The 144,179-nt window shown below is 35.3% G+C and overlaps 2 protein-coding genes across 3 annotated transcripts in view; both read right to left on the reverse strand.

Annotated features, from left to right (window-relative positions):
* Positions 1 to 25,620: 25,620 nt before the first annotated feature.
* On the reverse strand, positions 25,621 to 91,614 carry rb1cc1 (RB1-inducible coiled-coil 1). Of its 2 annotated transcripts, none has more exons than XM_015353655.2 (24): positions 91,349 to 91,614; positions 85,377 to 85,499; positions 84,528 to 84,656; positions 83,528 to 83,654; positions 82,177 to 82,347; positions 80,706 to 80,908; positions 77,633 to 78,053; positions 72,804 to 72,974; positions 60,179 to 60,363; positions 58,166 to 58,352; positions 57,981 to 58,062; positions 57,718 to 57,782; positions 55,790 to 55,893; positions 55,038 to 55,164; positions 51,527 to 53,457; positions 50,249 to 50,408; positions 42,231 to 42,339; positions 41,660 to 41,840; positions 37,759 to 37,813; positions 37,148 to 37,195; positions 36,735 to 36,793; positions 35,766 to 35,893; positions 33,517 to 33,587; positions 25,621 to 26,517 (listed from the first exon to the last, which is right to left on the reverse strand). In XM_015353655.2, exons 3-24 carry the CDS (start codon positions 84,596 to 84,598, stop codon positions 26,440 to 26,442), a joined length of 4,734 nt encoding a protein of 1,577 aa, XP_015209141.1. In that variant the 5' UTR covers positions 84,599 to 84,656; positions 85,377 to 85,499; positions 91,349 to 91,614; the 3' UTR covers positions 25,621 to 26,439. The 2 variants fall into 2 exon arrangements, with proteins under 2 accessions (XP_015209141.1, XP_006633993.1); XM_006633930.3 differs by having other exon boundaries at positions 41,585 to 41,840.
* A 40,731-nt stretch (positions 91,615 to 132,345) lies between these two features.
* The window catches only part of oprk1 (opioid receptor, kappa 1), a 23,140-nt gene continuing 11,306 nt past the window's right edge, over positions 132,346 to 144,179 (reverse strand). Inside the window, exons 3-4 of the mRNA XM_006634027.3 lie at positions 139,568 to 139,920; positions 132,346 to 137,292 (exon numbers count right to left, since the gene is read on the reverse strand). Of these exons, the coding sequence (XP_006634090.2) occupies positions 136,766 to 137,292; positions 139,568 to 139,920 (880 nt within the window). The 3' untranslated portion in view covers positions 132,346 to 136,765. The remainder of the gene's footprint in view (positions 137,293 to 139,567; positions 139,921 to 144,179) is intronic.

The following is a 144,179-nucleotide window of genomic DNA, read 5'->3' on the forward strand; positions in this document are numbered from 1 at the left end:
AGTACCGCAACAAAATGCATGCTGAGCCAGATCTGTGTTTGAAGCTCACTGCCCTTGTCCCTGAAATTGCAAAACTTGGCTCGACTAAACAGGCTCACCCCTCTCACTGAAATGGTAAGAGCTTGGTGCTATTTTTATTACACACAGGGTTACACTTACATACTGTATGACAGATTTCGCAACGTCATTAGGAGACCTACCAATTTACAGTTAGCCTTGTTTAAACATCTGTTGCCGGTGACCATTTCCTGCCAGTTGTTTGACCACATCATGATCTTTTGTACGTGATTAGAAAATATCAATTTCCAATCTGCAAGTCATGTTAATCATTTTTATATTTACTGTATACAGATGCAGACATTCAAAACAAGTGGGTGATTCTGCATTATTTTGCGGTGCGCTTGACGCAGCCTACCGCGAGTTACCATAAATTCTCCATAGTACCTCATAATACAGTACCACGTGGTACCGCAAGTAAAATAATAGTATCCGGAATTTCCGCAAGGTGGAGCTAATAAAGCTCAACCTCTCATGTTTGAGCTGTCGCCATCAGTCTTTAACGAAGATATTACTAATAGTATTAATAATGAATAACCTTGGACAAGCTGTAAACTCAAAGTATTGCCCTGGTCCACATTCTTTTTTTCATTGACCGTCTTTGTAAAGGTAACACCACAGCATTTCTCAATCACGCATTTGTTTCCAATCATGCAAAGTACAGTAATTTTTGAGAATCTCCGATTCACCATGCCTTTCACATGCTCATAAAAGAGATTGATTTAGGAACATAAACATATTACTGTATGCAAACTGTACTGTATACAGTATGTATATGTATATTTAATGTCTTCACTGTGCTTGTTTAAGTATTGAATATTTATATGGAATTTTACCACTGAAGGGAAATCTTAGTAGCTGAGCATAAAAAGAATAAGAGCATACTGTAACCCGTGTGAAGGCCATAAACGATATTAATTTTGGAACATAAACATACAGTATATGGCTGGTCTCGGTACTTTAAAGAAAACATACACACCAGTATTGGATTTCTCCCTAAACATTTTAAAAATTGAAGTCTTTAACTAACGTGATACAGGAGTCAACAAGCATACTTTTAGAATTTGATTAAAAGGAAATATAATATGGAATCGCGTATCTAAAGAAATTACTTTCACGAGGAATGACAGCAGCCGAAAGCTCGGGAGAAATTAGAATAATTTATTGAGATGTGGAGATTTGGCGTAACCCGCTTGGCTGAGGGCCGACCTCCCGGCCGTTGGACGGGGAGGATAGGACCCCCATGAGACCAATTGGGCAGCTGCAAAGGTGGAGAGGGGGTGGAGGAGGGATGCAGAAAACGAACGAGGAAGAGGAGAGGGTGACGTTTGATATTTATGGAGACCGGTTGCTTACATCAAGATTAGTGAGAATTGCAGCAGCTGTGTCGAATGAGCGCGGCTGCCTTCATTCCTCCCGAACTTTCATTAAAAACTCCATTAAATCTTTCTACGACCGACCAACACACCATGAATGCCCCTGTCGGTCAACCAATCACGTACCGCGGTATTTTGTATCTTCGCACGTCATGGTGCACGAGGCCGTAGCCAATTACCTCCGGTACGCGTCTGTGGCGCGCACTTTGGATGGCTGCATCTGTATATTAACTATATATCAGTAGCTTTATTCACCAAAGAGAATGAATTCTAGACTTGAATTCTAGACTTCTAACAGAGTTATAAAAAAAACTGATTATTAAAAAGATTATGTCTGTCAAGATCTAGAAGGTGTGTAAGACAGTAATTGTGAAACATCAAGTTTCTGAAGTAATGCCAGTACCCATGATGAAAGAGGTAAAACAACTGCCTCCTGTAAATGTTTTTGTGTGGAAGAATTACTGTGGACACTTGTATTGTTCTATTTGGCTAGGCTTCAAACATGTGATTGAGAGAAATGTACACGTGAAGTGAAACATCTTAAGGAGTTTAACTTTGCTAAGCTTGTGCTTAGTAGATGGCAAAACTGTATAATTTAATATTTCACTTAATAAATGTAGCAAGTCTGTGAGAGCTGCAGTATTTTGCTATGTTACAATGCATATTCTGTTAACATAATTAAAGCCTCTACTTTTGTTATGAAAGGCATTTGCACAATGGTATGTCCTGACTTCTGTTATCAGAAATCAAATTTAATGGATTCTTAGAAATGCCTTCAGCTGTAAAATATTCTTTCTTCTCTTCACATGCCTGAGAATTATGTATTTAACTGCGTAGTTGCATTCACAGTCTAGAAGGTACTGGGAGTTACATGAAATACAGTAGCTTGGCTTTGACTAATCTGACCCTCTTTATATGATCATTTCATGCTACTGATAAATAATTCCTGTAAATATATTACAAATGGAGCAAATCAAGAGACTAGACAATAACTGCAAGAGACAGTGCAGATAAATCCACAAAACAGTAATATGTGCTCTTACTGTTACGACATCGGCTCCCCGCCAGCAGAGGGTACCCCATTCACAAGCCTCTACCTCAGCCTACAGGGGAATTCATAATTCACTTGGGACAAGATAACCAATCGTATCTCTCGATTGCCACCACACCTCCACTCACCTGAGTACTTTAACCCAAACCACAGTACCTACCTTGCTCAGTATTGGGTGTTACCTGGTGAGCTTTACTTCTGGTTTCCTTGCTTGCGCTTTCCCTGTGTGTCTTTCCTGTTTTTTTTTTAACTACAGCTTAACTTTGGACTTAGATTCCTGGATCACGTCTTTGGTTGTTCACTGGATCTCTTGCTAAACTGCTTATTCTGGTCTGTGAACTCACACGCTTATCCTTTTCACCACGACTCCTGGATCACGTCTCTATTTCTTCGCTGGATCTTACAGAAAGGTGCTCTTTCTGGTTAATGGACTCTAGCTTACCTTTTGGATTACGATTTCTGGATCTCATTCCCGGTTTCTTAAAACACCAAACAGTTTGAGTTTATACCTCATCTTGGTCCCCAAGCCTCCGCAGAGGGTTCACTTTCATTAACTTCTACAGTATTATCTGCGTAACACTTACAGAGAGCAGAAAAGAGTAAAAAGAGCAGTAATATGGTCAAAGTTCTGAAAATGGTGTGGGAGGACTCTGGGCCAGTGTAGGGGCTCTGTGGCTAAGGATCTGTTCCTGTGGCTAGAAGGTTGCTGGTTCAAATCAACATAGCTGGCAGAGGAATCCTGCTCTGTTGGGCCCCTGAGCAAGGCTCTTAACCTGAACTGCTCCAGAGGTGTTGTAAAAATATCTGACACCAAGCTTTTCTCCCTGTCTGTGTGTCTCAGGGGGAGCAAGTTGGGGTATGGGAAAAGACAAATTCCTAAAACAAGAAATTGTATATGTACTGTATGTCTTATCTTAAAAGACTATAGATGCATCAAGAGTCACTCGATGTGCACAGATGCCATTGAAGAAGAAAGGTTGAGGACATTAGAAAATAAGTGATCCCTTGAGGGATAATGTACAGAGGATGGTTAAGGGGATTTAGTGGAGATAAATACTCACATTCTGAACCCAAAATTTAAAGAATTCAATTTGGGGGAGAATCAATGGGAAGAAAATCTGACATTAGGGCTAACAGGAGCCTGTAGTTCTTAAGGAGGGTCCAGCAGAAATCTTCAGAAATCTGGAAGAGCATCACCAGGTGTGGTGGCAGAGACATAGACCCTATAGCAAGTTTGACAGCTGGAGTATTTGTGGGTTTGGGGGATTAGTTGGGAGTTGAATGGTTAGAAAGAATTATACATGCCTGTCTTCTACTAAGGTGAGTGCAAAACGGAAAATGATCATTTGTGAGAAGGTGTTCTAGATCTGTGATACAGTACATAATGGTGAGCGGATGTGGGCAAGGGTGCTGTTTAGCCTCCCCAAAAATTATAGTTAAAGCCAAAGAGGGTATTGGAAATATTCTGGTGACGTTGAATGCAAGCACCTAAAGTAAATTGAAATACAAAAAAAATAACAAGTGAGACATTTGAGATTTTTTAATAATAATAAGCAATAAGTTCAGGACAAGGTCAAATCTCACCCACTTCCTCCCTGCTACACATTAATATGTTGCCACCTCAGCACGCCCTTTGTGCTTCTTTCTCATGCCCGATCCTTAATTTCCATTCTCTGTTTCCAACCTTAAACCTCTGTCTTTCCTGTGGATTGCAGTTTCTGCAGCAGTCAGCTTCCACGTATCTTCACCTCGAACAAGCCTGTGGAAGAAACAGAACAACTGCGACACCACAGCCCCTCATTCCCTCCTCTCTCTACAGCTTTGACTTCTTTGGGTTTTTATTGTCAGGCATCCAAATCACTGCACCTCTATCCCTTCTCCAGTCCTTCTTGCATGTGGTCTCCTTAGGTGCTCCAATAGACAACAACAGGCTTCTTGGGTTTCTTGTCTTACTACCCCACCATACATGTCCAACAATTCAAAAACTGGAAAATGAACCACCATCAAGGTACAAGGTATAACTGTTAGAGGCATATCTCTTCAGAGATCTGCAAATTGTGATGGTGGAATGAAGAAACACAGAAAACAGAGGCTCAATCTGCCAAACAAAATGTGAAGGCTTTTTGTCGAGAAACCATCAATAGTAATTTTCTGGAATATTGAAATGGAAGAAACTGTTATATTCTGAAGCTGTAAGTACCGACTCTTAGAAAAATAAATGTTTGGTAGGTTAACATATTCAGCTCCTGAGTCTGCAACATTTGATTGGAAGAATGGTCTAGCCTGAAAACATTAAATAGTAGGAGATATTTCATTTTTGTGGCAAACTGTTTTTGACAGTGAAATTAAAATTCAAACCCATGTTGTATGAAAAAAAAAGAATGTATTTAGAAACCATTGTTTCAGGACCTGGTGGTACAGTGGCTAGCATAGCTGCTTTGCAGCACTGGAGCCTAAGCACCAATATAAGAAAACAAAGCATTTTATTGTGTAAATTCAGTGGTCACTGTGCTCATTGAAATTGCTTACTTTTGATTGTTAGATCATTAGATTAATGTAATCCTTTCAGTTTACATTACATTTAATTCAATCTAAAAACAAAGAATTAGTAGTTCTGTAAAATTCAAACCTATGAAAGGAAATAAGAGGGAACTGATGTCATGGGTTTTACATATATTAACTGCACATAAAAGCCATACACACAGTGTATAATGAAGCATTAAGCAATATTAAAATTGAGTCATTAGCAGCCTTTAACAAAGCCTGTTTTAGCTTAAAATCTTTGTAACAATTACTGTTAATCTGAACACATTAATTCAGATCAATACATACCAATACTTAAAGATGGACTGACTAAACTTTAAATGTTCACACAGGAAATAGACATCCGTAATACAAAAACAGCAGGTACCTGAATTTATTTGTATTATTCAAGCAGTTCCACTTCATAGCATCACTGTTTGTTTCACACATCGAAGCCTTCTCAATCAGACTTGCATGATTTGACACACAAAGGCCCTTTTTAGGGTGGAGGATTAAAACGGGGGGCTCAGAAATTTGTAAAGAACAAGAAAAGGAATTTCACACCTGTAAGGAATGATACACGTATGATGGTGGGCATGCATACATGAAATATGCCTGTCATTTTAATCCTCTTATGAATGTCTTTGAAACATCACTTTGGATTTTGTGGCTGTCTGGTTTGCTAAAAATAAGGTGTTCTTTATTTTTCACACTTCAAACATGTTTCCATGCCTGTAGAAAAAGTGGTGTGTGGATATATATATATATTTTTACCAATACTTTGTTTTAAAAGACAGCAAGGAACAGAGTGCAAACAGCAAGAAATATATTTCAAAAGAAACAACAACAGAGAGCTATATTTATTATTTAGAAAAATCTTAGTTTACATTTTAAATCCACCTAGATTAGTTATTTAATAACAATTAATAATTCCTTAAACTCATATAGTGCTTTTCTGGACTCTTCACCTAAAGCACTTTACAGGTAATGGGGACTCCCTTCCACCACCACTAATGGGCAGCCCCACCTGGATGCTAGTTACTTTATTAAACCAGTTTTTTGTATTCAATGTAGATAAAAAATTAAATATTTTGACTTTCAGTATTTCCTGACATATAGCTTCTTTCACCATTAAAGTGGTTTGTTTGCACTTTCAGGTTTTGATCGAGTATGTTGCTCTAAAAAAGTACATAGTAGGGTCTCAGCATTTGCAAGGGTTCATTGCATGAACCAAGTCCGTATAACCAGGTCCAATCTATATGTCACATAATTTACTACAGTTATGGCAAACATACATGAGTAACCCTCTCATATATGATTATTAAAGTACTAATGCATTTGCTTTAAATTAATTAAAATAACATTGACTAATTAAAACACACAACAGTGATCACAAAGGTATAGGAATCAGCTACAATTAACGACCTGAATCCCTCCTCAGCATCTAGCAAACGTCTGCACTTTCTCTGCTTTCACAGATAATGTCCTGCTCCATCATTAGCACACCCCATTATAATGAAAATAGTAATAAAACTGTCAGAATATTCATTATAATGCAAAATACAAGACCACATTGAGATGCGGATCCTGGGTCTTGGGTACTGGGCAGGGGGCTCACTCATGGAGAAGCTCACTCACTAACTAGATTTCTTTTATGATCTTAGTCTGTTGCTAATTTGGAAGTTGCACTTAAAGTTTGACCCACTCTCCTCTTCTTAAATCCAAGACTCATGAATAAGTGAATTTGTGAATGTTACATTTGCAGGTATTAAGACCCTGCTATACAACTTTTGTAATTCAGTAGTGGGATTAAAAATTGGAAGGTGGTGAATACTTTTGCAAGTCACTGATATACTGTACTGTATGTACACTTACATACACAAAAGTATATATTTTTGATCTGAGGGAAAACAAGATCTTATCTATTCACATGGGGTCTATTTTTATTTCTATTTATCAACACTATACAAAAAGTTTAAACTATAATTTATTAACTTTTTTAATGTCTTTACACTGGAAATGAACCAGAACATATTTATCTTTCAGACATATTAGGAGAAACTATATCTACAGTGTATATTTTGACAAGAAAGTGTTAAGGGAGCTTGCCCATGTCTTCATGAATAGTTCTTTCTTTGCCAAACTCCAAAGTGCAACAATAAAGATTAATGTATATACTGTATACACTTGTTGAAACTACAGTACTGCCTGCTGGCAAAGAACATGTACTTTTTTGCCTCACAGTATCATACATTCAGTCTTCCCTGGGTGATTCCCGAGAAGCAGAGATGCACAACAGATTTCCCCAGAATCCATTAATTATATTAGGAAAAGATATAATAAAGTTGTGACTTGAAAAGAATCAGCTCGTTTTGTAGACAGCCATAGCTGGTCACAGGGAAAGCTGTGTAAAATCAAGTTATTATCTTCAAAAAATCGTAAAAAGGCATGTTATTGGTCCGTGTCTGGTGATTGTAAGGATCTTCAGGCTAGTACTGGAAGTCAAAAGAGAGATTTTTTCTGGAAGCCTATAGTAATTGTAAGTGTCAAACTGGCTCTGTGTGAAAGTTAGTCCTGTTGATACACACAATATTCTCAGCAGGAGTCTTAAATAAATGTTGGAGCTGAAAGTCAATTAACAGCAATAATAGGTCACCTAAAAATAAGATTACTTGCTTGAACAGCTCCTATAATCTCACCTTTATATCCTAAACTGATCTACTGAGAGTGTGCAAAAGAGTAAAAAAACCTAAAACATACATTTTTTTCTCCAAGTGGTTGAAAAACAGATTTGCATTAATGAGACAAGAACCAATCAAGATAGTAGCCTTAACTGTATATTTGAAATTCCTTTCATAATAAAAATGAGAATGACCGCAAATGAGAAAATGCAATTAGTCAAATCTCATATATAGTAGTTACTATCTCATTTAATAGTAACTAATTGATCCAAAGATCTCATCCAGACATTTTTTGAGAGGAGACAGTGTATTAGTTTCAACAAGTGTGGCAAAGTAGCTTCTTCCATATGGCCATTTTTTTCTTGGGAACTACTGCAACAATTGAATTTCAGAATGAATAATACAATGGTTAATAATATGGGAATAATACCTGTTTTATTGGTATTTTCGTCATAACCCACTTGTTCTGAGGGATGGCACCTTATAGCTGGGGAAGTCAAGTTCCTACAAGTATCTGCACTTATGATGGTGGAATTATGTTAGTGTGAGAAATGCTGGTAAATAGTTTTTAATGAACCATATTTATATTCTTTTAATTTTTTTTTTAGCCAAAACCCCCTTTATGTTCCAACTTTTGTTAATAGACTCAACATCTTTAGAAGCTAAGTATAACAAAACTTAAATTACAATACATAAACTATATGTACAAGTGTAAAAAAATGAATGTTGAGACTTACCAATTATGGGAAGTAGCTGCGTATTTTACACTTATACAAACAGTATATGGAAGGGTTTACCTGTTTCTCTGCCAACAGTTGATCAACTTAAGGGAAGATTTTTTTAAAACATCACTTTGAGGTTGCCCTGTCCTTTTATTTTACTACAGCCAGTGCAGACAATCCAATATCACACAAATAAGAGGAACAAAACGGTAATAGAAATTTTATCACGCAAAATGAACAAATCTGGATATTCTGACTCAACTTTCAACCAAATCAACCCCATACAATGTCTTTTAAATTGACTACCCAGTGTCCAGTTGCTTTGAAGTTCAATCAGCAACTCCTGAACATCATTTGAAAGATGGAATAAGGTTTTACAGCCTCAGCTGTAAAAGTGCCAAGTGAAAAGGTGCACACACACCCCGTACAAAAAAAAAATATTGCCCCATCAACTGAAAAATAAAACCATAGTAGAAAAAAAGACTACTCACTCAATGAGATGGTTGCACTTGCACAGAGGTTGAGAGAACTACAAGGTAGAGATTTGTTATGCTGAGGTAAAGATGCAAATCATCTTCAACTTTGAGATTGTATTGTTTGTATTTTTTCTTCATGTAAGTTAACTCTGAAAAGCTCAGTTCACAAAAATAGGTTTACTCAGACCTTGGTATTCACTTTGCACTGAGATCCAAAAGTTAGCCTGTGGGCTGTCTGCGAACATCTGCTTCAGAGCAAAGTCAGTTGTGAGATCGGTGATTCTTCAAATTCAAGGAATAATCCTGTTAGCTGTCTCCAAATATGGACTTCTGATCCATCCGTCTGCAGTAGACCACCATGTTTTTCGGGAAACTACTCACAAAACTGACTTTTCAGTTCAGCCAGATGAGCCCTGGAAACTTTTAAATCAGCTTTTGGCACACTGTTCTTGCGCACAAATTCCTCCAGTCACGTGAATGCTTCAGAGTTGTCATTGACAACCCACATTTGCCATAACATGAGTTTCCCGATCCATCCCTGCATTTTTAGCATGGAACTGAAGTGCTGCATTCAGGTCTTTCGGCCAACCAAAAATACCTGTTTAGCAGACTGAAAAAGAAAGCCATTTCACATCTGAAAAGTTATTAGCTAGCTGAGATTTTATCTTTCACAGAAATAAACTTTACTAAACTATTCACGTGACCCTCCCCCAAAACCATGATCTGACTCCCTTGTAGGTCCTGACCTCACTGAACTAGATGATCCAGTCATTCAGGATTTCAGTTTCTTAAGGAAAATAATTATCCAAAATGGCTATGAGAAAATTCAGGTTGTTCTTAATTCAACATTATTTTTTTGATAGCATTGGTTAACAATGCTCTATAGAATGTTTGTACCAGTTTCAATCTTTTCAACAAATCTCGCTTCCTCTTAAATGCCATTGTCATGTTGTGCAGGTCAAACAGAATACTTTGTGCTTCTTACAAGATACAAGATTACTGATACTGAGAATTTTCAGGTTATCAAAAATGTCAGCAAAATAGGTCAAGGGCACATGCCAGTGTGGATAACAGTACCTTGCTGAAATCCAAATCTTAATAATTTAAGTTAATCCAAATAAAATAATAATTTCTTAGTTACTTAGTTCAATGCTTTTCTTTTCAGAGAACCACCTGATCTCTGCGTGTAACAACGAAGAATTATGCACTTCTCCCGCTTCTCCATACTGTAAATCATGACAAAGAGAGTGTCACGACCATTCACAATCTGAATCCAACCCTAAGCAACTCCCGCAAACGGCCCCGCATAGTTTCTAATCAGACTCCAGTCTTATCCAATTCCTGCAAATGCCGTCGCTGTCACGACCACCAGCCAGCAGAGATCAACACGTAAGCGAGCTAATCAGTACCAGCAGCGGATTTCTATTAACAAGCGACGCCGCACGAGTTAACACACCTGCAATTGCTCTACCGTGCGGCACGGCGGGTTATTTATACTATTTTTACATACTTCCCGTTGCTCGGTATTGAGTTCTACTTGTTGCTCTGCCTAGCGTTTCTTACCCCTTTTGCATTCCTGGAATTCTGCCTAAACCTTTTGCCTTCGGACTTCGGACTTCGGACTTCGGACTTCGGACTTCGGACTTCGGACTTCGGATCTCGTCTCGCCTCTTGGATTGTTTGCTATCTTTGTCTGTTTCGGAATTGACCCTGCAGCCCTCTTTTCGACCACGATTCTGTCTCACATTTTGGATTGTTCGCCACCAGTGTCTTTACCGGATCTCGACCTACCTTCGCCTACGGACTACGACTCAGCTCCTGGTTTTGCTCAGTACGCTTACTTACCTCCCTACGACTCCTGCATCTGCATCGGATCTTTTTCACCTCTACAGAGCAGCGTTACAGTCGCATTAACTAATCAACCGATCAGACCTTTCCTTCATCACCGTAGCCACTACATCCCGGAATACTTAAGCCCTCACCACCTTCACCTCAACGCTCAGTATTGGTTTCAGCAAGTGGAGCTCCTCATCTCTGTTTCGAGATTTCCTCGCTTATTGGTTTCTGAACCTGTGGCTTCCTGACCAGCGAACCTATCTTTGACCATGACTCTTGAACCGCAATTTGGATACGTACACTCAGATTTTTCTTCTAACTCCCCTTGCTTTCATTGAGATCTATTAGTCACCACATTGGGTCCTATAATTTATCTGGCTTAAGTGCCATAACAGAGAGTGCCTTTATGGGCTGTGTTTTAACTAAGTTCACAATTTCAGTAGCAGAACTGATTATTCCTGACCTGTGCTTCTGATGCCAATATCTTTTGGTGTATCATACTGTACAATGAGATCATAAATCTGGGCAGTTTCAAGCACTTTGACTTTCAAGCCATGCCTACTGCTAGACATAGAAGGGGCTCCACTGGTGCAGATTCTGACACAAGCTTTCCACATCAGCTTCTTACAAAGTTGTTTAAAATCTGGTTGCACGTGTCTTAATTAGCTTGCAGAACAAAGACGTTTACAGTATTGGTGCTTAATGAAAGAGTAGAAGATAGGCATTTCAATGAGCTTCTTTCAATATGTACATTTCTTCTTCCAATTAGCTTTTCAGATTTTTTTACTTTCACCTGCTCAGTGATAATAGTTCTCTTATTTGAACAAATGACTTGCTTTACCGATCAATAACTTAGGATGTGTACACACCTATTTCATCGTAACATTTCAAACACAGAATTCATTCATTGATCCATTTTCGAACTGCTAATGTAGTATCAGTAGCCTGAGATTATCCCTGCAAGCAACTTGCACAAGGCAGGACACACCCCATAAGGGACGCCAGAATTTTGACTAATAAAATTTATTTTACCTTTAATTATATATTGTAATGCCTAACCTCCAAATGAAAAACAAATTCGCAAACAATTCAAATGGGCTGGATAAGTCTACACAGCCCATAATAATAGCAAATGTACTGTAAATGATCTCTGGTGTAACTAATTGCTTCCCAAATCAAGCAACAAGCTAATTAGCTTCCATCTGTGTTAAAATATAGTGATTCTAATGATTTCATAATAAACTCAACAGTTCCTGTAGGTCTCCTCTGCTGCATAGTGTATTTCAAAGTAAAGACTCAATGTGCAAAAAAGAGCTATCAAAATACCTCTGGGAGAGAGATGAAAGGGACAGAGCAGGAGATGGATGTAACAAGATTTCAAAGGCCTTAAATATAATGAGTAAGGATATTATTGTTTTTTTTTTAAGTATCTATAGCATGCATATACTGTACATAAAAAGTACATGTGCTAACTCTTCTTATGCCCCTTCTGGAAGTTTTCGACCCCTGCTCTATACTTTATTTGAATGTCACGGGGCTTGTCTTCCTAATAGACCTTTGTTATATGCTCCATTGAAACTTTGTAGATTTTATAAACTACCAAAATTCAAGCTTGCATTCCACAGTTTGCTACAAAAAAGTTGACACTTGCAATTTATCAACTGCATTACAAAGAGCATACTACTTTTGTTTAAAAACTGTTTGGGCAATTATCATCTTAAACCCAAACATTCTTCAGTAGGAATGACAACACCCAGGATTAAAGCATAATGAAAGGATTATGGAGCAAAATTATGGCTTAACCCGCTTGGCTGGGGGCTGACCTCCCGGCCATAGGACAAGGAGGTCAGGACCCCCATGCAGGGTGACCAAGGGGCAGCTGCAGAGATTGAGATGGGGCGGAGGTGGGATTCAAGAGACGTGAGAGAGAGACAGGGATCTCGTAGGTATTTATAGCGTTTGGGGAGAGGAATGGAAGTCAGAAGCAATTGCTAATTACTGAGAGCTGAATCTGATTGAACATGGTTGTTCCCATCCCTCCAGAACCTTTTGTTATAAACTCCATTTAGTAGATTAAGATTACATTTTATACATATAAATTATTTAATTTTTAAAACGGTACATATAATATTTTTTTGGCAGCATAGTGGTGCAGTGGTTAGAATTGCTGTCTTGTAGCACTGGGGCCCTGGGTTCAATTCCTGGGCTGCTATCTGTATGGATTGTGTTTTTCCCTGTGTCTCAGAAGTATATGTGAAGTTAACCTAAAGAAATTGTTTTAACTCTTAACAAGAAAAAGTGAGAACACAGCAACGCTTCATTTGAGTAATGAAAATGACTGTTTTATGATTGACATCAGTATATTTGATTGGATGTAGAAAATAAAGTAACTGTGCAATTGAAGTAAGATGTTAATTGTGCAACTGATTGTTCGTAAATATGAAACAGTTAACTTAGTTTTCAAAACACAATTTTGAAAAAGTGCAAGGCTAAAACATAAAAGATGTCTTTAAATTAGATTTATTTTTCTTAATGTAAATGCTACAGACAATCTTAAAATAGATTTTATTCAGATTTTCATAAAGAATCTCTTTAAAGAAGTGGTTACTCACTCACACTTCAACAATAGATTTCCAGAATGAATTAAATTACCTTTTACCCCAAATTAATTTAAATTATTGCAGTCTGAAAACTGTAGCTTTATTGCTTGAAGCTTAAATTTATGAGGTCTCAAACCCAACACTTTTACTGATTTAAAAAACGTTTAGAGTGCAGCTGGAGCCCCTGGGTCATCAGTCTGATTGAACCCACTTTGAAAAGTCTACATAAGAACCACAAAGGTTTTGAGAAAATGTACAAAGTGTACCAGGACCAAATTATTTCTGATTTATTCACTTAATTCTTTTAGTATCTGCAATTGTTTCTTGTGTTTTATTCTACCAGGTCCTCTTAAAAGGATAATAGATTGAAATTGGATAATAATAGATTGAATGTTTAAATAGCTTGTGTGCTGTAAAAGTGAAGGAAGAATGGTGGACAACAAAGAAAAAGACATTGGATGAGAAATTAGTTTGTCTTAAATTTCTTTTATGAGATTTGAGGATTACAATCTTCATTTTTTCCATGAAAAATAACTTAACGGACAGATTTAACGAGTTTGGGGCTTGCAAGTGGCTGTTTTGCAGTTTTGATTTAATACTGTTCTTTTTTAATTGATCTAAAATATTGCTCCAAACATAAAATATCCATTAAGAAAATTAATTATGTGTTTATAAGGGATATAAAATGAGGCAAATTCTGAAATGTTTTACTAGTTTAGTATATTAATACTCAAGGGATTATGGATCAAGGGAGACATTTTGCCCTTGGAGGTGTTATTATGTCTTATTAACACTCCTCTGCTATTTTCGTTTTGGAGACAAATAGGATTGCCAGCAGTGCAGCCTGGGCTTTTTACTCTTTGGAAAAAAATCCTAATGTAAAATCATCATAACTGCACTATTCATATCCCAGAAATACAAAGGTCTTTATACAAGATGTGTGATAGCAGTTCATCTAACCACAATAAAACCTAAGAGGTGTTTCTTGCATGTTAATGTATTGGTGCCTCGTGGTTACTTGAGTCCTGGGATTGATTCTTGTCTGGGGCACCTGCTTTATAAGGTCTGCATGTTTTCCCTGTTTGTCATTCTTCAAAAATTTTATTTCTTCTCATGTATAAATGCAAAAACCTTTGAAGTTCTTCAGAACCATCTGTAACCCAACCATCTGTAAAATGACAGATACGGTACATAATGTGAAACAATATCATATTGTAAACAGACTTCAAGACTGTACATATCATCCAAGAAAACTTTGACCTGTGCCATAGCACTCATTGGTGGGAATGTGGGCAATGACACCAACCTCTGATATGGCAGCGAACACAGTTATATTACATTCATATTGTCCTGGCATATTCAGTGTGGCTCTGTGTCCAATAAGGTTCTTGCCACGTTGCCAAGCCATGATTTAGGGCACTACTACTACACATTCAGACCCCTCTTCCTATTTCAACTACTGTTCCATCTTTAAGAAATGCTTACCCACTGGTAACCTAATATATGAGTGCTTGAGTACTGACTGACTGTTGAACAATTTAGAACTTACACCTGTGTTAGGTCACACACATGGGATCCGCTGCTTTCAGCCATGAAATTATCAATTCAATTTATTTCACAAGTCTTACTTGATTGGTTTGTGTGAGAAATGTAGAGATTTGCATGACATTTGTCATGAACACAATCATAAAAGATACAGTGTTTTGCAAATCATGTTGCTGTTGTGGGGTTTGCATTAGCTGTTTTAAAAGAGTAGTTAATGTTTTAGGAATAGTGTTTAAATAATTGAGAAAAGTTGTAATAAGTTATTAATGTGCTGTAATATCAGATGTTATATTGAGACATTACATATTAATATGCCGCATTATTGGATGGTTTGAGTAAATGCTGTTGCTTGTTACATTCCTTTTGTGTAACTCCTGTCTTTTGTAACATAGTCTTTTTTACAACAGTGTACATTGTGGAAGTTAAACATTTTATACAGTAACTTGGGTTCAAATAAGGAGCTACATCTGCATGTGGGTTGCAAAAGCACACAAATAAAATAGTGGAAAGAAAATTACATAACATCTGTTGAGGTGTGAAGGGGAGAACAAGAGAAAGCATGTGAGAATGGGTGCTGTAGGTAACAAAAGGTCTTGAAATGGAAAGCTGAGGGAGAAGTGAGAAAAGATGAATAAAAAGCAATCAGACATGGAAAGGTGTGATCAAAGTTGAATCCACCATCCACATCAGGCACCTTTCGTTCTACTTTATATACTTTTTTTTACTGTTCTTCACACCTGAAGAAGGCTCAATAGCCAAAATATTCCTGTTTTGCATGGAATGTAGTTTTTAGGTACAGTCTTTATCGTCTGTAATAATTGATGCAGTAGGTTATGTATTGAAAACAAAATAAGTTTATTTTTTAAAAATAAGATAAGATCACTTTATTGGTCATATACAATTTCTTGCATTAGGAATTTGTCTTTTCACATACCCCAGCTTGCTCGCCATGAGACACACACAGGCACACACGGGGAGAGAGAAGTTTGGGGTCAGAGCGCAGGGTCAGCCATTTATACGGCACCCCTGGAGCAGTTGGGTTTAAAGACTTTGCTCAGGGGCCCAACAGAATAGGATTCCTCTGCTGCACAGGTGCAATGGGCACCTCCCCAACATATAGTCTATTAAATGAACTATATTAAAAAAACACCCATGCCAAACCAAGGAACTATGATGTTGCTTTTAATGACATCTATTAAAGAAAATGTTGTTTTTAAGTACAGACTTATCTGTGATGTACAGTATATTTTTTTCCTCAAGTTCTATCAGCTTATAAGTTATTTTATAACAACCTTAACCACAGATCTGAAATACTTCACTGGCATCTTAAAGTGATAAAAACAATTCACTTGCATGTTAATATTATGATTCTAAATGTAATGAGTGTGATGAAGATATAAAATATAAACATTACAAATATATGAGTGTATTTATGTATTTAAACTTGAAGCTTTAGTCCCTTGCTAGCAGTGTTTTCTGTTCATATTTAAACTTGACCACTTGCATTAAAATAATGTGTTTTCAATAATTTCTGTAACAATAAAATATTAAATAGTGGAATGTCAGTATTATGGTACCCATAATTATATTTAAGCAATGCTGATTTGTGGCCACATTTTTGCCATCTGGTTTATAACAGTCATGGTAGAAGGATTGTGAGAAGGTTGCTGATTGCTCTCTTACAGACTAAACCAAACAACTGCAGCTTTGCATTCCTTCTGTGTTCAGTTTATGCACAGCATAAAATCATTTACAAGCACCAAGTGGTGACTCAATTGTAGGCAGATACACAATAGGACATATTTGTTTTACATTATATAATTCTTGCTTACACTGGAACTCTGGAAAGCATTTTGGAATCTCCACAGCAACTGGCAGAGCCTCCACTTGACCTGTCAATCAGCTAGTTGCTCTGGAAGAAGATCTGTTCCATTTGTGCTTAATGACCCACTCTTAACTCACTGAGAATGGGCACTTTAGGATCAGCCCTAATGTCACTCAGATGCTCAATCTTAAAGTGTGTTTGTTCTCTAGTCTCACCATTTCTAGTTTCCATTCGACCTTTTGCTTTCTGATTGTGCTTTGCTTTGAGCTAGCTCATGGATTTCCCCATGTGTTTTGTATCCTGTTTGTCGGACTACAAATTTTTCTTTTGCTTAGACTATGTTCCTGCTGTTTCCTTCTGACTTTCCTTTGTCTCCCTGCTTACTTGTCTGCTTGCTATGCTGTGCCTGCACATGGCTTCTCCTCACTGTCTTGAACACTACTCTCAGCCAGTAACAAGCAGTGTTATTACACTTTATGGATGATATTTTGTCCCTTTTTAATAATGTTTCTGTATTGTCTTGGACATAATGGACATGACAAATGCCATGACACTCTCACCTACACCTCTGAGTACCTGCTCTCTCTTTTTCACTCTAATGTTGACTAATTGGACCTGGAGTTTTACAGGCAAGATGAGTGCTTAAATGTAAAGATGAAGAGGGTACCACAAAAACAAATGCAAGGAAAGAAACAGAATACGAGTGAGGCTGCAGACATCCTCTCCCAGTGTTGACATATTGAACGTGCTCTCTTTAGATAACAAGGAAGATAAGTTATCTGCGTGACTTGACTTCAACGGTGATTTTAAAAGGAACAATGTGATATACAGTATTTTACTGAAACCTGTCTTAAGGAAGATTCAGCAGATATTAATCTTAAATGGCACTTAATTATCAGAGGAGATTGGAATGTGGTTAAAACATGGAAATCTGTGAGAGGTGTGCTATGCATGTTTGTTGATAAAACATGTGTTACTCAATTTTCACATCCACTAGCAAATGTGCACCTGGGTTTATGAGATACTAATTGTTTCCTTTAGCCCATGCTACCTGCCTTGGGAATTCAGTCAGGTTACAGCTGTGCTTGTTTACATTCCTGGACCCAATAATGAAAAGGCAGCAGACAGAAAAGCGGAAAGCTCTGTATGTATCATAGAGCTCACTTGCTCTATTGACAGGCAGCAATTATTCTGGGTTATTTTAATCCATGCAACATTTCTTTTGTCATAAGTACATAGACTGCCCCACTCGCTCATCCTGCATCATTGCTTACTACTTTGAGAATGATTACTATCACAAATGGCTATAGAATTATATGCCAACCACCCATAGGAAAGTGTTTCCAATGTGATACTGTACATCTTCTATCCAAGTACAGATAAAAGCTTAAACTGGAGAAACTATTCAAACAGTGCAAATGTGGAGAGAGAATAACAAAGAGGAACTGAGAAGCTGTTGTGATACCATGGGCAAATATTTTTTTATTCTTTCGCTGATGTAAATGAAATGATTGATTATGACTATTACATCTTATTTTCAAACTGCTTTTTTCCAGCCAATTAAGAGGTTTAAAGGGAAAGTACTGAAATACTCCACAAGTGCTTACCACAGTATTTCCATCTTTGCTAGACAAATGCAGATCCAAGTTTTGGAAGCAGTCAACAGTTATTCCTGTGCCTTAAGAGTCTTTTAATGATTTTAGACCTGTGGTCCTCACCTCAGACACTATACAATAAAAAAAATACAATAAATCCTTTGGAGGTGATGTTAAACAAAGTCTTGACTCTCTGTGGTCATTAATAATCCCAATGCGTTTCTTGAAAAGGCTTGGGGTGTTACTCCCGCATCCTGACCAAATATCCCATTGGTCTTTACCAATCATAGCCTCCTAATAATATGAACTGGTTTCGTCACTCTGTTCTCCTTCCCGCTGATAGCTGATGTGTGGTAAGCATACTCGCACACTATGGCTGCCGTCGCATCATCCAGGTGGGGCTGCACATTAGTGGTGGTGGAGGGGAGTCCCCATTACCTGTAAAGTGCTTTAGGTGAGGAGTCCAGAAAAGCACTATATGAGTTTAAGGAATTATTATTATTTGGTCATAAACATGATCTATTTTATTTGTGATTAAATATCTTGTTTCCTCTATATTTCAAATAGAAATGCATTATGTCTGATAATCTGACCCTGAAGAGAGACACAAAATTTCAGCTGTGGAGACTTCTTCACACCCAAGGAAGGTGTAACACCTGAAGAGGACTCCACAGCCGAAATATTATGTCTCCTTTCAGCATGGAATAAACCTTTATGTTTTCCTTTGCAGCCTAATCACGCTGACAATACTTGTGAAAGAGTCTGATTTTATTCTTACAGTGGTAAAAGAAAAGATATTCTTCAATCAAATAATTTCTGTGCTGAAAGAAATCCACATGCTTCTAAGTCCAATAGGAATTATTCAGCTCTAAAATTTGTGAAACTTTGTAAAAGCTATTATATTTTCTTTACAAAAATATAATGTATCATATTTCTGAATTTAGAAAACTACTGTTTTATAGCTTTTACTGTTTAATATGTAAAAGGCAAACTTTTGTTCTTCAAATCGCTGACCTATTTTAAATAAAATAATTGCTGGGCAGTGAAAACGAAGACACTCCATTCTTTGGTAATGTACCAAATGCATCTGACTTGTCATTATTTACAAGATAGAAACAAAGATAGATACAAAGAAAGACAGACTATGAAGTACAAAGCAGCTAACTAAGAGTGCAGATCTGATATCCTGGCCTTTGAGTTATTGGAATCTTTCATGAACTGGAAGGAACACAATTATCTGAAAGGCTATCTCATGTTTGAATTTCCTTTTGATCTGATAATACTCTCAGCACTTTACTGAAAACCTCTGGCCATGCGCCTTTTGATTATCACAGTTTAAAGTGTCAGAGAAAAGCTTAAGAAAAGCTTTAATGTCAAGCACTTTTATCCAGCTGTTTATTTATAACCCTTCTGACTGAAAACCAAGCACATGGATCAAAAATTCTCACCTTTATTTCACAAACTCTGAGGATATATGAATCATGAATGTGCTTATCTCTTCTTATAAATCAAAACTCCAAGCAAACTTTAGAATTACTTGGCAAGTAACATGAGAAGTTGTTTTTTTTAAAATCCTCAAAACAGAAACAGGTAACTGCCATCTTGAAATGCATTATATGACTTTTACAAATACAAATAAATTATTGAATAATATTTTTCCAAAAGGTTCTTATAATAATTTATGCAATATAGCTCAATCATGTGAACGGTGGGAAGCACCCAAGTTTCATTACCTACATTCATATCCTCTTCACTTGTTGAATCGTCTCACGAATCCTGTTCCTTGTTTTTACACAGACACGCTTTTAACCTAGGTATTGATGAGTCACAACCACATCAGTAACACAATTCACACCTGCCTGTGAATTGTGTTTTTCTTTGTTTCCCATTTGTTGGGACACTGGTTCAGATTAATCACATTGTTCTGGTAGTTTTACAGAAAAAAAAGCTGAACACTTGACTGATCTTTAGTCACTTTTACAAAAACAGAGCTGTAAACTCAATAGGCTCATCTAAACTAGAACATTTTCTAAGGAGAGTTTTATACATATTTGGCAACTGTATGTTGTTTCCTTTGTAATTAAATCATTATTGTACAGTGAATGCGCTGCTCATCTGCAAAGCACAAGGATCCATGTTCCTTTTTTATGTTTTAATTCCATTTTTAATTTAGTCACACATAACAAGCAAATAGGTATTTGTTCATGGAATGAAATCATGGAGTCGACAAGATAAAACAGCATGTGTTTTTAATGAGTTATTAACTGAAGTTCAGGAGATAATGACAACAAGCCGGTCTCCCCCAGTTGTTTCCAATCATAATCATTACCAAAATCATGTGCATGTACAATAGAATAATTGTGAGGGTTTAGTGCAGAGAACTGTTGCGGATAGTTAGACTTTTATATAACCAAGGCCACCTCTATACTGTTATGTAATATAGTACAGTATATACAGTAGCATGTATGGTTAAAAGACATACAGTGAGTATCCTTTTTAAGATAATTAAAGAACTAATGCATTGACTTTAAGTTAATAAAAAAAACATTGATCCTCTAAATTAAACTTCAGTAATCACAACCTTTTGTTAATCAGCTAAAATAAACATAAATCCTGCGTCCAGAGGATTTCTGCAGTCTTTCTCTGCTTCTGTGATTATTACATCCCCCTGTAATGAAACGAGTAATACAACTGTCGGTGAGCCTGTAATGCCTGTCATTCTCAATGCTGCAAACACACAACCGGGAGTGCTCATGACTACATACAAATCAGAGGAAGTTGAGATGTGGAACTGGCTATTGGGTACATGGAAGAAGGCAGGAAGAGGCTCACTTACCAGCTAGATTAGTCTCACAATCCTAGTCTTTTGTGTCCCTAATTTGAAAACTGCGGTTAACAACCTTTGGCTCAGTTTCATCCTGCTCTGCTCTTCTTTCATCCATGACCCAGCCGGCCAGACCAAATAGCATATACCGTACCTGAATTTATAAATGCTAAATTCGCAGATGAAGAGACCTGACTATATCTAACATAAACACTTTATTTCACATTTGTGTCATTTCTCAATGTGGATACTATGCTCTTACTAACAACTAAAAAAAAGAAAATGAAAAAAGGTGAAGTTCACGTTTGTCATTCCAGCCATATACAGTGGAACGAAATATCGTTCCTCCTGGTTGACAGTGCAAATACACACAGGACAGACAGGACACTGACATAGACATAGACTAGACGTAGACAGGATACACATAGTGTAAAGTGCAGATAGTGCAAATTACAAGGCAAATACATAATACAATAAACACAACACACTGGGGGGATTTAAACCCTGTTTCTGGAATTGGGGCAGGTGCACGTAGATTCCAGGGTGTTGAGGAGCCTGACAGCCTGCAGGAAGAAGCTGTTACAGAGTCTGGTGGAGCTAGCCCACATACTGCGATATCTTTTTCCCAGATGGTACAGTAGGAGGGCAAATAGTTCATGGGAGGGGTCATCTACTATACTGGAGGCCCTGTGTACGCAGTGTTTGTGATAGGTGACAGAAATGGAAGGGAGGGAGGCTCCAATGATCTTTTCAGCTGTTTTCACAATTCATTGCAGGGCCTTGCGGTCTGAAGCGTTGCAATTCCCCAAACCAGACAGTGACACAGCTGGTCAAGGTGCTCTCAACGGTGCTTCTGTAGAGTGGTAAGAATGGGCGGGGGAAGGTTTGCCCTCCGCAGTCGCCGCAGGAAATAGAGATGCTGCTGTGTTTTCTTGGCTAGGGAGGTAGTAAAGAGGGACCAAGTGATGTCATCTGTAATGTGTACACTTAGAACCTTGGTGCTTCTAACTGTCTCCACAGGGGAGCCGCTGAAGTACAGTGGGGAGTGATCTATTGAAAACAAAAATCTATACAAGAATTCAACACAAAAATAGAAGGAAGGAAAGTTTTTACTTGCAAAAAAAAGGGAAGAAACTCAGCTTTCAGTTTTGTACCTTTATGTATATTCTTCTCTTCACCATAGATCTCCGGATCTACTGTTCAGATGAAGATCCTTTTGAATTTAAGAAAGAATCTCTAATTTCTCACAAACAGCTTCCTGTTTTGTCTCCATCCGCCTTTTGCCATTTTCACATTCTCCTCCAGCTTCATCACCATATTTAGATAGATAGATGGATAGATAAGACTTTATTGATCCCGAAGGGAAATTAAGGTGTTACAAAATGCACATAGGTACTGTACAGATTGAGTGTCCAAAAAGTACAACAGTGCAACATGCTGTCCATAGATGAGCAGATGAAGGGCTAACCTTCATATCTTGCTTCCAGATATTTTCCCGTTATTCCTCCTTTTGCAGAAACTTTACCATTGCAACAATCACTTGCAGTATCTTATTCCAACCCTGGTTATCAGTCAAAGCCACCTGCACTGCATCTCCTGAATCTCCTACATTACTCTTGTAGCTTCTAATATTGCAGCCCTTGACACAAGCAATGGACTCTGGCCAAGGAATAATATAATCATGGCATACTATTTAAAAGAAATGCACCAAAGAAAGCTCTCTTATCCCTCTGTATCTCTGAAGTCCCAAACAAGCAGGCTTCTGTAATTCAGCTTACTTCTGCATCTGGCTATGGTGTTACCCAGCAGACAGCAAGATGCCAGCTTATTGAAAGGACCCATAACAACCCCAAGACCATCCATTCTATCTTGTCACTCTGATTCTTTTTCTTCAGTGCAATGAAATACTTATTTACATGTATGCTCTCATACGAAGACATTAAGGAATCAAAAAAACATAAACACCAGCAGCAACAACACCAACTTTAATAAAATACAACTTTAAAAAAAAAGTCAGACAAGCTGTGTGAGAAGAGAAAAAAACACATGTGTGAGTAGTAATGAAGATGAGGTTAGTCAGTGGTAGGGGTAGAGTTCAGTTATCTGACAGTTTGTGGGCAGAAACTGTCTCTGAATCTGGAGGTTCCTGCCTTCATGCTCCTATAACGCTTACCAGAGGGAATTTGGGAGAAAAGTGAGAAACCAGAATGATTGTTGTTATGAGCCAACCTCTGAATTTCAGGCTCTACGCCTTCCACATTCCTTCGTTAATTAAATCTTGACTCTTCCACATTGTCTTCTGCTTCTGTTGCCAGCAACCAATGTTTCCCAGTTACTTGTAGTGGATGAATGCAAACTGTCTGCCACAGGAGTTCCCAACAACAGCAAAAAATACCCTTTGTTGGGCAACACCAAAAAAGAAACAAACCCAAAATATCCACATGAATAGCTATATCATGCACCATCATATGACATCCGTCTGTCTTGAGAGACCATGGCTTTACGCCGTGCTTTGTCATTTTTCAGATTTACATCGCCTGCCGTGACTGTATAGACCAAGTCTGGAGCGACAGGCCTTGTTGCAGTTTCCGCAGGTGAAGTGTGACTCTGGCAGTAAAGAGGATAGGGTTGCCCTCTGCCATCTGCACTCCCTTGTCTCCTCCCACAACTTGTACCTCCTCTCCTCACTCAACCCAATGCCTGCCTTGACAGCCTGCCTCCACCTGCTGCGGTCCGCTGCAATGGTTTCCTCTGTTCCAGGGTCGATATCGCTAGCTTTCATGTTGCGTTTGCAGACATCTTTGTAATGCAGAGTTGGTCTGCCAGCAGGTCTGGTGCCAGTGCCCAGCTCACCATACAACAATTCCTTTGTTATTCAGCCATCTTCTATTCAGCTGACATGGCTGAGCCAGCGCAGGCGTCGCTGAGACAGGAGTCCAAACATGCTGGGCATGTGTGCTTGAGTGAAAATGTCTCTGTTGGACACACAATCTTTCCATGTGATTACCAAGATTCTCCTACAGTGAAGATGGAAGGAGTTGAGGCGACACTCGTGCTGGGTGTACAGGGTCCAGGTCTCGCCGCCATACAGTAGCATGCTAAGCACACACCTGGTACACCTTTATCTTAGTGTTGATGGTCAGCATGTGGTTTTCCCAGACCTTGCCATTGTGGTTGCTGCTTTACTGATGCGTTTGTTGAGTTCAGCATCTAAGGACAGGCTGATGGTGATGGTAGAACCGAGGTAGGTAAAGTCCTCCACGACTTCGAGGGTGTGTCCCCTGATGAATATGCTTGGAGCACATGTCCTGACCCATGATGTTGGTCTCCTTCAGGCTAATGGTGAGGCCAAACTCACTGCAGACACATACAAAACTATTGATGAGTCTCTGGAGACCTTCCTCGGAGTGTGTAACCAGGGCAGCATCGTCGGCAAACAGCATTTCCCTGGCAAAACCTGCGAATCTTCTGAAAAAGTCATCTGAAAAGCTTCCCAGAAGAACTGAAGGCGTAATCCTCTGAAGAACTGAAGGCTTAAGAAATCAACAAGGAGAAGAAGATGCCAAAGAGTGTTGGGGCAAGCCCTCACTCTTTTTACCCCTCTGTTGATCGGGAAGGTATCTGAGAACGAGCCATCGTGCTGCACAGTGCCCTGCATGTTTTCATGGAATGATGTAATCATCCCAAGAAGTTTAGGCAGGCATCTAATCTTCTGGAGGAGGCCTTTTCTGCTGTCAAAGTCAAAGCCCTTCGTCAGGTGAATGAAGGCAAAGAACAGTGGTCTTCTCTGTACCTACACTTCTCCTGGATTTGACGCAGTGAGAAGATCAAATCGATGGTTGATCTCTTTGCTCTGAAGCTGCAATTTAGAACTACAAATACCTTGCCAAAGATGCTAAGGGGGGAAATTCTGCGGTTGTTACTGCAGTCATTACAGCATTGCTAGCCACTGATGAGGCTGAAAGCGAGAGGTGACAATCAAACAGACACTTCGCTAACAAACTAGACACATCACACATCCATTGACAGATCATGTACCACGGTACATAGAATACAGACAAGCTGCATACAACATATCACATCTCATGTCGATTAACCACATGCACTGATCAAAATGATAAAAGCATTGGTAATTTAGTGTCCATATAGTGCTGGAAAAATTAACAAATAAGCAAATGTACATTACCCTAAGAGAAGACTTGTGCTTATTTTACCTGTGAAGAAAAACAAAAATATGTAGGCAAGAAACCATACTCACATGAAGGGCAGTTAAAGTTCAGCTAAATCACATCACCCTGTTATTCAGTGAGATAAATTATATTTTGCTTATGAGATAAAAAAACAGAACATTACTCTGAACCTTCTACTGAAATAAGATGTAATTTAACTTTACAACATTGTGTACTTTAGGTAGAAAGGTTAAATTATTCGCTGCTATATAAGTCTATTGACATATATGGAAATATACTGTCACTTGTTAATGTCATACAATCAAAGGGAAAGAAAAAATGCTTGGGTTCAAACCTTTATTGTTTCAAAACTCTAAATTTCCTTTACAATACAGTAATTTGTTGTTAAATGACTTTATGGTTAATGTACAATGACATTTATTCCAATCATGAAACACAAGATCACCCAAATGAAATAATGCTTTCTACATATGCAACATCTATGATAGTGGGCAACGTTTAGTACTGTTTATATAGTATGAACAGCACAATCACTTCTTTTTTTTGACTCCATGAGAGCATATTTGCTGAAAGTGCATTTCAAAGATTGCTGTAATTAACAATTTTCTTTCAGTCTTTCAAAATGTAATTTCTGCAACAACAGAGGGCCATCATACTGTGTTCTGAACAACAGTATTTTATCTACATTTACAATGAAAGCTTTTATCTAGAGAAGTAAATTAAAGATAAATTATATTAATATGCATGCCATGAACATTCCTCCATAAAATGGTATGATAAACGAGTATTTTCAGAACAGTACAGAGAAAGTATGTTGATATTTTTCACAAAAGGACAAATGCTGGTAATAATGAAAACTAATATATAACATCCAAATACATATGTTCATTTTACAGACAAAATTATGGCTATTATGCCAATATATACAGGGCATGACATTAAATTAAAAATATATTTTGGTCCACATTTCTAAATCTTCCAGGTTAAAAAAAAACTCCTGTAGCTGGAAGCTAGGACTCCATTCATGATTACATTGTTTCTCTTTGTGCATGGTGATAAAGAGGATACATAATGAATAGGATGAGACAAACAAACAATGATAATCAAAACAGCATATGATCTTGACAAAATCTTGATATTATACTTTCTTGTTCCAGGGTACTGCTTTCACTCTGTAGAACTTCGTACCCAGAGGAACCTTAAATCTGTTCAGAGCCTGAAAAGAAATTGAAAAAAGTACACATGTAAGTCAAATAATGCCATGTTAAATATTAACAAATATTAAACATGAAAACAAATATTGATAACAAATATTTTGTTCATGGTCATATTAACTTTTTAAAACTCTTAAAAATAAGTCAGTAAACCAGTAAGTCATCTGAAAAACATTTCACATACAAAGACGAATCAAGAATGTGTCATATGTCAAACACCCTTAACTAAAAATACAATGATTAAATTAGTGCAATTGCTGAAGAATCCAATTGTCTACTAGTGACTAAACACTAGCTTATTTAGATAGACTAGGGAGACTAATGCTTAGGGAGACTAATGTTTATCTCATTCATGAACATATTACGATTGATGTGTCCTTCCAAATGCAGTATACAATGTGTTGTAAGCAATCAACATATTCAATCAGATATCAAGTTTGCCAGTACACATTTTGTGCAGTGTATCAAATATCATTAACTTCATATATTGAAAAGTCTTACTTTGTGATTAAAATGTTAATAATTTATCCAGTGTGAAATGTGCTAGATATTCTTATTCCAAAGAATCAAATTATAAAAAGAAATCTTTCTAATCTTTGGTTAATTACTGGTATTATATGAAGATCCTTTCTACTAAATGTTCTTTCTGGAATGATTTAGAGTAATTAACATGCCATGGGTATTATATTTTACAAGAACATGTAACCTATTTTAACATCTAAAAAAAAAACACACAAGTGGTTTATCTGTAAAAAATCTGTAAAATGGCTGAGGCTGTGAAGCTTTCAGCACTCAATTAAAGTTAAACATGAGGTTGTGTTCCTGAATCGTTCATTCTGTAATGAAAAGTCATACTGTTACCAATACCATTCAGTATGGAATCTAGCTTTCTTAAACTGTGAAGAAACAACTTGAGGAAATTAATTTTGAATGCTTTAAATACATTTTGTCTCAAATTGTATATGCTGTTTATATCATTGATTAAATATACAGTTTATTTGTTTAGGAAAGGTTACAAACAAGGGGAGACAGTTCAGCCAGCTACCCTGTTTCTTGTAATTACATACACATGGAACAAAGTTTGTGCCATGCACATTTCACATCACCGAAAACGAATATGCCCCTTAGGTTTCACATTTGGCCCCAGGCTTTCTGTACACAGGAAAGGTTTGAAGTCTTCCGCATTCAAAAAAAAAACTTTACAGAATATATTTAATTCAATTTGAATGTAAAAGTCAATCTGTTGATATTCAGACCCTGGTAACATTTTGTCATGTAATTACCTATTAGACTGCGTTTTGAGGACGGCATTTTACCTGAACTGAAAAGAAGTTGCCAAAATCAATTAATTAACTGCAATGGAATAAGTTGAGTACTTTAAATTTCAGTGAGATATGAATCATTTTAAAAGGGGTATAATGGGAACAAAATGTACAGGACACATTAATGTTGTATTTAGTAAGTACAAAAGCTTCAAAAATATATAAGAACATCGTTTAAAAACATTCCCTGCTGAAATCTACTGAATACCTCGCAATACCTGCAGAATTTTAAGCCTGTGAGTACCTACTGAGGAACAAAGATATAACATCATTAAGTTTGGAGAACAGCCTCTCAGAGATATAAAAAAAACTATTTTTACTCAATTTTATTTTACTCATTGCCCAAACAATGGTTCTTTCAGACTATTTTTACATTTCTCTGCTAAACTACAAACAGCATATCTGAAATATTTATCTTTTGCTGAAAAATGTACAGCAGGAGTGGGAGTATTAGTCACAACATATGTTTACAAACGAACCATTGTGCTCATCTGCTAACAGCTTTATAGCGGTTTCGCCATTGATGGCAATAAAAATAATCGCAATTAAAGCATACAAATATTTACTAGTAGCACACAACAAAGTAGAGTTGTCATGAACATGCTTTTTTGTCAATGAAATACTGCCTTAAGTTTGGATAGCTTTTGGTTTTTAACTTGTGTCACTGTAAACCCCATAGCTTCTCTAAATAACCAGATTGCTGCCAGTCTAGTTTACAACACACAGGACAAGGCAGAGGTACACGAGAGTAGCCAGAGCTAGTCTACTGGTAAACCAAGGCACAGACCATGCCATGTCATGTTCAGGAACAATGATGCCCTCACTGATCTTATATTGATTCTAAGATTATGACAGGAAAGAGAACGACAGCATTGGTGGGGCAAAGATTCTGGGAGACTACAACAGGAGCCAGGAGTATTTAGAAAACAGCAGAGGACTAATTCCAGAAGCAGGGAAGGGTGGTGACCTAGTTAGCTGCACAACAGACCAAAGATCGCATACTGGAGCCTCTAACAGCGTGTATCCTCTTAGAGCTGATAAAAGACAAGTTGCTCTTAAAAGACACAGAAAGCCTATAACAGCACAGTCTTCCATTACTTCTGAGGTGTCCCATCTTAATACTGACCAGAACCAGCCATGCCCAACTTCCCACATCTGATGGGATCTGCTGGTAATGCAGGATCACTACATGAACTGTATACCAGCAAGACAAGGAGTAGGTACAGTATGGTATAGAAGAACACAAGATCTAACGAATCAAACTGGTGAAGGATAGTGAAGAGGTAGTATGAGGAAGTGCAAAATGGATGAAGGAAATAAAGCATAGATTATAAGAAACAATTCCGAACACCCAGAATTGTGCAATGGAGGACAAGACATACAGGAGGTGGGGGGGTGTCTGTAATTGTAGCCTTGCTCAGCTACAAATACAACAAGGAGGCATTTTGTTCTAGGCATATAAAAGGAATACCCAGAAAACCATTAACAGTGAAATGTCACTGTACAAGAAAATCCCAAACCAGTAAAAGACAAGAAGTGTGAACAACAGACATCAAGGAGAGTTAAAAGGTAATAAAATAATCTATACAACACAGAAAACTGGCAACCTGAAGGAAAAAGTTGAAAGAAAGAAGAATTTACAGCACTCTAAGGAACTTGGTTGTACTAATACTTTATCACAATACGTCTGTAAAAGATTATTATGATTGATTCCTGGACACAAAAAGAACTTATGAATAACTAGAAGAAACTTCTGCAATAGCACATTTGTTTACCAATTTATTACTTAGAAATATGACTCAGAATAAATGCTAATGTTTTGTCTACCTAGCAGAGACTGAACCAATAAGCCAAGCAGCGTCTGTTGAGAGAAATTCCAAAGATCAAATCCCCATTTTTAACATTGTCTCTGATGTACACATCCTGTTTCTTCACAATGCAGGATCTTTCATGAAGATAAAACTAAAAGAACCTAGGACTTCTATTCAGGAGTTATTGTAATGATGTCAGACAATAGTAAGTTGAAACTTCAATAATTTTCTGCTATTATATTTGATCATAGTGTAATCTACAGCAGGCTTCAAATACGTCATACTTGCCGATGTTAAAGATGTTGCCTTAAGTCAAAAACTTTGAAACTTTTATTTTATATTTCTGCTGAGATGATCCCTGCATTTAAAACAATACCATTCAATATGCTTAATACAAATCTGATAAAACTGTAATGTCCCTGTTTTCTCTGTTGAATGGTTTTATACAACAGTGCCTCCTTTAGATGCTTTAGATGTTAGTATGTTATTGTAAATGGTCTTACAAAGCTCACCTGCCATTCCAAAATGTGTATTTCATATTATTTCATTAGAATTAACCTTTTCTAATTATAATATATTATATTATAATATATAACATGATATATATTATATATTATTTTATAAATTATAATTATATTAGCATAAATACATTTACTGATTCTAAAGAATTCATGTTTTAGATTTTAAACGTAAAGCCTGTCTAAATTTAAAGATGCTAAATTGTGTCTTTAGTGTCAATATGTTCTGATGGACTTGCATTCTCTTTCCAGCTTATTGCCAGCTTTATTCTTTACAGATATTTCAGATATTACAGATATTTCAGTCTTTGAATTGGCAGCTTTAGTGAAAATATAGCTACTGATTTATTTTCAATTGCCACATTAAGAGCCTTGGCAACTACAGTTTTACAAGATTCAAAACTGAAATAATATTGACATGCTAGTCTGCATTTGCAGTTCAAGGCTACAAAGCAAGAAGTAGGAACTAGATGTTTGCGGAGCTGCAGGGGGTCACTAAAAGGAAAGGTTTACCCAAGTTAATTAAGCTATTGGTAAATCATCAAGAGTCTAGGAACAAAGAATAAAAAGACAAGTAGGAGAAAAAAGAGAAAATGGAGACAGAAAGGGATGGAAGGAGAGAGGAACTACAAAGAGAAGGGAGAAAGCACATATGAGGCGAGAGATCCTTGTTCGGATTATCCTTAAAGACCAGATTCTCGCTAAGTATTAGAAGTATTTGCCCAAGAGAGCTTGCCATTCTGTTATTTGAGGAAACTCTGATGTTCTTTATAAAGAATCCCTAAGTCAAAACATTCTGTCCCCATTACTGCATTTTTTCGAACAGGGAGATAGGGTCCCATTCACTTTGGAGCATCCTGAACAATTTAACTCCAGGTAGCATTACGTTTTATTTAGAAGGCAGGTTTATCTCTCCTCTTGGTATGTTAGATATTATATGGGATTTTAAATAGTCAGTCGAGGGGATTTTCTTGTTGGTCAGGGCATAGGCTCCGAGACACCAGTTTTTAAATAGTAACTTGTATGTTGTGTTGTGCATTGTTAATTTGTATAGTGTGCTTATTAATAATTAATAAAATTAATAATCAGTGTGCCCGATTCATGACTGTTTCACACTAAAATGTGCCAAACAACAAATGTCTCAAATGCTTCCAACTATACCGATATAGTATATATCTATGCAGGTATATTCTTCCCATATCTTTTACATTTTGGTGGTTATGCTTATTTATTTTTACTTATTGATGATTACTGATTTCACATTTATAATGATTTTGGCCATTATAATGACATTAATGTATTGACCCACCTGTCAATATCTGTAATAATAGAGGTTATGTGAAAGATAGTTTCTTATAAATTCTTCTTGTCTAGTATCTATCAAAATCTGAAGCTTTTCTACTCCTCAAATTATTCAAAATATACTGCAGTGGATGTATTACTGTATATAGCTACTTCATATTTGAGCTCTACAAAATGTACTATGAAATATTATCCTGTTATAGAACAAATTATGAAAGAGGTAAGAGTTTAATTAGATACATTTCCAATGAAAGGCTCTTGAAGGCAAGAAAAGGAGCAGAGAAAGTTAAAGCTGCTGAAGCTCAGTTATAGCACAAAAATACCAAAGGTGCCTGCATGTGCTCTGATGTCCACTTCCTTTAGTACTTGAAAATGGAGTGGAAAACTACAGATAATGCACTAGAAAGACTTAATCCTGAGTTGGGGAAAAATCTTGATTCTGATGGGACTGATAGCTTGCGGTGAAAATGGCCTGAATGCTCTGAAATACCTGCGTCTGACTTTTTGAGACAGAATGAACTAAATTAACTTTTATCCATAAGGAGCTGATGATGCTCACTGAAGTTTCCTGGACATTTCCCTCTTTACTCCTCCGTGCCTGTCCATCTGGAGGTGATGGAACTGTATGTGTGAACCTGTTGTATAATGTATGCAGTCAAGTACAGAATTGTCCAGGTTTGCAGAACAGGTGTTAGACCAAGACCAACTGAGGTCAGACAACAATTCTTGAAAGCAAAAAAAAACCCAAGAACATCAAAATAGAAATAAGCATGAAAAGAAGGCATGTAGTATGACACCTTCTAGTAAGACACTCCGTATTCCAGCTACATTAAAAAGAACACAATTAATCTTCCTTAACCCTATCACTTTTACACATATAGTAAATTCTACTATGCTTCAATTAATTTTAGTTTGTTTAATTACATTTATACACTGACCTTTTGTTCTCACAAATTATACCAAATACAATTTATGTTATTGACATGAGAAACATTTATAGTCTATCAACGGCTATCAATTATATTGAACATGAAGCCACCTCATGACTAAGTTGCATATGTTGGTTTCTATTAAAAGGTATAACAGCAAACAGTCTTGGAATTTGACAAGGGTTTGAGACTTTGTCCAAAGTGCAGGATAGGTAAAAAAACCTTGACTTCCTGACTGCTTTCAGATCTGGGATTGAAAAATTGATCAAGGTATGGCAGATATGAAGATCTCTGACGTACTGCAGAAACAAATGTTGTTTGCCTGCATTCCACATCACTAGGAGACTAACATTAGTTCAACTATAATGTCTGTCCTTCTCATAATGTTCAAGTTGTACTATTTTTGTATCACAGTTTTAGTGAAGGAAGAAGAAAGAAAAAGTTAGGCCTAATATCATTCTATTGGCACGTTTAAATAGTGCCAAACGCATGAAAAGTACTTCATCCTGGGTCTAATTCTGCATTTAATATTTATCACTATGGTTTATGAGCATTAAGCAAGTGTTATTCTTTTAAATATGAATTTATTTACAATGTAATCCACTTATGGGCTCTAAGTCTTGCCATTTCCACTGAAAGCCTCATTCTTCCATGAACAGATTCTTATTTCCCCTTTAGCAATGTGAGTTTTTTGCATGCTTGTTTGTATTTAATGAGCCAAATGACCTCCTGTTTGCAACTGTTCTTAACAAGATCCTTGCTGCTGCAAATGCAATCATTAGACACATTTAAAGGGAAAGACAGACATACAGACATCAGTGAATTTCTAGTGGTTTCACAGAGGATTGTATTACATGCTAAGACAGAGGTGGGTTATGTACCACAAGTTACATGGTTCAAGCTGTGGGTGGGGCACGGGTGTTATACATTTGAAAATACTATTCAGACTTATTTAGTAAAATACACAATTGTATGAATAAGTACATATGCAAGTTAGTTTTGATCTTGTTAGTTTTGTTATTTTTGGTGTGAGAAGCTGCATCTGGAATAACCATATTCAATCCACATCCAATTTAACTCTATTATTTTGAAAAAAAGGGGGACAGAAATGATCCTTACCTTCTTTGCCTGACAGTACTCTTTTTCCATTACTTTTCCAAGAACCCATGGTCGTCTTGGAGTCCCTGATGCTGAAGAGAGAAAGCAGCACTGGTCAGCAATGAATGTGTTCAGTTATAAAATCAACTTTCATGTTCTCTAAAAATTGCCATTTCAAGTATATTAAAAAAAACGATCTATTTCTGTTTTCATATGAGCAAAAATGCCTTTTACAACTATTTTTTTTAATTTTATACTTTCACAATTTTTAAATCAACACAGTAAAGTGTTACTTATGTGTTTATAACAATTACACACTAAAGAACTGTCTTGTCAGATTAGCTTAAAATAATGAAAATCTGGCATTGAAAATTATATAAAAATAGAAAAGATTAAATGCGTTATCCTTTGTCAAAATCACATGCATTTGTAATATATCAAATTTCATATTATACAGGAGGCATGGATGATAAACCACTATAGAAATCTGAGCAGAACTCATGACTTACAGGAAGAACATAAAATGCATGAATGTAGTATAAAATGTAGCGGTTTATTTGAAAACCCAGTACTTGCAATTGTGCTCCAAGAGATATTTTTCTTACAGAATTGGTCCTATTGGTAATCTCTGGGCTTCAACATCATATTACTTTATATTTGGTGTGCTATAACAGGACAGTCTTAACACCTTCCTCATCTATATCAATGATTTGATTCTGGTTTAGTTAGGAAATTTGCAAATGATAAAAAACAGAAATAATTGTAAACACAGAAGCAGTCACAAAGAACAAAATTATGGAATTGGTAGGGCATTAGTACATGAAATTTAATGTTGACTAGAAAAAGGTGTTCCATGCATGAACTAGGAACATGAACTAAACATATCACATGGTTGATTCTGAGTTGCAGAAAGCTACACAAAAAGTATCTGGGCGTTAATGAAATTTTCCCTTTGATCACATCAAGACAATATGATGAAGTAATACACAAATCAAAAAAGAATGACAGAAAATAACAAGTAGTGTTGAATTTCAAACAAATTAAGTTGTGATAAACCTTTACAATGCTTAGTAAGAACTCATTTAGAATACTGTGATCTGGTCACTTTAACCAGAAAACAGATATAACAACTCTGGAAAGAATTCAAAGAGTTGAAATCATTTTTCCTGGTCTCTGGTTATTATAATAAACAGGTTAAAAAACTAAACACATCTTCTTCATCTCGAACAAATTATACCGTACTGGTATTTCATCAAAGTATATAATATCTGAAGAACAGACAGTGGCAGCCCAGAGATTACTTCAGACTCAGTAGTAAAACAAAGACACAGGATCACAACTGAAAACTAGGCAGAATAGGAGGCCTCCCACTCTGGAGTTAGGGGCTATTTTAAGAAGTAAATAGAATTTCAGACATGGTGAAACAAATTTTCTTGTGTGTAACCTTTATGCTTATGCAACATTTAGATGAATATTCAGAAACGTTTTACACTTCCTCACCTCAAAGTTAGTTTCACTAACATCTGTCATCTGATCCAGCATCCCTGCTTTATATATTTTATTTATACTGTACTTCTACACTGTAATCCTTGTACCTACTTATTACATTAATCTTGTCTGAAGAGTTAAAACATCTGCAGAATATAAGTATTGTGTTAATCACAAAATAACATGTAAAGTCTTAGGATATGTGACATTGCTTCATGTGGATAATCAAAATATAAACAAACCACATGCTTTAATACAACTGAGTTAATGAGTATTCTACATTTTTATGAGTGGTATTTCTAGGCTCATTGCTTACCTTTCTCCATCCATTATTACTTGAAAAAATACATTCAAAGGTACTCTAGATGTGGATATAGTAAAATTTTAGCAGTGAATCTGTGTTGGCAGCTTCCAAAATAATATAACTTAGAATTTTCTGGAATTAACATATATAGCAATATTTTACCATATCAAAATAAGAATACTACTTCTTAAAGGCCAGGTTGGTCTCAAGCCGTTTTTTAATAATGTTGGTTATTATGGAATAATAAATTATCTCAAATTTGTATTACTACATCCCTTCTGAAATAACCTGTCCTTCTATCAAGAGTGATTATTTTACTACTAATTATTTATACATTAATATATCTGCAGGAAATTAATTTGGCTGCAAAAAAGCTTTAGCGCCACATCATTGTTTTCTTCATTCACATCTGTACGCTGTACACTGCTGTAAAAGAATGTGAGTAGCAATAGCTGGAGCAGTATTCACTTTGACTGACCTGGTTTGAGATCCAAAGCAGCTAGAGACTCTGAGTGAAGGAAGTAAAGGGTCGGACCCACAGTAAACAGTACATAATTATCATGTCTTTCATCCAAGATAATAAGAACCAAATCCCCGACCTGAAAACTGAATAAAAAAAGTATGTGAAAAAAATTGTTACCTAATGCCCCAAAATACCTAATAGTACAAAGGGATGTCAGAACAAATCATTTTGGTCTTTCTTCATAACGCTTTTCTTTGTGGTAAAACGTTGCCACAATGAGGCATTTAAATTTCCAAAATACAGACAGGAGTAAGTGAAGTACACAATCTATCTATATATTACAACGTCACATCAACTCAACAAATGGATCTCGTAAGAAACTATGATTTCTCATAAAAATCGTAAAGAAAAGCCATGCTCAGTGTGACAGGCTGCAACTAGAAGGCAATAAGATGATGTTTTAATGGCTAACAGACAATTCTTCTCTTATAACGGTTAATTTCGATTTTGGAAAACATAAAAAAAACTAAGTTCAACATCAAAGATTATATCTTAATTGTTATATAAGATCATATATAACAATATTCATTGTTTAAAACAAGATCACTTTATTGGCCATATACAATTTCTTGTATTAGGAATTGGTCTTTTTTCGCATACCCCAACTTGCTCTCCATGAGACACACAGACAGGGAGAGAAGCTTGGGAATGTTTTTTCCATCTGAAGCAGTAGATTTAACACAGAGTTTATGTACAATTCACTTTAAATAAATTATATACCTTATTTTCTTAGAAACAGGTACATTTAAATAGTGCCTGTTTGCTATTGCTAATACAGACTTACTTTTAACCAAACACAGCCTTTTATAACACACCTAATGTTTTAAAAAATATAAATATTTTACTTTAGTATCTTACATCATTAAAATATTTTGATAGTGAAGCATATTTTCATTTTTGCTTAAGTTTTCACTACATACTTACTCTCTTATAGCTATTTTTTCTGAATGTCGAGAGGATACTGAAGACATGCTCTGAGACATCTGAAGAAAAACAAAGCATATTTTATTATTTAATCGAAAGGAAAATATCATTCTGATCCCTATCAGCCTCTTAACACTGGCCTGCCAGATTTTCTGCCTTTATATTCAAATATTTTATCTGTGATCTCAAAAGAATATTAATATATCTTAAAAATACATAAAATAAGATATTGATTGTGTCTCAGTAATCCCATTTTTGCTTTTTTTTGGCCTAAATTGGGGATTAGGGATATATACATGCAAGCAATTATTCATTACTTCTAAATCCCATGTCACCAATATGAAACAGAAAATAAATCTTTAAAGATTAGATAGATACATTAGAAAGAAAGAAATATATTAAAATATATCTACCAGTCTTTGATTGAGACGCTTATTTTCTTCTTCCTTCATGTGTAAAGTCTGTAAAACAAAAATAAACAACTTCAATTCAATATAAATTATCTGCCTAAAGAGTCACAATAATTTATTTTAGTAAATACATAGTAACCAAATAGATTTCAGTAAGCAACAGTAATATTATTATTAAAAGAAGTTAAAATTGGCTGACATGATAAAAACATCCATTTCTTAATTTGCTTACATTGACCTATCAAGCAAAGCCTTAACAACTTCTCATTGCATGTAACAAAGTATTCTGCATGAGCACAGAACTATTTCTATAAACAGGCTCATGGTAAATATATTACAGAAACTGTAGAACTGTATCTGGTCAAAACAATCATTAAAACTTTTTTTTTAAGTGGGAGAAAACCCATACCATAAAACAGACTTATCAGCAAATAAAACATTTCAAAGCTCAGAGCATGTGCCTCCTTACATTTCTAACAGTGCATGCATTTTCTGTTCTTTTCCTCAGGAAAAATTCAATAAAATGAACATTTAATGATAATAGTTCAATTAAATAGCAAAACTGTTAAAAGGACAGCACAACACCATATAATGCATTATAGCACTAAACTCACCCTTTCTAATAAAAGGATCCGTTGCTTTTCCTCAGATAACATTGTTATGTTTTCACTAAAAAGGAAATGGAAATAAAAACTGTTAAAGTGATATCATGTAATGCCTGTAAAATAATTGGTACTTTGCAAAAAGATCATGAATTATACGAAGATAATATAACTATTACAACCAAGTATCTTTCAGGTTGGACTTCCTTTACACACTATTAGACATGACTAACATTCCATAGAAGCACATAAATTACATGTATCTTAAACATAACAGCCCTGCTGTTTACATCTATAAGACGTCAAAGGATCAAAACAAGGATGTTTGATTTCCTATAAAGAAAACACCATTTAAACTGTTCACTAATGGAGGATCTTGTGCAATATTTTCTATGAGAAAAGTTGTGGAGCAAAGACCTGGAGTCACCGATTCTCTTTCTTCTTTCTGTAGAGGTCACTTTATTGGAAATTTCAAGAGCCTTGAATGAACTATCTTCTTAGACTTTAAGCTACATGAACATATGAGGTCATGCTGAAACTAATTCTTATTAATCTTATTGTCATGATTCACGTGTTAGAACAAGTGTTATCATCCTTAAATCTGACTTAAATCTCCTTGTGGCTCCAACTAGTTTTCTGAAAAGAAAAACCATATATGTTCAGCTCAGCTAATAATCCCAATCCCATTTTAATGCCAGAGTTTAAACAAGGCGCAGATCAAAGAGCCTGAAATTGTATTAAATAAAGGTGTATGTATAAAAAGTGAATAAACCTACAAGTCCTCACCTAAGATGGTAGTTTTTACAATAATTTTACTCTGAATTTCATTTCTTTTAAGTAGCTATTGTTCACTGCTTTTATTAACTAGCCCTCTGTGATATGCGTGTGTATATAAACACAGCCTACGTAACACGACATTTTGGCACTGTTACAAAGTTAGTGTAATGGTTTGCCTTTGTGTAATCAAAGTGGGATGACTTGACTTTAGAGTAAATGCATCTGACTCTGTATGTTCTCTTGGACAGATATTAAAGTTCAAGCCATAACACACAAAATATGACAAATTGACCGTAATGATTATGGAGCAAATCAGGGATAAAGTGACAGGCACAGATCAGGAGAAGGTCAGTTATCTATCCATCCATCAATAAAAAGTGGAATGTGTGTCATAACACTAACTTCATTATCAAGATCAGTCCACTCCTTACAAATTGAGAAGCTGGGCAAGCAAAGAACTGGTTACCACTGTCATACATTAATAATACATTAATAATATTCTTGCCTCTACACATAACTGGTCTTTTGAATGACATGAAATAAGGCTTTACTGAAAGAGACTCATAATTATTATCATATAGGAAACATTGGAGGCAGGTAGCAGATGGTGTTATGGTCATACAAGACAAAAGCTTTGAACTTTTTGATTTAGCGCAAGCCCAGTACAGAATATCACCCAATCAGTAGCACTCCTGCTGTTAAACGTGTTAAGACTTGAGGGCACATGACAGAAAATGGATGCTATAAAATACAAGCAAATCCTAGAAAAAACCTTAAAGAATCTAAAACAGCCACAGAAGAATCTAAAATAGGTACGAAAATGTACATTTCAGCATCAATGGCCTAAAGAAAAAAGCTCCAGCCACACATAAATGGAATGACAAGGAAGAGAGCGAGTGTCCTTGAGTGGCCAAAAGTCCTGAGTTTAATCCAATATATTTTTATGGCATATCTTGATAATTGCAGTCCATTAACATTCTCTAAAAAAGTCTAAACTTTAACATAGGGGGTTGAATACCTGTGCAATCACTACATTTCACTTTGTATACACTTATTTGCAGGTTTAAAATCCCTGACTTGACTTCCAAAGGATGTAAACTCATCCATTAAAATGGGTTTCACATTATACAAAATGGCAAATTTATAGTAAAATAATCTTTTATTATATAAATATAATTATAGATATAAATCATTACTGTATTATTTTACATCTGTATGTGTTTGACATGTTTATGCAACTGTTTACATATTTTCCTCCCTGACTTTATGTCCTCTGAAGGCAAAATGCCTTAACAAAAATGTTCAAAGAAACTAAGTGTAAGCAGCCTATATTGCTAGAGGGAAAAAAAAGTAACTTAACTCTATACAGTATTAGATATCTATATTTATCATATGTACAGCATTTAATGTATCTTTATGTAGAATTATGCTGTACATAAAAGTTGAATTTAAGGGTATTATGCTGTATTTTGATCTGTGTACTGTACATGCGTGATACACCATACAATAAAATTATTACAACTTTAAATTTAATGTTAAATCAATGTAATGTTCAAAAATGTTGTTCACCCTCTAAAACACACAAAATCTCTCTCACACACATGTTCTTTCCTTCATTGTTAGTTTTCTAATTTTAATTCTGAAATGTTTCAAACATGGTTAAATTACATTTAAGTGCTCAACTTAATGGGTTATTAAGAGTAATTATTTTGTTTATACACAGAAAACACGAATGATCTCTTTGTAAACAGAAAACATGAATGTACACTACTGTAGACTTACATCACCATGTCCAGCTCCCTTTTTCTGTTGCAAGACATTGATTCTTAAGGAATAAGAATATGTCACACTTAATGTTCTCTGGGGAATATTTAAGTCCCTCTTTCCATGGGAAAAAGTACCTGTTTAATGGACCCCATTAAGGATGTTAAATGGGTACCCCATGTACTTTTTGTATTTTTTTTGTATTCTGCTTCTGTACTCATGAACCTGTTTCTGTCTCATGAAATTCCAGTTCTGAAAGGTCTACATGAAACCACAAAAGATTTGCTGAAACATGTGTAAGTGGAAAGCATTATTTTGGTGCTCACTCTGCTGCAGTCAATAGCAATCTCACTACACAGTATTACATTGAAAAAACTGGATCTGTGTAGTACCAAGATATAGAAATCAAAAGTGTAATCTCTCAACATTTCAAAGTAAATGGCCTTAATCAGTTGCCAAAATCATGAAGTGGCCAATAGTAACTCATTTTAAATGTTGTTGTTATTTAAACCTTTTCATTCCTATTTTCTATATATGGTATGAGCTGCAATATGACACAACCATTTTTAAATGGGGAAGAAGATATTAACGTCACTCTCATCTTACTACCTCAGATTTAACAACTGGCTATTGCTGAATAGCTTGCAGTTCCTAAATATACCCATTCTAAGATGTAGAATTAGTGTAAATGTTTCTATAAACATTATGAAAGTATAACAAAATGATTTTATACATTATTTTGTAGTAAATTGCATACACAAATGTATTTTGCGCCACCCATCCAGGGTTCAGCCCTGCTCCCAGGATAAGTTCTAGGCTTCTTCCACTCATACAAGGAATAAACAGATTTCTGATAATGGACGTTTGTTATCTCACACACATAAACATTTTCTTTGACCTTAATGCATTGTATAGACCATACTTTGTGTAATTTTATAAACAATGGATGCTCCTGAGTTTGATTATCATATTTAACAACCCTACTTTGTTTATTTTGTACTACAATTAATGTAAAAGGTGTACATTCATTGGGTATTTGTAATTTTATTGTTAGTTAAGCATTCCGAGATTATGGGATGTGTATGGAAAAAAATAAAAATGATGTGCATGCTTAACCACAGGCATTCAAAATCCAGTGTGACAGGGCTCAGGGATTAGTAAGGTCGTTAAAGGTAGAAAAGCTTGATAAATCCATCCACTCACTATCTTGATATGTATACTGCTGTTTATTAATATTTAGCACTGCTGTTTATTATATATTCTTTTTCACACAGTCCTTTCAATAGTACGTGCTTACTGAACAGCCATCATGCTGGCCTCCACTGCTGGATCTATTCTCCCATCCTCTCCAATGGCAGCAACAGAGGCCAACCTCTCAGAGTCTGCAGGGGCTTCAGTGGAAAACGCTCCTGCAGCTTGTGCATCAGGTTGGTTGGCAGAAAAAAATGCAGAGGAAACCAGAGCACTGCTGCGAAGCCTGTTAAGCTCCTCCTCCAGTTTCTTCTTTTCTTGAAGCATTTCCGCTCGGTCTTTAGAAAGAGTTTCAATGAGATCTAAAAACACAAACAAAAAAGTACTTAATAATCAAGATAAAAAGGAAATTTTGAAATTAGTATGTTTACAGACATCCTAAAATGGTAAAAAAAAATGTTTTTATGCAAACAAGCTAGTGCTGCAAGATGCTTGTCGCGTTGTATTACTGAAAATCAGGACAAACCAACATGATTTCAGCTCACATGTAACTTCAGTGTTTATTTACTATAGTAGCCTACATCATAATGGAAAGGGTTTAAGCAGTGTCTGGTAAATCTGCTTGTGCAGCACCGGGGCCTCACAAACGCAAATGCTGACATTTACACAACAGCTGTGAAAGGATCCTACTGTTCGTGCATGGTGGTCATTTTAAGTACTTGTACAAAAGTAGTAAGTAAAGAGGAACAGACCTTTATCCCTTTCTTGTTGTTCAGTTATTTTTTTAAGCTTGTCACTCAGCTCGTTTATTATTTGTTCCTTCTTCGTTTTTTCTCTTGTCAGAACAGTGTTGAAGTTTGTCTGCCAAAAACACAAGCCAATTTATTAAACAGAAATGGTACATTGACAACACCTTGTTAAAGACCAGTTTTACAGAACGCTCACTATAATTTTTAGATAAAAGTTTGTTTTTAACTTTAAAAGGAATGATATTCATCTTGATGTACCACAACTACAGTCTACTAAAAACTAAAACTAAAACAGTCCAGAGACATTTTAAGATGGCTGGTCTGCCTATCTGGAGAATGATAAGAAGAGGATCCCATTAAACCTTAAGGTAACTGCAAACGGCACTACAAAACTGTGAAATATAAAAAAATATGTGAAACATAAACCATTTAAGGACAGCATCTGGCAAAGTACATAATTCTGTATCAAGAATACCAAGATAATGAATCATTCCCAAATAAAAAGTAAAAACAATAGCTTACTGTGTTTGTTACAACATAATGTACAATAATACTCACACTGTGCAACTAACTGATAGGATGGCATAAAATAATCTGGTATCAGCGTGACATGAAAGAGAGATTTCCATATACATGGCAATTTAAACAGTTTTAATTTAAACATTCATATCATTGTTTATTCAGTTGGTTACAAATTATTGTGAATAAAAAATACAGGCTGTTTGGACAATCACATGACTGTCATGAAGTGCTACAGTTATCAGAGGGTAAAAGCAAAACAGCATTAGGAAAATAGCACTTCAGTTCTACTGTGTGTGTTCTGTAGTGGCTACAATGAACACAATGTAAATTACATAAAAACATTTTCTAGATATTATTCTTATTAGAATGTTTATATATCTACTTAAACTAAATTGTTCAAAGTAATTTCTACAAAAAAAACACATTCAAATACAAACATACACATACAGCCACAGCTAAACATCAAAAGTAACAAAAGAAAGCAAGACCTTATTTATTTTAATTTGGTCATGTACCAAGGTTTGTCAATAAAAATTATAATACAACATATTCTGTCGCTACCTGTGCAGTAAAAAGTGCCTCTAGCCAATAGGTAAAAAAAACTTATGGAATACTTCTTATAGAATAATCCTTGACCCTCATTTTTCCTTCAAGATGTAATAATAAATCTAATGTTAGTCTAGCTTACCCATGCAATTACACTACGGACACCATAGAATTGACTGTCCAATTTCCTCCAACAAGCAGCATTTCCATTCAATTCAAGACTATCTTGACTTCATGTTCAAAAATGTATTTTTATAGTTTTACTTTCCATGTAATCTCAAAGCTGACAGACATAACATAAAAATAAACATCAATACTCTAGCAGATATAATTAAGCCCATGTCTTTTACGTCACATAAAATCAAACTTTAATGAAATACTCAATGTAATCTAAAATGGGAAATTTTACTAATTAATAACTATAACATATGACTTTTTTTATTACATTTATAAGGGAAAAGAACTCTAATCATCTGCTGATTGAAGTCATCATTGAAGCATGCTGAACACACTCTGTGTCCAACAGTGATGTATCTTTATTGTGTATAAAGTAATAGATAAAATATGCATAGTTTTCAATAAAATCTCTTTTGGTCTACTGATCTCTTATCCATCTTAACATTAGGATTTTCAGTGTCTAAAGACTGATGTTTATGACTCCACTGACTTCTGTGGTTGCTAATTATTCACGTCTCTGTGCTCACAAGAAATCTTCAACTTCCTATCGTTACTGCATGTTCAATACGCTTAAAAGATAATGATAATGATAAAGATCATCATTATTAAATGGCTTTAGTGCACATTTGTTAAGTGATCTTGATATTTAAGAAAAGCTGCAAAGGAGAAGAATAATGTGCATTTTGCCTTTAAAAATTATATTCTCCTTATTTCAAATTCCACTGATAGCTGGGATTTCTTATTTCTAGGATTTCTTATTTATTGCACATCTCCAGTCATTGTTTACACATCTGTATTGTTTACATACAAACTGTCTACATGTTTACTTGTACATTGTCAACTGTTTGTATATTCTCTAAATGCACTGTTTGCACTTTGTGTTTTTACACTTGTTTTACAATCGAGAGACTTTCTGAAAGTAAGAATTCCATTGTACCAGTACATGTACTGGTTACATATGGCAATAAAGTTCAAGTTCAAGGATTACAGGCCATTTTATAGTTTAATTACATATGTCATATGAATAATGTTTCACTGTTACTGTGTAAATACACAATATAATAAACTTAAAACAAGTTTCTGGAGTGCAGGAAGTGAAACATGAAGATGTGCTCATGTTTTATTCACTAAGCAACTGTGTGGGAATGAAATTAAATCATTCCATTTAATCTGGTCAATAACTCTTTAATTTTTCAAGGTTTCTATTTTCTGTTATTGTTTTTTAATTTTGTTAAATTATTATTTTAAAGAGCTGTCTTGGCTTAAAAATAAACATTTTTTAAAAAAAATGACAGGCTAACAAAAACTTTAGCAGATGTTTAACGTCCATTTTGTCCCAGAATGGCACATCAAAAGAAAATAATTAAGTAGGCTCACAGAACAGACAGTGAAAAAGGAAATACCTTAAATGAGTTCCATCTAAATTCTAAAAAAAGTATTAAAACTGCTTAAATAATTGTGTCTTGTTGTAGTATTCGTAAGTAATATTGTATATAAGAGATAATTCATTAAAATTACCTGTAATAATTAATAAAACCCAAATGGCAAATCGAGTTTAGTCTAATCTGAAGAAATAAAAAAAACGTGACTGAGTGAACAATAGCTCTTTTTAGAGAACAATTACTTAGATGACAGCTATTCATCCATGGCAGGAAACTTGAATGGGTTAAGGTCATAGCTATTTTAAAGCAGCATTTATTTCAAAAGAGAGAGTTATTTCATTAACCTCTCTTTCTTAGTAGTCTACTGACGTAAATGGTAAGTACATGTTTAAACGTATTTACCCCGTTGTGCAAAAGTAAATGACTATAGAGTAGTCATGCACTACCTGCTGATATATAAAAAGATGTGACTTTAGGACTAAGTGATTCACCAAATAAATTCAGTGGCAAAATGTATTATCAGATGGGGGAAAATATCGCTGTTGAAAGATTTTTTAAAAATTGTATCTTAACAAAAAAACAAATATTGTATTAATATTTGAGGTAAACTGAAGAAAGAGAGGGAAAGATTGAGAATTTGAAGGGCAAGTGGTGGCAATTTACTAATTAAATCAATCAGAAATAGTACATTGAATTAGTTTATGATAACTTATGAACAGAGCCTTTGCAACAGTACAACACATCAGTAATATATTTAAGATAATCATAATTTGTTTAAATTTCTCTATCATTATCACAGGCAATGGGAGTCTATAACTATTTAGTGCAAAAAAGACGACAAGGTTATTGGCTTATATCACATAAAAAATATCACATAAGATCGGCATGCTGTGTACAGAGCATGTGACAAAACTGCAACAGCCGAAAAGGGATAAACATTAAACATCATGATACGGTACCTATGTAGAAAGCTCCATAAGGCTGTTATTATAGTCACTAACTTGCAGTAAAGGACTGTTATTTATTTTTTCCTACGGATTCTCATCTTATGTTAAAAAGGTGATCCTACACAATACATATCCAATTACTCAATACAATTCCAATCAATTCAAAGAGGCAGAGTCAATTTGTGTGTAGCCATTTCAACTCACTCAAAATTCATTTGAACTCATTTGAATTCACTCAAAAACAAAGTTGTTTGATTTAACAAAAAAAAAAATTCTGGTTTAATAAAAAGAAACCTTGGCACTGCTTGTACTTAATGATACTGAACAAGAATCATCTGAATACTGTCGAATTAAAGTTACTAAGATCTTGGTCTTATGCCTTTGTGTCACATATTGTAGAAACTTCACTTCATTGTAGAAGTGAAGTTATGCTATTTATTTTTATTAAACATAGCCTCATTCTGAACAAGGCTTCAATTATTTATTTGCTTTCCTCAATATATATTTGGAATTTACTTTTGTATATTATATTTTACTCATTTTAAAAACAAGAAAAACTTAGGTAAAAACATGTGAGAAGAAACATTTAATGTTGCAAGTTGTGCTGTGATTTAAGTTGTTGAACACAACCAAGTGACTACCCAAAACCGTCCCGAGCTATTTAAAGATACTTCTCTGCCAAAAACAGAAAATATACCAGCAACATAGGTCCATAAATTGTACACAATTTCTTAACTTATTTTATGTTACCGGCTGATACAAATAACTTATAAAGTTATAATTATCACATACTCATACATCGCAGGGTAACAGATTGTAGAATTAATCATCTCATGTATTCATTGTCAAACTCAATGTAGCATAAATGGCTCAAACTAACAGCTCAAGCAAAAGGAAATGCACAATCTTAAATTTTGTGTGTTAAAGGGCAGCCTTAAGTCTTTCTCACGCTTAAAATATGTGCAGTGTCACTAAACATTACATCTATGAGTGTTATTTTTCAGATTCACAAGACTTCAGAAGTAGAAAATAACTCACTATAGTTTTTTTTAAGTACTTACAGCCATAAATTAGGGCTATATAGCAGAACAAAAACAAGAGATGTCCCCCAGTTTCATAATTTACTTTCCATAAATTACTTTTTGTACTTTGGTTTCATCCTAGTGAAACTTGTGTAATCAGTATATACCATTCACTTTTGAACTTTATTCAAACATGATATTTATTTAGATTGAGCACCACTGCTCTGCTATAGAACAGGGCTTACCGTGGAATCGCAATTCTCTTTTCGGCATAGGTACACACAGACATTTGTCTAATGGTGCCATACTTGCCTGTCAAGTTCTAACAGAGGTTCTGATGACCCCAAATGTTCCACTCCACTGTTTATTGGACGCCAGACCACAAGATCTTCCCACAACACAGGGAAAATGTGCCGTCCAAATTAATCCTCCCTGTTTCCGCAGGGCATAAGGGTTTGTACAAGAAAGAATCAACTGAAAATACTTGTAAATTTAAAAGCCCTAAAGGTGAAGGCAATAAATGCATAACTCCACAGACTCAAATGGCAAGATAATGTGCTCTCACATGAAACTAATAAGTTCAGTCAGTCCATATCGCCTCTTCTATGCTTTAATGTTTATCTCAGTAAATAAGTTTATATAGGAGCCCTTTACATACTGAATGTAACACAAGATAGTTAAATCCTAGTGCTCTCCCTTATTTAGTTGACCTGTATACGGTGATACAGTTTTTGAGAAATGCCAAGTTTCATAAAAAACAAAGGCATTATTTTGTCAGGTTTGCCATAAAGTAGTAGATTCTATTCTCAACACTGTTCTGCTATTTTAGAGAACTACAGTTCCAGGAAAACATTTCCTCCTTTTAGATCTTCTGAATTTTTGCATGCTTTCCCCACTGACACAACTTTTTTTTCACACAGCGACACTGGATGTTGGATGACTTTACTTACGAAATAAATAAAATAAGCACCAAACATTTGTGTTATTTTTATCTTTCAGGGTCCATTTATGTATTATTGGATCCACATGAACCTCATAACATTCAATGGCAAAAATGTATAGCAAAATGCAGAACATCTGCTAAGGGATGAATACGTTTTTATTGAACTGCTTTTCACATGGTGGGCTGACCTGAGAAATCTGTGACAATTGTATTGGTATTATAACCAACCTTTTACTCATGTAGGTTTTAATATTGAAGGAAAATAACTGTAAGATGCAACTTGTTTTACATACTTTACGTTCACATCCCAAATTTTTCAAAATTGTGGGAAATTACATGTTCTGAGAACAAAATTTAAATGATAGAATATGCAATATGTTAGAATCAAGTATATAATGCATTTAACCTCACATAAAAAATAAATCTTGATTTTAAGTACAAGAATAAAGCCTGAAATTCAAAAAGGCAACCAGCATGGCCAGGTGCAATCACTGACTAGGTTTATATGCCTTATATAAACTTGTATTAGCCACCACTGTTAATAAAATGCAATACAGTATATGCACTTTCACACTCATTCTGTGAGAAATCTCTGTCTTTATGAGACAAGAGTGTGTAAACAAGATAGGAGCAGTGGTCACAACATTTATGTTTGTAGGTAAACCCAAACAATGATAGTTATTATTATACTAATACGTTCATCTTAAATGCTGGCCCTTTAAGAAGTGTTTTTCTTCTAAAAAAAGAAGAAACTAAAAAAAAGTAAAGAAACTGCATTACTTTACAATTTTACAAAGATTTGGATCACATGCTGTATTTCACTTGAGAAACTGTGTTGTTTTTAAGCAGGCATCATAATGTTCACAACATTTATATATTATTTACATAATATTTACATATTAACTACCGCTGATGTTATAAAAGCATGCTGGACAAGCAACGTTTCTTTCATCTGTCAGTTTTAAAAAATAACCTTTAGTAGAATGGATTGAAACTATTAAAAGTGAGTAAAGATACAGTTTGGTCTAAAGGTCTTAAAGTTTCAACTTTAATGGATAAAAATAACATAACCTGAGACTTACTTAAAAAATACAGTTTTCTTTTATTTGACATCAATAAAATCCCTATATTGGCAATATATTCTAAATCACATAAATTCACTATTCCTCTAATAAGTGACTGCATTCACTGCAAATAGACTACTGACTAATTCTTTGCTTGTGGACCTATATAGAAGACTGCACTATTGACAATGAAAAAATAATAACCATGGAGAGCATTGCTGCGTTAAGCAATATGTATTTATGTTTATGAAAAAAATATTATGTTAAGAACATAATAAAACAAAGGCCTCTTTTTTAAATAAATACTTACGTTTTATATCTTTGGTTTCTAGGAAAAGCCTACTCAGAATCTTGAAGCATCCATAAATTTCTATAATCATATATTCATTTAAAAAGTATTATAATTTTATCATTATCATAATCTGTAATGAAAGAGTGGCAGGGGTTCACACCAATTTAACAACAATTTTACAACATTATTTTGAATAGTTTGAAACATAACTTTTAATAAAAGAAACTCCTGAACTGAACCAAACCAAAAATAAAAAGTAAATAATTAAGTCCAAACCTACATTTAACTGAAGAAAAACATTTTCCTTTTTCTGGTTAAGAGTTCAATAGTTTTAAGAGTTTCAGAATATGAAAATTCACACTATAGTTGTATATTTATGTATATATATGAAAAGTTCCTACTTGTTCTCTGTAGTAAAGATCACTATTTAATAAGAGGACGTATTTTTTTTTTCCTGCAGTAGGAAGGAATTTGCCAACACTAATAAAAAGGAATATTAGTCTAAAAGAGGTTTAGTTCAAAAAAGGTTCTTAATTCCAATGAGCTTTAGATCCACACAGTATACTAGAATGCAAACGCATGCAGGGTTTACACAACCATTTAAACCTTTAGCAACAAAAGGCAAAAATAAATACTCCCACGTGAATCATTATAAACCATCTGCATGACCTCCTACTGAGGTGACTAAAAACACAAGAGACTAAGTCAGAGACAGGCAGCCAGTTTTGGGGGAAAATTCAGGGCTGTTTTTAACATTATTTTTTAAAGGCTTCATGGACATAAAAGTTGTTTTTCCCTAGCATGGTTCTGTATCAAACAGACTTACAAAAGAGTAGGTCATTGTGACTTGGAAATTATCCTTAGGAATCTAGGAATGTCCATTCCAAGTTCCATAGAAATTCTATGAGCATTTTCTTAAGCTACATTGAGAACGGGAATGTTATATATGTTCATACGCCTCCACAACTTCACTATTGGAAGAAATGTTGCTGGTTCATCCGTAACAGAGGATAAATGCAAATGAACAAATATATACCTGCTTTTAACTGTATCAGAAGTTGACAGAGCTGAACATGACATGAAAGACATGACAGAGTGCATTTTAAAGAACCCCACAAGGTGCTACCTGCTGTTCTGCAATGAGTGATGTTTTCAGGGTCTGCAATTCTTCATTTTTCCTCTTCTCCAGATCTTCTAGCTGTGTCCGTAAGGCAGCACTCTCTTCTTGTAACCTCTCCTGGAGATCAGTATCGAGTACTGGTTTTTCAGAGATGGCCTCAGAATGCCTTATATAACAAAACAGAGCAGTAATTATGATCCATGATTGTGTACAATTCGAAAACTTCCAAAATTAAACTGCACTACGAGAACATCAACGACACTGTACACCAATCATCAGCGACATATCAAATCAATTGAACAATGCCGAGTGAAAGTATTTCCACAGGAACAATAACTTTTTTTCTCTTGGCAGAAAAAAAAAATTACATTACAGATCCACATCTAGAAAATGAAGCACTAGGAACAATCCGTGCATACTAAAAGTTATAACTCATCTACAACATTAAAAGAATTATAAAAAAGCTGTGTCTGTTCTACAGAAATAGTAACAGTAGTGGCAAATGATTTTTTTTTATTTAATCTGATATTTCTAATGTGCATGCCACCCCACATCAGTGGTTCCTTACAGCGTCATACTACTGAAGTTCCTGTAGCACGTGTAGTGTATTTTTTAAAAGTTCTAGCCCTGTATTAAAAATATTTTTAATCAGTTTTAATTAAATGTATCTTGCAATGTACCACTACAAAATACTACTGTGTTTTGAATTTGCATAGTGTATTGCACTGAGCAATATACCTGCTGTTTGGAAATGTATTGATCAGCCATATTCATCCAGAACTGCCCAAGAGTTTGTTCCTACTACTATGGCAATGAAATCATATACATTTTTATCACTACTCTCATATACACATAAAATTGAATGTTTTAATTAAATTTCTGAATTACAATATTTTTTCTTAGAGAAAATTCTAATAGAAAAATATAAATTAATAGTAATGACCAGCAAATACAATATCATTATTAGAAGACTGCAAAAGTAATAAAGGATGTCTTCTAAGATTAAAAAAAAAAGTATGGAATACATAATTGCAATGAAGTTTTTCAATTTTCAGAACCTGTGCAAAAAGGCAAAACGGTGAATACTTCCATTGAATAACTTCCTACTGTAGCTGTAACATTTATAAAGACCAACATTTCAACACTAGGTAGAAGAACACAGATACTGACAGTCTAAGCAATATGAATAGAGTAACAAGGATGTTACACTTTATTCTGCATGTTGTGAATTCCCACTTGAAATTTCCTAACAGATAATATCCTTTTAAAACCATCATCACTTACCGTGCACCAAAACCTTTTTCTTTTAGCTGATTTTCAAGCTGTTTTACTCTTTCTAAAAGTTGCTCTTCAATTAACCCCTTGCGATGTTCAAACTCTTTAGTGGCTTCGGATAAGGCAGCCTTAACTGCTTCCTCTTTTTCTTTATCCATACCTTGGATAACAGTCTGTTTCACTTGTGCTAGACTGTTTGAAAGAAGTTCATTTTCTGCCTGCAGTTGGCAGATTATTGTCTTTAATTGCTGCTGTTGCTCCTGAAAGGCTCTTTCATTTTCTTCTGTCTCTTTTTTGTGAGCTGCAAGATGATTCTCCAGATCACTCTGGATTTGCTGTACTTGCTCTGCAAGGGCTTTCTCAGTATCAAGTGCTTTCTGTCGAACAGATGAAAGTTCACTGTGAAGTAAAGTGGTCTCCTCTTCATGTCTGTCCACAAGCTCAGAGATACAGTGATCTTTTTCGATCCTCATTAGAGTTCTCAACTCTGCAATTCCGACCTCATATTCATCATTCTTAGTTTGAAGTTGCTGTTTTAGATCACTAATCTCTTTTCTCAGAGCTTTGGTCTCCATTTCAACTCTGGAATTTATAGTTTCCTCTTGGTGAGATTTGCTTTCTTCATACAGTAACTTTATTTCTTCTGTTTCCGCTTCCTTAAGTGCCATTTCAACTTCCAACTTACACCTCACATCTGAGAGTTCAGAAATTCTAAGTTCAAGTTCCTTCAGATGACTTTCCCGTGCTCTCAACTCTGTCCTATGGACCTCTAGTAGTTCATCCAGCTTTGCCATGTTTTCTTTAGTTAAAGCATCACGTTCTACCTGATGCTCATTTTTTAAAGCTTCCAGGTCCTCACCATGCTTTGCCTGAAGCCTTTCCGCCAGATCCTTGAGGTGAGACTGTTCCAGGCTTTCAAGTTCAAGCTTCATTTTTTGTTGACTACGTTCAATCTCAAAGTGAAGATGTTCTAACTGATCTGCTAGTGATTCTCTGGACTGCAAGAGGGACTGTATTTCATTATTTTGTGCCAAAATGTTTTGCTCCAAATCACATAATTTTTGTTTTTGACAGCTTTCAGATTTTACAAACCTGTCCTTTTCCTCTTTTAACAAAGATATTTCGTTTTCTTTATGTTGTATGGTTTCTTCAAGGCCGAGCAAAGCCTTTTTCAGGTCTTTTAGGATGTTTTGGTTCACTTCTGATACGTCTTTAAGATTTTGAATTTCTTTTTCATGATCTGTTTTGAGAAGTTGCAATTCCTGCTGATGCTGTTGTTTTAAGTCCTCCTCGAGGGAATACCTAATACTGACAATGATGTTTTGTATTTCTGCTGACACAGATTTTAAAGCATAGCTGAAATCTCGTTGCTCTTTCTGAACCAGACCACGGAAATGGCAAAGATCTTCCTTGATGCTTCTCAAATTACATTGGGACTCTTCAGCAGCGAATCTATATTTTTCTATGCATACTTTTAACATTGCAATTCTTGAGTTCTCTTTTTCCAATGTTGTTGTATCCTGAATACGTTTGCTATCAATTGCATTAATAACAGATGAATAAAGAGATTCCACCATCATTTCAGGACTTGTTGGATCACTGATAGCAGTGGGGGAAGCAGGGTTCTCTTCAATGACAAACTCGTTAACTGCAGACATAAAATCTGATTCAGGGCTCTCTGCTAAAGAGTCCAAGTCTAGAGATTCTTGTTTCAAAACTGGATCCATGTTTGGATGTCCAATAGTCTCAAAATCAAATGTATGGGCATCAATGCTGTCTGGAGATAAATCCTCTAATGGAGCTGGCAGATTCAGAGGCTGACAGAGGGGAGCCTGAAGAGTAAGTGATGTTGGTGTTTTGGAAGAGGTAGAAATAGTTCCGGTTGCACTTTCAGACCTTGGTATTGTGGTGGATCTTTGAGCCGCCTGGCTGTTAGATGCCTGATGGAATATTTATGAAAAAAACAAACATTAAGTACAAATAAGACAGTATAGAGATCTGTGATTTTAACTACAGTTTCATTACAAAAATACAAATATTCCTCAAAATGGCAGAACCAAACCTTTAAAACATACAAATAAAACATATATTTAATATTTAAACATTTAATTCCAAAATATTTACATCTATTAAATGTGTCCAATTCTATATGCGCTTAAACCTTGCTTAAACTATTTACTAAACCTTTCAACATGAATATCCACACTCCTGAGAGCCCAGTTTCTTATCATAATGCAATTTTGAAACATTTCATTGCAATCAAAAATTTAATTAACCCTGGACTGCATCAAAGAAAGATAAAATCAAAATAAAGTAAATTATAAAAAAATATTATTTGTGCACAGCAGCTTTGAAATAAAAAAGTGGAAGCTATATGAGGCTACTTAAAAGAAAAAAAGTTCTCATCATCATTACAAGGCTAAAGTGGATTTCACATGTACAAGGCCAGAGTGAAGTGGGAAGACAAAAATGTCCTTAAAAATGCCTCCTGTGTATGTAAATGTTTTTGCTGTGTGGCAGAAATACTGCATCACTATTAAAGTGATTTTTTTACATTCTCCAATGTAATTTTTAATCCATCACAGTAAGCTCAGGTCAAATATAATGTAATGATGGGAAGGGAAAAGAAACAGCCTTCAATCACACATTTTCTGGGGAAACTAATATAACAACAGGCATAAAGAACTGTGCCTTTATGCTCTAAAGTTCTTTGAAAGATATTTTAAAAAAATAAACATGCAATTTAATGATTAGATATACATACCCCATATCTTCAATACAAATAATAAAAAATTATAAATACATAAAGAATGGTTTTTCAATTAAAACATTGGGCTCAGTTTGTAATTACCCTGGAGTGGGGGGACTTTGTCAGCTTGCAAACTTCAAAGTAACACGTAAGAGATTAATTCCATACTCTAAACATTTTTAAAGCTTTTTGGCATGGAATTAATGACTGCAGAAAATAGCTGTATCCTTGCTTAATTGTAATTAATTGGATTGGAATGTGGGATTCTCACATTTGTCACTGTAAATACTTCCAGGCTGCATCTGTGTCATTTTCTTTGAAAGTTTGTTTAATTTTGTATCTTCACAAGCCTTACATTAACATCAAAGTTCGGACTTTCCATATGCAAAAGCCTTCTAAACCACACTACCACAGGCAAGGATTTTCCACAATATATTCACATATGTAAAAAAACACTTGAAAAACCATGATCCTATGAAGATGTTGTTAGCCGGAAAATGTACTATCGATTTATTGTAATTCTGTTTGATACACAAAGGAAAGTTTCTAATCAACATCAGTCCCACTTCTATCTACAGGCCACTTCGAAATTAATCTTAAGAATAGAGAAAAATATGTACATCAGCTAGTAAAGGAAAAGATACTTTATGGTACTATTTACATTTCCCCAGAAGCAAGTTCACAAAACTGTCAGACAAAAAGTGCTGTTGTAACATTTATATAGATTTCAGAGTCAGCTGTATAAACAGTTTAAGATGAAGTATTAAGTACCTTTTGTTCACTCAGCAAGTCAGTTATGGTCTGAGACATTTCATCCACACTCTGAGCAGCTTTCACCAGTTGGTGAAGAATCTGAACATGCTGATGTAAAGGCTCAAAGTCACACAGTGTTGGAACCCTGAAAAACCAAAACATTTCTTATTTATGCCTTAAACACTTATTTCTACAAATCTGGTTACACCCAATTTTAGAATTTTGCTAAAATGAATAGCAAAAATATAATTAACAATTCAATCAGTAAAGGTTATATGTAAACCATATGTAAAGCTTTAGAATTAATGTATTAAAATGCTGAATTACATAATTGCATTAAAAATTATTATTTTCCTCCATTTACATCATGCGTCATCATACAGATCAGGCAATTATGATTCAATTCATGTTTCCTTTTGTGAGAAAAAATACAGTGCCTTGCAAAAGTATGAAGAAAGGGCCAGTATGAAAAATTATGAATTCCTGCCACACAAGTCAGAATACTTACACATACTGAAAACTTAGTTTTTGCTTGAATTTACTGTAATGTATCTTACTCTTAGATGTCATCATCTTTTCAGCATTAATCACAATTTTAACCTTAAAAATGTGTAAGCACCACTTTGTAAATGGGACACCACAGGAACGATCTGAACAGTTTACAAAGCATTATACAAAATACAAACTGCCACTGACTTCAGTATATGTAAAAATAATTTAAAAAGCAAAATTATCCTATTTGGGTAGTTCTACAATAATGCATTTTGTACCTGAGGAAAGGCTGAACCTCTGCAGGACAACAGGACTTCAGAAACTGTAGATCATTTAGGGATATATCAGGAAGTTCAAAGTCAAACTTACGAGGCTTGCGTGTCTAAAGAAAACAAAATCACAAATTTAAAAATAGAATAAATCTGAACTCACAAGAAAGAGATTAAAAGGGGAACAAGGGTAATTAAAATTTATTTTTGATACAGATGAAAATAATTGACTGTCCTGTCATAGGAAAATGTAATCCATGCTCCTTCTGTTAAGAACATTTTTTAAAAATAACTACAACCAGGCCCCACCCCAACTTGAAAAACAGAATTTTTGGTAGTAGTCAGGCCAGAAAACAAAAGAAATGTCTGAAAAGGACATTATCTCATGACACATCATTGAAAAGAAGCAGTCAAGGGTACAGGGGCACCATCAAATCAGTCAAATTTGAGAAAATATAAGTCGCAAACAACCAACCATTCTGTTACAGACAACTGATGATTAAACTGATTCCAAGTAAAAGTTCAGTGCATCTAGAACACAGAGCACACTGGTGCAGTAGTTAGCATTGCTGCCTTGCTGTGCTGGGGCACTAGGTTCAACTCTGGACCTGGGGTGTTATCTACATCGAGTCTGTTTGTTATCCCTGTGTTAGTGTGGATTTCTTCTGCGAGTCCAAGACACACTGAGTGGTTATTTGGCTTCTGGGAAGATTGGTCCTAGTGTGAATCTGTGTGTTTGTGTCTGTGTGTGCCCAGCAATGGACTGGTGTCCCATCAAGGATGTATTCTGCCTTGGGCCTGTTACTTCCTGGGACAGGCTCCAGCTCCCCTGTGACCCTGTACTGGATAATGTGGGTTAGAAAATAGATGGAAAGATGGATTGATATTATAATATGTCAATATGGTCCATTTTATGTTCCAATTTACAATGGATTATTCAGTGTGTGGAGGTTTAAGAGGAAAAGAAAGTGTTTTCTCAGATTGTGTCCCATTCAGGACCACCATCCAGCTCATCTACTTTATGTATTCTTTACATATAAGGGTAACAGGGAGGTGACTGCTTTCAAATACAATAAGAGGCTAGGTTGAAACAACCAGGTCGGTCACTGTGTGAGAGGGTAAATCATGACTTTATATACAGAGCCTGTTGCTGCAAAGGCCTCAGCAGAGTGTGAACCAAGAAGCAAGACTCAGATCCTACAAAATGCGCAGGCCAAGAACTGCAAAGATGGAAGAGGCATTGCATGCTTCTAAAAGTAAAACTGGTCCTTCAAAAGGTCTGTGTGATCGTGAAATACTTGATGGCACTTGATTGACACTTAGAGCCTTTTCCAATAGTTTCAAGTTTAGCATGTAGAAAGAGCAATCTAACACACAGTTTGCCTTTTTTAAGAACAGGCTGACATGACCTCACACTGCCAGCGACAACCCAGGTGGAATGCCATTTAAGACAGCTTTTCAGTTGTAATTAGATTGCACAGCTGCTTTTAACAATCGTGCAAAGTTACAGGACCACAGAAAATCTCAACATGTTCAGAATCCCGATGAGGTAATTTCACTGGGTGTATGATTCCTTTGTCCTCAGTTCAGTCTATTTGTCATATGTACAAGTGCAATGAAATGCCTATTTGCATGTATGCTCCAAAACAAAGTGATTAAGAAGACATCAAAACATAAACATGGAACAGCAGCATCAACAACAAGAAAGTTAAATAACATACAACTTAAATATAAGTCAGCACAAACAGGGTGGAAAAAAAATGTGCTACAGTCAGTGTTCAGCTAAGTGTGCACTGGCTTCAAATGTAATCAGAAGTGAAAAAGAAGTCTTCACAAATGTAATTAACCTGCTCAGGGTTAGAGAGTTCAAAGTAATTAGAGCGTAAATATACTTTTACTACTTTTTATTAAACTACAAACAAGCAATGCATACTTACACAAAAAGACGAAGGAGGCCAAGAGTCAAGTCCTCGAAACAAACGATTTCTGAGAAATGATTTTCCTGAAATATATAATATACAATATAAAACACACTAATATTATATTATTTAAAATCCTCTTTTAGAACCTAGCTAAAAATGGGAAGACCATTTATATGAAAAGTAAATTTAAGGAAATGAACATTAAATAACTCATTAAAAAAATCAGAACTAAAAAATTAGAAAATTAGAAACTAAAAAAACTAGGAAGTTGTACTTACTGAACAATTTCCCAAAGGTTTCCCTTTTAAGTTTTTCTGCCTCATACAGCTGTTTTCCATCCTTTACTAGAGCATTGGCCCACTGAAAATATAAAAAAAATGTAATTAGTAATTACATGCACAATCAAGCGACACTAAACTGAAACATGCAGAAATAAAAAAAAACCAAGTGTAGTAGCTCAAACCTCTCTGTAGTGTTTAATAAAAATCTTCCGCCTTACAACCTCCACAACAGCCAAACAATACATCTGGGGGACGGTGCCGAGAGCCTCTACGACTCTAACTCTCTCCAGCAGTTCTGTTAAGAGACGGAGTAAGGCCTGCAGCTTTTCCCCATCCTGATCTGCGTGAAGCATTACATAGCAACACCACCTGCGGATGCACATGGAAAAACATGATGTGCTGTCTTCACTGTGGCAAAATCTTATGTATTTATACTGTAGCTTATCTGCTTATTTTTTTCCTAAATACATTTTAACTAGGACCAGAGTATCAGAGACAGGTGAACTTGAAACTTTCTTTTATTCATCCATAATTTCTGACTGTTCTGCTATGTAAAGACTCAAAGCTGAAAACCGCAGCTTTCTTTGTTTCTCTTTTGACTGCTTAAAAGAGGGAAATAATTTCTTTTTAACTCTCAAATCACTGCTGTACCTGTCAAGTAAGTAGAAACCAAGCCAATTTTTGGTTTGCCAAAGAAAATACCATAAGCTTTCAGTAAAGATTCAATCCAGTCTGTTGCACTACTTCAATTTAAAAAAAAAAACAAATGTTGTATTAGATTATATAGTCAATAAATGTTGGGAAACTGCACATAAGTTAGTATTACTATATCTGTGGAATTCCACATATTTTTAATTTGTCTCAATTACACTGAGAGAAGCACAATCGACATGATAAATTTTAATGAAAATTGACCAACCTTCTGAAAATATGTTTTGGAGATGTTTGACCACTCCTCTTTAAAATGTACCCCTTCTTAGCAATCATGGTTTCACATTCCTGACCCCAGTGGTTCCCAAACTTTTGTTTGTTGTGTAACACCGCCTTAACATGTTAACGAGTACCCTCCATTCACAAATGTTGTAATTCTAATAACATTCTGATACTATAATTACAAAGTAAATGACTGCAAATGATCAACAACATACAAAATCATTAGATTTTTTGGGGACACAATGAAAAATGGGTTGGTATTTACATGCGTTTTAAAAGGGTGTAGTATGTTAACTTATTGAAAAGTTCTGTTTAATTCCAAAAAACAAAAGGAGATGCTAAGAAATGCAATGGATTGCTGCTATATCCCTTTTGGCATTAGACTAAAGCATTTTACTATATAAAGCACTTGTTGGACAAAATGCAACTTCAACTTATGAAGGTGGCATGGCAGTGGATTACAGGCAAACCATGTGTGCTGCTTCTTATATTACAGACAGAGGCCTGAGCACAGCTTGCATCCCAGCACCTTTTTTATTACAAATGAAGCTAAACTTGAACTTTGAAAAATTGCCATAAAAATATAACGCAAGGTGCATGTACTGTTATAAGCAGGTGAGCAAATGACAAACACAGACCTTCAATTTAAAGAGAAAAAAAACAGATTTCTAACAGTTTTTGCAAAAATAATATGACTCATATTAACCAGCCAATATTTACAATATATTCTATTATATGTTATATATATATCATTTATATAGAAAGCCTTGTTCTCTATATAGAGCAATAAAATTCACATATAAATTATTTTTAAAAAATTGATATTCAGCAGCCAAGAACTATCCTACAAATTGTGCTTCCTCTGAGATTCTCACAGCATTACATAGCACGTGTTCATCTGTTGTTATTGACTATTTTTTCCCTCAACGAATCTACTATTTGGCATCAACTGATTCCTTTCTACCATATGGTGACCTAACAATAATAATGAAAAATCTTTAGAAATCCTGAAATCACCAGCAAGTGCTGTTACCAGAATGGAACTTATGGTTCATCCTTCAAATAAACATATATGAATTCAAATCTGTCTTCCTTTTTTGTCCAAATAAAATACTGATTTGTGCATTATTAGCATACTGTGCAAATCTATAAAACTATTTCAAAGGGTCTGGCTTCCTGTGAGTTTAACTGCAAAAGTACAGTGAAAACATACCATCTCTCCTGTGCAATATTTCACTATCTAGTAAAATACACATACTTACTTCAGTCTCACTTGTAGATTGTTTGTAAGCTCCTGTTTGGCAGTGGTGCATTTCTGCTTTATGTCCAATAGTTTCCTGTGATTGGTCAACATTATCATCAATTGGTTTGCATGACTCAAACAAAGGTCAGGCAGCACTGAGGTGTCCTTCAGGTTTTCAGCCCTCTTCTGATTAGCTAAAAATCCCTAAATAATAAACACAGATGTGACAATTGGGGATAGCGAGGTAATTGGCATCAACAGTAATTGAATGTAATTCTAATTAGTGATATAACCGAATAGCAAAAGCATACCAAATACTACTTGCAATAACAGTCTTGGCTTGTATTAATCCTAAATCCTTGTGTTAAAACACATCATAACTTCCAGAGATCAAACCTTTTTTGGGCAGATGTAAAAATATATTTGATCAGGAAAAGGTAGAAATGCATTTGGGCCAAACACTACGCATTAAGTTGTGGTTGAGCTCCTTGCAGTCCTGCATTGTAAATGTAGAAAAAATGCAGCCTGTAATCTGTCATCTATTCTTTATATGGCGATTAGGGACTATATTATCATGCAGTAAGCAAAGATCAACATGCCTACCAGAAAAGTCTATAAACCAGGGGAAAACCAAACACATCACTAGTGAAATGAGAAATGAAATCAGATCTGAAAGTTTTAAGAAAACATGGGTTTTAAGAATTCCTCAGAGAGGAACTGTGTTATTTATGGAGAAAAGGATTATCTTTCAGTTAAATGTAATGTGACCCTTAGTAAAATAATATTTAAATAACCGTTGTGGAAAAAATGTAAAACTCAACGTAAATTAATAACAATCCAACAAAAAGAAACCAGCCTGGAAGTGTGTGGTAAGCCACCAAATTCAAGTATTGTATAATCTCTACAGCTTTCAACGGTCTCAAAATTCTGTTAAAGCTGGCTGTTTTGAAGAAAAGGGTGGATGAAATCCTCAAATTAATCATCTGGTAAAAACCCAATGGGTTGGGCTGAATGTCTTCCTTTGATTCTTTATGCTCTTACACTGTTCAGCCAGTTTCATACAAAGTTTAGCTGTCAGTTCTAGACAAGTTTACACTAAATGACACAAGGTTAACACTAAATTCTTGGCAATGCAAACATTTTTCCTGCGTAGTACAAGTGGAATATTATGTACAAAATGTTCGCCAAGTAGACAAGCATTATACATCTTTGAAAAAACACAAAGATAGACTGTTCTAATTCAGGGGGGCTCAATCCTGGTCCTGGAGACCTGTTGTGTTCTCCATTTCAACTCCAGTCTCAACTTTTTACTTTTTACCGTAATTTGACCAATTTATTACCTTCTCCTTAAAAGAAAATTTAAAGAAAATCTACAGACACGCTAGACCTCCATGACCAATATTGGACACCCAGCTCTAAACAGACATATGATGAGAGATACATTCTGTATTTGTGTGCTTCTTCAATAAACTTCTATATATTTAGAAACAGCTGAAAAAACAGCTTACAGATTTCAGTTGTAGGTGTACAATATTTTACAGCCAGAGAAGAAATGTATCTTTATTATTGCCAGAATATAACACCAAGATTAAAAAGAAAAGTACATAAAATAACACAAACATTAAGTATTAAAATATATACACTGCTGTGCAACTGTTTCATACATTTTGAATTGTTCATTTCAAAATTCATTCCACATGTTTTCCTTTACACAGAAACAATTCTATGGAGATTTTCCACTGATATTCTAGCTATTTTGTTTAAAGCCAACAGTTCATTTCGACAGATCTGGATTTCGCAGCACAAAAAATTGCTTTTAGAGAGGGGAGAGAGTGTAGAGAGGGGCACCTGGCTACCTGTTCTGTGGCTTCTAATTTGCAAAATTCAAGTTAATAGACAAACACCCACAGTAAACACCTCAAGCGCTGGAACAGTCACTCTAGGGGCCAACCATTTCATCAGTGCCCTCAGTGGAAGGGGCCTGGTTTTCAAGGCTTAATTTATCCCACAAAAAAACAGTACAACAGGACTGGTAAAGACACAGAGATAAAATCTTTTCACTAAATCACTAATAAACTAACTACAGTGTGCAGATTCTAGATGTTCATGAAGGAAATGCATTTGGATGTTTAATAACATTTAAAATTCTAATATTGAAACAATACAAGTTGAGAGAAAGACTACCAAGTTGCTCCCTAACTTTACTTATAGTTCGAGGGCAGCCAGACTACACAGTGATACTGATTGCGTCCCGGGACTTCACTGCCCTACGTGCCAGACTTGAGCCCTGTTAAAACACCTGTGCAACAGAGTAAGGTGACAAGTGGCATCTAGGCCTCAGATGTCAGTGAAGTCTATGCTTTAGAAGAAGAACGGGACAGAATCCCAAGACAAGACAACATGAGCATCACTGTACAAAGCACGCATTGTAGCCAGCTTGTATTGCTTCTTGCTGTGGCCACACACACTACCAGCTGTGACTTTTATAGTATCGCCCTTGTTGATCATCCCAGGTGATGATTAATGTCAATCGGAATAATTAATTTACTCTTATGTTTGTTCAATAAAATCCCAGAGCTCTTACAACACAAAAACATATCTTTTTGATGTTTGTCATTTTGTTGCAGTTATAGATCAGATGTTTTTAAACAAAATATTATTTTAATATTCTATCGACCAGAGGTTGGCAATCTACGATACACATGCAGTTATAGGTACAAAAAGGGATTTTCAAAGCTAAACTAAAGCAGCATGTGTAATAAACATTCTAATAAATAAAACTGTAAAACTATAAAACTATTCTTCTGTTCTGTAAACCTCTACAACATGCAATCAAAGCTCTTTGGCATATAAAAAATAATTCACTTGGTTTATTTACTGCATTATTTTGAGCAGGGCTAGCCTAGTGTTATCACAGGAAACCGTGCAATTCATGCCACTGATAATATTTTTCACAATTAAGTGTAAAGTCAAACATTTTGGACAAAATGGCGGTCGATATGAAAGCAAAGTTAGATGTCTGCTCATTTAGTGCTTATGAGAGACAGATATAGGTACATTCAACATAAAGACCATGCAGTTTCGCACTATGTTGTGAGAGTGTCATTTCTCATACATCAAATGCATGTCATCAATGACATTTTTAGACAAATCACGCTAAACACTTCAAAGATACAATCAAGATCTTTTTGCAAGAGAAAAATTACCATGAACTGCAAGATTAAAAATGGGTTGGAAACCTACTGTTTCTGACATAACTATACATATGAATGAAATTACCAGCGACACAGAGATTTTTTTGACGTTTCAATGAGTGTTAAGGATTTTGAAATTCTGCTAATTTAATTACAGAGGCCACTGAATGCAATCACAGCATCACTATCATGACGTGCTTAAAGTCCCTGTCAGTGATATTTGTCTACTTAAAGAAGCATTTTAACTACTCTTGGCAAATGGATAAACTTACCTCTGGAAACAGGTACTTTCTCTGTACTTCCCATAGCCAGCTAACAACTGAACACCCAGAGTCTTGTGTACTGCTGGAAGTGTCAAGCTACGACACTGAGACTGAAGAACTCAGTAACGCAATACATCACACTAAATAGTAAGATCTGCATCTTAATTTATTAATTTTAGATATTATTATATTTTAATATTTGTATTAATCAAAATGTAAGTAAGGGTATTGTTGAAATTATTGTAGAAATTAGTATCAATGCCATGCAAATCCTTAAACCAAGAGCAGGAGCTAACTCTTGGTCCGCACCTTCTGAAAGCTGCCTAGCCCTAGCTACAGATGCTTCATGTACCTGAACTTGGAATTCTGCATAAAATGCACAATACTAAACAGAACTAATATATAAAAAGACATACGGCATTCTTCACAGAGTAAACCTGCTAAAATGTCAAAAGCCCTGTGGTTTATGAGGAAGTGAAATGACAGCTCCAAGGCACATCAGTTGAGATTTTCAGAAAAATATTTAAGTCTTGCATGTCTAAAATAAAACCATACAAAGAACATTAACTCAGCAGTTGGGACCATAAGCAAGACTTCCATTTACAGGGCATGTAGCCAAGTAAAGGACTACAGCAGTATTCATTTCCACCAGCAGTCAAATAATAATAGGTTCCACTGAGCAATGCTCATGTCTTTAATAAAGTAACAGAAGACATAAATTTTCACCCTCGGTTAAACAATCTGTGCCATGTAACATTCTAAAAACATTGTTATGGAACAAGTGATAGGTTTATTCCCTGCTGAAAAGAGAAGAAAGAAAACACAACGCTTAGGCTGTGGAGCCTTCTTCGGGTCAAAACATTATGGTGGTATTCATAACAGGATAGCATACATTTATACCATGACACCTCATTATCTCTGAATTCAAAAGTATGATTTAATCAATGTGAATGTAAACAGAAATCAGATCAATCTTTGAATTACATTATTTTTGACTATTAAAAACACAACTTGAAAAATCACCATACAAAAGCACAAGATGTAACTGTATAAATATGACAGATTTTGGGTGCATATTCTATGAAACATTAAAATGAAACCTTTGCATTAAGTATTAGATTTGTATTTAGCTTTAATAGCATACTTTGCTCTATCTACATAGAGAGACATATCTTTAAATATGATGATAAGATACATATGTACTGTATAGATCCAATACACTTGAATCCAAGTGTGGGGCTGAGAAGTCCTGGAGATACTTCTGCCATGGCAGAGGATCAAACTCGTTCTTAATGGAAGCCAGGGAACAAATGGTTCAATTTTGTTGATCAATCCTAACCTACATATCTTCTGCAGGTGAGAGGAAACTGGACTTATTCAAAACCAGAACACTGGGAACACAAGCAAGCTCTGCATAGAGAGGTGCCACTAACATTCCAGGAATGTACATGTAGGGAACTACACCAAGTGGTTGTGTCTATACAATGAAATTCTGTTGCTTTTAGCAAAACATACTAACATGAACATATAAAATGAATATACTGATTTTTTAATAAAACTTCTCATTCTTTAATTCTAAAACTATCTTCAATTATATTGCATGTCTGCACATGCCACATGTCCTGCAGATTGAGGCTTCTACCACAATTTTGATTTCCCTTACTTTGCATGGTACACAGATGACTGAAGCAGTCATGTATTAAATTTTCTTTTTGATAGACTTGTTTTTCTAGTGTTAAACACCTGACCCATTCTTAAACAGTTTTGTGGGTGTCTGAAACAGCATATAACAGATTCAATTGGTATATATATTGTAAAATATACATGATATGACTGAACAGCAGTCAGCGATGTGTTATCTTTCTACAATTCATTATTCCATTGCTGGAAAGACAAAAAAAAAAACAGTTTTAACAGTTTAGCTCACAAATTATTTTCAAGGCTTTACAAAATAGTTTAAACATGACCAAGTATGTATGTGTTAAAAAACAGGAGTGACACATCAGTGACACATGGGGAGGTCAATGGATAGAGTGATCTTGTTTTTAAATAACACAAATATGCTACTTGACAGAGTTCATTGCTTGGAATATCAAACAATTGAAAACTTTAATATTTCAAGATGTGTTCTGTTTGTATCTATCAGTTATGCAACAATACGGTGGATATGACATGCTGGATAGATACCAATGCAAAACAAAAAGGCAGTGACTAATGTGTTTTTATAAGAAGCATTCAAGCAAACAGCAGACAACCTGAAGGAATACTGAGGAAAATACCGCCGGGGCAGCTTACAAAGGGCAGTTTACAAAGCCTGGACTGTCATTTCTGAAAAATATGTGATTAGCTAATGATGTAAAACTGTATAATGTAACGGTGAATATATCACCAGAGCATGTGCTCCCTCTGGAGGCAATCCTAGAAGCAAAAACACAGATTTCCCCAGAAAAAATGCTTTGTAAAGTTATTGATAATCAAATGATCTTGAACAGTTTTGGGATTCAAATACAATTTTACTGCTGAGCCTTAGATGTCCCATGATTTCACCCCAATTACACCCTTAACATTTTAAAAACTTAGCTCAAACTCTCTTGTTAAACTCACTTATTGTAGACTTAAAAGGGATTTATCTCCTTTAGCCTGCTTTTATACAAAATTCACTGAGACCAGGAATCATTCATGTTGCTCATTTTCCAACTGTATTTTTGTGTATTTCTATGTATATTATTTTTGTGGTATGGTGCTCAAACACAATAAATTGTCGAAATCCAAATGTACTGCTTCTTAAAATGCTATTTTGTAAATATATCACTTCCATAATTTCATGCTTAAAAGTAGAAAGTAAGAAAAAGAATACATAAATAAAAATATTTTTCTCATCTTTCTTTGTACTTTCCAGCATGGATTTAACCTGTACTTTTTCCTTTAAATTTATCTCCATAGTTTTACAAATAAGTTAAGACTGGTGTAAAGCTTCCTCGTTAACTTCTGTCCTAATTTTATGTTACAATAGTGTTACTTTTGCAATTCTTCATTCTTTGGGTATAGCTGTAAATCATAGCATGTGCTGACATATCCTCATTAATTGTCTACAAAGAACACCCCTCAATTTCTTAGGTACAATCTAAGTTTTAATTTGCTTCCTTTTTACTTTTTTACCTAACTACTCTATTAAACTTTTTAGACTATATGTTCATTTTTATTATGGTCTTATTAAAGTTTAGAAATTTACAGATACAACAGTAAATGTTTATTACTGCATAAATACATTAACAGAAAAGAGGAATATATATATAATGAGTTGTGGTGTGATGTGAAATTATGCAAAAAAGAACAAGTATCTCAATATAAAAGTAATCAATGCAGTCTATCATTTTCCACCATTATCCGACAAATTTGAAACACATACTACATTTTCATTGTTTCTCTATAGATAATTTTTATTGACTTTATACAGTCTGACAAATTGAAAAAACATTTTAATTGATATTAAAGCACCGCCTGCTCTTTGGAACTATGCATTATTTTTCATTAAAGAAATAAAACTGTATAAAAGGTTCATACTTTCTTGACAAAGGTCCAGCTAAAGAAACAGTGCCTGAAATATTGTGGATGATGGGGCCATTTTGGCCCATATACTGCAATCATAAAACATACAGCAACAGCTAGAGGTTAATTTTGTGCTGAAAAGTTAAACAAAAAAAGTCTGTGGACTTTTTATTCAGGGTTTAAGGTGCTTTTGAGGAAGTGATTTCTCAAAAGAGACGCTTATATTCTTCTGAAGGATACGGTTAATTGTTTTGATGCATGAAAACAGGATTGACCCTGGCTATACAGAAACCACATTCCAGTTAATCCCTTGAGGAAATAAGGGACAAAACAAACCTGTTTTAAATTTTCTGGATTTAAAAGGACACTGGGAAGAGGAGGTTGCACCACCTTGGGGAAACTACAGGAAGAACAAACTCTTTCCTTCCTCCATTTATTATTAAATGGATGTGTACTTATTGTAAAAGCTGGTTTGTGCATTTGTGTGTATGGAGTCTGCGTGTTCTTGCTGTGGCTCACTGGTTTAACAGAGTCTGAAATAATCACCATAGGCTATGACAGCTGCTAGATTTCGCAACTGTTAAAAAATTCCTGGCTGGCTATTTTAACTTGAAACTGTCAGCTTCCTCAATCCTCTGGTCATTCCACAATTCCCATCAGAACAAAGCTCACCAAAAATAGGTGTTACATTTTTTTGCATTTAAATCACATTGTTATTCCTGCAGGGCAATGTTTATGAATATGTTTAGAGTTTTTATACATTCATTATTATATATGTTTGCCGCTTTCCATCCTTTTTCTGATTGATTTTCATGCTGCCGTGTCATTCAGGATGATGGGGACAAACTCAAAGACCGACTTTTCAACTACATTTTATTTAAAAATAACAGAAATTAGGAAATGGGAAAAAACTTCCATGAATTTAAATTTGAATTTAAAGAAGTGGGTACTGTCAAGCAGCACATCATTCTAACCAAATTATTGCCAACAGTTCAGACATGCTAGTACGGAGATTTACTCTTTACATGCTGTCAGAGAAAACAACTTTATCTTCAATGATTCTTCTTTCTTCCCCACTGAGTTACACCACATTCCAGAATTTCTTTCTAAATTGATTTGTGAAAGGGAAGTAACGGTTTATTCTCTCCATGATAAAATATGAAAACGTAGTGTTTACACAGAGGTAATTCTGTTTATTTCTTTATTAAACACTATATCTATTCCTTTGTGTTCACTGTGTGATTTAATCCTGAGAATCCTGCATCTCTGTGCCCAACTGAAGAAAGCAGGGGTCTCCAAGTAAACATTAACAAATAATTTAAAATGGTGTAACCCACAAACATTGTACATTAAATGTTGCGCTCATAATGATCCACTTAATTACGATTTGGCATCTAGTACAGAAACCCACAAAATCCAAAATAATGGTGTTCCTACTCTCTAATTAGCTATAGGCGATTTCCCTTTCTGTTATCCATTTGGAGAAATAAAGGGATTCACATTCTGGATGATCTTTTCTTTTGTTCTAGAACTTGAAAGGACTCGATATGAGCTTTATTCCTCCATTCTGCAATGCATGGCTATGGCACCCCTAGGGGACTAGGCTGTCTACACACCCTGTGAGTAATGTACTGTATATTAAGGGCAGGCTTATTCTGGTTATGTTTTTTTTTTGCTAGAGGCTTCGTATAAACCTTTAGCAGCTGTGAGTATTTGGAAGAGATTTAAAATTGGATATGAAAAAAACACCAAGAACTATAAAAAGTCAGCTTCCAAAACTCAGTCATTAAATGATTCACTTTTCTTCTCAGACTGTTTGACCCCTGATAGAAGCTACTATGCAGAATATGTCCCAAAGCCCTTATGTACATACTGTCCATGGGGTGATGTGGGCACCCTGTTTTGGCACCAGATTTGACTAAGTTTTGGAAAGTTACCTTCATAAACTACCCTAAACAAGGATTTTCTTTGCTTTCACTAAGTAATCTTACTAAATAATTTGGTTCTGGCCTCTCTGAGCTGCCAAAATGCATCTGGTTGGCTAGACTCATTGCACTTAAGATTCTGCCACTGCATTAGGAACATATGTATCTACTCTCCAAACACTGCAGGACTCTGTCCTCTCTCAACATTAATCATATGAAACTCTCTACTGCTCAGATTGTGTCTCTATTATTTCAAAATAATAGATAATTAAAATATTATTTGGTAGAATCCCATGGATGCGGGGTGTATGGTTTTGTGCTCGATTTATGTTTTTGGAAAAATTTAAATGATTAAATTCTGGCTCATGAGAAAAAAAACAAGCAGACAGTGTCTTGGAGGATAAGATTAAGGAGGGTGGGATTCAATACCAGCATTGATAAAATAGATGAATGTGGGAATAAACAAATGGAATTCCCAGACCAAAGATGGCCCAGGATGCACATGCCACACTGCTACAAGTATGAAGATCCAAGATTGAAACAGAATACAAAGATTCAACTTTTACATATGTCATGCAGCAGTGTAGATCAGAGACTTGGAGAACAACAAAAGCAGTGACGTTCAGGCAGCAACTTTTTTGGTTAAGTGCCTCAAGCAGATCATGAAGATTAGATGGTTTGATAAGGTGTCAAATGATGAATTACAGGAAAGAGCAAAGTAAGATCAAAAGAAGAAAATGGCGATGGGTGAAGCACACATTGAGAAGACCCCAGGGTAGCAAACATAAAGATGCTCTCGACTAGAACCCACAGGGGGAAATTAAGTGTGGCAGGTCACCAATGACATGAAGGACAGAGCTGAAGAAACACGGCTAAGCTACATTGATGGGCTGAGAGGAGGCAAAACCAATAGAACAACACTGACGGGAGTCTTGTTGTTGAAGACCTATCCGACGACAGAAGAAAAAGGTTAATAAGTCATTCTCTTTGGGGAGAGAAAAAATAAGTTTAAAGTACAATTTAAAAATATGGGTAAAATAAAATTGATCATAGTATGTTCATAAAAAAAAATAAGAAATGACTGTCACTTGGATGAGAGTTTTTCCATAAGGCCAAAAGTTATGTACGGTTTTAATAGTTAGCAAAAAGTTTTGTTGAGTAGTATTGTTCTTTGTAAGAAGAAAATACTTATTAACAATTCAACTGTTCAGTATTTTGTACATTAGATGAGTTAAAACTACCATGAGTTTACTAAGAATCTCTAAAAATGTGAATTGCATTCACAAGTACAACTGACAGACAGAACTGAAGTTTTCTGTACGTTTGTCTACGAACAAACCTATGGTGACAGCAGAAAAAGGGGTATTTTGTTCACCAGTGAATCTGGATTTATCCTTCAAAGAACAAATACGTACAGCCTTTCTGGGTAATCTTATACAGATGGTCACATTGCTTATGCCTACCGTGGAAAGGAACCTCTTTCACAACAAAAATGCCTTTGGTGGAGGTTGAGGACAACCTTTCTCAACAGCATATACCTTGAAGACCTCATTAAGATAGTACTTTTTATTCCTGTAAATCAATCTGTAAGTATCAATATAGAAGCCACAGAAAACACCACCACACAAAGCAAGGATTACAATGACAAAAATTCAAGAATGCCAAGGAAAGGGTTTACCATTACCAGTTTTTTTGGCAGAATATTCAACAAAATCCTATCCAGTGGCTGATACAGTGGCTGTGTGTTATCGCTGTCAATGCTTTTAATCTCCTTGGATTAGCATACCCAATACCAATTTTGAAAAAAAAATCATTTTGACTGTCATGTTTTATACTGAAAATGCACCATGATTCTTGTATTGTGTGCATCTGAAAAGCATTGTATAATAGTTTCAGACTCTTAGATACTTTCTTAAATATAGATTCATTATAAAGAATAAAATAATATTTTTTTATATAAGATCTAGCCAGCAATTTGATGTACTATAAATGACATGTAGTTCTTAAAGCTCTCAAGTATGTTAAATGTTAAACTGTTGCTATTGAAGTTGCTTTGTAGATCACCAGATGCAAGGTACAAGCACTTCCCGCATCAGATATGGGAACACACTATATAGCTACCCTGAGCTCTGAAAAATGTTTGATGAAATAATATGCTCTTGTGGGATTTGCAAAACTATTAAGACCCTCCCTATAATGTCCTATTCTGTGAAATTCCAAAATGATGCATACACATTTTTTAAATTAATATTTTATTAAAAACTTGAAAGTTCAAAATAAAAACGTTTTTAACAATAAGATAAGTTTGAGTAAATGTCAGCAAAAAGTAAAAAGAAAAAATGGAAATATACTGACTGCATAAATATTCAATACTGAGCCCATTAACTCAGTATTTCATGGAAGCAACTTTGGTAGCAATTACAGTCTCAAGCCTTTTCAGATCTTGGACTCCGTACCAGGATGTCAAACTTCTAACAATTTTACACCCTAACCTTGTACACTTTTTGCAAAATTTTTTGGGGCATATTTGCTCTCTCAAGTTGCTTAGGGATCACTTTCTTAGTGTTAAACCACTTCATTATAGCTTTGGCTTTGCTCTTTGGACCATTATCCTGCATTTGGATTATTGTTAGCAGACTGAAACAGGTTTTCCTCTATTTGTCCATACTTTGTTCCATCCAGTTTTCATTCAGTGCTAACAAATTTTCCAGTGCCTGCTTAGGAGAAGCAGTCCCCTAGCAAGATACGGCCTCCATCATGCTTGATTGCAGGGATAGTGCTGACTGGGTAATGCACTGTGCCTGATATGTGAGATGTTTTGTGTGAGATGTAACACTTTGTAATTCTGTCTTATCTGACCACAAAAGCTTTTGCCACATGTTTAAAGTATCTCATTTAAACGTTTACATGAAAACCACTTGTGGGATCTGAGACAGATTTGCACTCTGCCATACAGTTTAGCTTTCTGAAATCAGTGGGATATGGTTAACTGACGCTCATTTTCTCTCATCTCAAGCATTAGATCTTTCAAAGTTTCTGTTCCCCTTACAGTGGCATCCCTTACCAGTGTCCTCTTTGTCTGGTTACTCAGTTGGAAGAATGACCTGGTCTAGGCTGTGTCTGGATGGCACAAGGCACCTTCCATTTCTTGATGATGGACTGTGCTCACGGGGATTTTCAGAGACTTTAGTATTTCTGTACACTTCTCCTGATCTACGCTTTCTAATGACTAAATCCCTGACTTCCTTTAAAAGCTCCTTTACGGTTCAGTCTTTATGTGAAATTCAATACCTGACCAACGACCCTCACAGAAACAGGTATTTTTATGCTGAAATTATGAGACCCACTATCCACTCAACTAACTGGATTGCTCGTCAAGGTAATTTTGTGCACATACATTAACTGAGCTATGCCGCCACGAAGGGTTTGAATACTTATGCTATCACGACTTTTCCACTTTTCTCTCATAACAATTATCTAGTTCTTGTTGTTTTATGCTTTGAATCTATGGAGTACGTTTAGGCTACTATAATGTGTCATGACCACAAGATTTAAAGCAACAAAATGTGAGAATTGTTCTAGTGTCTTAATACCTTGGCAAGGCACTGCATTCGGGGGTCCTAAAGAATGCTGTCTTGGAATCTATTCAATAAAAAAATAGCCTCCAAAGCTGCAAATTATTTTAAATAACATTAAAATTCTTTTAGGTTTACCTGAGCAAGTTCCTTCTGTTCATTTACCAGCTTCTTACAGCTTGCAATCATCTGGTCTAGAGCGTATAATCTGTCTTCAAGGCCTTTAATGGCCTTCATATTTTGATTATCCAATTTGGAAATAGTGTCTCGACATTCTGCCAAAAAGGGTTGAATGATTCTTGGATCAAGCTGAAAAACAAAGAAAACATGCCATAAAAAAGTTTCAGCATTTCATCACATTTTACAATTTAAATGTAAATAAAAAGAAAATCCTTTTAATAACAGTAACACTGCTCTACTAAGTACACCCTTACATCTGTTTTCCCAAGATGCATATAATTATTTTCTTTATTTAATATCTGCCAAAAATGTAGCTGTTGACATATGATTGAGAGATTAGAAAGTCTGTTGTTAGGCATTGATTCATCTGATTGATTCATCTGCACAAGATACATCTTGTTTTCCACAAGGAACAAGTTAATCTACAACAATACTACATTTGTTGTAATAAATAGCCTGCAAGTTATTTAGGCAATCTACTAAAGAAAATGTTTCATTATTTCCTTTCAAGACCTCAGATTTGCAAAACAAACACAAAAGTACCTAATGAATGGTCTTCAGCAGTAGACACAATGTTCTGTATATGCTCTGTATATAAGTCAATAGACACAGTGTAGTGTATAAGCTCAAAACACCAACATAAAAGGGACCATAGTAAATAAGAGAAGCAAATGTATCTCTCTCCAAAAGTTGATCATGAAAAAAATAAACTTACAGGGCCTCCCTTAGAGTAATTTTTATATGTTTTGCTATAGCCGCATTGAATAGTTGTTTTACCCAGACCTGCCTATTAAGCTTCCAGTTTAAAAACACCTCTGGGTTCATCACAGACACACTGGATGTCAGCTATTCTTAAGTTATATATACATTTCTTCATAGGTTTTGTTTCTTGTGTTTTCCACAAGAATACAAATACAACACATACAGATAAAAATTAAAAGGCTGTGAGAAAGAGAAAACACGTGGTTTCAGTTTACCTTCCAAAAGGAAATGGAGAGGGTTCTCTCTGTCAGTATCTTTAAGTTTTTCAACGATAAGGTTGCTAAGGTAGAGAAACATTTCAGAACTACTGCTACTATAAAACAGTGATGAAGTGAGGTGGCGTACAGTGTCATCAGATAAAGACAATTAGTGCAGATGAAGCAGTAAGATTAGTAATCCATTAGTGATGTTGTTCAAAGAGCTCTACAAGTAAAACTGCATCAAAGTACCTTTAAAACCAAGAACAGGAGACACATCTTTACCCGTATCCTAAGAGTATGGAACAAGCTACCCAACCATGCTGTTGATAATACTTTGGCTTATCGCAAGAAATGGCTGGATTAGATCTTTATGAGACTGAGAAATGACAAGTAGACAAAGTATGACATGACCAAGATAACTACCTTCCATTTTACAAATACTACTCAGCTACGTCCTGTTCTGTCAATGTTTGCTCTGGATTATACTCGTTATTTCTCCTCTATACCACATTACTATAAGGCCCTTCTTTTGAAAGTATCAAAAATGTTTTACAAAATCCCTGCAGATCAAAACACAGTACAGACAGAAACCTAAGTAGGACTTGTTCTGGAAAATGTGTAATATTAGTCATGGCTTCTTTGCACTGGCTTCCTGTCAAATTCAGGATGTCCAATATATCAGCTCTCTTGTACTCTAATACCGGGATCTCGCATGTACCACAAATACTGTGGGTATAGGAACTTCTGGGTTTTTTTTTTTCAAATTCAAGAACATTCTCCCATTTAGGATCAGGATTCCTGAGTTACTGACTGGTTTTAAGAGACACCATTAAAACTTTTTCAGGCATTTTTCTAGTTGGATTGCTCTTGTACTTTGTGTAAGTTAAGTTTTAATTTTAAAATATCACTTGAAAATGTATTACACTACTTTATGCTGCATTATTTGAACAGCACTTTGCTATTTTATTGCTTGTGAATGTACAGTACGGTTCTGTTTTTTGTGATTGGCTTTCTCAATTTAAACCTTGAGAGTATACTGCGATGATTTAATTGATCATTTGTGATGTTTGTCCAATCAACCATTTGATTGAATGCTTTCACTGAAAATGGATACATTTTAAAGTACAGTCAATAATTATGCATCCGAACTGGACAAAATCTATCTCAATATTCCAAAACTTAGACTTCATGCACAGGACACCCTGAGTATCTCATGGAGAAAAGCCAATTAATTACAAAGTTGTAATTAACTGAAAAAGTCTAAAATAGATGAGTGTAATAGTTCAACCTAAAATAAGAAAAAACAGCCATACAAGGTCACAAATAAAGGATCTTGCAAATTGTGACAGGAAACTCACATTAACCCAAAACCATGTACAAGTCAATCAATAGTTCTGTCAGAAAAGCAAAGATTTTCTTTTTCAGGATAATCCATCACATGATTTACACATTCTGTACACATGATTTACTTCCAGCAATGTGGATTTTTTTATTTGATGGCAGTGGAGTCTGACTGAAAGAGGATTATAATCCTCTATATTTACAGTTGTGAGAAAACGTCTGGCGAACCCTTAGGATTTATATGTTTATGCATTATATGTATATTTAAAATACTTTTATTTTGGGGCTCGGTACCTTGAGTACAAGTGTCTAAACAGAGTTTTGAGCAACAGAGCAATTATAATAAAATACAATAAAGAAGACTTGCCAGTAGTATTAAAACTGATGACTCATAAGTCCTTCTGTTGTTTAAAATCTAGTGTGCACCCCTCCAACTTGTAGATTTTATACAGAGAAGTTCAAGCAATGCCAGCTAGTATTATAAAATGGTATAAAGTACAAAAACTTAAATATCACTTAACATGAATAAAATCTTCATTAACTTTAAGTCTAAGTGTATACATTTGAATTAAATCAACCTTTTTTTTACCATAATCCTTCCATACTTTGTGATGTCATATTCATATAAAATAAAATTAAAAATAAATAAAAATATGAACCTTTTTTAAATAACATGGAAAATAACATGATATATCTCAATGTTCACACTTCTTTTGAAATTCCATATCCTTCATATACTATATTTTAGAGCCCAGTCCTACATTATTAATCAAAATGATCTAGTTTTTGCAACTGAACGTTTGCCTTCAGAAAGAAAAACATGCTGAAAGTATTTTTATCCGCATTATACTGTCCTGGATTTTCATGTCTAATTCCTTTAGTCAGTCATTATCTACCCTTATACAGTTGAGAATTCAAGAGTGATATGTAGCAACTGTTAATGTTCAACAATGACTAAAACTATAAATCTAGAGATGAATAAACTATTAACAATACCTAGAAATTAACATATTTTAACAACATCCAGGCGGATGCTGCACATTGGTAGTGGCGAGTCCCCATTACCTGTAAAGCGCTTTGAGTGGAGTGTCCAGAAAAACGCTTTATAAGTGTAAGCAATTATTATTATTATTATTTTATATCTCAGATTTCTCACTTTTAAATTTCATGTTACTATTACTTTAAAGAAAAACAGGCATATGGCATAAATTTAAACCTGCAACATACAACTTGTTGTTTAACTTATACATTTCTGACTACAAAGAAGATATTCTGTTTCATTTAGATCTTTAAAATAATATAAAAAGCAGTGTTTTTCAGTGAGTGTGCAATGTTAGCCAAAACTAATTGTTTTCCCCCAATGGGGAAGGGAGAACAATCAAGGGTCAGCAGTGTGGACATAACAGAAAAAACACACACAGAACACACACTGGGACGTAACACTAATCATATTCTAATTTAAAATATTCTGCTTGGCTAAATCAACAGTAGCTATTCCAAGTTTGGTGATAAAGATTGTCTAAGAAAACATGTCTGAGATTTTGTTTTTTAAATATAAACTGAATTATTAATCAATATAGCTTTTAAAATTCCCTATAATAAAATACCCTGAAAAGTAAAATATGTAATACATCAACAGTTTAGCACAATAATGATTTCTGTTTCAAAATACAATGAATGCATGACCCCATCAATGAAGATTAAGCTATGTTAAAAACAAATAAGCATGCCAATGCATAAGTATGTAATTTAGGTATTGCTAATTATAGGATTTCAAAATTACCTCTTTTTCTATTTTTGTTACATGTATTTAAAATATTTTCAAACCAGGTTCTTGAAATATAAATGTCCAGCCTAGGTAATTGTACCTCAAAGAATATTTCTTTCTCAACATACTTTTACATAAACACGTAAAATATTCAATTAAGTCATAACGGAACATTTAAAATGTCTCTTCCAATATTTTTTCATGATAACGAGCAATGTTATATTCTCATATTTATTTTTTAATTATCATTGTTAACATTCTAATAAAATATGGGATTATTCACATCTATAGAAGCTCAAATGATGCTGAGAATTTTAATATTGGCTCTGAAAACAAAATATATCAAAATCTAAGTGACTATATGAAAATGGAAAGAAGAGATATTTACATTTTGAATTTTCTAATCATCCCTTTAAAACTAATATGATTTAATAATCATTTACTAACACTCTTCCAGTTACTAAAAAATCTAAATATTGGTTTATTTCAATGAATACCATAATTTTATAACCCAAAGCTACCCAAGTACATCAAAACTGAAATATCTGTATATAGATTTTTTGGGGAAAATGTAGTAAAAGTATTTTCAGAATTCTAAACATCTGCAGTGAAACCCTAACATACTTTCGATTTGTGAATCTAAGGTTATTTTATTAATGCAGTGCTACGTTTTCAGTGCTTGTAGGAGAACAGGCTTAAAACAAATATCCACTTACTCTGTTGATGGAGTCAAAGCACTTTCTCACAACAGATTCAACATCATTTGGTCTGTCTTGTACATTTATCCAGTCTAACAAGGAAACATTGAACAAAGGCTGATCACTTTTCTCCTGGCAGTCCGCATCTTGCAGTTCAGCCCTTGGACTGCTGCTCTTCGTTGTTTCATGGTCTTCTTGTGCTATGCTGTCCTGAGGTGAATTTTCTACCGATATGGAAAATGATGCTGATGATTTATTACTAGTTCTGGGTTGTCCAGGACATAGCACCGAATCTGAAGATTTCTCCTCCTCGGTTTCTTCTTCTGTTCCTTCCTTCTCTGCAGGTGAGCTTGATCTTTCCAAACTCTCTCTGTAGCTGTGGCGGGTCAAGCACTCCAACAGTGGAATCTTTGCCATAACGGATACAGCTGTACCTAGGCTTTAAAATTGGACAAAACAGCATTCATTTAACTTCCAAAATAACAGCATAACATTCCTCAAGCAAGGTTCTGAATCTGCCGCACTATGTGTGAAATCTTCTCACAGTCCCTTGTCAGCTTATCACCAAATAGTTAATAGAATTATACAGCACAGTCTATATTTTCTTATTACAATAATTCCTTTGAACTAGATGCATGAAAAAACGACGGTCTACAGATACAAGCCTCTGGTTTTGTTAAAACCCAAGCATGTAAGAATGCCCTCATCTTTGAGGCACATTATCAATTATCAGAAAATAAGGTAAATTTCCCTCGGTCAATGCAAAACAATGTGATATTGGTTTAAACTTTCACTCATTTCTCAAAACCTACAAAAAAAATTAATACAAAATGAGGCTTTGACATTCATTAGTTAAGATGTGCATCTGCTTCTCATCTCGCCTCCTCTTCTCACATCAAATAATTAAACCTAAGACGTAAAAGAGCATTTATGTGCACACAGAGAGCTGAAAATCCAGGTGGGGCTGCACATCGGTGGTGGTGGAGGGGATCCCCATTACCTGTAAAGCGCTTTGAGTGGAGTGTCCAGAAAAGCGCTATATAAGTGTAAGAAATGATGATGATGATGATGATTATTATTATTATTATTATTATTATTATTATTATTATTATTATTATTATTATTAAAAGATTATGGTAAAACACCAAGTGGCCAAAAATGCAGGAATGACAGGTCCAACTGTGTTTGAGTACACACAGGTGTACTGAATTTAATGTTTAAGGTCTCTGTATGCTGCCACTGCACTGTGCATTATAGCTTGCAAAATCTACCACAATCTACCATACTTCCATTGTGTAGTAATTATTAAATACTGCCATTCTAAATTCGCATTAGACTGTAGACAAAAGTTGAAGTCAGTTCAGTCCCCGATAAAAGCACAATGGCATAATAGGTGATTGTCAAACACCTTATCGACCAGGCTCTTTTTCTACTTTCAAATGAAAAACAACTCTATGGGAATTGACAGAGCAGCCACAGTCACAAAGACACCAATATAAGCTAACCCATCCATTACTCTAAATATAGCAGGTCCAGACTGAGATCTCCAACAAATACAAAAGATCCAGACATACCTACCTTAGGGTACATAATACACATATACCAAATAAAACAACAAAACAATTAAGTAAAACTATCAAACAGCAACCATGACCATTTTATATAAATAATATGCATAGTCAAATGCACTGAAAGTAATAATTATGTACATTTAATGTTCAAAAGCACAAAATACATAAAATAAACATTTTTTTTTAAGTTTATATAAAAGCACCCCTCAGACTTGGAAAACAGATTATTTTATGACCAAATATTAATTCAAAATATCTTCTCCCAATTGAATCTGGAGAGACACTGTTAGCTAAAAGAAGAAGAATATCTATTTAATGTCTGTAAAGACCAATCACACATTTGATTAATCTTTACGTGCTTTTGTGCAGGATTTTGAGCCAGTAAAAAGGTTTTGGTAACTTTGGCTATCATCCACTGTTTCAATAAAACGTAATGGAAAACAAACCTACATTTCGGTATGTTAGAACCAAAAGCCAATGAAGAACCTCCCTGTACTTAAATATGTGTCTTGGGCATGCATGGGAATTGATTCACAAAATAAAGAACCAAGCTGGAGCAGCTGGTATCTCTCCAAGTTCTGCATCTGCCTCAGGTCTTCAGTCCAAGTCACGAGTCTAAGGAACAGACCTGGACACATGCCTTTTTTAAGAGCATGAGAAAAGTATCCAAGTCAAGAAACCGCTCCACTGTAGTTCAAGACTTTTTTAAAAAATGTTATATTAACAATAGTACTTGTAAAGTATATATACGGGGTTATTGGCTGACATATAAAGTGATTTTTAGTAGATCTGCATGACTCTTGAATTTTATGTTTATCTGCATCTCTTTTTTTATGACTGTGTGAAAATGGCCTTGGAAGTCCTTGTTAAACTAGACATGCCAGCAGTTATTATTTTGAAGAACAACCATGAAAAAGGTCTTTTTCCTTGTATTTGAACTCCTGGAAGAGGAAACTGAAATGCAGTAGAATAAAAGTATGCATACGATTCTAGAGATAAGGTGACCTCTAGTGTTCAACCTTAAATGCAAAAATCTTTGAATGAAAAATTGTGTATCTTACCATCATGTACAAGCCACAAGCTTGTTACTACATGTACAAGATACCATGTTTACTACAGTTGGAATGCTTGAACTTTAAAGGGGTACTGTTAATTATTGTATTATTAAGAAGATAGTACTGAGGTTAAGATACTGACTTTTAGCATGTGAAACAAGGTCTTCTCTTTCTAATTCTATTTCTTGATATAAATTTCAGACAAGATTTTTGTATGCTTATAGGTTTACAAAATTGTACTTTCCAAATGCTGTACTTGAGAAAAGTATGGTGATTACATAGTTGTCAAGAAAACAATTGCAAACACTATGGTCTCCCGTTTTCACACTGCTTCTCACGTTTTCACTTGCCTCTCTTCAGAACTGCGTAAAGTTAGCTGAGCACTAGAGGCATTTGTTTTGAAGCTCAACACCAATTCACTAACTGTGTATTAACATGAGAATGTGTATGGGACACAATACTTACTTGTTAAGTTTTTGTTTGATATCTTCAATACTCTGTTGGTAACTTATATAGGCAGTTTCAAATTTAAACAGCAGCTTCTGATGAGACAGAGTACAGTCATCTAAATTGGCCATTATAGCAGCCCAGCCTTGGTGCTGGAGATGTTCGTCGTGAACTTGTTGTTCACAGTAAGAACAAATCTTCTTGGCAATTTCAAACATTTCCTGAAAAACAAGTTAAACAACAGTCACTGTAAAATATAACTGATATTTCCCTGAATTAATTTATTGCTAGTCTGGTTTTGCAAAGATGTAAATGTTTGCACAGAGTCAGGACCTTGGTTTTATGCCTCAGCCGAAGGATGGCACCTTTTTAAAGTATAGTGTATTATATAGTGTACAGTATATTGGTCACTAAAAGTACGGTATGCTCATTCCACAAAACAAAACATAAACAAAAAGGGTGTCAACAATTCAGTTTTGTCAAAGAAACATTAAGATGTACATTTTATGTCCTATTTGAGACCTAAGATTGACAAGCCAGGCAGTGCTAGCCAGATATATGACCTGAAACCAATTTACATTTAATCCTCAACCAGACTAATTCCCACATTACTCTTATTCAAAATGCAAAAGGCACTATTTGTTTTGCACTTTTTAGTCATTAACAAATGTTCCTCAATTTTTATAATCCTTGACCACAGATTGGAAGTCAAGGCTACAAAAAGGATTCAAAGACTAAGAGGGTTCAATATCCCTGTGCCAAATCATTCAAAATATTGCCAGAAATGTGTTTTATTACAAACATTTTTACCAGGACACAATGCAGTTATGCCATTTTTAATTACAGTAATTACAGACTTTAACAGACAAATTTGGTAAAGGGGTTTTGTCTGCAAAAGGGATGACCATAATGTTAAACTATTATCCCAACTGCACAATGCTGACTAGACTGGTCTCTTCTGGAATTCACTCCCGTAAAATACCCAAGCATATGATCATGAGACATCTACACCAGAATATAAAATCAGCAAGGAAAGGATCTTAGCTTTACTGAACTTGACTTTACTGAACTGTGTGCAAATGCTAACAGCAAGCCACAAGGATATAATCAACAAGCTTCCAGTAGTCCACTACCATTCCAAAAAAGCTTGGTTTACGTCTGATATAACTTTCATTGCTTATAAAAGTTTTTTTGAGCTTCACATATAGCATGGCAATTTGATGCACAGCTGGCAATATCAGACACCCCCTAACCCCAATTAGTCCACTAAAGTAAGGCTTTACTGTACTGTAATGCCATACAATACAGTACACAACATATTTATTTAGATAAACAGTAGAGTGAGTTTTGTATTACATATCCAGAAAGTATATAATATACTTTGTTTTCTTATAGTGCCTTTGGGCTGAAAAAACTTCTATGAAGATGTACTTAGTTTTCACTAATTCAAAACATTTCAAAAGAAAAAAAAATACATTGAATAAATTACCACAGCAAGTTGTGTTCGCGAGGCAACGGTGTGAAAAACAGCTGGCATCAAGAGTGATTCTTCAACCTTTGCATCCATGTCATTTTCCACTGAAAATGTGGTTTTAGGTATTGTTGGAGGGCGATCACAGAAAATCATTTCCTTACTGAACAGAAAAATGGGATTTGTATCCTGCAATAAAAAAATAAACAACAAAATGAATTCATGTTTCAAAACACACCCTTGTGTAATAGCAAAATTAATACATCTATAAAGTACACAGGCAAGCAGACTAATATAGTTAGAAGAATTAGCTACCTGTACACTGATCTTGTCAGATCTCAGAAACTTAGCAAGGCTGAGCGGAGCAGGATTGGAAGAACTCTGTGGAACTCAATGGGTTCCAGACTTAATGCAGTTATTGCCTCAGAGATATGATACCAGATACTGACTTTTGCACACTTGAATGTACCTCAGTATCAACTTGAAATACCTGGGCTGAACAAAAATATTATGGTTCTAATACCATAATACAGAATCAGTGCAGAGAATTACCCAAAAATATAAAATACAGTTCCTTATTATTCTTAAAAATAGCATGATCACAAATACACATTGCTGATAATAAACCAAAAATAACCTTGCTATGCCAGTAAGTTTGAAGGGTACAGTATTTCAGTAGGGGTATGAATAAATCTGAAAGGAACTGTAAATGAAATTTAGCTGTGATAAGATAAGGAAAGCAAAGAGGGCACATCCTCCTTTTTAAATCATTTATCATGTTTGCGGAGTCCATTTCCCCCATTTCAACTGTCAAATGTTTTAATAATTATAAAAGATTAAATCGCTTTTTACAGTCGTTTTTTGTTGGAAAATAGTTTTTTTTTATTATTTGCTATATCTAGGTAGACTGTTTCCATATCATTCAAAGACTGTAATATTACTCTCATGTTGAGAAAAGTGTATTAATTTAATGAGCAGAATAAATGTAAGGAAAGATCAAAGTTGTGAAAAAAGTGGTCATTCAGAGCACTGAAATTTTAATGACAATGTGTATTTAACATACTACTTTGCAAATAACGATTTTCACTTTTAACTTGTCAGCTCAAACTGTAGTTCATTTTTCACAACTGCAGTACTAGAACTTAATTAGTGTGTCAATGAGAATAGATATAAAACCATACTGAAATCTTCAGTAATGATGTTTGTGTACAGTGATGGAAACATAATAATGTGTTTGTTTACAGTGGTTTGATAGACAACTGAATGGGTTACCTTCACATGCACTTCCAAATATGAAATGTAAATCAGCTTAAGATGGAAATTCAATTGAAAACAATGGTGATACTGCACCATACTGTGCAATACTTACTGTGCCAGCACTATAACTGCAGACACGTCTATCTGCAACCATACACTCCCCGCCATTGACAACAAGAACTTGGTTCTGAGGTGCAATCCTATATCTGGACTGGATAGCATTCTTAAGGTCTGCAACACTTAAAAACAGAAAACAAAGATTTACAACGCTTACATTACAGAACAATATCCTACTGACATACTTGAAAATTATTTATCTATGGCACCTTGTCTTATCACATAGTTAAGTTAAAGTTCATGTTTATTGTCATTATACTCGTACACAGGTATATGGTATAACGAATTGCTATTTAGCTAGCTCTCAGACGGTAAGCAGGACAAAAAAAACAACAACAACAGGCAATGTGCAACACAACAACAGATAATATGCAAACAACAGGAAACGGGTAATGTGCAAAACAACATCAGCTGTGCAAAACCATACATCAACAGAATGAAATAAAGGATAGAAAACTATGGGGAGTGAACTTCTCGACATGGGAGGTGGAGGTAGTTTCAATGTGTGTTTGAGTTTTGATAAAGAGAGAAGGCACTGTAAGGGTTCAAGATCATAGGTGAGGGAGGCTGGAAGTTTAATAGTTTGATAGTGTGGGGGTAAAAATGGTAAAACCCGGGGAGTCTGGGAGTCCAGGCCAGAATGCTCCGGCACCATTTTCCAGATGGTGGAGGGTTAAACAGTCTGTAGCTGGTGTGTGGGGTCTTTGATGATGCTTGGAGCTTTTCTCAAGCACCGTCTGTCATACATCTCCTGGATGGATGGGAGAGCAACCCCAGTGATGGACTGGGCAGTTTTCACCACCCGCTGTAGGGCTTTGCGGTCAGCAATATTGCAGTTGCCATACCACACTGTGATAAAACCTGTCAGTATGCTTTCTGTAGTGCATCTGTAAAAGTTAGTGAGGATCTGGGGACATATTTAGCCTTCTTCATCTGTCTTATTAATGACAGCGCAGTCACTTCACTACTTTAAAAAAAAAAAGAATTGCTCTTACGTTTGGACAGCAAGTTCAGTGTTAAATGTCAGTGTATTGCCATTGTTGACCAGAAACACATACAACTTCATGTTGATATCTCCAGCTTTCTTCACGTGTCCCTTTCTTTTTCATTGAGTCATTCAGCACCTACTCCCATGAAGAAAATAAGAAAATATTTTAATGAGCAAAAACAGTATATTTGGAAATCTGGAAAAAAAATTGATCAACATTATTTGTGTAGCAAACGCACTTATACTGAGGATATAATAATATTAAAATGAAAAACATTTAAACACCAAATATTTATGTAAGACATGCAGGAGATCTCCAAAATACTTTAAATGACCTGAGGGGAAAAGAACTGGAGTAAACATTCATACTGAAACAGTCTGAAGATCGATTTGGACCAATATCTTATGTTTTTAGCGATTATTTCCCTTCTCAAAACTGCTTAGAAATGCCCAAAATCATCACAAAGCATTCTCACATTTGCAACCAGGTTTTAAACTGAGTTTGCAATTTTAGACTTCATGAACTTTATGATTCAACCTTTTAAATGTAACAAGAATACAAAGGGGATGATGATCTCTTTCTGAATGCACAATTGCAGCTAACTTTTTTCTTTGTTACTTTTTTGAGTAGTCCTACTCACTGTTTAACTATAACATTTTTATAAGGACTTGAAATATTTGATTAAATCCACTAATTAACTCAGTGCTGTGTTTCTTCAACATATCAGTAGAAAAGTAAATTAAACACTCTCAAACTATTTATCACATCTTCCTAATTTCTTTTCCATTTATTTTACATAGCATTTGTTAGATTGTTTCAAAAATTCAAAACAATATATTTAGACTGTATACTTACTCTTAAGCACAGGACACAGTTTCCTGATATCTACAGCCAAGTTTTTCAGGAGAGGAGAACATATGTTCGATTGCTCTTTTGCTGTTGCACCATCAAAATTAACCTTATAATTGCTTGGTAGACCTGTTAATGAAAACAAAAACATTAAATGAAAAAGAAAACCAACCCACAATTAATATGCAATAATGTTAAAAGGCTTCTGGAACTAACATCACGTAGTTGAAAACATTTCTCAATATATTCTAAAAAATGTTAACTAAGTCAATAAGATAAATAGACTGTAGAAGGAAGAACACTCATTCTTCACATTGTTGCCTTTTACACACCCCTCTTCAACCCACCAGAAATCAGGAATATACTTTGTGAGTACTGATACATGTGCAAGTTTGAATTACTTACATCATACATCCCAGAACATCATAGCAGTATATAATATACTAATATCAGTGCTACCCTTACAAAAGAGAAATACTGCAAAAGGACATAAAATCTCATACAGGCTACTATTTCAAGTACAAGTTATTTCCACATAAAATGGTATCCAAAATGGTATTCAAGTATATTCCTGCATAAATTCATAAATTACTGCTAACTACTCATGTAATCACAGTATCTATAGTTTCAAAGCTACAGAACGTGAGTCACTGAGCCAATTATCAAACCCTGTACTTTTTGTTACCTTTTTTGTGTTCGTATAATTAACCACTAACTACCAAACAGGCTGGAAAGGCTCCGTTACGTTTATCCATCACACAGACATCAACAATGTAAGGATGTGCAGGACAGTAATTAAAAGAAGATGTGCCTTCAAAACAAAACTGCTAGTACTTAGAAAAAGTCAGAGAACTGTCCATGTTCACAGTAAGACCCTGAACATGGCTCAACATTCACTCATCTGCTCTTCTACACAAATAATCCACTGAGAGCAAGACACAGGATCAGCAGAGAAAGATAAAGCACACTTCACAACACTAAGTAAAGAAAATTCTCAAAAGCTGTTAATAACAGACAAGCATGATCATTCATAATTTTTATTTCTATTCTAATCTATAGTCTAATTATTTGTTCTTATTAAATGTAATGTATATTTTGAACCAAAATCACAAATTAGGTATAGCAAAGTAATAACGATAATGAATCAAAATATCACACATTAAAAGACAAGAAACTATGGCAAACCAAACTGTACTGGGTTTCGCCCCAAAACTTCATGCATACTCAACAGACAGGCCTAATATGCTGGATCTTTCATGGTTAATTTGAATCACTATAAAGTATAAGACTAGTGATTTGTGGACTGACTAATTAGAAGTGTTATCACTTTATATGTTTTGGAGAACACTTATCCACTGATGAGGGTTCAACTGGGAACATGTGCATTGCAAGGTATACAGTATGTAGTATAAACAATTTTATCATTTTAACACTGAAAAACATCAGCCTTTTGGCACCTTGGTTTATAATAAAATGTGAGTTTTGCATATTGTTGTGTACTGTAGCACAAAAAGTTGAAGTCCATTTGCCTTTGGACAGAGCATACAGTTTACAAATCAATCAATCATCTCATTTAATTCAAAAGTCTATGTTTTTTTTTCACATTGAGAATCTGATTTGGATTAATTATAAATATACAAATGTACAAATTAACTAGAAAGTTATTGCAAATTTCCATACCGCATAATCCCTATAAACCAAATGGCTTTGATCTCCAGCTAAAACACTACATGCACAAGTGACAGGCTGCAGATACAAATTTCCTTCCCTAGTGAAAAATGGATATGTATAGTATTGAAAGAGCAATTTGGTGAATTATTGTTATAACATTATAACGTAAATGCTTGCAATTCCTTTTTCCCAAGCACTTCATGTACTGGGGGGACCTACTTCCGCCATGCACTGACCTGCAACAAACACAGCTAATAAGGTAGATAAGTGACAAATAATTTGACCAATTTAACTAAGGAGTACATTTAGGGAGTACAGGTTTTGCAAGTCCACTACTATGTTACTAACAATTCTAGGGGACCTTTAATGATCATGTAGTCAAAACCTTGATTTTGATGATGTCTCAGCTGAATAACAGTACCTTCTACATCACAGCATCCCCTGTCAAAATACTTGGTAATTGTTTGGAAAATTGTGGCCCACCAGAGCCACCTATTGTAGTGATAACAAGGGTTATCCTTGCTTAGCTTCGGGTATCTGACAAGATCTAGCAATATTTTGTGCATTCATGCTGAATGATTCCAGACAAGGGATGACTTAACTACAAAGCCATAAAGAACAAGGTATAATTCAAAGTGAAATATGACAATATTACATGATACATAAGCTAAAGTTAAGATACAAATACTAGCAATAACAAATTTCATGAAAAGTGAAACAGCAAAAAACCTTAATCTAAAAAACAATTTATACAAACTCTCACAAAACTAAGGTCACTGGCATTTGTCAACCCCGTTTTTGCAACTCAATATTCACAATATCTTATTTTAAAGTTCTGATCTTTTAGAAATTAAGAAGATGATTTGACTTTTCGTCAAAGAACGCACAAAGGTCTTCACAATTAAGAAAGTCCTGGCAGCAAAGAGAAGAATAATCAATATAAAGTCATACCCTACATTTAGATTTAGAGACCCACAATAAAGTAAATGTGTACATAAAATATGTTTTTTTTTCCTTTTCTTAGCCCACGCATGAGGAATAATAAAATAGTTTGACAATAAAATATGCCTGCAATAGTTCAGGTGGGTAGCTGCATTTTGGCTGCGGAGCCTTCTTTGGGTGTGAGCAGACCTCACACCTGAAGAAGGCTCCACAGCCGAAACATTGTATTTTCTTTCTTCTCTTTTCAGAGTGGAATTAACCTATTACTTGTTCCTATGTATGCAATACATCAAAATGAAGCCTTTTCAATCATTAAAATAAAATAACTGTAATGTACACATAGATTTACAATTGATGCTGCCATGAACAGGCTAAACAGGCATCAATGTCGCAGTCTGGCTAATCACCAACGGCAAATTGATGTAAAGCCAAGGCGTGATTGCCTGTACCAGCATAAAGGTGATATATTAGTTCTGTATTAAAACCAATGTAACTGCAAAGCAAAATAACCCAGGGTAGGGCTGAACTGTGATTTACTTTCTGTTACACAGCTTTATCATCAAAGCGACTTGACTTGTTAAGAGTACTACAGTCTATTCTGCAGGAAGTCTACAACATTTACAGGTCTCAAGAGTTTTTTAGAAGTTTCGTTTTTCATCATTTTCCTATTTATAAACACAAAGCATTAATTAACAGCTTAAAACTATGACCTTGGAGCCAGACCTGTGGCTACAGTTTATGGCTGAGGCGAAAAGAACTATTCTCTCTTCTCAAGCACGCTGCAAACTCTACAGTACCTGATAAGACAGGACCAATTGGAAGAACAATGTCATCCCTCACTGATGAATAGGAACTGATCTGCAAAGCCCAGGGGTTACTATTGCTTAGCATAGACACCCTGGCTGACTCATACCCACCCAGCCCCAGCAATCCTCAGCCAAACATGAGCAACCTCTCAGGGGACTCAAGGTGACAGCTGGCTAATGACTTTACAAGGATCTTATGACGTCTAGACTTCATCAGTCATCGGATCACTTTTAAAAACCTTCAGAAAAAAGTAAAGTTACAATGAACAGTACCCAATTTGTTCCATTACGCTTATTAGGCTTACCCTCTTGTGCTTAGGTTTATTATTCCAAAGATAAACTCTTCACCACAAAGCTACCTTTTTGACAGTACTCCATGAGGGTGAAGTGAACAATAATACCTAATTTCTTCCTCTGTATGCTTTATTTTTACTGTACAGTTCATGTGGTGTGCTTACTCTTAGAGCAGAAAATAACAAAAATAGTTGTATTTCTTCTCCATAGCTCTTTTTGATAACCTTTGTAGATTAATTGCCATTCTAGGCATCTTTAGCCTTATATGAGCAAAGGGTCTGTGGTCTCCTCTGTATAAGGAAACAATGACACGGAGACTTTTGACCAACCATACTGTTCTGTTATCTAGTGTTGTGCATCATGTTTGCTGCCGTAACTACCACACATTAAATAGTTCAGTTTCTGAAAGTTGTCTGCAAGACTCTGAATGAGACTGGGTAAAGAGTGTCCTAAGATTTAACTGAGGTCAAAAGCCAAGAAAATGCTCCAACTACCATTTTTAAATGGATAATGTTAAACCAAAAGTTTCCATGAATTTATTTTTTTCAGCAGGATTTCAGTGAAAGGTGGAGGTGTCCCCATAATCATTACTGTTACACCGGTGTGTATACTGTACATATATAGGCAAAATCACTGTGGCTTAAAAGCAATAGATCATTCACAATGAACAGATGATCAAGACTTACAATAGAACAAGTAATAAGATTCATTTCATGCTGAAAAAGAAGAAAGAAAACACAACATTTCGGCCGTGGAGCCGTTGACACCTGAAGAAGGCTCCACGGCTGAAAAGTTGTGTTTTCTTTCTTTTTTCAGCATGGAATAAATCTATTACTTGTTCCTTTGCAGCCTACGCATGTTGACGCAGCTGCCCACCTGAAGACTTACAACATCCACACTTAAATGGGTTTTATCAGTTTTTAAAAATAATTATTTTCACAAAATATGACAGTGTATAAATTCTGGTCAACTATAGAAGAGTTGATTAAATACTGTATACAATAGTTCATATTCAATAGTTCATAGCCTCAATATTTTCTAGTCCTATATAGACACTTTTTTTCATGCCAACTGCCATAGAGCTCAACCACAATGGAGAATACAGTACAAAGGGTTAAAGTCAGTAAGTGCCTTTGTTTTCAAACCTAAACACACATCCTGTTAATTTTCACAGGGATCTACAGGTCAAGTTTCTATAGTGGTTCTTAATTAACAGTATGAGCTAAAATAGTGAGTTTTAAAATGCACCTGTCTTGTATACCAGTTTGCTCTGCATTACACTTACCATGGGACAATCTTTGTATAGAATAATGTATGAGGCATAATTAAGAGTGCATAATCAATAAGTACAGTAAATAGTTAAAATATACTTCTACTACTACTACTATTTACCTATTATTTTATTTTTCGAGAAGAAAAAACGTTTCGTCTTTGAAAAATGTTTGTCATAAAAACATCTCAGTACAGTATTTGACAACAGTTTACAACAGTAAGGATCCAAACAATGGTAGGAAGTGATCTGCCTCGAACTTCATGTGTCTCACACAAATAGTCTAAAGGTTAAAACCCCAGTTGGATCAAGGGCAGGTATCCCTTCCATTTCTTAAAACCGTGCCCGTTAAGATCTCCGACAGGTAACGTGTGCTCCACTCACTTCACAGACCAAAACAAAAGGAAAGTTTTCCCTGCCGTAAAATGACAAGCATGTCCAGGCTGAGTCATGTCGTGTTGACCACTGAGCCATTCCGAGTTCTAATTCGCAAAAACCTTGACTCGCTTTTCTTTAACGTGAAAATTGACCAACAAAAGTCAGTTTGTTATAATTACACAAAGGACGCCACGTTTAAGTCCCTTTAAGATCTGAAAGGGTTTCAGCAGTGCTCTGGATGCAGGCTGTAGTCCAGTTTCAATCCGAGGCCTAGTTTCCTTTTCCTACTATCACTAAACAAAGTAGTGAAGACTACAGAAGAATCGATGAAGGCAGTAAATTTTCCTCCTAACAGAAAATGAAAGGCTCATCCTCGTTTTGCTACATTTCGGATTATCCGTACAGTACACCGCCAATGGGCCCACCACACGCTAGTCAGCCTGACTATACCACCAACTGTTATAACACAGTACAAAGGATGGCTTGCTAATCTGCATCTTATCAACTTATCCCATTCGCGTTTCTGTGTTCAACACTATGACAACCGCCCCCTCCAACCTGATCAAGCAGACTGAAAACTGATGTTAACTTAAAAAGCAATAGCAGCGAACCCTTACCTCTGGTGTTTATGTATCACATCCTCCAGGTTTAACCCTGCTTTGGGACCGCAAAACATACACAGATGCTGTTTATGCGTTAGACGGTATATTTCAGTGCGTACACATGTGCATATTGTCCGTTTTAATTTCAAGAGTCTGGGGGTTTTGTTGTTACGTTTCTTGTAAGCGATCTTCTCGTCCTGGATTGTGTAATGTTTATTTCAAGTAACACCCTCTTTCTGTATGTCTGCTCTGTGTTTTGTTCTTGGCGTCACTGCGCAGCGCGGTGCACGCTGGGAGCGAGTGAGGCAAAGTCGGACTTGCAGGAAGAAGTGAGGGTGACCCTCATCCGGGTACTGTCTGTATAACCATAGCGGAAGAGCGTATAATGTTTTACGTTTCCTAACCGAGGATATATATAAAATATGCTGTATTTCCAGGGCGTTAAATGACCGCGAATGAGCAATGTATTTCATACAAATGTAAAAAAGCAGTGAGTGGGAAAAAAACGGTTTAAAGTAGAAATAGACGAGAATAAAATGGTTCTGTTATTTAATTTGTAACATATACAATGAAAACCAGTATACGTGACAGACTTTGTAGAAAAAAATAAAAATGAGCTAGAAATACATTTACTTGTCCCATAAAGAGAATTTTTAGACAGTACTAAGCCATAAGGAATATAGTCTGTTGCTCTACATGTGGAGTGCCAGGAATAAGTTTTTTTATGTTAAATATTAATAAAGTTGTGCCTTATATGTGGGTAATGAAAGAATCCATCTGAAAAGGTAGTTTGGTCCATTTAGCAAGGATCCGGATTTGGTTTGCTAGTTAATTGATAAGGTAAACAATAGTTAGACCTTGTCCTCTTGCTAACAACAAACACAGCATTGACTATGTTGTATTAATTATTTTATTTGCATTTTACTTTGGGATTGGCAGTTTTAAAGCACATTAAATGAGCATTAAAAAATAAAAAAAACGATATCAGAATGGTTCATAACCTTTGCCATTGCATGTTACAGATAATGCTGGCAAATGTTAAGATTTATATATAGAAAAAAATGCATCAAATATTAAATAAGAATTATGTTTCCTTTCAGTTCTTTGAAATACAAAATACTTTCTAAGAGAAAAGTACATCGAAGAACATCCAAACACACCTTTCTGTGTTTTAACAAAGCTAATTTGAGCAATAACATCTTTTGCTGCTTGAATGCAAGTAAACTTTGTTTACTCTAAGGTTATTAAAACATTTATCTAGTTTTGTTGGACGTGTGTAGTTTTAAGAGCTGTGTGAGATCTAAAATGCATAAGACTGAGTTATTTGGTCAAGCCTGCTTGATGACCTATAAATGTGTTTTGCCTGGTTATGATACCAGATGTATCCCAAGTAGGAAGAAAAGATCATCATTATTTTGATCTTCTAGGTTTCAAAGCCTAGTTGGCTTACACAAGTCAATACTATAATGCAACCCACATGAGTGGAATAAATCACTTGACTCCACAAAAGACTATATTATTTCATAATACGCCCCATAGTGAGTATTATAGCGCACAATGGAATATTTGCTTAAAATATGAAATAATCTGTTTTTAAAGTATCATACCCGTACATATTATCCCAAAGTGAATTCCAGTCAATTTACTAGTCAGTCAATGAGCTATCTTCAGGTTTCTTCCTGCAAGGTGGGTAGTGTTAAAGGTTTTTTTTTACAATGCTGCGAGTTTATGCAAAAAAAAGTCTCAGATACAACTATTTAAAGGACATTTCCTTGAATCCATTCAGTCCAACAGAGAATCGAACTACAATTTAAATCTCAGAGGTATAAAATAAATTCAGAAAACAGAATAATGTTAGAGCCAGGTCAGTTAAACATTGATGGCAAATTCTGGAATAGGAGATCTCCTTTATATTATAACCTTAAAATAATGACTCATTTCTTAGACTGGGTTTCTGAATGAAAAGGTGTAGTAGTAGAAAGCAGACCTTGTACCATCTTGATCTGATTGTACCAGAATGATGAATATAGATACCACTTGATGTACTACCTTTTTTGTGTTTCCACCACATTCTGCCATCTCTCAGTTTAGCAATTGAATTAGCCACATTAGGGCCACAGTACAGCAAAACAGTACATTTACATAAAAAGACAAAACTATCATGTCAGACACCAACACATCAACCAAGTGGAAACAGAATAAAACAAAATTATTTTCCCCCATTGTTATGTCATAATAATGAGTCATATGTGGTATTTTTCATAAGAGTGGTATTGACAGTATTTCCTCCTGCTAGTGCCAGTAAACCTTAATTTATAAATTAGACAGGAACAGTATGAGATGATAACAAGACCACCATTTTCAAAACAGAAAGTAGGTGTGTGATGCTGGGGAATGTTTGCATTGTCTGTATAATATGTTAGAAGATAAGCAACCTATCATATATCACATTTGCACAAAAAGTTGTGGTCATAAATTTCTTCTTTTGTACAGAATGTATTTTGTTTTGTTATTGCTGAACTATGATTCATCTGATAAGAATTTGTTATCTTAGTCAGGTCTGTTCCATAGTGCATGTTCTCTTGAAATGTCAAAATAATGTAGTGTTTTTGCAGACCTCAAAAATGGGTTATTCTCAAAAGCCGCATCAATACACTTCAGCTTCTTTCTGCCTTTCTGTCTATAATGGACTCTTAAGTAACTCTGCTGTTACGTCTGTTTTTTCTCTTTTTGTTCCATAAATATTTGTTAGTTTCCTTCTGTCTTGAAGCCTTTGCATAATGGTCTTGACAAATCAGCAGTTTTCTAGTTTGACTTGGTCCTTTGTTACATTTAATAAATACTGGTAATTTGTGACTACTCTTCTAATCACTGAAAGCTTATTATCAAAGTCTAAAGCTGTAGCTTTTTGACTTTGATAATAAGCTTTCAGTGATTTGCCACAACACATTCTGTTAGGTTCTCAGCCTTTTTCATAGTTAGCCACTTCAGGCTCTCAGTGTTTCCATTTCTACAGTATATTTCATTTTCATGGTTTTGCTATTTGCATACTAGTTTGTACTTTTACTTTTGTACTTCAATGTGTACTTATATAAACACATAAAAGAAAATTCATTATAAAAGGAAGTCACATGATGTTCTCTGCTTGATAGTTGCCATTCTCCCATTTTAGTTCAGGTGGGTAGCTGCATCAGCATGTGTAGGCTGCAAAGGAACAAATAGTAGGTTTATTCCATGCTGAAAAAAAGAAGAAAGAAAACATAACGTTTCGGCTGTGGAGCCTTCTTGAGGTGTGAAAAAGACAGGGCAGGAAGCAAAGGTAATGTAGTAGGAGAACAAAAGCTGGGAGAGAGGAGGAGTATAAGTATAAAATATAAATGAATGGTAAAAGAAGCATGGCACTACATAAAATAATACTTGAAAGTGAAATTAAAAATGGTATGAGATACAATAACTATACAAGTAGGAATACTTTTTTTTTGTTTTTTAATACCTTATTTCTTGACTGAATGAAACGTTCAGATAACCATCTGTAAGAATTTTAGTTATTTGGTACTGTAGTATATTTGTGTAATGTACAATATATTGACTTACACAGGTGATTTTCAGGTTCATGTGATTCTGTTACTACTTGTTGAGATTCCACACAATAGGCTGGTAAGTGTTTTATCTTTAATTTTCCTTTCAACTGTTTTCTGTCATATTCAACATTTGGATGCAATTTTATTTGCATATAGTAGTGATTTTACTACCAGATGGTAGCGCGGTAACAACATTAATTAGCAACAATAATACTTAACTGGACAATATAAATTAGGATATACAGTAAACAGCATTTTTCTGTTCTTTGCCATCATTGTAATAAACTTTCTAGTTCTTGTATAGGCCTTCCTTTATTCAAATTTTAGGTTTTTAGATATTTAGATTTTTAACAATCTGTGAGTATAGATTTAAAATGCATAAAGATAAATACAATCAAAGGGTAACACTCTTTTCCTGTTTTTTTCTAAAATTATTTTAGTGTCATGAATCTTATATGAATCTCAGCAGACAGCACAAATAGAATGTTTCAATTTTAGGGGTTATGCATTCAATTTACATATATTAATTCTAAAAAGCACTTTCTTAATTGCTAACTACAAAGGCTGTTTACAGAGCTCGAAATACTGCAAGTAGTGTAAATCCAGCAACAGAAAACAAATATCTCATTTGTCCACAAGGGGGCAGAAAAATCATGTATTATAGACTAATATTCTAATTTGCTACAGGATACAATAACCAGGATTGCACATAAAAACTTTATAACTTTGAAAAATGAACTTTTTTTCCTTTAGCTTTGACGTGACATCTGTTTCCACACGCTAATTTCACTTTAAATTTTTTTAATTAATTTAGATTAAAGAGGTATTAATTTTGGGATTAATTCTGGGATCCCAAAAAGTTTTACATGCCCGCCTGAGAGAAAATTGATGTCTCTTTATTATGTATGAATGGCCCCACTACACAGTAGATTAGGTTGAGTGGAGGAAATGAACTCACCAATTGAATAAAAATACTGGTACCCGACATTATATACTGTATATATACAATATCTGACAAATTATTCACCTCCTGCCAACAATTTCACATTTTGATAAATTACAAGTAATGTATATATTTCATGATCGCTACTCCTCCTCTTAAGGGCGCTCCAGCCCTTCTTTGTTCTGCCCCATTACCCGCACCTGTTCCTTATTCTAGCCCCTCTTCAGTTCCCCCTTAAAAGCCAGACGCAGACGTCATTCGAGGCTCTTCATTGAATCCCGTTTCGTGAGAGCCCAGGTCCTGCTGCGTCTGGCTCCATTATGGTTTTAACTTTCTGTTCCTGATCCCCCCCCGCCGGTCCCAACCCGGTTCCTGGTTTTTAATCCCCTGGATGGATTGCCTGGCCATGGACATATGCTTCTGTTTTGGTTTCCCGTTTGGACTTGGTCTTGGATCGTTCGCCCCAGACTCACTTCCCCTGGACACCTGCACACCTAGGACACGCCCCCCTGTCTCCATACCCGTCTCCTGCATGACTTTTTCCCCAGTGTTTCCTCACTATTCCGGATTGTGTTGTCTGCATAGGGCCTGGAAAGAACTGTGAGTGACAATATAATTGCTTCCTAATTAGTTTTTTTTATCCAAAGCTGAAATGCATCAACTGAACACTGTTATAATTTTTAAGGATAGTGAATGTCAGCAAAACCTGTAAAGAAGATATTTACTGTTATGCAAAGATCCATCTGCACAGCGGAAACGAACCGATCAGGAGTCGTAAGCTGAACTCATTTGCTGGATGAAAGGCAGAGTAGACCCAGGGGACTGTGCAGGCAGCACACATACAAGTGAATTGCGCAGGCAGCACGCAATCAGGAAAGCAGAGCAGTGCTGTGTGCAGGCAGACAGCTTGTTAGGGACTCAGAGAAGTTGCTCTGTTGAAGTTCATGGTTGAGCAGGCAGGGGTCAAAGCCGATGATTCAAAATAAACAGTCCAAAACACAAGGGGAACGTCTGAGAGACAAGGTCTCTCAGTGTCCAAACAGCATAAAAGGGCAAGCCGAGGGGTGATCTGTGAATGGAGGTAATAACAAAGCAGAGTTCAGGATTTCAGCAAAGCATGGGAGACAAACAAGCTAGAGATTTAGAGGAAACAAGCTTGAGGGGCTCGGGGACAGAACTCAATAACAGAGCCCTGAACAGAAACAAAGCAGCCTTTAAATATTCCTGAATCACCTGAAATACGCTAGGTCATAAATAGTCTCCAGGCAATTCAGGTCTCCTGTCAAATTGGTGCTCATATTAACTGGTGCTGAGTGACAGGTGAGTGGAGCAGTGCCCAGGTGCCACACCAATGCTAGCTCACTCTGCAGGATACAGAATAAAAAAGCCAGGGCAGGCATAACAATACAGAGTAAAATGTATTGATTGCGTAGGTATTCAGTCCCCTAAGACGTTCTGGGTGGCTGTACTTTTGTCAGAATACTGAGAGTTTTTTAAAACAGTATTTATGATCTTTGGAAATGGGATGGTGTAAGATTTACAGATGTTTCCTGTCACAATTGTTATAGTTCTGATAAGTTAGTTGGGGATCATTAATGGACTGCCAGCTTCAAATCTACTTAGGACTTTCACAGGACATTATCACACTGTATTAATGCCGTTTGGCACAGGCCTTGTGATTCAGGCCATGGTCCTACTGAAAGTTGAATTTTTAATCCAAAAATTGAATGTACTTTGCACCAATCAATTTTTTTTAAGTCCTGATAAGCTTTTCAAAACCATGCTTGACAGTTGGCATTGATCTGACTGGGTGAAGTGCTGTATTGTGTTTGGACCAGATGTAATGCTTTTTTTTTATTGTTATCTTATTTCACCATAAAACCTTCCTCATATCTACAGTGTATCTTATATAAGATATAAGTTGTGCCTGTTTCAGTGAAAACTACTTTCTTGGCGAACACTCAGTCAGACCAGCTTTGTGTAGGGATTCGGATATGGGATGTTGTTGACATACAGTCAACCAAAAACTGTATATTATCTCAACAAACTCGACTTGACTTTCAAAATCACTTGAGCATGAGTTAGGGCTACAGAGGTTCAAGTAGGTATTGCGTCAGCATGTGTAGGCTGCGAAAGAACAAGTAAAGGTTTATTCCTTGCTGAAAAGAGAAGAAAAACAACAACATTCAGGTTTAGTATATAATATATAATAGTAGTATGTAACAACAACAATAATAATAATAATAATAATAACAACGATGATGATGATGATTATTATTATTTGTGTGAGACATGTTTTTCTGGTTGAAACAAATATACATGGATTACTGTATGTAGCTTTGGATCAAAGTCAGCTCTGACAAAGATTGAATGATCATTACAGTGACAGCATAGGGATTTTCATCAGAATAGGAAAAACTGCTCTGCTGTCTCTAGGTGATTGTTACCATAGTAACAAAGGCAAACATAAAAGACATGTTTTAACATTAAACAGCTATGCTCCAAGAGCTGTTCTCTTTTCCATGAATGAAACAATATTCAATCACAATTACAGCTTGTTCTAAGCAAATACAATGGGGAAAAAAGCAAGTCTCCTACAAAAAATAAAGAAAACATTTTAACTCAATAAACACAGAAAGCTACAAAATCACTACATTTGAGTACCCTTCAATATGTAAGAGTTCAGATGAATATTTGATAAGAAAATGTATAGAATATTGCTACTGTATAAGTGTTGTCTTGCTGTATTTTGCAGTAAAATGAGAAGATATTTCAAATCACATACCTAACCTTCAAGTATAGTCTAATATTGTTTCATTTTTGCAAACAAATGAAAAAAATAATAGTTTTGAGAACTGTGTATGAAATAACGTCGACAATTAGATAATTACAAAAAGAGGGTATATAGTATATAAAGCACAGGGTATACAGTATATTCTGTACAGTATATTGGAGAATCACATATTTATTTTGTAAAAGAGCATGTAAAATGTTTTGAAACAAATGAAAATTTAGCTTTTTACAGAGTAAAGGGAGATTATGCAATAAAGAGTGTGTAATAGAATTATTTTAATATTGACATTGACTCCATTGCACTTATGATAAGACTGAATAGATGTGCAGATGATAACTATATTAAGTTTTGAAGTAAAACATTTTTTTTCTGTTTTAACCTTTGCTAAGTAACAAATTAAATGCAAAACATTACATTGAAGTATTCTGAGTTTGGATTCACAATTAATAATGTGTTTGGAGTAAATGGATATCACTATCAAAGCAGCCACAATAAAATTGGACTGCCATTTATCTTGTGAATGCATTAAACAAACAAAAGCCAAAAAAAAACAGGAAAATGGAAAGTCATATTTCAAATTATTGATATGCAAATAAAGCACAAAGGTCACACGGATGACAAATATGCACTCAACAAATTGTAAAGTTAGGCAATGGCAAATTCCCCAAGAATAATATTGTATAATCCTGAAACCAAGACACCCAGCTGTTGCTCTATTTTTGTTACATTTAGATAATATTTGAAATGGAAATCAAATGATTTCCAAAAGCACACTTTAGAACTCTAAAAACACCATGTTTTTGGCAGACTAGGTGCTTACAGAGTAGTGGCCATAACTTAATATGATACATATTGTTATCATTGAGGTCCTCCTTTAACTGTATTCCTTACACTGTTTATTCATCATCCTTATGTGACAAAACAAACCAGATGTATTCGGGATATTACAGCATGGAATTTCTAGCCTTAACTGGAATAAATTAAAGAATGGCTTTAAGCACACACTTACTGTATAATGGGTATGTGATGGAAAATGCATTCACCCTCATTCACTGAGATATTGCAAGCTATTTATGAAACTTCATCAAGAGTATCTTGGCAGGAAACAGCATATAACCGTATGGAACAGAAAACCACTACAGAGCTAGACATTGAGATAAAGTGAGATTGAAATGTAACTTTAATTACAGTCAACAGCATCCATATAGAAAGAATAAGCTACACAATTTTAACACAGCAGTTAAGTAGTCTGTGGTGTCTTTATATTAACTAACCAATCCCCACTACAGTAAAAGATTACAAAAGCTCCTGAGAAATTTAGATCTTCAAAATCGAATTTAGATCTTCAAAAGTCATCTCAAAAGTAGTTTAATGCTTGTAATGTGAGTCATAGGTAAATTAAGGTTTTGGAATCAGATTGTGTCATGTATCTTTCAAACTCATCAGGGATGTTAAAGGAACTCTGGTAACAATAAGTCAAAGAAAGTCCACTGTCTTTGACAAATAAGCTTCACTTTCTAACATTTAATTAAAATGTTCAAACTGGCTAACCTTTTATTCAGAACAATTTTTTATCAACTTTAATTGTATTTAAACGTACAGTAAAAGCACATAGAAAAATGTGGAACAAGTACAGAACAAGGCAGTAGGCTCAAAAACAATAGGAAAAATTAGGTCTATTAAACTAATTTTTGAAATAACATACATCTGTCAAGGCTAAGAATTCCTGCATTGGCACATTGGAATTAAATTGTACGGTCAGTCATGTCTGAAGACACCATTGGCACAGTCACACCATTAACACTCAAGAGCACATCTGTCACATACTGTAGATCCAAAAGCACTCTGTCACAGAGCAGTCCCAAAACATTTGTAAGCAAGTGCTGGTCACAGCGTAATCAAATCTGTGACAGGGAGGGTTGGGAGCAACATCATCTGGAGCCATATGTATGGTGTTGCAGTCATTATGCAACACCATCTTGCTATCAGAAAGAGAATCAAACTATTTCATTCTATTTTTAACTGGAAGCAAGGTGTAAAGAAACAGTTATTGTCGGTACTCACACGATCTTGGATGGATCACAAACACAGGAAAAAAAAACTGTTGTGATGCCTGCTTACCATACCCTACATTTTTACTGAAGAATATCCATCTGTCCATCCATCTATCTGTTTTCTAACCACTTCATCAAATTCACGGTCACAGGAGAGCCAGAGTCTATCTCGACAAGCAACAGGGGCAAAGCGAGATATACCCTGGACAGGACGACAGTCCATCATTGGACAAACATACAATAGACAAGCACACTCACACCAGGGCCATTTTTTCCAGAAGCCAATTTACCAACAGCATGTCTTTGGATTGTGGGAGGAAACCACCTGGAAGAAACCCACTCAAACACAGGGAGAACATAGAAGCTCAGAAGAAGATGTCCTGGCCATCTGAGTCCGGGCCTCGGAGAGCCTTGCTCCATTATTGTTTTAGTCTGCTCTGTTCCTGGACCCCTGTTCCCCATGTTTGTCTGGATGGATCTCCTGGCTCCTGGACCCCGGAGTGTGCCCTAGTTCCCCGTTTGGACTTCCCTCATTTGGACTTATTTGTCTGCGCTCCACCCATGCACCTGGATCACTGTCAGCACTGCCCCTGTTCATCATCCCGTCCATTCCTCTCCATGTCTTCCCTATTGTCCTTCTCCAGCCACTTCCGGATTATACCGTCCACATAGGGTCTTTACTACACATTTCACGGGAGTCAGGACCTGCTCCCGTGACAGTCCCACTCCCATCAAGACGTTCAGGTTATCCAATTCTCTGTTCCATACAAATTGAAAAGGGACACATCTCATTTTAGACAAATAAAGACAGATGTAAAGAAAAGAGTATAGAGCCCTTGTCATGATGTGAATCAATGCAATCAGCCACTGGATGAGAGTGGTGCCCGAGATAAAAAAAAGATTTGAGCTTCAGATCTTGAAATGTACACTGGCCATTGCTCTCAAAGATTTCACCAGAACAAACATTACTTATAGTCCAGGGTGAGAAAGTAAAGGGATGATAACCTGAAAGTTAGAGAGGGCTATTCCAAATACAGTATTGAAAAGTTCTGAATTTTTTTAATGTCCAAAAGAGTAGTTGACATTCCTTCATATTTCCAGCAAATTTAAAATGACTGGGAAAATTTTAAAGGAGACAAAGAACTGATTTAGACAAAGATTTAGAACTGAAGGGAAGCAATTGGACTAATAGTTACTGTAAATGTCTCACGAACACGGACTGGAATCCGTGTCAGATCTTGTAGAAGACCCTATGCGATGCGGTAAGAGCTGGAGAAAACAGGAGGCGTGGTAAAAGGGAACACACAGGGGTTTAATAGTGCACAAAATAATAGTGACAGTCCGTGAGACAGTGTACGGGGAAGACAAAATGGCATCCAAATCCAAACGGGTCCAAGGGCAGGTCAAAGCAGTCCGAGAGTCCATAAACTAGAAATCCATCCTGGGACGTGACAAAGTTAAAATCCCCGGGAGGGGGGAGCACACGGACAAACAAAACATGTAGGTCCAAGGGTGACGGGGCGAGATCCTCCAGACCCCGGGCTCAGGAAGCGGGAGGTGTCGGGGATGAGGCCTATGCCCTCAGGAGACGGACGTAGGGTTTCCTGGTGCTAGGCGGGCCTCGCGGCATCTTACCCTAATGATGAGCCCCGAGGACTGGAGGAGCTGGTCTTTAAATAATAACGCTAAAAGGGTACACCTGGAGAGCTTAATCACATGGACAATAATGGGAGCAGTGGAGTGCCCTCTAGGGAGGGATGTCGGGCGTGACAAAATGATTCAAACATCTCATAAAAATGAAGAAATTCCTTTGCTTATGTAATATATCAGTTCATTTTTTTTAAGACTGATTTCCGAACAGCACCGTTTTTATAATGTGATGACCAAAATTCGACATGATATTGTAAATGAGGTCTAACATTAACATAGATTTATTTGGAATGCAATCTGTTGCCTGGTTATCAAGAAGTCTGAGCATGACCAAAGATGTGGTTCTTCATTGAAGAGCTTCTTCACAAAGACTATGTTCCAATTAGAGTTGGGTGCATTTTAGTGAAATGTTTTAGTTCTTATGCTGGCCTCATCAAAAAGCAATGTAAATAAAAGTATAAGGCCCTGGGTATATTATCTGTAGTGTAGTGTGAGTTCAATGAAGACATACACAATGTGACCATCGCGGTTACGTGCCCTCGCCACTCCACCCCATCGGTTCGTCCCGCAACACCTGGGGCATGAACCCGGGTCTCCGGCGTAACCCAACATGAGCTAAAGGAGACCTCAATCAACCCAGACGTGCAGGGAGGGCAACGAAGTCACCATGTCCAAACTACTGTAGCCTTGCTACACCAAGTCAACAGGTAAAGTACTGTACTCTGCTTTTTTCTTGCTTTTTTGTAGCACGTCTGTAGACATTCAGCGATGGGCGTTCTTCATTGTACGGTATTAATGTGTTCTAGAGGAAATAATAAAAGCTATTGAAGAGAGTAAGCTCCATGCTCCTTTCAGTTATCTCCCTAGCCTCCTCTTCTCTTTTTCTTCCAGTTGCCCCATGGAATGTCCATGTGCCCTTGCAACCTATTTACCAGAATTTGTAAAGATTAGGAACAGGTAAATATTGTTCCAGACAAGTCTCTGCAAAGCACAATTTAAAGCTTGACAGATTTTCCTGTGCTTCATTTTTAAATGCCCTCAGAACCTGAAGGCTGTGAATTAAACACAAAGTCCACCGGAGATGACAAACAAGCTGCCGATAACTTTCCAAGCCATTTTTATCAGGGCAATTTTGTTCACTCATGCTAGATATCAATCATTTAGATTGCAGAGACTGAAAAAGGTAGGTAATGTGCAGTCAATACATTGCTATAGACACCCCAAAGGCTGAATGTCAATAACCACTTTGTCCCACAGAGAAGAAAACTGATTTAAAGGCATTAAGCTAGCAATAAGTCTACACCACATGGCATTAGTTGGAAAAGTACTATAAATAAAATATTAAAATAGATATAATTTGACTATACTATGTGCTATTGGTCAACAGGCACATTTTAAATTGATTTTAAATGTCACTCAAAGTATATGAAAATGTGTGTACTACTGTAACCATTTTCATTTTTATACAGCTATAGTTATCATCAGACCTTTCAAATGTGTTTGATTGTTATTTGATATCCATCTTCTAACACAATTCATAATATACCACAATAAATTCAAGTATAGGAATATTTCTTTAAATACAATATGTTATAATATTGCCAGAACCTGTGATTAAATGGACATTGATGTCTCTTGGTCCACATGTTGATCTGACACTTCCTGGGCAGTCCATTCTGCTACGAACTTACATGTTGCTCAAAATTATTGTGGGGTCTGTGTTGGGTACAGAGCCAGAATAAATTTAATTAATCAAGTAAAATAACAATTGGTTCCTGAGGCACATGATTTCTTCTGTTGCAGAAAGAATCTTGGGCAGAATTCTGCTACAGTACATAGGGACTCACTCCCTCAACCTGGTGTCATGAATTTAATATCCTGAATTGATCTAGTTGCAGTCACATGATTGGTAATTTTGACTGATTTCTAGGTTCGATGGAGAGAGAAAAGAAGCAAGCAAGTTTAAATGAACTGTGCATTACTCTTTAAACCAAGATATCACAGCTTGTGACTGGTTTTGACGTCAACAGGTATAGTAATTCTGTCCACTCTGCAGGTTCCTCTTTGATGGTGATCCTTTGGGTGATTGACTGTAAAAAGCCTCCCTTCATAGATACCAGATTGAAAATAACCATGCAGGTCTATACATCATTAAAGAGGTAGATATTCAACATAGTTTGATAATGTCCTGGTTCTGGTCAGAGAGACCCCTTCAAGCTACATTCCCAATGCTTTACACAAAGACCTAAGCTGCTAGGTTTGTTGTCTGGTCAAGGTAACAGAACCTTGTACTGTAGCTATATCATCCTGCAAACTCACAACTGGCAACCCACTGAAGCTAAGCAGGTGTGAGCCTGGCCCATACCTAGATGGGAGACCTCCTGGGAAAGAGAAGGTGGAAGAGATGTTAGTGGGACCAGTGTGGAAAGCTCACCCTGCAGTTTGTGTGGGTCCAGTAATGAGGGGGACAATATATTGTAAAAATGGTACAGTACTTTGGATGAGACATAAAACTGAGGTCCTGTCTCTCCATGGAAATGAAAACTCCCAGGTCATTTCTCAAAAAGAGCAGGGGTTTATCCTGGTATCCTGGCCAAACCCCCCTGGCCTTTACCAATCATGGCCTCCAAGTATTCCACATCTATGAAGTGGCCTCATTACTCTATTCTCCTTCCTACTGATAGTTGATATGCGGAAAGCATACTGGCACATTTTGGCTGCCATTGGGTAAGTGTTACTCATACTCTAGATCATATTGGGGAGTGTCTGTGAACCATAAAGAGCTTTAAGTGGAGTGTCCAGAAAAGAGCTGGATAACTGTACAGAATTATTATTATTTTTAACATACAGTACAAAGGCATTTTTCTCTTGATAAGTGAGTCTTCATACACAGCTTTTGTCTGGTGTGTTTTGTCCTCTCATTTCTGCATCTGGAACAGAGGGACAGAAATTTCGCAAATAGTATGCATTTTTAAGAAGAAATGAGACAACAGGAGACATGCTTGAATAAAGCGTGTTATCCTTAAAAAAGAAAACAAACTTATTTTTATTTACAGGAGAGATTGACCTTCCAAAAACCTTTGATAAGAGATGGATAATGAGCTCTGTGTAGTTGGACCCCCTACAAACAGCACAAACCTCTATCACATTCATTTTTCTACATTAGTTCCTGTGTTGCCCAATTAAAAAAAAATATGATAATGATTTTCTGCAAATGTTGTGCAAAAATTAACAGACACTTTCCAAAAACAAACAACTCTGGATGATTGCTAGCATTCCTGTATTGTTGTACTTTATTTCTAAATCTTATCCTAACTGAGAGATTGGGTGGCACAGTGGTTAGCAATGCTACCCCATAGCACCTGGGTTCAGTTGTTGGCGCTCTATCTGCGTGAGCTGGTATATTCACCTTTTGTTTGCATGGGTTGTCTCCCAATCCTTTAGGTTCCTCCCACAGTCCAAACACATTAATTGGCTAGGTAGGTAGGTTAATTGGCTTCTGGGGAAATTTGCCCCTTGTGTGAGTGTGTGCATAATGTCTGTGTGTGCCTTGCAATGGACTGGCATCCTGTCCTGGTTTTATCCTTCCAGGATAACCTGTTGCTTGCCAGGACAGGCTCTAGCTCCCCGGCAGCACTGAATTGACCGAAGCAGTTAGAAAATGGATGCATGGATTTGTATGTTACATACGGTTTGATCGCTTCCTCCTAATGTTGGAATGTTTCAATGTTTGGCTTTCTTACTGGAGTTCTTTCAGAAGAAAGCAGAACAGAACAATCCCAGGATTGGTGGTTGTCCAATGTATCCAACAATGGCAGTTGTACTTTGTGCAGCTCATTCTGTTTGGAAGATGAGCTGCACAGAGAAACCTGTGGGGGAAAGCTTTTTGATGTGGGAAAACCGTTGCACTGGGGAAGTCCCACTCTCTCGTCCTCAGAAGCCTGGGTCCAGTGGTACAAGTAGTCATCACAACTGGAGACTTCTTTGGTTGCAGTGGATGGCCATGACACCTTTCTGTGCCTTGTTATGACCTTTACTTTCCATGGAGCATTGCAACAGTATAGTGTCCCCGTCACTATACTGGGGCATTAGGACCCACACAGACCACAGGGTGAGCACCCCCTGCTGGCCCCACTAACACCTTTTCCAGCAGCAAACTTAGTTTTTCCCAGGAGGTCTCCGATCCAGGTACTGACCAGGCTCACACCTGCTTAGCTGCAGTAGGTTGCCAGTTGTGAGCTGCAGGGTGATGTGGCTGTATATTTTCTGTATTCTGTATATCTGAGATATGCAGTAAAAGAAATATACTTTCTGTATAGTTTATTTCAGATTGTACTCTTAGGAATAAGGAAATATATTGTTTTAAAGTTTCTAACATACAGTAAGTAACTGCAGTGTAATAAAATAATCTCTGACATTTTTTGTGGTGTACGTATTGCCTAAATATAACTTTTGAGCACTCTGGAAATCTGTAAAAAGTGGAACCTGTAAAATGTTGGTTCTAAATTTTATTAATTCGGATAAGATTTTTTATATTTAAACACATGGTAATTTTGGGCACTAAGGGATGAATTTCCAAAGCATTCTATTTTCTGAAGAATCAATGTTATATAAAGAGTATGTCGTGTTCACCTAGAAAGCTTGACAGACTGTAAAACACATTTTCCTTAGAAATACATAAAAAGCAGCCTCAAATGCAATCTAAAAGCTCACATTTAAAATAGGCTTTAGGGCATGTTCAGATTATTTTTGCGCGCTATACGGTATACAATTTCCACTCCACTTCATAAAATACAGGTTATTCTTGGTACTATCCCTGTTTTGAATTGTCAATTATAGATCAGTCTAGCTTTTCACAAAGACACCTGCACCAACACAGTGGATATGAAGACTGTAAAGCTTCTTCTTTGATAGCGGCATTCTCAAACCACTTGCCCTTCGACATGCTAAGAGCTTCATGACGCTTTATAAGACAGTTTATACAAAGAAAGGACTAATGCATCTCCTTCTCTAGTACAGATTCACGGGTACCCACCAAGTCTCCTCAAAATAAGGATTTTGTAGCAGATCAGTACTAATTGTTTATTACTGCTTTTGAAATTCTCCTCATAATCCCCTGACATACCCAGGTTTAAAACAGCAATAGCAGGATAAAATAGAAAAGAACTCAAGCAATGCTCTGAGTGGGCTCTTGTATTAGTTGAGCCAAATGGAAGCCTCCCAGAGACAATGTATACTAAGAATAAGGACTGACGACTAAAGCAATATTTCTAAATGCAAAAAGGACTAAAAAAATTTCAAATGCTGATCTCACAGTAGATGCCTGATAGCAGTTTGGTTTCAAGGTTCTCAACATTAAAACATTAGAAAAAAGCTAAAGCTCAGTGCTTGGGCTGGAGTTTTACGTAACAAAAATAATGAACTACGGCTTCAAGCAATACAATTTATTGGACTTAACTTTTTAAGACTTACTATACCTGCTGTCTTGATTTATTTTCATTTTTGAACACTACAATGATGAGTCATGAAAACACTGCGTTGTAAACTGGAGGATTTATGATAACAAGTTGAATAGAATGACAGTGCTATTCCAGGCCGCAATCTGTTCAAACTTCCTTAAAACAAAAGTACCCTAATGCTGGTAGGTCTGTTAATCTTCAACCACAATTCTCTTCTTCCAGTTCAAGAAGAGAACTGCACACAAGGGAGCTGTCCAACATTTCAGTGGAGGAAACTACAACAAAAGTTTGTTGCGGATTTTGTCTTTTATCCAAATATGACCCCAGTACTACAAAGCTCCAGGTAGTATTTTTTTAAGAGAGGCTTTGAAAGTTTAAAATATTAATTGAGAACATGAATGTTAACTAAAACATAAAAGTGTGAATGTATTTGTCTGTAATATCAAATCTTCACATGCAAATTAAATGTACTGTAGCAAACTAGACACTGACCCATTCTCCACGACTGAAATGACAAAGGGCCTGAGAGAACAGATTGTACATTCCTGAGGTTTTTAAAGTATTTTTTAGTTTAATTCTAAAAACAGTCATTATGATACTGGGTCATCTTGTTATTCTTTTAGAAATGCAGTGCTTATTTGTATTAGTTTTTACAGCCATGTAATATATCTATTTAATATGTGCTTGAATTAATAGAGTGATTTAATTAGATTTTGTGTTCTTTTCCCACCCTTAAGCAATTGTTATTCTCACAACTGAAGAGAATAAATCAAGCAGAAATGACAGTGAGATGTGGGGAATTTACAAATTCAGAAAAGTAAATACACAATAGTGGCATTGACAACAGGTGTTCAGCAAATGCATTTCATCATTGGGATTCCTTCTTTGAGTTACACCAGCAGTTGCCTAAATCCTTTTCTTTATGCTCTTCTAGGTGACAGCTTTAGAAAAAGTCTCTGAAAACTTTTTAGAATGTGGAATCTAACACTAATATTTCCCCTTTACAGTTTTTCACCTGGTAGTATCTCAGTGACATAACAAAAATACATATTTAGGGGATTTATTTTAACACCATATTTGGTGCAAAATACACAGTGCAGTTAGGATAAAAGCTGAAACACTTATAATATGTATTTTTGTTATACTGTGGGTGAATACTTAACAGAAGATTTTTGAGGCATCTCATGAGCATCTTATTTTATTAATATGACTGTGCATAATTAATATTTATACTGTAGATACAGTATATACAACCATATCCATCCATTTTTTAACCACTTTATCCAAAACAGGGGGAGCCAGACCTGCAAGTAATACCTAATACGCAGGTAAGGCACAATACACTCTTTACAGGATGCCAGTGCATTGCAGGGCACACTCAGACAGAAACACTGACACTCACACCAGGGCCCTTTTCCCAGAATCCAATTCACCTCCCAGCATGTCTTTGGAGTCTGGGAGATAACCGGAGAGCCTGGAGGACATCTATGCTAACACCGGGAGAACATATACTTTATACAACTATATACTGTATATAGTATAATATAAAGATCAAAATATGTTTGGTATTATGTAGAAGGGGAATAACATTTAAGAGATGATTTTTTAGCAAATTTTGGAATAAATACTCCAAGATATCCAAGTCCTGTTTTAGGCTGCTAAAAGTGAAACTTTGTTAATTCAGAAGGAAAAAAAGTTTTACAGATATACAGTAGCTTCTGATTTATGCCACTTAATTCAGTAATCTGAGAATTTGCGCTAACTTTCTGAAACAGTCTGGGGAATGAGGATTTAGGATTTGCTAATGTCAGTTAAACTATAGTTATGTTTTAAGACAACAAGTAACATCTGGCTAGTGTCAACATTTGTAGTTCTCAAGAGCTTCAAAGCAAGAAAGGAATTGGTGTGTTTGGTGACTGGATTAGTCATGCTGATCAACTGTATCATCTGGTTTACCGCTGTTAATTAAGTTCTGTATAAATGAAACAGTTCTATGTCATCAACAGTTGAGGAACACAGGACAAAAACAAACAGGTAACAGAACAGACAAGACAAGGAAAATAAAACACAGAGAGAGGGAAGGACAGGAAAGGGTAGAAGAGCAGCCTAAAAGACGAGAGCAATCTTTAAGACCAGATATGAGTTAAGTACTGTATATGAACCCTTATGAACCCTGTTAGGAGAATGTGGTATTCTCTTGTTTTTAGGAAACTCTGATTTCCCTTTATAAGAATCCCTAAGCTAAAAATGGCCTCTATTGGTTTGTGGATGCATTTTGTAATAGGGAGATTTATATTGATAGACTTAATCCTAATTGTATTCTGTTTGGTGTAGATGGGTGACCAAGCTACAAAGTAAAAAATGTGATTCTGGTATCAGTCCAAAAAGAGCAAGGAGGTACATTCCCAAGTTCAACAAAATAATTGTAACAAATTAATGTAGGAAGATGCTTTAAATTTTAATTTATTAAAATGTTGATCATAATGGGCCCTGATACAAGATGTGTCACGCCCTATGCAGCCAGAGGGCGCTCCTTCTCTGTCCTGTCCCTAGTTTCCGGTCTGCTGTCCTTCCTGTCCCTCTCTCTTCCTTGGGCTATATATTTCCGGGTCTTGCACTCTGTCCTTGCTCAGCATTGATGTTCGGATGTCCTGAGACCCGCCTAGCACCAGGGCGCCCCACGTCCGCTCCCTGAGGGCATAGGTTTCTATACGGCATTCCTGAACTCTTTGCACTAATGAGCCCGGGCCTTTTTCCCGTCTCGCCGCTACGCATATGGGTCTTTTTCTGCTCTCCTGCTCCCCACGGTTAGTCCCTTTGGACGTCCGTGACACAAGGACTTCCTCAGAATCAACAGTGAAAAGTGAATTGACATAGCTGAATGGAAACTAAGGGGATGAACATTTAAAACTGAGAAGGTGAAGAACACTGTTAAACAAAAATTATGGGAGTGTAGAAAAACTACCCAACCATGCTGTGAAGGTCAGTACCATCAATTATTTCAAAAAACAGTTGGATGAAATCTTCAGAACAGTTTGCTACTTAGAACCTGGGCTGAATGGTTCCCTACCATTTGTAAACCTATGCCATTTGTTTTTTTGTTCCAAGACTCCATTTTAGCAATTGTTAAATGGCAGTGATCATCTGTATTTGATACTGTTACACTTAGTGATACAAAGAAATTGTATTTCATCTTCTCATTTAATCTCTAACTCCATCTCAATTCCTTCTTCTAAATCTTACACTCATTTTAGCATTTTACTTTTCATCTTTAAACAGATTTTGAAATTTAAGAAAATGTCAAAATGTGACTGGAAATATATGAAAAGCAAAAATAAAATATTTGGATACATAGTTCAACTTGTAGAATTTAAATTAAAAAGTAAAGTTTTAATCAAAGTATTTGTGCCTGGCATCCCTGTAAACTGATGAATTGTGAGGCTTAAGCATTTGGATACCACAATCGACAGCAATGGTATACTGTACTGTAGGTGCCCAAATCTTTCAACCACCCAAAAAAATACTTGCTCTAAAACAAACCAAAACCAGTTAATACTGTGAGTCCCTTTAATTACCAAAAGTCTAAATTTACCCCATGTTAAAATGTGGCTCTCAGTCTCCCAACCACCACAAATGACCTAATTAAGGAAACAATACACCCTATGCTGCCGCTACTAGCAGGTCAAATGAAATTGAGGTCACTACTGTTGACCTGCCACAACATTATAGGAAAAATATTACTGCTCTAAAGAGTAACAAGCTTGTTTAAAGCACTGAAAAGAATGTTAAACTTTCAAAAATTAATTTACAATTTTATCTTGAAGAACTTGATTCAGGCATTTGGAATACTAAATGTTAGCTATCCAATCGGTCCAGAGTGTGTCTGTTTCTTTTAAAAATAGACTGCTCCAGCTATGGTGTTCTTCCCGGCGGCTGTCAGGGTGTATAACACTGCCCTAGGCTAGGACTGCTAGCCCTTCATCTATGGACAGCATGTTGCACTATTGTACTTTTTGGACACTGCATTAATATACTGTTTATACTGTGGTTCTTTCAATCTGTATATACCTATGCATATTTTTTGCACGTATTTTATTGTTTTACAGTGACTCTGAGCATATTCTGCACACACCTAACTCTATATATTTTATTTTGTATTGCTGTCCTTATTTTATTAAAATTTTTAGTCTATTCTGATGTCTGTTTTTGCTTGTTTTGGGCTGGGCTGCTGTAACACCTCAATTTCCCTTCGGGGTCTTATCTATCAACCAGAATGGGAAAGGAAACGTGAACAGGAAAGATTGGTTTAGTCCTATTCACTGTAAAGAGTTGTAATTTGACACTGTAGGTGTTATTGTCAAATTTCCTAGCCATGTGAAGTCAATATGTAACTCCTTTCCTTCAAAATAAATCAAATTGAATTTTATATAGTGAGCAGCAATCAGACTAGTTAAAATCAACAATTATTTGTGTCATGAGCAACTATTATGGTGAAATATATACAGTATACTAAATTAAATTCCCCATATTTCTTAATTGAATTATTAAATTGAAAGCTTAGACTAATATACAGCAATATATTTCTAACAATTTGTATATTGTAGTGACAAGCTTAAAAATGTATGAAATGTTTGTCCACAAGAGGGGGATGAAAGACAATGAATATGCTTATTTCCATGTGGAATTTTTATGATGTGAATAAGGTCCAGGTATACAGCCCCCCAAAATCAAATAATAAAGAAAATATGGATTAATCAAATACAATTAAGCACTACACGTTCAAATTGAATACCTTAATACCTTAAATACAATACATTTAGGAGCCACCTGTCCATTTTCATCTGCTTTTCTGGTGAGGTAATAGTAAAATTATTAGTCGATGTTCTTGAGTATATTACCATACTGTCTATTCAAATAAAAATGTAGTTGTAAAAGATCTATCTGTTGGTTTGTCAGTTTTTATTGCATTATTTTTATGACATAGACATATGTATTTGAAAATAGCAAGGAAAATACTTCCTTATAAACCTGAGCTTATATTATCTCCCTCTTTGATGTCTAAACATACATGTACAGTATGTATGCATCTAATATTCATAACAAAAATATACTTTGTTAAAGCTATTTAGTTTATTAGTGCTTCAAAGAGCTACAAGCTTAATGCAGTGATGTTTATAACCATTTATATGCAGAACCATAGATTTGATTTTATATGGCCTTTGCTTGTTTTCTGTGACAGTTATCTTTAAAATGCCACTCCCTCACATTTTGTTTCTGCTAGCTGTCTGTTGCTATGGGGAAAAAAAGATATTTTCTCGACATCCTCTGTCAAACATCTTGTGTGTTATTTTTGCTATTTTATTTGCAAAAGAAATAAAGTAACAGTTAATTTAATTTATTGCCATATTGTAAAATTCATTTTTTTCAAATAATGTCTAGAAAATAGCATAGTATTTTGAGATATTTTGGCCAATATTTATACAAAAGTCAGAAAAGTACAACAAAATGAAGAAAACATAATGAAGAAACATGCTCTGAACTAATTCATTTAGATTTAAAAAATAAAATATACCTAAATTCATGTTTAACGTGTTTTCTGGATTTAAAAAGTTTTAAAAAGTAAAATACAGAATTATTTTTTTGGATAAATCTGTGATTGTTCCCTGGTCTGACATGTTTCCTGAAACAGTTAACCAGTATTTTTCTTGATTACAGTATGTTAATGTAAATGGCAGGACACATTCTACAAGAATAGCAATAAATGTGATTGCTAGATGCCCTTTGATTGTCCCTGAAATAGTCAGAGAGCCATGTAGAGTTTATGTGTACTGTTGGATATACTGTACATTTACATGTGTTACAGCAAAAAATCCTTGATGTTGGCTGTAGACAATTAATTTAAACTGTGATCAACAAGGGCATATAAATTATGTGTTTATCTTCCTCCACTCTTTCTTTCCTGGACATTTTTCTATTAACTACCTGTGACATATTTTCTCCTTTGCAGTTCCTCCCGTAATGTTATGTGAATTTACTGACACAATTTATTAATTATAACACTGAATTGTACGAGCTTCTCTTTGCTATTAGAAATCAACAGAACAATAAGCAGTCTGGTCATGGTTACAAACTACATAGTATACACTCACTGATACAGACAAAGAGCATGCAAAACCAACAAAAGTGATAATACTTAAAGCAATTTAACTATACTGTATACAAAACGAAAAATCAGGGTTAAGAAGAAATAAAAAAATTGAAAAATGTTAAAGGGGAACTGCAATGTTATTTTTTTTATTTTGGTGTAGCGGCAATGCTTATTAATAAATGAGAATTAAGTGTTGCTGCCCCTTTTCCAGTGAGGCCTCTCTCCCTCATCTCTGTGGTGCAAGACACATAGGGGCTATTCCATGTGGTTTCTGATTTAAAGTGTTTGTCTTCTGATAAGGAACAATTCACAGGATTGGGGACTCTCCAGCTATTAATAATAATAATAATTGCTTACACTTATATAGCACTTTTCTGGACACTCCACTCAAAGTGCTTTACAGGTAATGGGGACTCCCCTACACCATCACCAATGTGCAGCCCCACATGGATGTTGCGACGGCAGCCATAATGCGCCATAATGCAGCAGAAGTCTCTTCCTCCTCCTTCCCGACTCAGAGCTGCACCTGGATTGCCTTGGAACCGGGCCAGAACCGGGCCAGAGGACCCTGATTGAACGCCGTTGCGACAGAGCCTGCAAGCTGGTGTTTCGTGTCCGTTCCCCGGGAAATCCAAATCCATATCTGGATAAGTAGCTTAATATTCTACATTGCATCTCTGCAATTCAATTATTACCTCAAGGCAAGTTGATATCAATTGAATTCCTATGAGTAATGTGTTTACATGGGCTTAGAAAGAATCAGCTTGAGCGAATGAGTGAATTTCAAAACACAATTAAAGCAAAATGTATACAGTAAAATGTAAAGTCTCCAATTAACATCACAAAATACACTAAATTCAGATTCAGGGTCAGGCAATCAAATATCCAGTGAGGTGAAGCGGCCCTGTTCCATTGTAAACAAGCAGGCTTGTGAATACAGCTCTCTTAATCCAATAAAAATATTGCTCTCGACTTCAAGACAGCTTTGCCAACAAATACATCTTACTTTAAAACTCTGCATGTAGATCACTTTGTAACATTTCTGTGGTGAAATGTCTCCTATACAACCTGAATGTATTCACTTGTACATGGCATTACATCAGTCATTGCAGTGACTACTGAGCAGGAAGGGCCACAATTCAGAAATTACAATTCAGGTGAACTCTTGCTCTCAAGAGGCGGAGCGGTGGCACTGTGACTAAACAGCATTTGCAACTGGAGGGTTCAACTAAAGTGGCCCTGGGAAGCTCCTGTAGGGAAAAGCCACTCCAGTACCTGAAAAAAATCAGGTGTGACCACTCAGTGAAAATGAGATTGACAGGCCTCAATTCAATACAGCTGTTGACAAATCTGATTAGATGCATCTGGGACAAATCGGAAGGGACAGAGGAGCTTTGGGACTCTTTGAAAAGAAGATATTGGAGGAGAAAGAGAGAAGTTAGTTAAAGCACTATAGTCAAACCATTATTATTCTTTAGAGGTTTGAAAAATTAATGAGAAACCAAATTTCATAACAGAAACTGAAATAAACAAGCACTTTATTGATCGGCCATCCAACAATGTGCAAAAAGGCTTGGTCAAATACGACAAGATTGAAAACTTTTGGTCTAAATGCAAAACCTTACATCTGAAGCATTACTCAGTCAGCCTTACCATCTCTACTGCTGCCAAAACATGGTGGTGGCAGAATTATTTTATAGTTCTTCTAAGCAGCAGGGAAAGGAAAGCTTGTTAAGATTAATGGGAATATATATGGAGAAAGTACTCGCAAATCGTAGAGTAAAACTTGCTTCAGACCTAAAACCGGGACACAAATTCACCTTTCAGCAGGACAATGACCTAAAACACAAGGCAAAAGCAACACTGGCATGGCTTAAGAATAAAAAAGTGAAGGTCCTTGAGTGTTTCCGTCACAGTGCTGGTTTTGAATGTTATTTAGAACCTGAAAAAACCTACTGTCCATAACCAATCTACTAGCAACTACTAGCAGAGTTTGGGCATATCTACCCAGAAGAATGGGCAAAAATTGCACCAAGTTGGTATACAAAGTTGATGGAAACTTACTCAAAAGCCTTGAAACTATAATTACTGCCAAGGGTTCACAGATCTTAATATTTATGTACTGCAATCAAAATTATATATATATTTTAGTTTTTACTTTACTGAAACTTTCAGTTTGAGCAATGTAACTTTACAAAATGGTCATCACAGGAATAGTCGGTAGGCATGTAAAAAGTAAGATGTAAAGATTGCAATAAATTCTGTATTATGTAAATTGTTATAGTGTTATAAGTATTGCATCAACTTTTTAAAATAAATAATTAATCATTCTAACAAATGGTTTTCTAATTTTGCAAGGAAAAATTGAATTGTGTTCATTCGCCGCATTCCCAGTTTCTAAAGTGCTAAAAAAGAAGGAGCCGAGTTTACTTGCATTTTCCTGCTTCCTTTATGTGTGCCTGTGGTGAGTTTAATTAAAGCATTGACACTACAGATTAGTTGCTGTAAAAGATGCTTTGAAAATGTCTGGCAAGTGAAACAGTAACGCTTCATTTTACGATAACTGTGTTTAGCAAAAAGCAATGAAAAAGTCAGGATAATCTGTAAAACTGAACACTTGACAATCCAGGCTGTTATTTAAAGGTTTTGCAAAACTTGCTAGCAATACAACTTCAAATGTGTAGAATTATCTCTACATCATTGCCAGTTTTCTCTTAAGTAATTCTAGGTTCTGCTAAATCATTCTTCTTGTTCTGAAGTTATCTCAAAGTAATTTTAAGATATATGTAATTAAGTGAGATGTAACAAAGTGAAACAACGTTATCCGAAAAGAATATAAACCATAAAGATGATTACAATAATAACAAAAAATCTGAAAATGTATTCCGTTTCAACATGTTAAATTTATGTTTAGATGTCTCACAATACACTCCTAAGCTTGCAATTATGTATACTGAAACAGGAGCTAATATTTAGAATCTTTGCAATCTACTCCAATCTGAAAACGCTAAGCATTAATTGCTTAAGTATGGTTTATTAATTAGATTCTACAGTAGATGAAAATCACAAAATCATCAACTGCATACTGTATGTTTTCAACTCACTTGATATGGTAACCCTGAATCAGTTCAGGTGCAAAAGTGTAGTTTGAAAAGGAAATAAATCTAAAAGTCTCTTTTTATAATAAAAGTTGTTTAACCTGAATTCAAATTATGCATCCATATCTATAATTTCTCTCAAGTATTGAATTTAAAGACACAACGCAGAGAACAATGCAACAAATCAAACTTGAAGACAAAGGAAAGTGGGACAATGTGCTAGAGATACACAGATCAGATATTCTTCCAAGATGGGCACAAGGGCAGCCAGGAAATTGTGTAAGGTTACCCCTTTGAAACCAACAGTGACTCTGAAATATTTGCAAAGTTCTATGTCTGGAATGGATATTAACAATATCCCAATGTGTACACAAAGCTTTTATGTGTAAGGGGTAAAACATAAGCCTCATTACTGGAAAATACTCATCTAAAATCACATATGAGATATACTGTTTTGCAGGCCGTATGTTTCAGAATGTTCATTGGTAACATGAGTTAAAATTTAACTTTTTTGTCTTCTTTGCAGGTTTTTATGACGTTCAGCCTCCTTCATATAATGTATATAGCAGCAATTAATTGATAATTAATTGTTACGTCCCAGTGTGGTCCATGTGTTTGTTTTGATGTTATGTTCCACACTTCCTGACTTTGGTTGTTCTCCCGTCCCATTGATTCATTAATTCATCCACTTTGCTGTAATACGTCATTCGTAAACAGCTTCTCGACCAATCAGAACTCAACTTCTTCAGTATTTAACTTGGAGGTTTTCAGACTGTAGGAGCCTGTCGCTTGACGTTGGTTCAGCTTCATTTCTCTCCATTTTCGTTAGTTTTGCTTCCTGTGTGTATTTCCGTATAGGTTCGTCTTTGTTGGTTTGTGTTCGTTTCCTTGTACTTTCATTTGTTTGTTTGTATTATCCTGTATTTCGCCATTACCTTGCCCAAACTTGTTATATCAATCTCTGTGCTCTTTTGTACCATATTCCTTGTGCCTACTCTCGTTTTCCCTTATTTGTATTCGTAGTTCACTTGTGTATTTGTGTGAACTTTTGTGTAAAGGATTAGTTACGGTTGTCGGGTACATTTTGTACACGTAGTTGGTCTTTTGTATTAGAAACACCAGGACGGGTGAGTGCCTTTTGCCTTGTATTGTTTTGGGTAGTTAGTGAAGGTTAGCTAGGGCATTAGAAGACGCCAAAGACCTAGTGTTTCGGGTTTTGTTTTGGTAGTTAGGTCAGCTTTCCGTCACTTTATGAGCAAGCTCCATTTTGTTTATTTTTGTTCCTTTGGTACCGCTCAAGTTCCCTTTTCCCTGTGTGTTATTGTGTCCCATATACATACGAGTCACCTATTCACTTTTAAAATTACTTTTGCACCAAAACTTGTTGTCACTAAGTCCCTCACCAGAAACCCACCTGCATCCAAATCTATCCTAAATGTTACACCCCTTTACCCCTAGACACTTGGGGTCTTAACAATAATTAATTGTCCATCATAGTTTTTAATTAAAATATAAATTTAAAAACAAATTCTGTAGATTATTTGTAATCCACCAAAATATGGTGTTGTTAAACCGAAGTGTTGTCAAACTCTGTGCACATCTTTTCTAGCACTCGGTCTTTTAGTTTGGTCACTGGACAGATGTCTCTTGCACTCGTCACTGCTAAGTCTTTACCATTATCACATTCACCTCCTCCAAGCCTGGATGGGTTTTGTTTCTTGTTTCTTCTTGAATAATAATAATAATTTGCTTATTACTTATAGCACTTTTCTGGACAAAGCGTGTACTTGTACTCAAGAATAGTACTGTATTGTTCAGTATATTACTTCTTGTAGCCACGTTCACCAATCCCTATGGCATTGATATTACTGTACATGTTAAGATGCAATAATGTTTGTCTTCAAACGTATTGTTCCTAATACCTCTAGAATTGGGTTGGAAGCATTTTAGAAGTCTCTATTGAAAGTATGTTTTTTTTCTGCTGCTCTTTGTGTATCATCATTCCAAACCGCATTGCCTCTTTCGAGCCATCTTGTCCGCGGGGATTGTCTTTACTATAAAAAGGATTTCAATGGCTAAGGAAATTGAATCCTGATAATGAATTTGGATTTCAACCTGGAGTAAATTACAATGGCACTAAAAGCAATCATGCATATTCCTAATTTCTAACACATTCTACTGTACTGTACTGCTGGAAAATTAGTATTTGGTATCAGCAAAAATAATAGACAAAATAATCACTGATGCAATTCCCCTCATTACCCTGTATTTGAACCCCTCTTTCTAATTGAAAAAATCAATGGCTGTGGCAGTATCACATTTATTGGAAAAAAAAGCAATTTTCTCTAATGTTTCTCATTTTAATTTTTAAATATCTTTGTAATATCATTAAAAACCAAAGGTATTAATTGGCAGGAAAAACATACTGTGGCAAAAATTATATTAATTAGAAATTAATAGGCATTTCATTTAATTACTGGCATCATACAAAACTCTTTTCAGAGGCAATATTTCTAATTTCAGGTTATTTATCAAATTTTGTTTTGAAGGCCAATCATAGTCTCTCTTCAATGTGTAGATGCATATCAGAAGGTTCATGAACACCGCCATTATAACAAATAAAAAAAAAAGAAAACACGTTTTCTCACATTACAGTTTTAAAAACCTGAGAGATGCAAAAGTTAATTGAGTCCTCCCACTCGGCTTATACTGTATTTTGCAATGGAATTGTCAACATGAAGGTCACATCATGTTGGTTAATCTAGCTTTTCTTAAAATAGTAGACAAAGTCCAATGCAGCAGTTTTTTTTTTTTGCATGGCAACAGTGATTCTACCATTTTATTTCAGGTTTTAACTGTTTAACAAAGTGTTCATGTGCAAGACTAGGTAATACAATAAACTGTGGACTGCGACATTTCTGAACAAATATCCACTCTTGGAAGATTTTTTTTTAAATAGGATAATATAAAATAACAGATGACGGAAACGGCCAAACACGCAAGACACAGAAGCAAAATAATACATGAGGACGGGTGTGTAAAGAGAGGAGGCTGGTCTGAGAAGTCAGATCTGATCTGGAACACTTTCATTGTAATCAATTAAGTTGGTGATCTGTTAACCTACAGTAAGTAATTTAGAGATCATCTGGGACTGAAGTACTCTTCAGCCCCCAAGGACTAGAGTTTAACCAGTTATTTGCACAGACATCTTGCTTATTTCATCACTAACTTATAAATGTTGCCAGTCTTTAGAAACAGGTACTGTAGATTGGAGTTAATTATAAGATTAACTGAACTGGGGTTTTATATTGTTATAAACATTATATTATATATGGTTGAATGTGCCCCTGATTTCACAACAGATATTAGGATTAAGAAAACACTTTACAGGGTACAGCACACTATTTCCAGGAACTCTGAGAAAATGAAACAAACATTATCCTGAAAGTGAGTCAATGAACATTTGAAGACAGGAAACGGGGCCTAAAACAAATTCAAAGAAAAAATCCCAATACAAAACAATGAAGAAAGAAGTTGTGTGTGTTGGAGATTATTAATAGACTTATTCAGCCAAGTACTGATTCATCACAACGTATTGGAAATGGAACCATTTCAGGCTTTATTTTCCACATAACTGTTTACTGCAGATTTCTGTTCTTTCTTTTACCTGATCTTGTAATGAAATCAGCAGAGAACTTCCATCCTCAATTTATTTATTATTTTGAAATGTTACCTATTTAAAATCTTAGCTTACTTTATAGTTTAATAATTTAACTTATTTAACATATTTTTTCTTGACATGTTTTTTAGTCACGTTTGTGTGTTGAATATAGTGATTCTTACACTAAGAAGTTTTAAAAAGTATTTGAGCAGTAAAATTCTAGAACGTTCCCTATTAGCTTTTATCATACAGTAACTTTTCTCAAAAAACTTGACTAGTAAGTACAACACCTAAAGTAGACATTATATTTTTAATAAAGCCAATTCAATCCTACCCCCTTGTGTCATCTAAACAGTAATAGTGTGTATCCTCTGTATTTTAAAGAAGCATTTATATTGGAACAATTGGCTAAAAGGTGTCTCTTGTTGGTCAGGTGTTAATTGTGCCGTATTTAAGCACTCAAAAACAGCTGTCAACTTCTATTGTCCTGTCTCACTTTAACTTTAGTGTTTGAAATCCATAGATGAAAGTCACAATAGAAAACAAAGAGCTTTGTTAAAGTAAAGCAGGAATTTAAAAAAAAATGTCTTTGGCTTTTCTTTGTGATTCTGGAACTCCACATTTTAAATACATTGCACAATTACAGCTTATGGCTTTTGTTGAGGTGTGTCTGTGGGGATCACAATTGCAAAAAGATCAAACTTCCTACACTTTGTGCATGCTACACATAACACTGATTGCAAAGGAACAAGTAATAGGTTTATTCCATGCTGAAAAAAAGAAGAAAGAGAACACAACGTTTCAGCCGTGGAGCCTTCTTCAGGTGTCGGCCAACAAGGCTACACTGCCGAAACGTTGTGTTTTCTTTCTTCTTTTTTTCAGCATGGAATAAACCTATTACTTGTTCCTTTGCAGCCTACGCATGCTGACGCAGCTACCCACCTGAACTACATAACACTGATTGTTGATTCTCATCGGTTGTACAGGTTCATCAGTTTTCAAATGGCCTTTTGGAGACCACCATAACCCTTTGTCTAAAAAGTGCCTTCTGTTCAGTTTTAAAAGTACCTTAGTTTTCACTTGTTTTTGGTTTATTTCTCACTGAAGTCTATTGGGTTGGCTTTGTTGATACTTTTGAGGATTCAGAATATTTGAATCAAATTCCCTCATAGTCCTCACAACTTTTTATATTTTTATTATAAAAAATTATACACAATATTCTAAATGTGATTTTCTATGACCTGCTAGTGCGTTGCACACTTTTGACATATCATCTTTTGATTTAAAGTTTACTGTCCCATTGTCTGATTTAAAAAAAGAAATGACCACAGTACTGCACATTTGTATAAGGTTATTATATGAGATGTTTTACAATTGGTTCACTATAGGAATTACAGGTCTCAATAAATACCTAGCTATAACTATCTGAGCAATGAGGTCCAGCTGGAATAAGAGGAAGTAAACGGTGGATCAAATAAATATGAGTGTGAAGCATTATATACTGTATATTAAAGGCAAGAAATAACTAACTGATCCGCAGGCTTTTTTAGATAAATATATACAGTACAGTAGTTTATCTACATCCTTATTCAAGTCCCGGCGAAAACATTTGAGTACTAAGATTTCTTTAGTAAAATTTTGTTAAATGTCGAAGTACCAATCTAGAGATATTTACTTTTCATTTCAGCAGGTTATAGTTGCATTGCGTATAAAATAAAGTATGCGTAAATACCCTGTTTTTGCTCCTATACAGTAAGAGAATAAAATAAAGTATGCGTAAATACCCTGTATTTGCTCCTACTGTATACAGTAAGAGCACAAATACATAAAGAGCAAACTATCCTCTAGAGTAGCACAGCCCAAAGGCTGACCTACTGGTGCACAAGTTTAAGTTTGATATTTCTTAACCTTTTAAAAAAGTACTTTTTTTATTTATTAAAAGCCCCATTTGCTCGCAGTTGGATACCACTTCTCAACCTAACAAATCCTGAAATGTCAATATGATCTTACACAATATCTGCTCCATAATGAAACGTATAGCCTATGGCCTTGTATACATGCTTTCTGATATGAATGGTTACTATGGTTACATGTTCTGTTAAGGACAACGTGGAAGGCATGTACTGTATTCCATAAACATTGATTTAGCTTCGTCAGTACATAACATTTAACACAAAATATAGAGCTGGGGAAAAGACTTAACACTTGAAACCTTTTAAGAATTTGAAAAGAAAAATCCAAGCACTGGTCCTGTTTCAGATACTAGAAATATATTAAGAATGTTAAAAGAAAACTTCAAGGTCTAGTCCTGATTCAGATACTAGAAATGAATTGCTTTAATGTTTTCATAAATTGGATATATCCCAAACTGCAGCTTGTTAGATCTAGATTATAAAGCACAGCCTGCACTCTCAATTAACACCTTTATTATTTAAGCTAGTTAAGAGCATCATAAACACAGATAATGAACACATTGTCAATTTAAAATCTCATTAAAGTTAAAATCTTCAAATTATGAACCTCTGAATTATACTTTTTTTTTGTATTTCAACCATTAATGCTACAGTATGTTTAGAATTGCTTCTGTATAATGTGCCACAACAGATTGCTATCCAAACATTAAACATTTCATGTGAAAGAATCAAGGTGTAGTCAATAATTTTTCCCTTCATGTTTCAAACCTTCCTTAAGGCAATGACAGATGTTATGCAAAAGAGCAAAACTTTGCCTTGTGTTTAGAGTTGGTTATGTGGTTCTAGGAAAAAACAAATCAGGAAAGTCTCTTTTGTAATCAATTCTTGAATTGCAAATGACTTCTTTAATAGACAATTAGAGAATAGCACCATATCCTTGAGAATAAATTACCTATTTTCCAAGCATGTAGACATTGTTTGCCAAGTCTTAAATGTACTCTATTTTTCTACACATACAGTACATAAATATAATTTCACACATTTCTAGAAAGTGAAATAGTTACAAAGGGAGTGAAAACGTTCCACACTACGACCTTGACTCTCACTCTCTGAGACTGTAAATCTCACTCTTATATACTGATGCTCACTCCACAATCAGTCATTGGCTACTCTACATGTTATGGCATCAATTCCAGAATTTGTATGGTGGGCTGTTTGCAGACATCTGTATTTACAGGATAGCTCAGGTCTTTAGCACATACTTAAATATTACTGTAGTTACTTCATTAGTAAAGACCCCTATCCAGGATGAGTTATCATACAGTACATATATTAAATTTACTTGTCATTGTACACTACAAATAAGCAATTTACAGTAACATAAGTAACATAAAATGGAAAATAAGACATGCACCAACTAGAGGAGCAATGCAAGAGCTGAAGATCGATTGTAGTCCCAGCAGAGAATTGCCTGAAGACTTCTATTGCCCACTTCAATCTGAGGCATGCTTTTCTGCTGCTACATAAATACACTAAATACAATAATGGTAGGACCTTGTGACTGAGATGAAGGAATTAATTCATCTTTAATTTGGGATAAAAGACACCTCTTTCGCCTGAGGTATCTGTACGTAGGAAGAAGGGAAGGGTTCTCACAAAGTGCCTGTTTCAGATCAGAGAAAGCCAAACTTGCCAGAAATACTGTCTCCGTTGTGAGGTCTGCTATAGGACTAGCATGTTAAGAAAACTGGGAAATGAAATGACAATAATATCTGACCATCCCCAAGAAGACTTGCACCTGTATATGATTTTGGGGACATGTCAATGGCGTTCACTTGCCTTAGTTGGGACCATACCTGGCTTTTCTCAATGATGTAACATAGATATTGGAATGCGTACAGTATGTGTAGTTAAAGGGCCTGCTTCATCATTATGTTGTAGACAGTGACTTCCAGACTCATGCGGGAATCGTAGTCTGTGCTACAGTAGATACAGTATCAGCACTCTGTTTTTCTGCAACATAGCAGGAGTTCGGTCTCAGATTGTGGTCCATCATTCACTGAAATATGAATGGGGAGACTGTCATATCTGACTATGGATCAAGATGACTGTTACAGATTTTGCAAGTAACTAAAGAACAGAACTAAATCAGTCATTTTTCTCAGGAATCATAGCAGAACTGGGTAAGCACATACAGTATGAGGACATAATGAAAAGACGAAAGCTTCAACTTTCTTAGCTACAGCAGACCTTATCATGGCAAAGGCAATTAGAACAGGATGGATGAATTCTAAATGAGAAGATCCTCCTTACTGGGTAGCATGATATATTAAGCCTCTGGGTTTAGTATAAGTAAGAAGATTAATTGGTGAATGCTGGAAGAACCCTGATCTTTTAAACCTTCCTGTCCTTTTTTACAGTTCACAGTCTATTGGCTTTTCCACTTCTTTTCCGTTTTGTCCTGTGCTAACCAATTGATCCTAGTTGTCCAGGGACAGATATCAATCCTTATTATTATATTATGATTATTATGTATTATTATAATATGATTATTACCGCAATCAGTGAAATAATCAATTATTCTAGACCTCGAAGTATCTTCAGTCTAACTTCTGGAATTGTATTGTTTAAATCATCAATCATCTCACCACAAGACCTTACCAGTCTAAGCCTTAGCTCAGAGTAGACAACCTTCATTTTGCAAAACCAAAGGGAGAACCGAAAGGAAAAACAAATCAAAGACCAGGTCACAAATTACCTGAGACAGAAACTGCCACATTAGTATGTTACTAGGGTGAAATCACAGAGACATGGCTGAATGAAAGTGATGGAAATTAGTGAACATTAGTGGGTACGACCCAATCCTTAGCTCGGTGTAGATGACCTTCATTTTGAGCTAAACTCTTTAATAGTGAGAAAGCAGACATTATTAGCAGACAGTAGTTCAGGTGGTAGCTGCGTCAGCATGCGTAGGCTGCAAAGGAACAAGTAATAGGTTTATTCCAAGCTGAAAAAAAGAAGAAGAAGAAAAAGAACACAACGTTTCGGCCGTGGAGCCTTCTTCAGGTGTGAGAGAGACGGGGCCATTATTAGCAGATAGGTGAGGACGATTTCTCTGATATGCTCTGATCTCGGGACTGTTCCTACACCACCTTCTGACATCCTAACCCCTTAACTACACTCCAGTTTCCAGTTGACACCTGTCGTCTTGGCATGAGAATTCAGTAAGGAATCCAGAAACATTTAAATTGGAATGTAATGAGGTAGAAAGAAATAAGGAAGAATGAGGAAGTTACATTATGAGCAAAGCCAAAGGGAGAACTAAAAGGAAAAAAACAAATCATAGGTCCAGGCAATTAAGTGTTTATACCTTAATGCTAGGAATATTGGAAACAAACTACATTAAAGGAAATCATATTAGTATGTCATTAGGAAGTTATTGAAATCACAGACGTGGCTAATTGAAACTGATAGAAACGATGGAAATGAATAAACATTAGTGGATACTCCCTGTTCAGGAGAGATGTTTAAGAAAGAAGAAGTGTACTCAGAAGAGTACTCAGTACTCAAAAAGAGTATGCAGGTTCAGGAACTAAAACTATAGGAATTAAGAATTTCTCATTTTTTTGTGTGTCAGACTCCTTAAGAAACACATTCCGAAGGAATAGTGTTATAAGAATAGACCACCAAATGCTAATGCTCTTTATAATTAAGCCCCATATAATGAATTTATGTGTAAAAAAAAATATTTTTATATTACAATTCAACTTACACAGAACACAGCTTACACCTACACGGGAAGGAAGAAAGGAATTTCAGCAGCAGAAACCAAAAGGGTAGACATCATTGACAACAGCTTTCATATACAGTTTGCTAGAGCACCTACAAGAGGAAATGCTGGTATAGATCTTGTCTTCTCAAACAATCAAGACAGAGTGAGGCAAACAGAGGTGAGAGAACCATTGAGGAATTTTGGTAATAATATGGTGGTCTTTAAAGTTTATTTTGAAACTGCAAGTTTAGTTCCAGGCAAAAGTTTACAATTTCCATGAAGCAGGCTTTTAAGGAATGAGTTTAAGAGAATTAAAATGAGATAAGATAGATATGAAATTATTGGAGAAATGATACCTGCAATTTAAACAGATTCTGCTTGAACAGAACAAATTTATATGAGAAAAGCTAATATATTTTATTCCAGATGGTTCAGAAATATAATGGAAACTAATTGTTTTGTAAATTGATTAAAAACAAAAATATTCCATTAGCGAAAGAATAACATGAATTGTAAACACAGGTAAAAAGGATCTTAGAAAGGATAAGAGTAAAACAGAATGGAATATTAAAATGGAGATTAAAACAATACAAATATGTTAGAATTGTGCTGAAAAATGAAAGTCTTTTCCATCTGTGAAACAAGTGTAGTGAATAATTCACAAATACACTTGGAGATATAATAACAACAGTAATCATAATTCTAAAAATCATGTTCCAAGCAGATCAACTCACTAACAGAAGGCTCTCAGGGTGAGGAAACAATCTGGACTATTATGCAAATAAACTGATGCAAATGTTACGCCAGTAGGATTCTAAGAGAAAAGTCAACATAGATTTAGAAGATACACTTGGTTAAATGACTTGCAAGAGTTCTTTGAGCAGGAATATCAGCAATGAATACAAAGAGAGAATGTTATTGCTATAATTAGAATTTCAGAAGGCTTTTGGTAAAGATCCTTGTAAAAGAATAATTCCTATGTTGCAGACGACAGGAATTTAAAGTAATGCATAGAAGTGGATGGAAAATCCATCAACTGATAGAAAACAGTACAGATACGGATTGAATGTTCAAACTGGGGTAATACTAATTAGTAGCAACAAAAATAAATCATAATAAATCATAGGGATTTCTATTAGCATCACTAGTTTTCCTTATTTAAATTAACGATCTACTGTACGTCATAGTGTTCTAAGCAAACTAGTACAACACAACTAGTGTTAGTAACACATTATTAGTTCCCACAATACAGTATACAGTACTCTATATCTACATTATTCAAATTAAAATTCTAAATTTAGGTTTTTACCAAGTATGAAGTTTTTGACAAATTTGTGTTTGGTTTGATTTCTGTTTAGTAATGTTTTATAATGTTTTAAAAGTGTTTAATTTCCATCATCACAAAAACTGGTATTGTTACTACAGTAAGAACAAATAAACGTTTATTCCTCGCTGAAAGGAAAAGGAAAGACTCACAGCATTTCAGCTGTGAAGCAGTCTTCAGGTTTCCACTTGAAGACTGCTCCACATTCGAAGCGTTGTCACTTTTCTTTTCCTTTCAGCAAGGAATAAATGTTTATATGTTCCTATTGTAGTTTCATACATACCTGTCCCTTTGCATCCTTTGCATGCTGATGCAGCTACCTACTTGAGCTTCTTTAATAAACTACAATAGATATTTATTGTACAATAGGTAAGGCAAAGGCCACACCAGCACTGAATAAACTATAAAAAAATATTTAAAAGTTATTACTATGGAAAACTCTATACAATAGCAAGGATTTACTTATTTTTCAGAATAAAAAAAAATATTTCTGTTTCACACAGTGTTTTTCATCCCAAAGGTGCCCAAAGAGCTATCCATGCAGGACGGGACCCACTTCTTTCACCACTGAAGTGCAGCTCCCACCAGGGTAATGTACTGAAGCCTTTATGCATCAACATCCCCCTGCACAGGAGATCAGGTGGAGTAGAGAAAAATTACTTCACTATTTGAATTAAGGGAGGAATCAATGATTCCTTACCTACTTACAGTTTACTGCTTGATAGACACGATCTTCACTCTTCTCTGTTCTGCATAAGCATCGTGCCTGTTTCACTGCTTCTGTCATTTTTTTCTATTCTCTTCTTTTTTACTGTATTTGAACAATGGTTTGTAGTCTCTTTATGTATTATTGACCATTTAGAGGTTGCAATGATGGAAGGTTTCTGCTAAGTAAATAAATAATAACAGTTCCAATATACTGTAATTCTGGTGAAAGCGCACAAGCCGGGGCATGCCTGTAGGAAGCCCATTTTGTTTCAAATAAGTCGGTTTGAATTTTTAAATGTAGAGATAACATTCTTTTTAAGTTTGAAAGTGCTGAACCTGGTTCCCCACTGCCATCTCTGATTCTGATTGGAGACTCTTCAGAGCATAGTTCTCCAAGCCTGTTCCTGGAGAGCTCCAATATTTTCTTTTTCTTATACATAAGGTCATCTGCTTCTAAAGATAGCCACCATCTATAAATTACAAATTAATTAAGTGAGTAATCTGTTAAATTAAATGAACTCTGGCCCTTGAAGGCTGAAGGGTACCCAGTTTTGTTCCCCAAGATAGTATCTAAATTACATGAAGAAATCACCAGGTTTATTGATCACAATGAACTTGTTCCATTGGTGTTTTAATGGTGTCCTAAAAACCCTTCCCCCAAAACAAAAATACACTTTTATGTGAAATATGCTATTTCTTATTTGTTTTTCTGTAAAAAACTAAAATATCCTATTCCCATCAAATGAAAAATAATTAAATTATATATACTGTATATTCTTATTACTTAAATTATACTTATTGAAGCTTTTTTTCAAATTTCATATTATTAAATCAAGTTAATCATTCTTAATGAGAACTGTAAAAAATGTGATATTTACAGATAATTAATTTATGTCAGAGCATGGGAGGACTATGACAAGTCACTCATGACTAATTGTACAGTGGACTCATTCCACTTAAATGCTCTGTTAAAAAGCCATTAGTGAAAGCTTGCAATGCTTTGATATTAATATGATGTGACAATTTCAAGCATAATTATTTTTAAATAAAAATTAATTAAAACATTTTCCAGTCTTAATACTTCACACTACTCATACTGTAAATACAGTTTACACTTAGAATGCTTAAAGGTTTTTTTTCGAATTCCATGAATTAAATTAATTTATAAAGCAGCTTTTGGGTATATTAATTATTGTCATGCTAGCTAAAATGCAGGTATTGTGCAATCACTTCTGAATTTATGGACCACAAAATGAAAAATGGAATACAAGTATGAAAGGATGACTTATAAGGATTGAAACCTCTGATTTTTTATTGTTTCTCTTACAGTTTTAAGCGACATCTCAAAAATTAAAATACATTAAAAAGGGGGATTTGTAATATGTACAATATATAACTCATTCTGTGTATTGGATGTGTTTACCACATAATAGGGGCATTACATATGCAGATAGCCTTCTGAGAATAAATCTTGTAACACTAGAAAGGCAAAACCTTATAATGTGCATATGAAGATCAAGTATAGAACACTATATCAGATCTATATCAGTAACTTCAAATATTGGAATCGATGCCATTTGTTTAATTAATAGAATAGTAGAATTAATATTGCCAGCAGCCATATCACCCTGCAGCTCACAACTGGCAACCCACTGCAGCTAAGCAGGTGTGAACCTGGTCAGTACCTGGATGGGTGACCTCCTGGGAAAAACTAAGGTTGCTGCTGGAAAAGGTGTTAGTGGGGCCAGCAGGGGGCGCTCACCCTGTGGTCTGTGTGGGTCCTAATGGCCCAGTATACTATACACTATACTGTTGCAATGCTCCATGGAAAGTGAAGGTCATGACAAGTCACAGAAAGGTTTCATGGCCATCCTCTGCAACCAAGGAAGTCTCCGGTCATGACAACTACTCGCACCGCTGGACCCAGGCTTCTGAGGACGAGAGAGTGGGACTGCCCCAGTGCAACGGCTTTCCCACATCAAAAAGCTCTCCCCCACAGGTTTCTCTGTGCAGCTCATCTTCCAAACAGAATGAGCTGCACAAAGTACAACCGTCATCATCGGATACGATGGACAACCATCAAAATAATTATTCTTGCCATTTCTTTGCTTTGTCATACTCTGGAGCTTCATTTGTGAATGATAAAAATGTCTGTATTCATACTGTAGGTAATTCTCTCAGCTCCATCTCTTATATACTCACAAGAAATTGAAAAACATGTTTTTAGAAAACCAGACATCTTCAAACCTGAACGTGTACCTACAGTAGTTGCTTTTTTCATGTTTGCCATTATTCGTTCTGGAAGTTTAGGAGAATCTGACCTTTTCAGTTTCTTTTAGGGATAATATGGCCAAAGAGATAGAATATTTCTAATCCCTGATTTACGTTACCAATTTACTCCGTCATAAAAAGAGTGGAGGACAATAGAAGCCCAGGTCCTTTAGTCACAACTCCCAATTCCATGTTTCACCAGAAGAAACATCAAATTTGACCTCACAGATGTTTGCAAGAGTTTGTGTTCTTCTGAAAAAACTTATAGATTCTTGATACAGTATTATTTCTGTCTCTTTGGACTTGTTTATTTTGATACAGTATACTGTAAAACACAACAAATTAGAACTGTTTTAGAACAAAACCATACTTGATGTTCAGTCCAGTGATTTATAGTGCCTGTAAGCATTTGGACACCATGCTTAAATAAGTTAAAAATGTTTGGCAGGACATCCGTTTGCGATATCGAAGTCATTTAGTCAGTGACCCACTGAAATCACAAGAATCATTTTAAATAAATCTCAGAATTCATTCTGGTGTAGCCATCATTTTTATTAATGATTGAACCAGCTCCAGAGATGGCTATGCAGGTCAAGGCCATGGGACTCACTTCTACATTCTTTGGATTTTGTTGGAAGTATGAAGATGTTTTAGTAATGTTTTGGAAGACGGTTTTATGTACAGATGACGCTAAAGATAAAGTTTTTCCAAATTGATGTGAAGGCTGAAGTGTTATAGACAGAAAGGAACTGCAGAGACTACAGACTCTGATACAATTACAAATTAGCTTGGTTAAATAACACTTAAAATCTCATAATTGATTTTTAACTTATAATGTTAACAACACTCATACATCAAATCAAATGAAGCATGCTAATTGATTTTTGCTAATAATTTATCAATTTCTAGACATATTACAGACCATTTAGTTTGAATGATCCGAGGTTGTTATTAAGTAAACTATTTTTAAAATATCTGTCAAATTATTAAAACTTCTTAAAAATTTTAAGAATTTAAGAGACATTTTTTATGTTTAGTAAACTATGGACTTTTGCTTGACTCTCTGGAATATCTCAACTCTTAATAAATAACATAATACTTTTATTACATGTTTTTTATTATAAAAGAATATACCATGAACAATATTTATTTCTGGCAACTTTAGGAATTAAATTTTAAACAGTGAAATGTCAGAGAAGTAATAGAAAAATCATGGGACTTGAAATAACACAACTCTATAACCAGAGTAAAAAACAAGTTACACACCTTAATAAATTATAGGCAATCTGTCATATACAGTACTGTAACTTTCACAATAACTATGCTATTCAAAATAGAAAATAACGGGTCTATACATCAGTTTGACAAATGTTTGATTGCTAATGCTTTTTAAACATGAATTAGTGCACATGGCATGAATAATTTGTAGATTGTGTTGTTTTAAGCTTGGTGAATTATAATTTAGTTGGTTATCCAACCTAGAAATAAGAAAATGGAGTGTATTCCTAAACTGAAAAGACAAAGGACTGGTGTAAATTGAAAACATTCTTGACCAGAAAATTGTCATAACTGATACCACAAAATCCCAAGTGAAATTATTAATTCTACATTTAAATAACACAAAACAAAACTTCACTTATTTGTCAATGGTTCTAATCCTCCTTTTATTTCCCAAACCTCTGAAGTTGCCCATTAGGCAGAGTGTCATACAGTAGATCTGCATTTCAAATATTGAAAAATCTCGACTGGCAAAATACAAAGACTATGTCAATGATATATATACAGCAATATAAACAGCATGTTTTGGTTGAACATTTCCATATATTAAACTCCACAGTTCAGTAAATATATTCTATATTACAGGATATTTATGTTTACAGTTAAAAGAAGCGGACGTCATTGTACAATACATTTTCTTACAAAACCAAGTCATTATGCAGCATATTTTGTTACAAAACTAATGTAAATGCATCCAGAACTGTAAGAGTACATAGCAAAGACCGCTACAAGCATATATACAAAACACTTTACAGTGTATTTAAAGTCAAATTGCTGAAGTTTTCTAATAATTTTAATACAACATTAACCAAATATTTTGTTGGATTTTGGTAGCCAGAAAACATCAAATAGTAGCCTAAATTTATTTCATCATTTTGATGCAATGTATCCTTGAGTTGGTTTTAGCAAAACTACAACAAATACCAAAACACATCTTTCTGATAATTGTCATGGTCATTCTTACTCTGTAAATATTTTAAATAATCAAATAATTCAGTTTATAGAAGCTACTTGAATTCATCTTGATTATAAATTGGTTTTGAAGAAAGTTAAACATAAAAAACTCAATATAATTTTCTCCCAAAAATGTCTTAATATCTAAATAAAGCATTATATGCCTTAATAACACTAGTGATGGCTATACAGTAAATAAGCCATGATGGTTTAAATTGTGGCGTTTTTACCAAGAGTTTCAAAACTAATGGGATGGCTAATACTCCAGCAGTGAGAGAATATGAAAATGATTTTACTAGTGTAGTCAGAAATGTGGTTTGGAAGGATAACTCACAAAATGGACAACAAATGGAATCTACAGAGCACTCTAGTGCTGTATAATTTTGGAGCTTGACCATGAAGCTAGATTTGCTTATGGAGTTCCATGACAACATACAGGTACAGTAGAATGTCCAAAACTGAGTTTTCACTGGAAGTGTTGTTAACACCAAAAAGTGAAACTAATGTTGAAAAAAAAATGCCATTCCTTCTTAGATAAATATAAATGAATATATTTTTAGTGTTTGATTTCGTGATTAGAGTGGAGGAAAACTTGGATTACTGAGTTTACCAGGATATTTTATCCCAAAACCTTGTTGTCTCTAGCAAGAAGCTCCAACAGGGAGAATGCTGCTGGACATAATATATATCTCCAAAGTGTCTGCCAAATGATTCAGATGGACAAAATCAATAAACGTTTTCGGCCATCACAATTTCCAATATTTGAGGTATGAAAGGCAAAATATTTTATCTCAGTACTGACAAATACATTTTCACATTTCACCTAGTTATGAAATAACCACTGAATGCACTCTCACAGTATTTTTACTAACAATTTTTACATTGTAGATTACACTTTCTCAAGTGCGTTAATAAACTTGTAGCCAAATGTCTCTCAGCAATTTATCTTGGTAAATCAACCTTTTCAGGGGATATTCCCCTGCTACTGACAAACTATATTTTAAAAGCTGTTCATTTAAACATCTTGTCAATTTCAGATATCAGATGACTGTTAAAGCCTTGTGGGTTTTTCTTTTGTCCTGTCTTTGTAACACAAGATAATGTCAACTAAAATGGCCCAGGAACTCTACTAGGAGTAAGGGGCAAAGTTGTTAGTTAATGCAGCCTTCTGAAATCGGTTTCAAAACATTTAAAGAATACACTGAAAATCCATGGCAGTGCTGGACTACTGTCATGGAAACAGGTGCTCCTATCACGACATAATCTTCAGCTGGTATCGCTGTGTTACCTGTTGTCTTTGTATTATCTGTCTTGCCAGACATTTTTCATTCCACAACAAAAAAGGCCCATGCTCAGAAAAGTCTCAAGATTTTCAGCATCATTTTACACATTTTCAGTCAGTGAATTTACTCTGAAAATATATATTCACTGTTGTATATATATATACAACAGACCTTTTAACATTTTTAACAATACTGTGCACATGGAAAAAAAAAGTCAGAAATGAATCAGTGAATTATCAGTGTATACATTTTTTTTAAATGATTCCCTTTTTTACATTTCTGATTTGACCATATCCTGATAGTGTATATAACAATTAAAAATAGACTTTTAAGACACATTTGTATAAACGTGATTTAAAGCCCTCTGACAAATTTCAGGTTAACATTCTAGTCCAGGATTATCATACAGTTAAATATAATCTTGTGAATGAAGTCTCTTTCAGACATCATGCTATGTTGCACTTACACATAATGGTAATATAATCACACTTTTGACAGACCACAGTCAAAGCAGTATCAGTGTATTTGTTTACAACATAATTAATATTTACTTAAAAACCTCATGTTTACTTTAAAGCACACTAACAGAAAACCATCACACTATCTAAAATTGTCAATATAATGTCTGGTACCATAAAGCAGCAAGTTAACCTTCAGGGTTTTACATATCTGTACAATTTTAATTAAATTTAGCAGCTGAAAGAATTACAGTCTTCTCTTTGTTATAAAATAATTCAATTCTTTGGCAATTTTTTCAGACTTGGGAACTGAAAGTATGATAAATCCTGGACATTACAGAGAAGGGCACTTGTGGCCTGTTAATATAGGGGAAAAATAATAGCTCCTTAGCACATTGTCCCAAAAACTCAAGATGCAATGTCAAAGAATGCCATCATTGAAGTCTCAGCATTAGGTTGGACTACATTGTTCTCCCCAGCATTTAAAATGAAAGGCAAAGTGTCATTTTTTATTTTTACCTATGCCAAAATTCCCTGAGAATTGTAATATTTAACCTGTAAAGAACAAAGTATGCACTTTCAAGAAATAGGTGTCCTATATTTCCTTTTTTAATTTTGTAAACTCTTTATTTATACTACATAGAATTTAATCATAATGTATGCCCATTATTTTTTTATTTGCAGTGAGACAACAATTTATATTTGTCTATGCATATTTCCAGAAACAATATACATATTGTATGTTTTCCCATAGTGTGATATTACTATATGTTCATGAGGGTGTCAATGGTATATCAGTGAGTAATTGTGTTTACTGTATTTCATTTATATCAAAACCCCCAAATCGTATTATACCTGCTTGTTAATGTAGCTGCTTTACTTGTAACATGCTTATTTGCATGCTTATTTCAAACAGAGATGGTGCTGCTTTATAGTTCAGTGGTTCTTCTGTGTTCCCACCATGCGCATTCATTGCAAAATGAAATGTTCTGTCATAATGAACAACATCACATCATCAATCTTAGTACATATTTGTCATTTGAGAAATCATTATTACAAGGGTTTCTGAGGGGATTCTAATATCGACGTTTTTTATACCAACTTTTTATATCAACTTTTATTCATTTTAGTTTTTGAGTACTTATCCATCCATCCATTTTCCAACTGCTTCTTCCAATTGAGGGTCAACGGGGATACAGAGCCTGTCCAACACATGCAAGGCTTGGTACTCCCTGAAGGGAACACCAATCCATTTCAGGGCAGAGAGTCACAAACTCACACTCACACTCACACTAGGGCCATAATTGAACCAGGGAGAAGTTTCCCAGAAGCCAATTAACTTACCAGCTTGTCTGTGGGCTATGAGGGGAAAAAGTGAATGTGGCTAGCTGTGGGAATGTTAGTGTAGCCACACTGCCTAGACCCCCCTTCACTATTGTAAGTATTGAGCCAGGGAGTTGTTGCAGGGCTGTAAATGGGGTGCAAGAGAGGTGTGTGAGCTTCCTCCCCAGTTTCTTTTATACACTCAGAGGATGTCTGGGATGGATTGAAAAGTTGACATGTGATGATAATACCCCAAAAGGAAATCCAAGGCAGAGCATACCAGAATGTCTTTTAGGCATGATTAACAGACTTTAATTAACAAGATATGAATAAATTTTTCAGTACTGTATTAGAGGAACCATAAGAAATGCATTTAAGATATTTTAAAAGTTTTTTAAAGGAATTAACCACATGATATTTTATTGAACTGAGCATTTTGCGTGCAATTTGACCACTAATAATTGGACTCCTCATTCTCAGTGTGAGTGCTCATTTATCTTTGCTTTTTTAGTATTGATGGTCCTTAATGAGATAATCGTACAAACCTTAAACATATTTGAAGCATCAGGCAATATTCACTAATTCATTAATAAGTATATCAAACCTTTAAATTGAAACCCTTCTAAAAATAATTCCACTTTTGTGGTTTAAATGAAGTTTGTCATTTTAACATTCAGACCGCAGACGTGACCTGGGTTAGCCCAAGATCATTTGAATCTTCTCTTCCATGGGGGGAGAAGGAGGATAACTCCACTGCTAGTCATACTGGCTTATTCGTCCCATCAACAGTTTCCTGGGGCAAGCCGGGATCTTGCACTACACTCTTCACCCTGTTACCACCTTGTCGGTCTGCCTTTAGTTTGGAGGGACAGCAAAAGTCTTTAAAGCATCTTTTGAAATTTTCATCCAGAAATGCATAAAGAATGGGGTTGAGGCTACTGTTGGTGTATCCAAGGGCCACACAGAAAAAATAGGCTCCCATCAAAGAGGTGGTTTCTGGAACATTAGTGAGGGCTTTGACGAGGATGAAAATGTGAATAGGAGTCCAGCAGATGATAAAAACTGCCACCACCACCAGCACGAGTTTTGTGATGCGACGCAGATTCCGATCCTTCTCCCTGGAGCCGGACAGGAGTCGAACGCTCTTCAGACGGAGTATCATTAAGGTGTAGCACACAGTGATGATGAGCACAGGCACAATAAAGGCGAAAATAAAAACACAGATCTTCATTAGAGTGTCCCAGTATACGTAGGGGTCTGGAAACTGCAAAGCACATTCTGTAGTACCTATGAAATGTATATAAAAATACAATGGGAATTATAATGCATTCTGTACATAACATTTCCACTTATTTGAATCTTTATAGGGATAGTGCACAACACGAAGTACTACATGGAGATGGTATGTGAAAAATGATTTTCAGTGTTTAAAACAGAAAAAATAATCAAAACCTGTGACATAAACAAAAAAGTCTAAATGATTAAAAAATTGTTTGTTCCAGGAAATTTTAAATAAACACAACTGGTATAGAAAGAACAGTTTTTGGAATACTTTACTGCATTGTTAAATAGCACACACTATTGAAAACAATATTTAGTTTTTTACTTAATCATATTCTAGGTATTGTCAAATCTTTATTAGAACTGAAATTATGGTAGTTCTTATTTCTATCTTTTAACTCTATATATCTGGTCTTAATTAATCTATTGTATGGTTAAGTATTGTCAGCCATCACAGAGCTTATGTTAAATTAGTAGTAAGTAGTTATATTGTATGGTTCAAATCTAGTGGTTTAACCAATGGATAACTTGGCATTCTATTTATTGTGAAAACAATTTGTCAATGCAAAAAATGACCATTACCATACCATTGTCTAATGATTAAATTAATTCTGTATTGTATTTATCACACTGGAAAAACTGTGGTTAAAATTCTACAACACATTATTTTTGTCTTAGATTAATACATGTTCATGGTGATTTTGGAAGAGAAAAAGAGATAAAATAATGAAGTATACCATCCAGTACAGTTCAAGTATACCAGTACAATACAGTTCTGCTATGTGAGCACAGTGTCAGACAAAACTCTTCTCATACATTGTTCAAAATAAAGGTACTTCTTTTTATAAAATAAGGACTGGTCCAACACTTTTTCCAAACTACATATCATTTTAAAGTGGGAACACTGACTTACCTATAGGGATATGGTACAGTACATTGCAAATTAAAATAATTAAAACTTAAATACTGAATTTTATAGCTTATCTATTTAGTGGTAAAGTAACTTGAAAACCATAGTTACAGTATGTAGTACTGATCCAACATCACCCTGTTTCATGGTGTGATTCACCATATAATTGACATGAAAGGCAGAGTCAAATGATCAGTAAATTTAATTATACAGATAGCTGTATAAGAACAAAAAATAATAAAAAATAAATGAAAAGGATTAAAAAGTTTAAGAGTGAATACAAATCATAAATGTAGGACTTCAGCCTGAGCATTACTCTGTACTCTATCTTCATGAGTCTTACCATTCAGTACCCATGAGAAATTAGGTTCATCCAAATGCAATGAAAGCTTACTTATCTATCAAATGCACACATCAATAAATTAGAACCAGGTGCAGCTCTACAGAAACATTTAAAAGATAAGATCCTAAAAAATATGAGCTACTGAATATGAAAAGTACTGCAAACCTTTATCTAAATCCACTGAGAGAAAAAGCTTGACAGAGTATGGGGACTAAACCAGAATAACATAATTGTAATGCTTCAGCCATCAGCCAGAACAATTGGTGATAACACAATGATAGAAAGCCTGTTAACAAGAAAAAATGATGCTATCAGTGATTGCAAAACATCTAATATAAGTTTCTTTTTTTAAGAGAACTTCAACAGTGAATTTCAACAATCAGTGCAGTTTACGTGAAGCTGTTTCTTAGAGCTCTATGGTAGGGTTCCCATTAACCAGTTATATGGCATAGGAGGACTTGCTTGCATTAACCACCTGAACTAAAGAGAATTCTGGGATTGGGGATAAGGCTGGAGCAAGCCTGATGGAATAAAATCACTGTCTATCTGTAATATGGTCTATAATGCACTGGCCTACCTGGATTCCCCTTTTGTTTCCGACTTAACTGGTTTCCTTAAGCCCGAACAAGCAGGTAAAATTGCTCGATCCACAGGAGAGCTCCCACCTCTTTCCCAATGGAACCCTGGTTCCTTGAAGAGTGAACTTGCTGTTGGTAGGTATTCATATGAACTTCCAAAGCGAAAGACCATATGGTATACCTATTTTGTTTAACCCCAAGTCGACGGGGTGACTGAAATTCATTGGATGCCCTAACTACTGTAAAGGCACCTTCTCCTGTGTTGTTTACCTATTTATAGAGAAACCTAATGAAAACTATCTGCATTAGATTCCTCTCCTGAAACCGCATGTGAGAAACAGTTGATAAGTTTACTTTAACAATAGAATGGAAGACTAGAAGGAAACATGAAATTCATTTCAGAGCAATTATTTTCACAGAAATAAAACACTTAGTTAAGTTGTTACTCACCATCCTTAGTCTGAGTGCTTCCCAGTACCAGAGCAGGAATGCCAGCCGCCGAGGAGAGTATCCAGATACAGATGTTGATCATCTTTGCCTTTACTGGAGTGCGGAAATCAAGGGCCTTGACAGGGTGGCAGACAGCGATGTACCGATCAACGCTCATCATGGTCAGTGTGAATATACTGGTGAACATGTTGTAATAATCGATTGATATAAACACTTTGCAGACCACTTCTCCAAAAGGCCATGATCCGAGCAAATAATCGGTACTCTGGAAAGGCATTGTGGTGGTAACCAGAGCATCTGCCACTGCTAAATTAAAAATGTAAATGTTGGTTGCAGTCTTCATCTTTGTGTATCTAGAGAAGGAAGATTTACATAATTAGTGAGACAGAAGCTAAAAAACAAATAAATAGCAAATTAATTATTTTTCCTCTATTAATTCTACAAATTATTTTTTTTTCTATGTAAAACATTAAGCAGGCTATCTGTCTTTCTGCATTGCTCTTCTAAGAGAGCAATGCAATGCAAAAATATTTATTTTAAATATGAATACAGATGATTTTGGAGGAAAAGTGTTTATAGTGGTTAATTTCAAAATTAATAATATTTAGAATGAGCATTTCATCCCACAATGCTCCCAAAGCATTTTACAAATAATTTATAGCAAAGTCTCTATTGTAACTCTGTTATAACCTTATAAGCGGATTATAAGGAGCACTTCGTCAAACTAGATAAATATTAAAATGGAACCAACTGGGGACATGACCAGTACGTGTGGGTAAGATTAGCAGAAGCCTGCTTCCGTCTGTTGCATCTTGGGTCAAAATCAAGATACAGCCTGGTGAAAAGTACGTATACCCTCTTAATATTTTATAGATGAACATATTTATTTGACCTTCACATTGTCCTCATCCCGTCCTAATAGCAGATAAAACCAACCTCTTTTGGAAAATAATACATACAAATTCTGCTTGGTCATTATTTACTTTAAAGAAAATAGCCAGCACTGGGAGTACAGACTCTCAGGTAACATTAGAAACATTCATATTTAAACCCTCTGTGTGAACAGGATCAATGGTGTATATATATATACCTTTGTACCTGATGTACCTGTCTTAAGTGTTGTTGAACCAAAGGGTTTGAACTATAATGAGAAAGCAGTATATAATCCGATCATTTAGAAGGGATGTGACAGATGCTGCACTTAGATAAGGGGCTCCAGGGATCTGAACACATAAAAATAATGGTAATGTTTTCAAGGTAAAATAGGCTTTAGTGCAGAATTAATAAGTCTTACACGCCAAGGACTCATGGTATGTATGAGATAAGCCTCCTTATCTACCTCTAAACTCTTATAGCAGGTTGACTGCTGCCTAAACCCAACCCTGACTAACATGGGAAAATCCAATTTCTACACTAACACATCATAAATCGCCCCATGTAAGAATGTGGAATCTAACCATTCACCAGCAGTACATTAATTACCTAATAAACGTCAAGGGAATCTTTTTTACAATAGTTAAACGCCATTAGTGGACTCTAATGGCAGATCCTACTGTATGTCATTAAAGACCAGCTAGCCATAAGGGCAAAAAAGAACAGAGCCCTGTCCAATGCCACAATGCAGAATGACAATTATTGATGTGTACTGAAAACAAAGGAAAGGAATGTGATAATTTAATCAATGATACAAGTACTGGGCCAAAACCAAACTTCTTCTAAATTTGAAGTGATGCAATCTACTCTGTTAAAGTCCTTCTCAGCGTCTAAGCAAAATAGGATTTCAATATGAAAATATATATACATTTTAATAATCTTTCTAAAAATAAATATAGAAAGAGTATGTCTACCTTTACCTCTGCCTGTCAGGTCATGCAAAATTACTGTCTGGTTATATGAAATTATTGTAGGGATAAGCATTTCTGACAAAAATACTGATTGTTTCCAAAAATCTTAATATCTCAATTTAAAGGTGAAATAGGGCTGTATGAAACACATAAAAGAGTGTATGTTGCTAAAGCAAAACTGAAATTCTTGTGGTTTAAAGAAGTCCATTTGAAAATATTTAGTAAAAGTCCAGCAATGGCCATTACACTGAGGACAACATATATAATTCAATTAAGCAACCAAGTGGACCTGGGGATTTACCATTTTGCATGGCTTTGATGGCTTTGATAATGTCACATAATTACAGTGGTGCTTCCCAGACTGCTCTAGACTGAAGATCACTCCAAGGTTGTTTTTCGGATCTGTTATCTAGTTTAGATTGATCCATAGTCCTTAAATCAGATTATGTGGATAATTCAGTGATCAGGAGAGAAGCAGCATTCAGTCATAGTTAGAGATCTAGAAGTTTGTCACCATATTCTTTTGTGGCACGTTGGGATCTCTGAAATTTGTTCAATATTTTTGGTAAGAAAGATTACATTTTTGGTAAGTCTACCTTTGTGGTGGTTAGTCTTAGGAGCCATTATCAATCAGCAGAATCCAATCAGTCAATTAGGGAAAGTCTTGCTGCACAGCGTTTACCTGACCGGTATACGATTATCTTACAATTCATATATTCCTTAACACCTACAGTAAGTTAGCTACAGTATATGACGCAAGGTAGATATTTGTTTTTCATATTCCATCCCAATACTGTCTCAAAGGTGCACTACCCCCTAGTAAATTATAGGATGTTTGTAAGGGTCCAGATGATCTCAATCGCTCCTAGTTTCCTGAAGATGTCAGTCTGGTGCATGACCAGTACCAGCTGTGCATTGTCAAATCAAGACTTTCACCAAGTCAGGAACATGTTGCTTTCAGTGAAAAGTTGAAACAAATCAACCACATAAAACTTACTGTTAAAGTGGAAGTGTACAAAGCATTCTTCATCAGCAGTCCTTCATACAATTACATCACAAAAAAGATCTAGTCTGGAATTGACACACAGTTGGAGTACTGTATATAATTAACTATATAATACAGTATTAACATGGAATTCAGATATAATTTTAAATACGTATTAAACACAATGTAACATTATTTTATTGATATTGAACAGAAAAATATGTTGTATATTGAATATGTTGTTTGATTACAACTCGGTAATATCTTTCAAATATCATAGTATCTTTCAAAAAATCTGTTGAGGAAAAGTTGAGGACTCTGTATTATTTGTGCAATAGGCAATGTAAAATGCATCTGTTCCACTGTCATATACTGGAGCCAGTGTAAATCACCAGCTGTAAAAAAATGCTACAAGCACAGAATGCAGTGTAGACTAAGCATAAAGTGCTATTACATGAAAGAGGAAGTGAAGTGTAGACTAATTTACAAAACTAAAGTTTTTTTGTCTACTTTTTTCAAAATGTTGAAACTCTAACTGGATGTAACACAAAAGGTTACTGGATCTGTGATCTTCAGTAAAAACTAACGTTGGTATGTTTCAGTAAGCATAGTTTACAAACATAAACCTTTTGGTTCCAGCTACATTATGACATTATATAAAAACAAGAGGGGTACACTGCTAATCCAAGAATCCAATTTTGTCTGCTATCAGGTAAATGTCAAGCCTTGAGAATTTGTAATAAGCAGATATATTGTTTGGAGGATTTTGTTTTGACAAGAGCTTGTTCCAAGAAAACATGGATGAATCTACAGTTTTGAGAAAGTCTAATGTGTGTTTTGCATACACAATACATTTTTGAATATGCTTTAGAGTATGACACACAATATTAAACACAGCAAATATTCAAAAAGAGGCTTTTTACTGTATGTTTCAGTTCAGTCTAAAATGTAACTACTGTGTCAGTAACCAGCATCATATATAAAATGTGGTCTAAAGCATTCTACAGATCCAACATAACTGCTCTGGACTTGTATTCCATAATGTAAGCAAACATTTGTTTTTGTTTGCATAGATGCTGAAAATGATTAATTTACCTCTCACTGTGTAACTCTCCATGGCCCATTAGTTTAAGTATGTCCAATTGTTTTTTTACCTACAGTATATGAACCTCTTTTAATAATATTTGAATTTAATTTTCCAGGTACTGTACAGTATCTGCTCAATTCTTAATCATTTCCTCATCTTCCTATGTGCACCTAACTCTATGTTGTTGCTTGCCCTTCCCCTGATCTGTGTATCAGCAGAAAGTCTAACTGGCTAATGACGGTATCTTTCATATGGAGAAAGAAGAGCAGTAGTCAATTTGAGTTTATTTATGAGGCACACCATTTATTCCCAAAGCTTTTAGTTTAAGAATGAGCTATGTGTTGGGAACCTTGTCTATCATTTTCTGACAACCCAGATACACAACGTAATAGGACCTACACTATATGTGTCCATACATTTTTTGGGTTATTCAAAAAATTTAAATTCTTTAAGCAAGATGTTGCTGAGGAGAATGCTTTGCCTAGCTACTATAAGTTTCCAATAACAGCATTACTGCATTATTATCTAACTTGTTCCTGTATTTTAGGATAAGCCTGTTAAATCGATTTACCTGTAATTAGCTGTTACAATACATTCTCCAATACATTACATTTTTGTACATTGATATCATATAACTTCAGCTCCCCTGGAATTTCTCTAGCTTTCATTGATTAGCAGAAAAATTCTAGTTTATAA

The sequence above is a fragment of the Lepisosteus oculatus genome, chromosome 6 (assembly GCF_040954835.1).
Source record: "Lepisosteus oculatus isolate fLepOcu1 chromosome 6, fLepOcu1.hap2, whole genome shotgun sequence".
Lineage (NCBI taxonomy): Eukaryota > Metazoa > Chordata > Actinopteri > Semionotiformes > Lepisosteidae > Lepisosteus > Lepisosteus oculatus.

Excerpts from the sequence above, each read along its gene's own strand:
- rb1cc1 (XM_006633930.3), bottom strand. The coding sequence starts at position 84,598 with ATGAAGTTGTATGTGTTTCTGGTCAACAATGGCAATACACTGACATTT. Across the intron at positions 55,894-57,717 it reads GGCCTCCTTCGTCTTTTTGT|ACACGCAAGCCTCGTAAGTT; the intron begins GTAAGTATGCAT and ends TGTTTTCTTTAG. Across the intron at positions 41,841-42,230 it reads ACAACAAGAAAGGGATAAAG|ATCTCATTGAAACTCTTTCT; the intron begins GTCTGTTCCTCT and ends TTGTGTTTTTAG.